Source organism: Lagopus muta, chromosome 2 (genome assembly GCF_023343835.1).
Source record: "Lagopus muta isolate bLagMut1 chromosome 2, bLagMut1 primary, whole genome shotgun sequence".
NCBI lineage: Eukaryota > Metazoa > Chordata > Aves > Galliformes > Phasianidae > Lagopus > Lagopus muta.
This window is the reverse complement of record NC_064434.1, coordinates 10,659,210-10,786,554: the sequence shown is the minus strand read 5'-3', so window position 1 is coordinate 10,786,554 and position 127,345 is coordinate 10,659,210. Positions and strand designations below refer to the sequence as shown.

At 39.0% G+C, this 127,345-nt stretch overlaps 1 protein-coding gene across 11 annotated transcripts; it reads left to right on the top strand.

The window, feature by feature from the left end:
• The first annotated feature begins 5,987 nt into the window (after positions 1-5,987).
• KCNS3 (potassium voltage-gated channel modifier subfamily S member 3) lies at positions 5,988-73,841 on the top strand. Of its 11 annotated transcripts, none has more exons than XR_007375060.1 (7): positions 5,988-6,075; positions 24,094-26,927; positions 49,700-49,838; positions 51,358-51,433; positions 55,707-55,840; positions 61,560-61,864; positions 73,123-73,841. XR_007375060.1 is itself a non-coding variant. In XM_048935957.1 (2 exons), exon 2 carries the CDS (start codon positions 24,138-24,140, stop codon positions 25,620-25,622), a length of 1,485 nt encoding a protein of 494 aa, XP_048791914.1. In that variant the 5' UTR covers positions 6,339-6,548; positions 24,094-24,137; the 3' UTR covers positions 25,623-35,877. The 11 variants fall into 11 exon arrangements, 1 of the variants encoding a protein (XP_048791914.1); XR_007375059.1 differs by lacking the exon at positions 5,988-6,075 and adding an exon at positions 6,238-6,321; XR_007375063.1 differs by lacking the exon at positions 5,988-6,075 and adding an exon at positions 6,339-6,514.
• The last annotated feature ends 53,504 nt before the right edge of the window (positions 73,842-127,345 follow it).

The following is a 127,345-nucleotide window of genomic DNA, read 5'->3' as shown; positions in this document are numbered from 1 at the left end:
GAAAAAAGTTCTGAGCTTTAAGTGCTCTGTTTTTCCCAAACACATTAAATAAACACAGGACAGTAATGAAGAAGCTCCTTCATACTCTCCAAAGATTTTATTTGGCTAACCCAGACCAACAAGAATTATATAGCTGCTTTCATTATTCATCAGAAGAGCACAGTGGAATGCTTTCAGATGTAAATACCCTTACATCTCAATAATCAGAGCTATATGCTTATATAGCTGTATTGATTCCTGGCTCGTTTTTCTCTGGTCTTGAAGGAAATCCTTGCAATTCTATCTTTCGCCCACACAGCTGGTGACTGATGGCAAGTCAGAGCAATGGACACGTCAAGGACTTCAGAGCTAAGCAGAAATGCAAAGTAAGGACAAATCCTAAAAAGGTAAGAAAACTAAGTTGAACTAGAAGTATTATAGATTTGAAAAAGAGAAATAAATTGAGACATCCTATAAGTTTCATATTGTTCCATTCATTTTAATATTCACTTTTCAAACTCTATTTTTCAATTTATTCTCTCTATAGCCTTGTCTGTATTATTCAATCTTCAGGATTTCTTCCTTTGTGCTTGATTGTGTGATAACAACCAAAACAAAATTATATGCCTGCTCTGGGACAGTCTCAGTAATACTGAATAGTAGTAGAGGTGAAAACCAAGAAGAAAGACAGCGAAGGAGAAATAAGAAGCAAAGGGAAGAGAAACAAGACTGAAGAGAAGAAACAGCACAACAAAATAACAAAAATAACAAAAAAAAAAAGAACCCCAAACAATGCTTTTATAACTTCTCCTTTATCTTCTTAAGGAAAAAACAAAAAAAAACAAAAAAACAACCAACCATGAAACACCACCACCAACCACCAAAACTAACCAAACAAACCCCCTTCCCAAAGACAGACAAACAGAAAAACTCCAACAGAAACAACCCAAAGCTCTTTATAAAAATGTAGAAGAAATGAAAAGATTATATATGGTCTTCACCATTCTTTACAGACACGCTTCTCTCACTGGTAGAGCCTATTTTCTTTCACTTGAAATAGCTACACTTTTTCTCATTAGTTTTTTAGAAAGGAATAGCATTGTAAAGCTCAGTGAATTTCTTGTAAGCAAGAATTCATCTGTGACAGACAAGCCAGATGTGTGTGTATCCAGTGTGTAATTTCTATATTAATAGTTTGTGTAATGATAGCTGCCAGAGTCAAAACTTCATGTGAGTCGTCATTTATATCTATGGCCCTACTTTTGACCTATTCTACCAGAGGTCGCGTTATAATTTCAGATTAAGTTAGGAAGAATACCAGGAATTTCATGTCTATCTCAGTGAACAGTGATTCAATGAACCTGCAGTCCATCACTTTATGTCAAACAAGCTTCTGCATTAATATGTTTTCAAAACATACAGAAAAATGCACTTTCCAGAAATGGAAGATGCTTCAAGCACACGTACGTCTGACTTCTCTTCCTAAGACGTGTGTCTTACAATAGCACAGTAACTTGTGAGAAGCTTGCCGATAAATTTCTTCCTTCTGCTAGACTGAAGGCCTGGGATGGTTCACATACTCCTAGAAACAATTATGGATACTTTTAAATTGAAATGTTAGCAGTGTTCCCCTCTGACCATTACCGAAATCAGCACTCAAAACACAGCAAAACCTCTGGAGCTCCAAGTTCTGGTTCTGCAGCAGATTTAACATTTCCTCAAGTCACAGCCTCACAAATTCTTAAAATTTTATTTTTTGGTGGTACTTTGTTATCACTGGAAATATGCAATTAATGAATTGAAGGAGCTGCATTGCACCATATGATGCTGCTTTCTCAAAGAGTTTGTCTGCACAAACTAAATAGCAGAAGTTATAAATAGACACTGATTTTCTTAAATCACAGGATTGTAGGCAGCCCCCAGACTGGGGACACAAGCACAGAAATGCTCTGTTCCCAATCTACCTCTCCACGAAGATGATGTAAAAACATCTTACAACAGTAGTTCCTCTGACTGGTATGAGCAGGAGGACCAAATCTCTGTGGGTGTAAATGCAAACCACACACAGAACTCAGTGGAAGGAAACAATCTGCATCCAACTGGGGTGGCTAATGAAATCTGAAGTCCTGCCCTCAAAAACATGACAGCCAATAGGAGAGTGATAAGCTGTGATCTGTAGGGGTTCTTGCGCAGCAAGTGGGAATCCCCTGTGCTGGCTAGTGGTGGCCATGGAGCAGCAGCCATGCTGCAGTGCCTGTCCCACGTGTCTCCTTGCAGGCTGGAGCAGAGTGGGTGGGATTGTGTGGAGCAGGGCAGATCAAATTTGACTCTCGCTGACAGAGGGATTGACATTGTAATTGCTTCCTCTTTTCTTTTCTTTTTTTTCTCCAAGAGACAACCTAGGGCAATGTGACTCCCACTTCATCCCACAGCTGGGCAGTTTGAATGATGAGCATTTGTGGAGGAAGAACACGCAGTCCATTTGCCTTTAATAGGGTCCCCTTGGTTTAAGTGCTGACAGAATTTAGTTGAATTAAGGCAATTCAGGGAAGGAAACAAATAGGGGAATAAATGGCCAGCCCCCCTGGGATGGCAGAGTTACACAAACAACAAACTCCTGCACAACAATGCTCAGGGCTTTGCTGTTTCCAGTTCAGTTTAGCCACTGGCAGCCTGATAGGATGAGCTCACTACGTGGTTCAGAGAGCCATAAAGAGGAAATAGGTCATTTTATGGGGCTCACAATCTCTTGCAATGTAGCCATATGTTCTCTAGTGCAAATTTTCACTCAATTTCCTCCACTCGTGAAAATCTTTTCATCTTAAGAGGGATTCAAAACAATGTTTTAGTCTTAATTTATTACCAGCAGCTTTGAAGGAGTTAATATTTGTAAAAACGAGTCCAGACAATTGATAATGATTTCCTTCAGAATACAAGCCCTTCTGGTTGGCCTTTGGCTAGATTACAGGATACTGTGGGCCAGCCTTATATATGTCACTCATCCCCAGCAGTCTTCATCTCATTGTTCTTTTAATCCAATAAACAACAGTAACTACTATTTACACTATTACAAACCTCTGCAGTGCTACGACGGTGATAGCACTGCAGCCTGGATTTCCCTCCATCTCTTTCCCCATTGCTGCCAGCTAAGCTCATGCCCACCACCAACAGCTGCCAATAAATTTTCCTCCATTGGGAAACTAGAAATGACCTCTCTCCTTTTCCAGAGGAGCGAGTCAAGCAAATTCCAGAGAATGTTTTCAAATGAAGATGCAGAAACCTGCCAAAGCCCTCAAGTCAGCCCTCTGCGTAACAACATGAGCACAGCTCAGGGGTGTTTGTGGTGCTGTAGTGGAAGCATGTGAAAAAACTGCTTTGTAAGGGAAGATGCTCCTTCAGAAAGATCAGTGCCTGAGTACTGCTTATGTGGAAATGAGCCATGATGCATCAAATACAAAAATAAACGCAGTTCCTAAGTCTTGTGTTATTTCCTGATGTGAATGAGAAGGAGAAGATCTCTGGATCTGCAGAATACTGGGAGGAGAGAACTGACATTTCTAAATGTGCTGCCCCCAAGGGACTAGGCTTGTTGTCCAGAAAAGAACAGTACAAGACGATGCTGATGCAAGGAGCTGTGAGTTATGATAATGCAGGTTGCATCTTGGCAGAATGGGTGAGATGCCAAGAGAGAACACAGCAGGCACAACCATGGGATGTACCAGCAAGTCACAGCAATGGCTGAGGACAAGGATCAGTGGACCTGAGCAATGAGCCCACCATATCCCCCTTTGCCACACAGACCTCAGCAGGCATTAGGGAAACGAATATCTCTACAACTCCCTGAAAGAAGGTTGTAGCAAGGTGGGGGTTGGTCTATTCTCCCAAGTAACAGTGATAGGATGAGAGGGAATGGCCTTTAGTTGCTTCAGGGGAGGTTCAGGTTGAATATTAGGTAAAAATTTCTTCTCAGAAAGTGTGGGGTGAGGCACTGACACAGGCTGCACAGGGAGATGGGGGAGTCGCCGTCCCTGGAGGTGTTGAAGAACTGTGGAGATGTGGCACTGAGGGATGTGGTTTAAGGGCAAGGTGGTTGACAGTTGGACAAGATGATCTTAGAGGTCTTTTCCAACCACAGTGATTCCATGATTCTGTGATTCTATAAAGGCCAGTACTCATGCTGTCTGGGAAGCTGCTCCCCTCCCTGAGCAGTTTCCAGCCTCTTACATCCTCACCTGTAATGATTTGGGTTGTGTATCCTTCTGACAGACTGCTATGCCACCGCATCATTTCCAAAGGCAGTGACACTATTTCTGCAGGCTCTTTCAGATTTTATTCTGAGATCCCTAAGTGACCCACTGAGATGGCCTCATTCATCTTCAAGAATTCTATTCACATTTGCCTGTGTTTGGATAGTTCCAAGAAAGTCACTCTGTATTCAGTGCCTTAATTTCTTATAAACTTTGTGTAACTAAATGTCAGTCTGTGCAGCTCATTGCTTTTGATTTAATATACTGCTGGAGAATCTGGTTTTTCAGAAAAAAAAAAAAGTAAGACAAATGCAAATTGCTGTGCACAGCATTGAAGGGTTCACGTCGTTTTTGGAAATCCATATTCTGTAGTGATTTTTAGAAGTTGTTTAGAAACTTTTCTGATTAATGGATCAAGAAGATGATAAACATTCTTTTATTAATGCAATTTTATACCATGACATGGAAGAAAAAGAACCCTTTCTGCATAGCAACTTAAGAGAACACTGGAAAACACAAGCAGAGAAAAATATGCACATTGTCTTAAGATCCCCACCCTCCTCAATCTTAGGGGTTGGACCCTAAGAGGTCCCTTTCAAACTCGACCATTCTGTGATTCTGTGATTTACAACTGAGGACACTTGTAAGGCTTCAGAATTATCACTGGGAGCACAACAGCATGAGAGCTTGGTGAGCATTTAGGTTGACTCAACAGCAAGAGGACATGCTGTTAAATAACCTTGATAAATGGAATTATCTGGCTTAAAGCATGAAAGGAAGGGAAGGGAAGGGAAGGGAAGGGAAGGGAAGGGAAGGGAAGGGAAGGGAAGGGAAGGGAAGGGAAGGGAAGGGAAGGGAAGGGAAGGGAAGGGAAGGGAAGGGAAGGGAAGGGAAGGGAAGGGAAGGGAAGGGAAGGGAAGGGAAGGGAAGGGAAGGGAAGGGAAGGGAAGGGAAGGGAAGGGAAGGGAAGGGAAGGGAAGGGAAGGGAAGGGAAGGGAAGGGAAGGGAAGGAGGGAGGGAAGGGAAGGAGGGAGGGAGGGAGGGAGGGAGGGAGGGAGAAAGGGAGGGAGAAAGAAAGAAAAAAAGATTCACTGCAACATTTTTTATGTTTTTATGTTTGTTTTCTTTTTTCCTTATTAATTAGGAAAAAAATGGAGGAAATAGTTACTTTTTTTGTCGTTTTCCAGATGAGTTATGATAACACAGACTTAGGGGGCTTCCTTAAGGAAAGGTTTGGAAAAGTTTATGAAAAGTACAGAAAATCGTCTTTTTTTCTTTTTTTTTTTTTCCCATCTCCTTTTTTTTTTCCTTTTCCATCAACATTTGTGAGGCATAAACCTCCACAGCATTTTTCAAACCAACACTGGAATTGACAGGAGATGGAACCAGAGAACCACAGAACACCCCGGGTTGGAAGGGGCCCATAAGGATCGCTGGGTCCAATTCCTTCATGCCGCAGTTTACCACTCTTCGGGGTCCGGGGCTGTGCTCCGCTGTTACACAGGGAGCTGCCTTCACTTCTCGCTGCCGCTGGGCTTCGGGTGAGGTAGAAATAAAACAACTTTGGTGGCACAGCACCGAGAGGAACCACTTCCCCCCGCAGCACGCGGGGACCCATCACACCTCACAGCCCAGCCGTCTATTCGCCACTCCAGCAAATGAGCGGCGGCGAATCGATAGCGGATCAATCCCGTTCCCGGTGTCACCCAGCGCGCGTTGCCGCCGCACAAAAGCGGGGAGGTGAGAGCCGAGCGCTCACTTCGCAGCGACCCGCGGCGGAGCGCGCAACCTGCGCCTCTCGCCCGGCAGCACCCCCGACCCGCGGAGCGTGAGAGCGCGGGGACTGCCGGTAGGTGGGCTGCGACTAGGAGAGGCGGAACGCGCTTTTTGGGGACGGGACCCACCGGGACGCGGTGCGGGACCCGCACGGACGGCGGCAGCGCGGCTCCGCCCGCCCCGCCGGGAAGGTGCCGGGGATGCCCGAGGCCGGGGTGGGGACTCGCTGGAGCCCGCCCGCCGCCTTCCCGCCTCCCCCGGCAGTTCCCGCGGAGCGCGGCGGAGGCGGGCGGAGCGCGGCGGAGCCCCGCGGCCCCAGGTAGGCAGAGTCCCGAACGGTTCGGATGGCTTCTCTGTGCGCTTTGCGGGACGAACGGCCGGCGTGGAGAAGGAGGAGGAGGAGGAGGAAGAGGAGGAAGAGGGAGGCTGCAGCTCGGTGTCGGGGAGCCCCGCTTCCAGCCGAGCGACGCCCGCAGCTCCCCGTCTCCCTCACGAAAGAGGCGGCCCCGGCGGTGAGCACCGCTTCGGCTCCTCGGAGGGGACGAGGTGATGCCGGGCGGCCGCTTCTAATGGGCTGTGCGGGAGCGGATCGATAGGGAACGTCTCCGAGTCTCTTTCGCATTGCAGAGCTCTGCCTTGCCTTTTAAAAATGCATTTAGATAGAAAAATGAAGTCGTTTTGAGGAGCCGTGGATCACTAAATAGCCGCTATGGGTGCAGAAATGGGAGAGAAGTCTCTTTGCATGGCCAATGTGAGGCAGAGTTACCGAGTTGGAGATAGTTTCCCTGATTTTAGATCTAAGTGGATCTTATCATAATAAGGACTTTTCCTAAGTGCTTCTGTAAGAGTGCAAATCCTCGCTGCTCCGTCTCTGGATTCCCAAGCAGTGTGAGCTAGCCTTGTGCCAATACTCTTTTTTACCTAACTGGTTATTCTGGGAGCTGCACTCTGAAGCACATTCAGCCAGGAGAGGTGAACCTCAGGATCAGAGTAGTGGCAAGGTATTGATTCCATTAGCAGAACTTGCACATCTACCCTCAGATCCCTTGTAACGTAGTTGCTTTTGCAGAATTAAAGTTCTCCTCGGAGCATCTGTCTCTGGTTGAGGCCAATAGATGGCATAAGTTATTCAGACTAACATCCCAAGAAGATCGAGGAGGTAGGAATACACTTTGTACAAGAGCCTGAGTATTTGGTGCAGTGGTGACTTTTTAACTTTGTAAGTTGCATTTGCTGTCTCCTGCTGAGAAGAAGCTGCCCATCGCAGTGATGTAGAGAGCAGTAATCATTTGTGATGAGAATTGACTTTGTTTTAACACAGAACTGCATCTTTCAAAACCTTCACTGTCCCTGGAGGTTTTCAAGGAAAGGGTAGACACTGTGTTTAGTGGTGTTGTTTAGTGGTATGGTGGTTCTATTAGATGATCTTAGTGGTCTTTCCAGCCTTTATGATTTTATGATCTTCTCTTTGTTAACTTATACTTGTCCAGTTTTCACTGTTCGGAAAGGTTGCACTTGGGGCAATGGAAGACAATTGGCAAACTGGGGAAAAACATCATGGATTATGTATCTGAGCTTCTGCTGAGACAGCACTGTGGATAGGCAAAGAGAATTTTATGTTCTGAAACTGGGTAAATGATTTATATGTGTGTTGGCAGCTAAATGATGATAAAAGAGCTTTCACTGGCAATATCTATACCTGGCTTTTGGGCGGTTCATGCTTTTGAAAGCATTTATGTTTATAGAGGTACAGTATCACTAGTTTTGTGATTTTTTGTTGTTGTTGCTGGTGGGTTTTTTTTTCTTCTCAATTGCAGGATTTGAAGATTGGGAAGGCTCCAGAAATAATATCATAGTATCATAGAATGTCTTGGGTTGGAAAGGTCTTCAAAGACCATCCAGTTCCAATATCCAAGTTGCCTGGTTGTTTGCCTATACCGGATGAAAAGATTTGCTGAAATTGATCTTAAAATAAGTGAAATCTATATGTATTGACAACAGAGGATGTTACAGCTCTTTTTGAAGAGCCTTTCCTCCTTGAACACTGTATCTGGTGCTGAGACAACCAACAAAAATAGTAGGAACCTTTCAACTTCCCATTTGTGTTTGTGGACAAAGAAGCAGATATCAATAAAGGTGGAATTGATGCAGACTTCACTGTGATCCCTAGGGAAATGCAGTCTGGATGTTTTCTTAAAATGTTCTTTATACAAACAGAGTATTCCTAAGTAAAGCATTTATTTGCTCACTCTCTCTAGGATCACAGGACAGGTTCAGCCTCGGAGCAAAACAAAGTTCAGCAGTGTCTGAGTTCAGCTGCAGGGAAACTCACAGGGAGACGGCTGGGCTTTCCCTGTCCTGAGGATCTGGCAAGCCCCCAGCACAGCCTGTGCTGGGCATGGTGCTGCCCTGCACTAGGACAGCTGCCAGTGCTGCTGCCACTGCATGCTGTGTGCTGGGAGCCGGGTGCAGCCCTTCCTCTGCCAGCTGAGCGCACTGAGCCCCACATGCTCCCAAGTGTAGCAAATGCCAGCTAGCAAGGAGTGCATGTGAAAGACAGATGCTCTGTGTAAGCTGACCTGAGCTGGAGTTGGAGCGAGCAGCAGAGTTGGGCAGCATCTTTCCTAGCAGCCTGTCCATCCTCCTGGTTACTTGCAAGTGGGTTGTGGCTAGGCTTGCTTATTCTCCTGGAATCCCTCTCTGGCTCTGCCTAAGCTCATTTGTTTGCAGCATGCGTCCTAAAGGCTCTTGGTTTAAAGAACTTGTTTACTTGCTACTGGGGCACATATATTAAAAAGCCCTGCCCAAGGCTAATGACTAGAAACAAGACTCAAGTCTCCAAACTCGCATCATTCTCTGCTTTGCAAATTTTCAGTTACGGGATCCCTGCCAAGGACACATAATAAAACAGACCTCATGAATAAATGAAATGTATTCCACTAACCTGTGGATATTTTCTTCTAATCTTGCCATTGCCCTCTCTATATATTCTTCTTTCTTGTTCTCCTTCCATACTTTTCTGTTTAGCTTCTTTCTTCTTTTCTGGAATTTGCATTCCCCTTTGTTATTGATATCATCTTATTCCCTTGCTATGTTGCCTCTTTATTTTCTGAGTGGAGAACACCTGGGCAGTCTGGTGTCTGATTACCCTTCTCTGGTTCTGTGCAGAGGGACAAATCCTCAGCTGAGATTTGTCACTGACCTGTTGCAGGCTCTGCACTCAATGGCTCTGCACCAAGTCATCAGCTGCACCAAGACACGACCCTCGTTTGCTTCTCCATTCTCCATCATTCATTCTTTGCTATACCTCATTCATTTCCTTCTGTGCCTGTTTCGTTTTCTATATTTTACTAATACTTCTTCTCTTTGCACTCTACTTTCCATTATATTTGACTCTGTTCTGTTTTGTTGTGTCTTCTTATCATTCATAGCATATCTGAAGTCTGAACAGTAGTGTGCCAAACTGCTGTCATCTTTTATTTGTGGATAACTAATTCATTTTTTTTCTTAAAAAGAAGATTCTGTATATGACAGTTGTGTGTAATGGTTTTGCTTTCTTTTTCATTCTGCTCTACATTAGATGACTGTTAAAATATTTATCTTGCTTGTCGAGGGAGAGGGTGTTGATTGTGGCTTTAATTTGTGCCAGAAGAGGTGCAGGTTGGATATTAAGAAAAATTTCTTTGCAGATTGAGTGGTGAAGATTGGAACAGACTGACCAAGGTAGTGATGGAGTCAGTGTTCAAGAAATGTGGAGATGTGGTATTGAGAGAAGTGGTTTGGTGGTATGGTGGTGATAAGCTGATGGTTGGACTTGATGATATTGGTGTTCTTTCCAACCTTAATAATTTTATGATTCTATGATTTTCTCTTCTCCATCTTTTTATCCACAAGCTCTCCGGCTCATTTTCTCATCCTTCATAGTGAAATGTCTCACCCATTTTGCCTTCACATTTCTGGGAGGTCTGAGCTGAGAGCTCCGAAGTTACCCTCTTACAGATGTGAGGAGTTGGGAGATGGCCCATGGGGAGGCCCTGATGGCTCAGCTCTTGCAGTGCTTCCACCAGCCCTTAGGATTTCCTGCTGTTCTGAGCAGCCAGCACTGGGAGCTCTGGATAAGACTCTTGGAATAAAGGCTAATCAACGAACTTTTCTTTTTTTTCCCCCTTATTTTTGGAAATGTTTTGGTCTTGCCAGTCTCTTAATAAAAACAACAAAAAAGGCACATGGGCAAAACAGAGTGGGCTGCTTTAAGGAGGACTGGTTGTTTATCATGGGTTGTTTATCATTTAAAATAGAGTTTTGCTTCCCCTTTCTTTTCTCCAGTGTTGTGCATTCTTGTCCTTTGTTCATCAGTTCAGACAAGAAATTTAGATGCCAGCTGATATCTTAGGAGCTGGTTAACTATGCTTAATTATTCCATATAACTTCATTATTACATAATTATATATAATTAATATGAAATTTTATGAATGAATATGAAATGAAATATGAAATATACATTCCATATAACTTAATTATTCCATATAACTGTGTTTAATTATTCCAGTGCAGTGCACACAAGACTCAGAGCTCAACCTGTGCAGTGTGTGGCTGGCCTCCCTCCTACAATTGTAACTGAAAGCAAAGCAAAGACAGAGGCTTTGTAGCTTTGGGAATGCTGAAGTAGAACACACTGACCTGCTGTGTGACACTGAACAGGTCACCCCTCAAGTCTGATGTTCTGCTTCCAAAGAGTGGAGCTGAAGGCATCTGCCTCCCAGCACTTCTAAGTTAATAAAGTTCTACAGGATTTATGGACAGAAAGTGTCTTGTATGTAAGTAGTCTTGTAAAACTTCATATTAGCAATTTTGATGTCCCATAGAGGGAGCATTTTATGTTTCTCTGTGCTTTATTTTCGTTTGAGCCTAACAAATTGATTGCTGCTGTTGATATAACCATAGGTAGGTTACCTGTGGGAGGCAGAGAACCAAGAAAAAATCTATGAACAGTTTTGGTTTGCACGGAGGAGTTAAGATACAGTCTGGGTAGTTTGATGATAACTGGGGACACTTCTGATAACTCTGTACTTATTTTCTACCTCCTTCCCTTGAATTGATGCTGTTTCCAGCAATGCTAACTGTACAGGTTGCAGCTTGGAAACTCTGATGCTGGGGGAGGAGGTACTGCAGAAGTGACTCTCACTCCTGGCTTCAGTGGGAGAAGGATTGACCTCACAGTCTGTGAGATGCAGTGATTATTGTACAATATTACTTTAGTGTACAGTTGCTATCAGTTGGTGTGTTTGTGGCCAGCAGGGAGAGGGATGTGATTGTTCCCTTCTTCTCTGCCTTTTGTGAGGCCCCATGTAGAGTACTGCATCCAGGTCTGGGGCCTCCAGCACAGGAAGGAGTTGCTGGAGTGAGTGCAGAGAAGGGTGATGAAGAACAAGGGCTGGAACACCTCTCCTGTGAAGAAAGGTTGAGGGAGTTGGGCTTGTTTAGCTTGGAGAAGAGTAGGCTCTGGGGAGATCTCATTGCAACCTTCCAGTACCTGTGAAGGGAGATAACAAGTAGGAGAGGAACCAACATTTTACATGGTCTGACAGTGATAGGACAAAGGGAAATGTCTTTAAACTGAAAGAGGAGAGATTTAGGTTAGGTATTTGGAAGAAATTTTTTACTTAGAGAGTGGTAAGGTGCTGGCACAGGCTGCCCAGAGAAGTTGTGGATGTCCTGTCACTGGAGGCATTCAAGGCCAGGTCAGATGGGATTCTGGGCAGCCTGGTCTAGAGGATAGCAACCCTGCCCATGGCATGTCTCCTCAAATTAGGTTGGCCAAAAGGCCAATTTTCTATGAATTCTATAATTTAAGTTGTGGTGCAGAGGATCAGATATGTCCCGAGGAAGATTTATTTTATAGGAGGTTTTATTATATATTTTCTCTCTGCAGATATCTGAATCACTGCAACTGCTGTTTTCACTGGATCACAGTTCCGAAGCTGCTTTGTAATTTTATGAACTCTGTTTATTTCCAGTTGAAAGAACAAATAGAGCCATAAGTTTGGCTTTGATTTTAAAGATAGCCAAGTCACTACTGCAACCCAAATTTAGATCAGTCCTTGGTGTTTAGCACTAGCTAATGACAAGCACTGAGTGATAGCTTCAGCATGACATTTTAGTAATACCTTTTCCCTGAATGAGCTGCGGAATGGTTACTGCCTATTGCACTCTTCTTAAGTTAAGAAACTCGATGTACCTCCCTGTCCAGCACAATGTTGACACTGAAAAGGACAGCCAGTGTGGATCAATACTGCTCTTTTAATTCATCTGTGAAACCGGTAAAAGTTTGAGCTGAGCAATAAGGATAGCATGGGTCCTCAGAGATATTTTATCTCTTTGTCTTCAGTCTGGAAATAGTAATAATGTTTATGGTCACGTTTTCTTGTAAAATGCTAATTTCAATGAGTTGTGCTTTTTCTCTTACCGTTTTCTGTTATACCAGGCACAAAACTATTTCCCCCTCATTCCAATTAATTGGTGAGGATGACAAAAAAGTGCAAGGACAAGCCAGTTCCTTGAGTTTCCAAGTGTATTTGACACAAGTAGTCTGTGGCATACACTGAAACCTGTGAAACTTAAAAGAGCCTAATGTTCTGGCAAGGCTGCCCCAAGAGGTGATAGATGCCTTGTCCCTGGATGTGCTTGAGACCAGGTTGGATGGGGCCCTGAGCAAACTGACAAAACGATAGGACAAAGGGAAGTGGTTTCAGACTAAAAAAGGGGAGAATTAAAGTCTGGATATAAGAAAAAAGTTTTTTACAGTAAGGATGGTGAGGCACTGGCACTGCTTGCCTAGAGATGTTTTGTATGCCCCATTCTTGGAGACAACCAAGATCAGTATGGATAGGACCCTGAGCTCCTGATGGAGCTGCAGATGTCCCTGTTTGGTGCAGGGGAGTTGGGTGGGGTGCTTTTAAGGGTACTTTCCAACTCAAACGATTCTATGATTCTATGATCTGCTCTTGATTTAGTGGTTGGCAACACTGCCATGGCAGGGTATTTGGAACTAGATGATCTTTGAGATCCCTTCCAATCCAAACCATTCTACGATTGTATGATTTTATAATTCCGTGCAATCACATGAGATTCCTCTGGCATCTCTGATGGTTGCTGGCTCTGGACTCATGACTTGGATCTCAGAGGCATTCAGGCATTTTTCTCTCAGCAATAAATCCTAGTGATTGCAGCCTGTAGCAAGTGCTTATGTATTCAGATTCAAAGTCTGAACTTTACAGGTCTTGTTTTCATCTGAGGTATTGTTAATAGAATTAAAACTGTATTGAGTACATAGTGAAGTGCTTCATTCAAATGTAAGCCACAAGAAAGGTAATGTCATTCGCCTTCTTCCTCCTAGTGAATTGTAAATTTGTTCTGCTGCTAAGGCCAAAAAAACCAAAGGGTTTTTGCTTAAAGTGGTGCTTGGTGGTGCTTTGCTTTAAGCAGCAGCCTATGAAGGGAAACTATCAACTGAAAACAAATGTGTATTGTTCTTAGTTTCTTCTGATGCATTGAATGTGCTTAATGAAATTTAGTTCTTGCTTTGAAGCTATTCTCTACTTCAAGACTTCAAGACTTCTACTTCAAGAAAAATCTCTGAAATATGAGTTCTTTCAGCTGAGACTGAAGATGGAAGACACTGATCCCACAAAAGTTTGTGTCTGCTTTACTCGTGGATGTGGGTAGTGAAGCAGGAACATAACACTGCTCAATTTAACACAAAAATTGTGTTAAGCAAAACACTGATGGAAGATTTATCTCCTTGTGGGGGGATAAGTAGCCCGGTTCTCAGATCTCTTTCTGGATCTGTTGCTAAAGAGCTGCCACCCTGGCATGGCTCCTTTGAAATCCTTGGTGCTCTTTGTGGGAGGCTATGAATTTGTCTAGCTAAAGTGTAACCCAGTCAAAAACCTGGGAAACCCCTTGTCTTTTTACAGTCCTCAGCAAAACCTCTGCTGATTAAGGATTTTGCCGAGCCATTTGTATGGGTTATCCTAGGCATTAAAAAACTGCTTGTAGAAATAGGGCAGGAGTACGCAGGCAGGGAAGGGATGCTTCAGTCTACTGAAATTCTTTCTGATTTGGTTTGTTGTCTTCATTTGTTCCAAACTTTCTGCCATTGAATGGCAATGGTAAAAATTTCCTGAGTAACTTTAAAGGGCTCAACATTGAGTCGTGGGTTGAGTAGATGGTGATGCTGCTATGAGCTGTGTAAACACATTTGTTAGTGTTGCTAGAATGCAGCCCGTTCACACAGTGCCTCTAGTATTTCACAAGTGGTGCCAATGTCAGATATAATTTTTCATATGCAAATCCAAGTGTTAGTAGCTACTCAACACTTCCTTAAAAAAAAAAAAAAAAGATGGATAGTAATGCTGACAGGTGCTGAGATGGATTGCACTCATAGGCTAATGCTTATTCAGAGAAAAACTTACTTGCTGGCTATCCCATTTTTTTGCATGCAGGAACAATGTCTCAGCTATTTCTCTGAATAGTCAATTGAACACTTGTGCAGTGATGCAGTTTTATATCTTAGGCTGTCATATACCTGCTTCACACCTTTTCTGGCAAATATTTTCTGTTGTTAAATGCTATTTGAGGACAGCCAAGTTGAAGTAATCAGGACTGAGGTGTATAATACTACACCAATATGCTGAAAGGATGCTTTTAAAAGGGATTTCAGCTGCCTGGAGAAATTCCATCCAGGCTTCAATAATCCCATGCAGCAGTACAGTCTAGGGCACAACCAACGTACCCAAATTGGAAAGAAAGAGCTTCTGGTTAGACAATAGAAAAAAAAAATATCATTATAGGAGGAATCATACATCGGCACAATGTATGCCCAGCAAGTTTGAGAATTCTCTGTCCCTGGAGATATTAAAAATGTACTTGGCCTTGTGCAACCTGCTATAACTGGACTTGCTCTGAACATTGGGTCGGACAAGATAGCCTCCAAAGTACCACTTCAAAGCAAATTAGTTTGTGATGCTACTTGGAAAGTCTAGGAGAGGGGAACAAAGTGATGTCCAGTGATGTCCAGTAGCAGAGTGGTGGACTAGAATCCACAGTCACTGTGGATTGTCTTTATCATATAAGATTAAATAAACATCTGTTAAAAATTGTTTAGGAATATCTGATCCTACCTAGAGGGATGGGAGGATTTGAATTAGGTAACTCTTCAAGGTTCATTCCTGTCCGAATTTCTGTAACTGCTGATATATTACTAACACAACCATTTATTCATAAATAAAAAAGGGACATACTGATAGAAATATTGTAAGGAGAGACTATTTAAAATACTTTATCCCAAAGCTAGAATTTAGAATAGAATAAAACTAACATGGATTCAAAGGGTACAGGTAGTCAGTTCAGTAGTTTAGTGCAATGCCATCCACAGCTGAACTGTCCTTTTTGGTATTTTGATGCTGTGGCTAAGTACTAGTGAAGGTGTGACTGCTAGCTCAGGCAGGACTTACTGCAGATGTCTCATAAGAGGTTTTCTTTTATGATGTCCTGCAACATGGTCTTGGGTTTTATGCTCATTGGTGCCTCTTCCCAGCATAAGGAGGGAAAACCTTGTTTTATGGGGTGCATGCTTTATAGTATATGCATCAGTACAGGTTAGGGGGGATGATCTGCTGGAGTGGAGCTCTGCAGAAAAAAACCTGAGGGTTCTGATGGACAGAAGGTTGGCCACAAGCCAACAGCGTACTCTTGTGGCCAGGAAGGCCAATGGTTTCCTGGGTGCATTAAAAGGAATGTGGCCAGCATGTCGAAGGACATGATCCTCCCCATTTACTCTGCTCTGATAAGGACCCTGACAGAGTGATGGAGCACTGGAACAGGATGCCCAGAGAGGTTGTGGAGTCCTTTGGAGATATTCGAGGTCCATCTGGATGCTTCCCTGAGCGACCTGCTGTAGGGAACCTGCTTGACCATGGGGTTGGACTCAGTCTCTAGTGGTCCCTTCCAGTCCTCACAGTTCTATGATTCTGTGCATAGATTTGTCATTGTTTAGAGCAACTGACTGTTGCAATTTGACTTTGTGCACTTTAGAAACATTGTCTTGCTTCTGAAAAATAGAAGATTAGGAAGAGTTAATCTCACAGAGGATAAATGAGCAACAGTTCTGTGGTGTCAGGAGTCATCCACACTAAGAAGCAGAGGACAATTCCTGAGACTTCAAAATGAAGAAGAATATAAGTTTTTCCTTACAATTACAAACTCTAGGATGGACGAATGAGTGGATGTTTTGAATATTAAGGTCAGTCTTCCTGGCAGTGAGTTGATTCTTATTTTTAACTCTCTGTTCCCCTTCTAAAAGGGGTAAAAATGATCTGAATTTCATCAAAATCCTACTTCCTTTCTTAACATGGGAGAATTGTAATAGCTGATTGCAGGTGTAACTTGCCTTGGTGCAGAGGCTTGTGAGCAACTGATACTCAGACTGGAAACTCAGGAGAGTCTTAAGTGGTGTATAGACCTCTGCATTAGAGAAAGAAAATATGTCTAGTTGCTTACCCCTTTATGTCAGGCCTAAGAGGTTGCAGTGGTTGGATAGATGTGCAGTTTCTCATCTCTGCCAACACACTGCACCGCACTATGAATGTACGAGTGATATTTAGATTTTCTACTGTAGCTAAACGTGTTTTGTTGTTATTTCTTTCTTTTTGTTAAGTTTATTTATTTATTTCCCCACTTGGCTATTTGCATCATCTTATTTACTCAGGTAGCTAACCTTTCAAATCTCAGCTATCTTTATAAGTGAAATACAATGAGAATGAAGAATTATTTGTAAGAAATATACCAATGTACCTTTATTCCATGAAATTTCTCCTTTGGGGAAAAGTATCAGGGATCTGGGATCATGTATCCGGAGTTTTTGACCTTTAATGGTGACATAAACTACCGATGTGTTTTTATTGTACTTGTTGGAAAAGTTCTTCAATGGGAATAATGTAGGACTCCGTAGAAAATGAGATGTGGAATATTGACTTTAAGGAAGGGAAACCTATAGAAATTGTGCTCCTTGCAGAGGTGCTTTTACCTAGAAGTTACAATGTGCTGTTCAAATAGTACTTCTCATTTTGAACCTCTACTTCTGATGGAAGCAGGATGCCAAGAATATGACTTATCGCAGAAGATTACTGTCCAAAAGTTAATCTGGAGAGAGTTTCTTTTACCACCAAACTATAGCAATGTTGACTTGGTTCTAATAATGCCATGTGCATCTTCTCATCTTAAATTTTTCTGTGAACTTCAGCAATTAGGATAATATAGCTCAAGAAAATTAGTATCTTCTGCTCACTGTGAAAACTGACAGGTGTCATAATACAGCATTGTGACTACTTAATTGGTGGGAATTTACAGGTAGATCTTCAAGCAAACACATTTTAATCTGTCAATTTCACTTAGTTAAGGTGGATAATCGTCTTTTAATTTTATCTAAGCAGACTATAAATTGCTAAGCTGTTGGAAACATAGAGAAGTGCCAGTCTTGTTAAATGTCAGAATGCATGTTATCCCCAGGAACTTGTTGGGTTAGGATGAGGATACCTTTTTCTTTTTCTGACTTTTTTTTTTTCTAATATCATCTTACAAGATGACATTCTGATAAATGCAATTTTTTTTAATGTAAAACAGTTCAGACCACAAACCATGTTCCCAAGGAAGTTTTTGTCTTGTTGATGTTACAGCTGGCAGCTTTCATTTGCTCCTTTCTTATGCCTGCCCCTTGGCCTATACTCAGTCCTTGCCAGCATTCATTCTCACAGTGATAAACAGCCAAATTTCACTTTTTGGGAGGACTGATTTTACCTAATGCTAGCCATATCCAAGTTAGACATCTTACAAGTCATCTGTGTTGCTTATCTAGTTAATATACAGAAAATTACTTTTCTAATAGGTGATTTACCACACCCGAAAGTATGTGTATAAGATCCGTGGGATGAACCATAGTCTGGAGTGGAATATTCCTCTATTGTTGCCTATGTTCTTTCACTTTGAGTTTCTTCCTTGCAATGCAGTCTTGTGAGGAAAGTGACTTTTTTTAATGAAAACAATGAAAACTTTGTTTTGAAGACTGTTTTTTTCCGCAGGTCCAGATGTTGAAATGATTTTACATTTTATTGCCAGCGGTGCTCTTGGAAGCTGCTGTTTTCTTTCTGTTTTCCATTTCATTCCAACGATGCACAGGCATATGGTGCAAGTTCAATTTCTGAAAATCTGTTGACATAACAAAATCGAACCAGGGATGAATTTGACCAAGCAGGTTTACATGGTGGTAACTTCAGAATAATATTTGGCCCTGGAGACTTCAGCGCAAACTTCATTTACCTGAGGTCTTCTGGGAGGCTGAACTTAATCCATTTCAAGATAAATGTAGCTGTGTGACTCAATTATTTTTCACTGCATTTTACTGTAATATTCTGGATAAAGGATGTCACCACTTATAGAATATATAAAATAAATTACAACTAAGCAAATAATTTAGCTGATGAATTTATCCTCGTTGCCTCACAGTGCATCCATAACCACAGAATGGTTTCTTTGGATGTTCGTGCTATGTGTGCTGAATGACTTATTTTCTTCTAGATTCACTTCTGCCTTCACAGACTCCGAATGATTTTGCAGTGAACTTCACAGAGTCAAATATTACAAAATGGAGTTGGGTACAGCTAATATCACAATGAGAGAGGTTGCACTAAGTAATATTATATCTTTTCAGACTTAATCATGTGTGTTCAGGCAGTTATGACTATCCAGCTGACAGGCATTAACTTAAGTCATACTAAATGGATTTCAATTCAAACTTTAACTGTGAATGATTAAATAAATGCACTTAGCTGTTCTACTATGTTCAGTGGGTCAGAAAGCATATGTGGCAATTTAAGGTGGTGCATTATGCAAGTATTTGGTCTACTTAGTGTGGTTCTAAATCCCTAAGTGTTTTATGTAGTGAAGTACTGCATAGTCTATCCCACCATGAGTCAGTTCAACTTCCTTTCCTTTGTGCCTGGATAATCACAGACAGATTAGTGCTAACAAAAGCAGAAGTTGTCCCAATTTGGAATTACCAATAGCTGAGGCACTAGCATAGTTAAATGTGCAGTATGTTGTAAAAGCTTCCATGTGGGATCTCACTGACTACAGAGACTTTTTGTAAAGAAAACTTAGAAAGAGAAACTTTCCTAATGAATAAATTTGTGATATGGGGTTCACATCCTCACTAAAAACCTTTAGGGGATTTGATCTCAAAGAGGTTGGAAACCACTTCACTCCATGTTATACATCCATGGTGTAGCAATCTCAAAGGGACCATGTACATAGAATTTGTCCCTGTGGCTCTTCTTTTGTAAGCTTTAGGGATTTCACAGCATGCTAAAACCCCAGAAATTTGCTATCCCTTTCCAAGCCAGACAATGGGTTTGTGGCCTCACCAACAATGTACTACTGCAGAAGCGCTGGCTAAAGCCCATCTCCATATTCGATTTGGAAGTGCTGAATCCTGTTGCTTTGTTTTTTATTCTAATGTTTATATCCTTTTCACACTGCTTTCCTTATGACTGGTTTTTATTTGGCCCTCGAGCTTAACATTTGGAACTTCTATTGCATGATTTTGTTGGGTTGTTTTTTCTCTTTTTTAGCTTCTCAGAGAATAATGTTGATTGTTGCAATAAGCATCTTCCTTTCGTGTTTCATTTCATTTTCTATTCTATATAAGTTCTTACCCAGTAGCTCATCAAAACGACTGAATCAATTAAAGCAACCAAGTAACTAACATCTGCTATGTGTTTGCTGCCTTTGTAAGGCTCTCCTAGAGCAAGAAATGTGTGCTTTGGAATGGTTAGCGGTTTATTATGTTATATATGAATACTGGTTTACAGAAGGCCAGATCAGAGAGGTTTTGATGATGTTCTTGAAGTGGAGAGCTGCAAAGTTTGTGCTAGCTCTGTATTCTTAGGAGGATCATGATGCAGGCTTTCCTCCAGGAAAGCACTGTTTGGAGCACAGTTTTATCCTTGGGTAAAAAGATGAGTGAGTAAAGGACTCCCTTGAGTAGAGAGCATGTTGTGCTGGGAGAGAAGTTACCACTTGTGGTCTTTGCCCCAGGGCTGGTTGGGGCAAAAACTTGCTTTCTTTTTGTAATAGTTACCACTCACTCCCGATAATTTTAAATCTTGCCTGTTTTTTGTAGCAGTAGCTTACACTCTAGTGCTCTCCTCTGAATGAATTGCTGAAAGTGGAGTTTTACTCTCTGAAATTAATCAGTGAATAGAGCCAGCATGGTGTTGAATCTACTTTGACCTCCAGTTATCCCATACCCTGAGAAATTTTAGGAGGAATTTATACTGATGTAAAATCACAACTTGGCTCTTGATCCTGATTGGAGCTAATTATCAGCTGATAATATCCTTCTGCCCTTCATCTCTGAGTGGAAATCAGTGCTTTTATTTTATGTCTTAATCATTTGTAAAAGCTGAGCCTTGGGAAGCACTTGGAGCAACTGTGTTTTACACTCATTCTGTTAGCTAGTAAATACCTGTCTTCAAACTACATTTTAAGTTGTAAAATCACTTTTATGTACCTAGTTTATCGTCCTGTAAAAACTGGCTGCTCTCTGTCTTGCTTAGTTGGAAAGCAGTGTGTCTCACACATTTTTTTTTTTCAAGAACTTTATTTTAGCATGATAGTCTATGCATACAGTAGAATTTATGATGTTTCCAACTAATCTGGATTTAAGAAAAATGTTTACAGGGGCTTGCAGTGTGGTTAAAAAAAAAAAAAAAGTGCTGTTTTTCAGTTTTCAAAATGACTTTCATTACAGAAATAAAGATTATTCTGAATACGAAAATGATTTTTCAGAATTAATTGACAGAGTAGATATTTAGCTGCAGCATCTTATGTGCCTGGTTTTTGAAGTCCTATAGGTGTCAGTAGTTGTTGTTACATACAAGAGGAATATCACGAGGTTTGCAGTAGCTTTGGTTTGACTGACACCTGTGAACAACTATTAGGAAATACAGGCTTGTAGGATTAGACTCCACGCTCCTACTTACATAAGGAAATTGTGGAAAAACAATACAATGAAAGTACTGGAAAGAGAGAACAGTTCTGAACAGATCTCTAACCATGCTTGTGGCAGTCCTAAAAACAAACCCTTGCATGTGAAGATGCTAAAGGTGAAGGGAATGAGTAGGTCGTGGCTTGGAATATCCTTTGGAACCTTCCTCTAAACAAAACCTTGAATCTGTCTTAAATCATTCTTTGAAATGCTGCCATTGTAAGATCCTGGTGATCTATTTTCTCTGCTATTCCTCTGTCTGGAAGGCACTGGAGTGGCAAGAAGACAAAAAAAGCCCTTTCCTTCATGGATGTTGCAGGGATCATACAGTCACCAAGGTTGGAAAACACCTCCAAGATCATTCAGTGCAACCCTCCACCTATCACTAGTATTTCCCAATAAGCCATCTCCCTTAGTACCACATCCAAACATTTCTTGAACACCTCCAGGGATGGTGACTCCACCACCTCCCTGGGCAGCCCATTCCAGCACCTGACCACTATCAGAGAAGAAGAATGGATTTGCTGCTCCCCGAAATAACCGGTGTTCACTGTCCACCACAGAGAAAAATAAATCATTGCATTTTACAGGTACTGCAAGATAGTCTCTGTTGGAGAGATTCAAATTCTGGTTGATAAGACTCTTCTAGTCACTTTTATTTCTTTCTCTCTCAGAATGATCTAAATCTCAATTTCCTTCTTCTGTTGGCATTTAGTAGAAAGTTTGGATCCAGTTTTGTTGAGTTTTCCCATTTCTCTCTTTTGCTATAATCAAAATATGATAAGGCCCACATTGCACATGAAACTTGACCCTACAATGAGACAAGGTGCTATTATCTTAATATAGGTCCTTCTACTGTAGGCTGGAAAAATTCTGTAGTTCTGTGGAACCTTTCCTCCAAGGCAAGCAGTCTTTTTGGATCCTCTTATGTGGTATGACAGACTTAGGATCACTGGAGAGTGGCTCCATCTCCATAATGCATCCAGTTCAAAGTCTTTTTTTTTTTTTTAATGTAAGAGAGAAGTCAGTTTTGCACTAGATGGAAATGCCTATGAAATTGCAAAGCAAATTACTTTGGGTGACTGACAGGGCTGGGCTGGCAGTGGTGTAGATGCAGACTTATCCCTGTTCAGGCTAGTCACAGTTCATTCATACCAAGAGGACAGGTCATCTCAGTCAAGCCTTCACCACAAGACTCCATTATTTCATCTTTTATGTAGAGGTACAGCAATAATCAGTAAAGATATCTGCATGATATCTTTACAGATTTATGCAGTAGGCAAAGGAACTCATCTATTAAGACAAGTACCCAAGGCAGAATGAACGTTAAATTCTTTTGGCTGACTAAATAAAGGTTGTAGATTTTTTTCTTCCCCCTTCTTGATTCCTACTTGTTCTGGTGGTATAAGGTGGGACTCGTCCTTGAGATCTGGTGTCTGAACCATCCACCTTAACACTTACTAAAGAGCAGGAGTGATTTCTATTTGAAGAAAGTGCCCAGGTTTCTTTACCATAGAGAAGCATTGATGTTCCTTTTTAATGTTTATGTACAGTGCGGTTGCAGACATGGCTCACAAACCATGAACAAGGAAATAGGTACAACCTTCCATAGATATAAATTTAATGACCTTCTTAACTGAGTCAGGAGACCTCGAGGAGCAGCAGAAAATATTCAGACTCAAATCAAAACAGATCTCAAATCTGAATAATAATTGAGACTAGTGCAGGAGACACTGAAAAATAGACAGGTATAGAAAATGCCAGTTCACTGAGTAGCTTTTCCAAGTCATTATAGAGCACCCAAACAATATTTTTGCATGATATGAATCCATCAGTTAGCACTGGAGGATTACAATGTTCTCTTGTCATAATTAAAATTAATTGTCTTCCCAATTAGATTGAAATAAATTAGATTATTACACATTAATTAATGTATAAATGTCAGAGTCAAATTTTTTTTATCTCCTGACGATCAGAAGTCATATACAATCCCATGACAAGTGTAAGACCTGCCAGTTGCCTGAAGACTATGGTTTCTTAACAGGAATGCAAGAACTAAACTCTTCAGGAGAATTTAATATGTTTTCTAGTAACTATAACTGCATTTTTAAAATGCTATCTGCAGATATTCATGTATGTGCTGAGGTAAATTTTTCGTAGAAGTTCTATCTCTGGAAGTTTGTTTCCAGAAATGACATTTGAGCACCAGCTTCCCAGCATTACCATAGTGGCTGTATCCATGCTGTGGCAGAATAGGAAGAGCTTCTGGAGCTGACCAAGGTTGTAAGATTTGGGACACTCCAGGTGAGTAAGAACACAGAGAACAAAATGCAGTGAGGGAGTGCAGACACCCAGATATGGGCAAGGCAAAACTCTGAAGTCAGGGATCAGGAAGCTTCAAATGCACGTTTGGTATGTGTTCACAAATACAGAATGCTCTTCTGTGGATGACTCCAGAAGGAAATGAATTGGTGTTACAACAGAAGTAATTGCAGTTCATGCTCATGTGGATAATGCTGAGAGTAGTGGATTATAAATTGCCAGCTCATTTAAATCAGTACAGCTCTACTGACACCATAATTGAGATGCCTGCTCTTAAGCTTTGCCCTAAGTGTTCTGATGGATTGTCAAGTTTTCTTTCTCTCAACCAAAGATTTCCAGCTGCACTGCAGTAAATCTATGAAGTATTGTCAATGTGATAGTAATGCAGAGACTGATTTACTAATAAATTAGGCATTCTTCCACCACACTAGAAAAGTTTGAAGAGTGCTAAACTTGAATCCATGGCTTTCAAATTTTGTAAAGCTGAGCTAAATCATCAAACTAAACCCACTTCTGTGAAATGCTTAATAATGGTATTCATAATTTTTGTTTTGTTCCGTTTTGTTTTGTTACAGAATTTCATAGTAGTTGGAGATGGAAAAAAAGAATGTGTCACGAGAACAAAACTGAAGTAAATGATCTAATAATATTTTATGTTCTTTTTAGGTTCAATGTAATCTTATTGGGCACCAGCAGTGGAACTGTTCAAAATGGTTTATGGTGAATTTTTCCGCAGACCTGGCAAAGATGCAGAACTTATCAATTTGAATGTGGGTGGCTTTAAGCAATCAGTGGATCAAAGCACTTTGCTCCGATTTCCTCATACCAGACTTGGGAAACTTCTCAAATGCCATTCAGAAGAGGCTATTCTAGAACTATGTGATGATTATAGTGTTGCAGATAAGGAATACTATTTTGACAGGAATCCCTCCTTGTTCCAATATGTTCTGAACTTTTACTACACTGGCAAACTTCATGTCATGGAGGAACTTTGTGTCTTTTCCTTCTGCCAGGAAATAGAGTACTGGGGGATAAATGAGCTGTTTATTGATTCCTGTTGCAGCAATCGGTACCAGGAGAGGAAAGAAGAAGGTCCTGAAAAAGACTGGGATCAGAAAAGCAATGACAGAAGCTTTGACTCCTCCAATGAAGAATCATCCATATTTGATAAGGAGCTGGAAAAGTTTGATAATCTGTGCTTTGGTGAAATAAGAAAGAAGATCTGGGTCAGAATGGAAAATCCTGCATACTGCTTGTCTGCCAAGTTAATTGCCGTGTCCTCCTTGAGTGTTGTCCTGGCATCAATCGTGGCCATGTGCATTCACAGCATGCCCGAATTTCAAAGGCTGGATGCCAATGACAGAGAGATTGAAGACCCTGTGCTGGAAGCTGTGGAGATTGCGTGCATCATCTGGTTCACTGCTGAGCTAGTGATCAGGCTCATCACCGCTCCAAGTCAAAAGAAGTTCTGGAAGAAACCATTGAATATCATTGATTTTGTCTCTATTATCCCATTTTATGCCACCTTGGCTGTGGACACAAAGGAAGAAGAAAGTGAAGACATTGAAAACATGGGGAAAGTGGTGCAGATCCTGCGATTAATGAGGATATTTCGCATCCTGAAACTGGCCAGGCACTCTGTAGGACTGCGGTCTTTAGGTGCTACTTTGAGACATAGCTACCAGGAAGTTGGACTTCTCCTTTTGTTTTTGTCTGTTGGGATTTCTATTTTTTCAGTTCTTGTCTACTCAGTGGAGAAGGATGATGACTCTTCAGAACTGCACAGCATCCCCGTTTGCTGGTGGTGGGCAACCATCAGCATGACTACTGTTGGTTATGGGGACACTTACCCAGTCACACTTGCTGGAAAGCTGCTCGGCACCTTATGCATTATCTGTGGGATACTAGTGGTGGCACTTCCAATCACCATTATTTTCAATAAGTTCTCTAAGTACTACCAAAAGCAAAAAGATATTGACCCAGACCAATGCAACAATGATCGCAAAGAGAAATGTAATGATCTACCTTATTTTAACATTAGAGATATTTATGCAAAAAAGATGCACTCATTCATTTCAAGCCTTTCCTCAGTAGGAATCGTAGTCAGTGACCAAGATTCAACAGATGCCTCCAGCATCCAAGATACGGAGGATGTTTATCACACAGCTACTTTAGATAATGGTGCAGGAAAATGAGTGGAATCACTTTCTCTTTTCCTTATTTTTCTTTTCTGAGTCCTGGTAAACATGGACTTAAAGACTTCAGTGAATTTATTAAGTGCATTTAATTCTCAGGGTACTTAACTCTTAGCCATATTTGGACATTCTTTGCTCTGAGGATGCCATACAAGCTTCGTCGGTTATAGGAGGCTTTAAAATATGCCTCATGTGGTAGTTTGGTTTTTACACAACAAATGATATGTATTTTCTTTGAGGAAAAAAGTCAGGAAAACAGTTTTAAATGTGAGGTCATTGTTTCCTGCAGCAATATGATGGCTTACACAGAATCTTGCTGCTGTTCAAGTAGATGTATATTGCAAACACATAAAACCTATGGCACATCAGTGGAGTTTGTACTGAAAATATATCAGAAGAAAGAAGGAACTATCTACGTGTAAAGCTGTGCTCACTAACACATTCATGTAATCCTGGAATTGGGAACCAACTTGGGACAGAAAATGTATTGGTACATAGTGTTCTTAATCCATGGCAGCATAATATTTATGAATTTCTTTCCAAAAGCACAATGCATTCTTATTTTGTTAAAAAAAATAATCCCATTGTGCCTATATTTTTCCCAGTGTCCCACCTCTAGCATGGACAAGCTCTGTCAAGTCCTGAAGGTTCTAAACCATGTGCACCAGGATGAAACTTGAGGCCTAAGGCCAGCCAGGAGCTTATTGTACCTTTTAGCCGCCATCTCTGCCATTGCAAACCTGAGCTGTTTTAGTGCTTGGAGAGGATCCTACTGTGATTATGACTTCCTCGGAGGCTTTGTTTTGTGGGCACTGAAGTGAACTGCCATGGTGGACTTCAGAAGTTACTGCTGCGTGCTGTCAGCTCTGCTCCTTTGCTGGAGGAAGCTTCCTCAGTGGGTAACAGCAAACATGAGCAGCATCTTGCTGCACTGGTTCCCAGTCCAGGGCTTTAATGCCAAGCACTGGAGATGTGTGGAAATGCTCTCCTGTACTATGTATTTCCCATCAGCGGTAGGGTATGAACTGCATGTGGGCATGCATATGTTAACCTATTGCAGGTCATTTTCTGAAGCTCATCTGTTGGGAATGGCAGCCGTCCTGGCTTGTGCTATGGGCTGGAGCAGTGCTCATGGCCTGGCAGAGCTCTGCAGCACTGTGTGTTCCTCTTCTCTCCAGGGATTTCTTATGCAGCCAGCTAATCCTGCTGTGGTTCAGACTGCACTTTCCAGGGGTACGTGAAGGGAAAGCTGGCACTGAAAGCCCCCCAACCAAGGAATGCTTAAGAAACTTCGGAATCTCAGAAGTCAGTAATACTTCTGAACACTTTTTTTTTTTTTTTTTTTTTTTTTTTGTAGTAGATGCTGGGCAGTGAAGAATCCAAGCTACTGTGATGTTGATGTTTTGCTTAAAGAAAGACTTCACTGGTTTTTTGTTGTTATTATTATTTTTTTATATCATTTAATCTCTAATGGGCTGAATCCTGGTAGCCCTTAGTCAGTCTCTATGCAGGCAGATCAAACACAGTAGGAGCTGACTTCAAGACTGAATAAACCCAGGCGGGAGCCCATTTCTAGCCTCTGCAGAGCAGCTCAGAGGGCTGTTTTTTCAGGTGTGTATCAGGATTTCTGTTGTAAAGTACATTGAGTTGCACTGATACTTTCTGAGGCACAGAGCTCCAACCTCTCTGCAGGTCAGTGAAACAAAAGAGAACGGGATGGACTACCTATATCTTGAAAAGAGGTGTTCTTCAGGACGGTTGTGCACCAGTATAGTTGAGACTATATGTGAGACTTGGGACACTTTGAATTTTGGAGAAACTTCAGAATTTGGATTATTATTGGCTGAGTGTCTTAAGGGTATGTGATGCTTCACAGGTAATCAAAATTAATTCTTCCCATTGTAAATGCAGGAAAACCAAAAGGGAAAGTTAGCCTACATGTGTTTTGTTCTTAGCGAACAGTTAGCATTACAAAGATGCAATGATATAAAATAATAAATATGTATGTGCATATGAATGTAATAGGAACCAGCAGAATAACAATATAAAAATTGCTCTGTCCAAAGAAACTCTCTTGGTGTAATCCATATGTAGATCATGTCGTTGAAATTTAAAAGCAATGAAAAAATATTGTAATGCAACAAAAACAGCAAGAAATTTGTATTAAACAGCTGAAAAAACCTAGTATTGAAAAATCTCTTTTTGTATATTAAGCATTACACAGAAATGGTACTAAACAGTTATTTGTCATAAACTGAACTACCCTTGATCAGTCACATAAGGATGTGGCACAAAGTTTCTCTGCCTTTTTCCGGATAAATTGACCTTGCACTGCGGTGAGGCATGTCTTTTAGACTGTGTAATAGGAGGGAACCCTTGTGCCATGCAAAGTGCTATTTTGATATCTGTGTTTTTCAGAAAAGGCTTTGTTGTAATCTTTCTCCTTTCCCATAAATGAGAGCAGGGTGTGAGCTGAAAGGTGCTGCTCTCAAAGCAGAACGTCAAGTCCTATAATGTGCAATGGTACGAGAAAGTGACACAAATCTTGAGTACCATAAAAAGCAGATGAGAGTAAGTACAGAGATGCTGGGTGGTCTTTCTGCTGGTGGAAGTTTTACTAGAAGAATTTTCTATCAAAAACTGAACATAAGTGGGGACTTGTTTCCTATTAATGTCCATTTTTTGTCTAGAGTTGTGTATTATCAAGAAATAGTATCAATGGAAAGCAGATTAATGCTTTTGTTATTCCTGTACCTTTTTCCTGTATGCTTTTCTCTTTAAAAATGCTGCTTAAATTCTCTCCACCCATCTGCTGTTTCAGATAAAAAAGCACAGAAGAGGTTATGTTCAGATATGTGTCCCATTTTGCATGGGAGGGAATTGCTGGTCTTTATACAAAACAGCTTCCTGGCACATCATTAGTTTCTTTGTCTTGATGGCAAACACCGCCCTTTTGCTATTCAGTTTTTCCACAGCAGCATCCATCCTTGTGTAGTTCTGTCCCAAAGCAGTGTAGGAAGGTTTATGGCCCAGCATGCTCCAGCTCATGCTGGGAGCAGCTCTGCACTGCCACTGCTCTCTGGTGTGTATTATAGGAGCTGAAAAGCAGATGTGGAGGTGTAAGAAAAGAAAGCTATCTGAGTCCAGAAGGACATCTCTCATTCATCTGGCTGGCAGCAGGTAAAGCTTAGCTGAGGTGAAATGAGCAAACAGTCTTGCTGTTTATATTGGCACCCTTTTGGGTTGTGCTTTTTTTTTTTTTTTTTTTGGAGAAAAAGTCACATAAATCAGTGTGGCATAAAACAGTGGCAGAGCCTAAACACCAGCTAAATAAATGATAGCACATCTGTGCTAAGCAAAGTAACAAAATATCTGCTACTTGTTAAGTATAATTAGTTTCAGGCACCATAATGCAAAATATTAACTATTTAAAAAATCAAAGAACGCTGAAAGTGTCAGGCAGGTCTGTCTGGTAAGAGCAACATGCGGTCTCGTCTGGGCTGGGATTTTGTGTATTAATGCATTTATTAATTTCCACACATCCTTAATGAGCAGAGCAAGTGACAGAAACACTAAGCTGCAGAGAGCTTCTCTAATGTTTTTTGATTAGCTGACAGTGCTTTTGAAGCTGCTAATACCCCTTCATCCACAAAAGGACAATTCTCAAACAAAATCAAAACAACCCTGTGCTAGAAGTGCAATTTGTGTTTGATAGCAGTAGCTCAGCTGCAGTCAGTAAATACTGCTGTCTGGTGCTCTATAGCTGCAGTGCTGCTGCTTGTATTGCTGAGATGTTTATGCTCTGTCAATCAGGAGACAGCAGATGCCATTAAGCCATCTCAGCACTTTCCCACTGCACCATAATTGCAGTATCTCTTCTAAGCATTCACGACTTGCTGAGACTTTTTTTTTTTTTTTTAATTTCTGTAAAGCTGTTGTTAATTTTTCATGATGGGCCTATGGTCCAAATATGATCTAGCAGAAGTCACTGTGTGCCTCTAGATAGAATCACAGAATATCCCAATTTGGAAAGGATCCCTAAGGATCACTGAGTCCAACTCCCGGCTCCACAAACGACCATCCAAAAATCAGACCCTATGCCTGATAGTATTATCCAAATGCTCCTTAAACTTTGACAGCTCAGCCCAGGGGAGCCTGTTCCACTGCCTGTGCCAAGGTCTGGCAATCAGTGGATATTGCACCTGCACATTCATTCTTACTTTTTTGGTTTTGGGGTGCTAGTTTATTTCAGGCTTCTGAATGTCACACACACAGACAGTCACAAAACAGGTACAAATGTGCTTTTCAGAGTTCTCCTTTGTATGCACACTAGAAGCACGTGTAGGAATGTCTGTCTCATTGAGTGACTGGAAGTGCTTGGTATAGGTTAAAAGATTTTGCTATTTACTTCCAATCTGGATGTTACCCTCCCACCCAGCTGAAAAAGGACAAACAGCAGTAATTCTTAGTTAAGGAGTAAAAAGCAAAGCTCCTTTGGCTGTTCAGTATAATTAGATTCAATATCAAACATGATTCCTTGAGGAACAACCTACATGTCATTTCTTTTTAATTAATATATTGGAGAGGGAAATTTTTGCTTGAGATATTGGAAGCAATGCAGATTGAGGGCTCCTTCATCTGTGTACACATCGATTTTCCAAAACCTCATACACCAGTGGGACAGGGAGACTTTACAGGACCCCTGACAGGTCCAAACCTGCAGACCAAAGACCTGGTTGTGGAGGAGGTTGTGGAGCAGGGCTGGTTGTGGAGGAGAACTCATCTCTGGCCCTGGCTTAAACGCTGTGCTAGGAATGAGCTCATTAACTAATTCCGTGTTCTGCTGATTAAAAGCAGTAACACGTGGTGACTTACTGACGTAATCTGCTTTCACTGTTTCTTTAAGACTTTTCACAGAAGGACCAAAGAATGTGAATTGTAATGTAATAGCATTACAATGGTTTCATGTCTAGTTATTCTCTACTATTTAATAGCATATGTACTGAGTTTCCTAGTTATTTTATGACATGCATTGCTGTTTCCACTGCACGGCTTGTTATAACTAGCACACAACTGTGCTGGAAATTGTTATGGCCTGATTTAGTGTCATTGTTCTAGGAGCTCTTTTGAGTCAGCACAGGCAAGGGCACCCTGGGCCGCATTCGCTTCCCCCAACTTCAGCTATTGTGTGGCTGGTCCTTTGGGCTTCCTTTGCCAACAGACAAAAACAGACCTCTTCAGGACACAGCACATCTGGTGTGTTCAAAGGTCCTGACTGAAAATGGGAGAAATGTCTCTGTTGGATATGCAGTAAGAAAGCAAAGCAATGGCCTGAAGTTGTGTCTGGGGAGGCTTGGATTGTATATTAGGAAAAATTTCTTCTTAGAAGGAGTAGTGAGGCACTGGCACAGACTGCCCAGGGAGGTCACCATCCCTGGAGGCATTCAAGGACTGTGGAGACTTGGCACTGAGGGACATGGTTAGTGGGCATGGTGAAGATGGGTTGGGATTGGAGTAGATAATCTTACTGGTCTTTTCCAACCTTGATGATTTTATAACTCTATGATTCTATAAGGATATATGAATTTGTTAGGCTAGATGTCTGTCCTTTAGGTACTGAAAGGTAGATGCGGTGCATTCTAAACCACCGGACTATCTACCAGTGCTAGACCATCACTGATGCTGCTGTCCTCCTCTGAGCATTGTGTGTGTAGGATGGACTGTGCTTCTGATATAGATCTCTGAACCTGGGTGACACAGAGACAGACACAGGAATTTATGCTGAATTCTGAAAGCTGCTCAGTGTTAGCAGCTGGGTAAGCATTAATCCTGTGTAGCATTTCTGAAGCCAGCTTCCTCTGCAAGAATCTTTTCCCCAGAATCTTTGTTAGCTATCTGTTAGTCTGGAATAACCTGCAAGTTGAAGTTCAGCCTCCTGTAGTAATTAAAAAAATACACATAATAAAATACCAGAGGGAGCAAACTTGTGTTGGCAGAGGCAGGCACAATATGCTGACAGTACTTTTGCAACTCAAATTTGCATTATTTCTTGGCTTCCTGTAAGCTACATAAAATATTCTGACTGCACCATGTGTTATAAAGTCTATCCCTGTGCACTAATATAAATATAATAATGGAGCCAAATCCCAGTATTACAGCTGTGAAGCCAGAAAAAAAATTCTGACCTTGAAGAAACTGCTGAAATATTGCTTGGCTACAACTGCTAAGGTTGTAGCTGTCTCAGTGGTAGGGAAAACAAGGGGCTGTGCACAGATGTCGATAGGTGGGCCTCCCTTTCCTCCTTTGCGGATTCAGTTCTGAGCTCCTGGTGGTGCTGAGGGAGCTGTGTGGCACTGGGGACCACTCCTGAGGCTGTTAAGTTTGTGGCTATCTGTCCCTAGGAAGGGGTGGGTATCAGTCAGAGAATTAGGTCTGCATGAAATAAATAGCACTTTGGAAGGTGTAATATTATCACTGAATTCAATGTCCGTCCTCCACACCCTCCTCCCCATATCCCTAAGAAGCAATCTGGGAGAGAAAGCAGAAATGAGGGAGAAGCTCAGGGCACTAGTATTTAGTTGCAGCCATTTGGAGGCTGCTATTTGTTGTCTAATCCAAGTGCTTTAGGGGAGTCACAGGTAAAGGTTTGTACACAGAGTTAAAGACATTCCATTAGCTGCAAGAATATATTTTGTGTTGCAGGGACAATAATTCTCAAGGGTAGTTTCTGGGTGTGATGCTGTATCTGCTTTTCATGCTGACTGGAGTTTGTATTGTTCTGAAGTGTTAACATGTGGGTTGATGGTTGGATCAGATGATCTTACTGGTCTTTCCAACCTTAATGCTTCTGTGATTCTATGATTCTACGTGCTATAAATCATCACTGCAGATTCTACCTCATTTCATAGAAACCTAGAAACTGTGAGCATGAGGGGGTTCCGTCAGTTTCTCTCGTCCAGCATTACTTTTGACAGCACAAATAATGTGTATTTCAGTGAATGGTGATAGAACAAGAGGAAATGGATTCAAGCTAAAAAAGGGGAGATTTAGACAGGATATAAGGAAGAAGTTTTTAAAGTAAGGGTAGTGAGACACTGGCACAGGTTGCCCAGAGGTGTGGTGGATGCCCTATCCCTGGAGACATTCAAGGTCAGGCTGGATGGGGATCTGAGCGCCGATGGAGCTGTAGGTGTCCCTGTTCAGTGCATGGAGGTTGGACTAGATAGTCTTTAAGGGTCCTTTCCAACTCAAATGATTCTATGATTCTGTGACTTCAGGCTGCTTTTTATCAAATATTTGAAGACCAACTTAGGTTGTTCAGCAGGCATATAGATACGTCTGGCAATTCTGGGTGGCATAACCCCAACCATAAAAATAACTGTCCATCTCTTTGTTCTTTGTTTGTTTGTTTATTTGTTGTCGTTGCTTTGAAAATGACTTTGCAATCTTGCATATTTGGATTGTGGGAAAAAGTGTGGTGAGTAAATAGCTCACTGTGCAAAGAGCCAACTTAGTGCTTGGAAGTGTGTGCAGGAATTCTGTGTGAAGCAGGAGGGTGCTGGTGTTTGGGGGCAGGGCTCCATGAGCCTCCTGGGTGGAAGGAAAAACTTTTTTTTTTTGTTTTGCTTTATTCTCTTCCTCTAAATAGATTAGGAGGATATGGAGAAACAGTCTCGCTGTGCTGTGGTAATAGTGTTGAATGAGATGATGGGCACACTGAAGTTAAGGCTGTTAAAAACTAACACCAATTTTTTTTAAGTGAGCACCCCCATCCCCTGGGACAATCAGTTTTTATTCACCATCACAACTTTTGTGATAACTGTTCCAAATTTTATTTCAAACACAAAAACAACATGCCAAAAACACAGCAATCTTTTTCTTTGCCAGATACTTTAAAGATTAAATTAGCTGTAGTGATAGGTGTGGAAAGGGAAATGGCTGGTGGGCAGGATGTGGGGGGAGGCTGAATTTTTAGAAGTCATTTTGAAATTCTGCACTTTTGCCTTTGGCATCACACACTTTTTCATTCTTACTTCTCTTCCATAGTGACTGAAGAATCAAAATAAATAATTGAAAGTTAATATGTTTTTTTTTTTCTGGAGACTCTTTTTAGACAATTGAGCCCAAAGGAGAAAATACAGTGAATGTTATGTATAGTCAGCAGGAAACAGTGTTGCCAGTAGGAGCAGGCATGTGATCCCTGCCCTGTACTCAGCTCTGCTGAAGCTGTGCTGCATGTAATGTGTTCAGTTTGGGCCCTTCACTGCAAGAAAGACATAGAGGCCCTGGAGTGTGTTCATAGAAGGGCAGTGAAGCTGTGAGGGGCCTGGAGCACAGGTGTAATGAGGAGAGGTTGAGAGAGCTGGGATTGTTCAGTCCGGAGAAGAGGAGGATGAGGGGAGACCTTATTGCTCTCTATAAGGACCTGAAGGGAGGTTGTGGAGAGGTGGGGGTCGGCCTCTTCTCATGTGTAACAATGATAGGAGTTGAGGGAATGGCCTTAAGCTGTGCTAGGAGAGGTTTAGGTTGGATATTAGGAGAAGCTTCTTCTCAAAAAGAGTGGCGATGCAGTGTAACGGGCTGCCCAGGGATGTGGTGTGGTCACCATTGCTGGAGGTCTTACTGTGGAGATGCGGCACTAAGGAGCATGGCTGTGATGGGATGACAGCTGGACTAGATGATCTTGGTGGTCTTTTCCAACCTTGACAATTATATGATTCTGTGGTATATTATTATATGTTTTGAGGATGAGTTACAGTCTCATGAGAAGCATTTCTAGCCAACATATAGATTCATGTAGGTATATATACTTGATATACCTTAAGTCACAACACTTACGTTCTGGCAGTATTCGATGAACAAAAGGTTAATAGAGGGGATGAATCTAGTTCTGTTCTAGCAGCTTTTGGTGAAGTCACGTGCTTTTTGCTTTTAGACTGCCTTTGCAAATGGGAGGCTAGTGATTTGAGTCTTTTGTATATCCAGATGTATACACACTGATTGGACAGCTGTCAAAGCATTATTATGTGAGCTTTTATAAATCTGGCACTGAAGGTAAACTCTGTTCCCCTACCATGCTGGCACTTGCTGAGGAGCTGCTGCATTACAGTGGTGTGTGGTGCATGCAAAGTGATCCCATTACACAACACAGTGTAAAGGCAGAATGCGGACTCTTGCCAAGGATGCTCTGAGCTGGAGGTCAGTTTCTGTGAGTTTGTTTTCACAGTATTGTCACCTGCTGAAAACTTCTGTGTGCACCTCTTAATAAGTTTTAAGTCATCCCAATACATTTTGGGATATCCAGAAAGGGCATTGAAAATGCCAATTTTCATTGAAAACAAACACTCCTACAAGAGGGAAGAGTTTCCTCAAAGACTTTTTTTCCTAGCTTTTTTGCCCCTGGCACAGAAGTAGGAGAACATAATGTTGGTGAAATGTCAGTGTTAGGAGAGTCTGTTTAGGACCACTGTGACTCTGTATGAAAATAAGTGATGGAGGAATCTGGAAGCTAGGATAGGGAATCTGTTTGCAGTACAAATGAGCCATGCAGCATTTATACACACTGTGCTTGGGGTACTGGATGGAAAGATGATTTCTCTGCATCAGAGGTGGTTTTCTGTTGTATAACTGCACCACATCAGCTGCAGCATTTTCTGCCATATCGACAACATCTTTCTCAATCTGATGCCAATTTTTCCAAGGTCTTTGTGTTTGTAGTCTTGAAATCAGGAGGGAGACAATGAGAGTAGCTGGAGTGAAGTAAAGGAGAAAGAGAAAAAAAGGGATTGGTGGCAAGAGCCGTGCTGCAATGATGCTTTGCTGGGAAATATAGTCCCCATGTCTTGAAACTTTTCCTCTCCTCTTCTCCTATAGAAAAACATGTTCCATGGAAGAGGACTGTGCCATAGCATGACTTTTGCTAACTTCAGTCTCCATTCTGCTGTTCATTTAAAAGTGGGAGAAACACTGTGAATGTAACCTGGAAGAATGGACAGTCCAGCTCACTCCTTGGTCTTTTTCACTCTGTACTTAGTATCATAAAATAATAGAATCATAGAATGGCCTGGGTTGAAAAGGACCGCAATGATCATCTGTTTCAACCCCCTGCTATGTGCAGGTCACCAACCAGCAGACCAGGCTGCCCAGAGCCACATCCAACTTGGCCTTGAATGCCTCCATGGATGGGGCATCCACAACCTCCTCAGGCAACCTGTTCCACTGTGTCACCACCCTCTGGGTGAAAAACTTCCTAATATCTAACATATTCCTTGTCTTAGCTTAAAACCATTCTCCCTTAGTAGGTTCTAGCTCAAGAGTTTTGGTAATACATTTCCCCCCCCCCCCCCCCCCCCCCACCTTTGGCACACCATGCATTAAGATATACAGTCCATGCAATGTTTGCAGCTACTCAGCAAACTAAAATAAAGAGTAAAGCCAATGAGGTCTGGAACTAATGCTTTACGTTCTGTTATCCCATATGTATTTTCAGCATGTGGTTCCTTTAAAATGCGGGTGGCTTCACCATCACAAATATAGTTCAGCAAACAAGGTCACTGCAATAAACCTTGCATGGGATGATGACTTTTTTTTTTAACTTTTGGAGGGAGGAGAAAAAGAGAAGTGCACAGTGTGGTGAGAAAAAAAAAGAAATATTTGAATAATAACTCTCGTGGCAAAATATTTCCAGTTATTGGAGTGTGATCTTTGTTGGACTAAGTAATCAAAAATAAACTATATATATTGAGCATGAAAAAGAAGAAAGGAAAGAAAAATTGCTGACTTTTCCTCTCTCTCACTCCTTTCACAGAGATTGAGATACTTCTTTGGCTAGTCAGATGATGAATCACTTGTTAATTAAGTGGTCAGAAAAAGTAGCTGAAAAAGGAATTTGGGATGTGAGAGAGCCTAGCACAGAGGAAGCCAATCCTGTAAGGTTTTGACACTTTAATTAAGAGAGATCTTTGTCAGTGTGATGGAAACTCAGGTGCTGGCAGAGTGTGCATGCAGAGAAGATGTTTGTTACCATAATTACTACCGTGTTGGAGGGATTAGAAGCCAATTCTGCTTCCATTGGGAAGCCTAGATTGCAGATATTTCCATAGAAGCAGGCATAGACTGGGAGGCACAGACTGAGGCTGGCTAGGCACATTGCTTTCATGGTGAAGAGCAGCAGATTTGGGCTGCAAAGGATTGAGATCTTCCCTTGTGGCTCCAGTTCATGTTTCATGTGATCCTATGCCAGCTATTCTGTCATCCAGCACTTCTGGTTTCCATCGTTTCTTTTGCCTCTCTTTTCTGATATTTAAACTATGTAGGACAGCAGTTTCCTCATCCTATACAATTCTTTCCAAAGAGGAGTGTTATGATAAAAAATGGGGTGGTGGTGTTGCATAAGACCTCATGTTACTGTGAAAATGATGACTTCATGACTTCAGCTGTGGAAAAGTGGAAAAAAGTTGAGGTCTTGTTGGAAAAAACTGATTTTTGTTTTGGCCAAACTCTTTAAAACAATCTGTCCTTAATGAAATGTCTTTAATGAAAAAGAATCATCCCCTGTGCTGTCCTGTCATAGTTATATAAAAAGTAGTCTATTTTTGTAAAGAGGACAATAGATTTTTGTTTGGTTGCTGAACCAAATTGTTTGAAAGATCCATAATTTAAGACTCCTTGAACTTTTTTTTTCATGTTTCATTTGATCGTGAGGGGTTAATTCTTTTTGCATCTAATTAAATTTAGTCTGGTTTAAAATTTTACAACAAGTTTCACAATGGAGGTTTTTTGTTTTTAAGAATATGTTGAAATGCAACATTTCAGCATCTCTGGAAACAAGATGCTCTTAGAAAATTTCACAATGAAATGTGCACTGTTCCAAAATCCCTCCTGCCTTTTTTATTTTGTTTTTGTTTGGGTGTTTGCTTTGTGGAAAATTCCCACCAGCCATAGGCTGGATTCAGAAATAAAGTTAGTCTCCCCGTCACAGCCTTTTTCAATGAATTCTCTATTCACACACACACACACAAAGTGTTCATCCTGTTTTAGTTGTATTCTTTTGAAAATGCTTATGTTCCTCACAGAATTCAGATAGAGCAAAAAATCCATGTTGCTTCAGTGGTTGCTGTAGATCATCCGTTGCCTTCTGCTGTTGTTCATGATGTTCAGCTGGGGGTTAGTAAAGAAAAATGAATGGTCTAGTTTGGTTGAGATGGGAGGTAAAAAGCTGATTCAAAAAAATCATATGTTAAGAAAGGAGCCAATTTTTTTTTAAGAAATTTATGAGTGAGAGCTTCATTATTAAGCACACACACAAAAAAAAACAACACAACAAAACAACAAACCAAAACATGGAAAGCCTGGTGGACCCCATCTATTCACCCGATCCTTTAATGGGAATCTAACTGTGAAGTCTGATTGGAAAGAAAATTGTTTTAAGTAGTAGTTGGGTATGTATGTTCCTCTGGAATAATTGGTGAATGCATTTCAAAAAGGGCTCTTTCCAGTAAATAAACTAACATCAACCAGTAACTGGCTTAGTGACTGGTAAGCAGAAGTAGAGCACTGAAGTGGATAGATGGGCTCAAGAAAGAAATTGTTCTAATATTATTATTTGATGTTCATGCATTTTAGTCTACAGAAGAGGAGACTTTGACAGATAAAACTTTCTTTATACATGTGAAATTGTGAAAGGTTTTTTTTTTTTTTTTTTTTTTTTTTCCCTGCATTATTTAGGGAGTTAGGGAGCTGAGCTCAAGCCAGCAGCAGCGAAGATGAAGGGCTGGTGATAAAAGTGGCTTAAGGATTCCTCCTGCTCTCTTGTGGCACCTTGCCCAGCCCCAGATCCAGCTGGTCATTATCTCGGTCACACTGACATAAATCTGTGTCAAGATAAAGGAGATTCCAAAAATGAGGCAGGTTTAAAAAAAATAAAATAATTCTCTGCTGAGTCACGAAAATCTGAGTAGTTGGAAGGGTGATCTGAGCCTGAGAAGTTGGAAAGCCCTGGATCATCATCTTCTTGGTGCAGACCTAACTCTTTTCAGCGACTCCATAGTTGTGGCAATAAGCCAACACAGTATAATTTGTCAGTTTTCTGGGAATGGGCAAATTTCCTCTACTGAGGGCCTTAATCAGTGGCTTTAATATGAATTTACTGGGCTAGATGCCTGCATCACAAAGGCCTGAGTACTGAGATATGAAGAGAAGACTTATAGGAGATGTGACCCAACTTTGTACGTTTGAATTTCAGTTGTAACTGTGGAGAAGTTGATATCCTCTGTGGTGCCAACTAATACTCCCCATGGAGGGCCTTCAGGGATGAACTTAGGAATACATGTCAAAAGATACTGAAATGTCTTCCTAGGCAGTACATTGATTCTTGAGGACATGAGTGGGGTACTGTGACAGTCTGCCAGGAGCAAAATTACAGGGCTACTCTTGATTTTTTCTTGGTAGGGCTCATTTGACAATGTGAACACTATACAGACCTGATTTATCTTCCCTGAACAACACTTTAAATGAAGTGCTAATATTTCCATTTCATGTCTGAAATTTCATTTCATGTCATTTTAAAAGTTAAAGCATGAAGCAGAAATATTTAATCTTCTCTGTGATCAGTTTGATTTGTTGGAAACAGCTTTGCATGTAGCAGTGAAAATGTTTTTCTTGTGTGTTAAGTATAAATGTTATGGCATAGTTATTAATATTTTGATGATATAAATAGAAGTGAACTGAACTACTGAAAAGAAATCCTGATCGTTACCTACATAAAAACATGTCATCTGCAGGAAGTAACATGTTTTAGTGGCTGTAAATTAATAGTCTTCCCTAAAAACTTTCTTCCAAAGGAAATTTCAAAATCTCAGCCTTTCATTGTGATTGGGAGTGGTTTTTGGTTTTGTTTCAATTTCCGTGGCAACCGGAAATTTTGTTTGCTTACAGGCTTTGCTCACATAAATCTGATTTCTCTGGTCTCTTTTGAATACATCAGCTTGCATTTTTATCTCTGCTAGTACTTCAAACCTCTATCCTTAACCCTTTAACTCTGTTCAGTTCGTTGAAACTCTATCTCCTTAAGCAAAACAGGTTTTCCATATTTTATTAATGCTTTCACATATCATTTTTTTCAGTCTATCAATATCAGAAATATAACCACATTTGTATAGAAATTGTATTCTTTCCTTATAGGAGAATTGCTATATTTCAAATGAGTTGTAGGAAATAAATTTACTCCAGATCTGGCTTCAAGGTTGTGGAATAAAATCTTTGTACTGTATCACTGTAAATTCAGGACCTAGTTTTCTTTACTGTGTTTTGTTTCCATTAATGTATGTTATTGTGTTTGATGTACTGATTAGCCATTCCACACGTGTTCCTGAAGAATGCCTTGTGCATAATACGATTGCTTCACAATCACTGAACTTCGTACCAAAAGTTTCCTGCAGTTTTGAACAAAATATTTCAATTGGTTTCTGAAAAGATGTCAGAATTCTATGTTTCTGAAACTTTGTTGTTCATGGAACGAATGATGAAATCTCATTGTATTTGTAGTGCCAATCTGAGCCTAGCCAGATTCCTTGCTTGGTTCCTCTCTGGCTTGGATGTATGCATTCCCTTCACTAGAGGGGAGAATATTTTCCCCAAAGCACCCCCAATTGTTTGGCCCTTTGTCATATATCAAAATAAGGCATCACTCACAGCAACTGGACATGCAGATGTGCAGTCCTTCTTGTTAGCTAAGGAGAGAAGAGCCAGCACTCCTGATATGTGAGTTATTGGCAGCATGATAAAGCTCTGAATAAGTTAGTGTAGGAGGTCAAACCTTTGAGCTCTGCTTTACCACCACAGTTGTTTGAGAACTTTACAGAGGAATAGAAAAAGATTATGTTCTGGGGATTGCAGCTTCTGCAAATGGTATCTTCAGAGGGTTGCTGATAGACTCCACAGGTGGTTCCAGCTGCTTCCTGACTTTATAGGGAATGGTCTGATGATAGGAGTTAACTTCATGTCCTTAAACATTAATAAGCAGTAGCATCCAGCACATTCAGGCAGTTATCTGCAGTCTTTTTCATTTATAGGTTTATTCTATATTTATCCATGTCTTTGGTGCAGTTGCTTCCCATTATGAACATAGATACATTATATATAGGCTTTGTTGATGCTGATATAATTGAGTTTTAAATTGATGTTGAGCTCTGAGTTTAATTATGACTTTGCAAACCTGTTTGCAAGTTCCAGTAAAACTGATCTGCATTTATTTTTGCAGTCAATGAAATATATCTAGCTTGTATTCATTGTTAGCATTGATATTTATGTATCTATATCTGACTTGTTTTTTTTAGCTGTTGGATCTCATTGCTTTACTTGCATGAATTATCTGAGAAAAAAACAGTATAGGCTCTGCACTGTGGGAAGATTCTGTCTTCATATACTTGTGCATGCCGAGCAAACCTGTGATGTTGCTCTGCTGGTCTGACAGTTGTTGTTATTTTAGATAAATATTTTTGAGACTGTATCTATTTACGATTTTAACCTCTTGTGAATGGTCACTGCAGGTCATCTCTTGTCTGGTACCAAAGTAATAGTTAATCATACAGGAAAGAGAGAATGAGGGAAACTTAATGATTTCTTCCTGTGGGAAAGCAAGCAATAATTTTTGTTCATTTTGAGCTCATAAATTAGTTCACTAGAAGCTACGTTACAGCCTATGTCTTTGTAAATAGCCTTGTAAATATTTGAAATTGCATTTCTGAATTCGAAGGCTGTAAAACAAGATTTCAGCACTTATTCCCAACTTAGCTCAAAAAAATGTTCTATTTAATGAACATAAGAAAATCACTTTCAATATAAAATATCAGCAGTGTCCCATATTTAAAGTTTATCCTTAATGAATACTGTGGGCCTTGGAATAATTGAGAATAACTTGTATCACAACATCTTTATTTCTTCTGGACCCTCCCATAAAAGCGCTGTTAGGAACAGGGCAAATCCAAGGAGAGCATGCAGTGTAGCCACAGCCATCTCTGCTCTGTGAGTTTTAGCAATCCCTGAAGATCACCTTCCTCTACGCCTCCTGTTTCTTGTTCACATAAATAGGTGGGAGATGTTTATATAAACTCGATTTTGGATAGGTCCCATGTTCAAGGTTATTATTTCTGCAACTTATCTGTGCAGAGAAGTACATTAAAGGTAGCCTATGGGGCAGCCTGGCCTTTCCAGGGATGGGAGCAATAGCTTACCTTCATTCTGTCTGGAAAACAGATCTACTCAGTCTCTGTCTCCCTTTTTTACTGAAATTTTTCTCCAAAGTCCTCCCTCACCATTTATTTTTCCTAAGACAACATGGGATAGCAGGACTCTGTTCAGTGCTAGCAAAAAGCTATTGTCTTTTACTCTGTTACTGTGTGACTGTTGGTTTTGACAAAATCTGGGATTTGTTTTACGTGCTCAACTAATAATTTCCATACATCTGTAGCACCAGTAAACTACCTGGATTTTGGAAATGCTTCTTGTCCCAGTTTCAAATTGAACTGGCTCATTTTATTGGACATGAATGCACGTGGACACTTGGATCATAATTCCACTGCTGTGCATCACAACCCAACAAGAGACCCCTGCCTCTCAATCCTCTCCCAACTCCAAATCAAATGCTTATACTTCTCTAATGTAGCTGTCTGTCATCAGTTTTCCAGAGGCTATGTACAGTGTGGAAGAACCATGCAAAGATGATTGTTTGCATACATGAGCTTTCTTTGGGAGTACTGAAAATCAATTGCATTACTGATATCAATGAACCTCTCTTTATGCCCATTATCTGAGGGACGTTGTTAATGGGCATGGTGGTGATGATTGACGGTTGAACTAAATGATCCTAGTGGTATTTGCCAACCTTAATGATTCTTTGATTCTATTCTGTGATTCCTTGTGAGGTCCTTTTGGCAGGGAAGATATTACTAGAAGGAAAATTTTAGACAAGAGTTGGATCAAGCAGCCATTTTCATTAGATAACTGTCATACTTGCAAGCTTAGCAGATGTTCCTACAAATGGTCAAACTAAGCTGTGGAGTAAACACAGATTAGAAAGTACCCATGTTGGACACCTTTCTGAACATGAAGGTAACACAAAGCCCAGAAGTTTTTGTATGTTAGACAACATAATTGTAGCCTAATTATTCACTTTTGCCTTCAAAACAGTGTGGAGAGCTCTAGCTGAGATCCACTGCAGGTGAGAGATGAGATGCAGAAAGGCAGCCAGTTGCAGACAGCTGCTAAACAAATAAACCTTGTTCTGTGCTAGTCCCAGTCTGAGTTTGCACAAGGCAGTGGCAGCTAAGGAATTGCTGAACTTCCAAGTCTCTGCATCATGTCCTGGGCTTACCAGCATTGATCAGCCCTTCCAGCCATTTTGTTTCATTACAGCACAAAGAATTTACTTTCACTTTGACAAGTGTTATTGCTGGTATAATGACTGAGAGTCTGATTTTATCATTAACTGGTAAACTGGCTTGGGAATGATTTATTTGCATAAATATGAAATACAAGATTCAGCATGGACTAACAGGTAATCCTTTCAACTCCTCTTGATCTGACATATTTCCAGCCTATGGAAAAGGGGGTAGAATAGAAAAAGGATAAGTTAAGAGATCTGGTGTCTTTGGTGATTATAAATGAATTGGACATTATGGTTTCTGTCTTTTTTTGGGGATAGATGATAGCAATTAGCTTGTCCATAGGCCGTAAGTAAAGCAGTAAAAAATACTTTTGCTTGTGACTTTGAAGCTTAATTAAACAGATGGTTTGATTTGACCACGTTGTTTTCCTTGATAACACGTTTGCTCACAAAATAGGTTGGTATAAACAGTTTCTCTTCTCTGGTTCTTTACTTCTGCACTGTAGATTGAAACTCTGTAAACCACCTCACTGGAAGTGGAGATTTGGTATATATTAGCCTTAAACTCAATGAATTAATGTGATTTCTGAAGACATTTTGGGTAGTGTTTTCCTATGAAAGATAACATTATTTTGTGAAAAGATGTTTAAAATAACTGGAGTGTTTGCTTTTCTTCTGAGGCATGCAGGCTTTCTCCTTCTGATCTGTTTAAGTATGGAAGATGTCATAAATTGGGTTATTAATAGCCTCATCCAGAGGGTCAGTGTTCATCAGTAGGCAAAAAATAGATAAAAAGTAATTTGAAGTATTTGAAGATGAGTTAATATATCTCAAACTTGTAATGAAGATTTGAGTATTGAACCTGGACACTTTTTTTAATGTTTTCCTTTGGATTACTGAATAGGAGTAGGACTGTCAGAGATGATAGCTAAAAATACTGAACACTTTCTACGAAAGTGGTGTTTTACAAATGATTTCTTGCTGCGCATGGCCATCAAAAGGATTTTCCTCAGCAGTCCATGTGTTAGTACTCATAACTACAATTATTCAATAACATTTTTTTCTTGGTGCTGAATGAAGCAAGACATCATAAAGTGAAAATTCAAAACTTCTAACTGTAGTATCAGCTGTTTGGAATACAACTTGTGCTTCACTATGCTGGGAAGTATAGTTGACTGGCTTCAAAACTGAATAGATTCTCCCAGAAGATGGCAGTGCACCCACCTATGAGTAGTGTTGTGCCAGCTTTGCAGGCTGTAACATTTCTAGCTATTTTTTCAGTATTTTGTGCCGTAACAAAACCAAGTATTGAAAGTTGGGTGTGGACACAAATGGCAGTTTTGATCCTGAAATTGGAAGTGGACAAGGTTGTTCCACTAAGCCCCTATGTGCTGCATGGATGAGTAGTGGGCTGGACACTATGGAGCAGGCTGGCAAATTGCTTAGCATTCTGCTACACCCAGCAGCATGCTGAAGATCCCCTTTCCCCTGGAATGCTTCAAATAATCCCTCTCCAAAACCCACATTCATAACTTTAAAATGTATGTCAGATCTTAAAATGTCACTGCTCGCAGAAGTGGTACAACAGTAATAGTAAGAAATGCAGCAAATAACAACATTTAAAACTTCGTCTGTGTTACTCTTCTGCTTCCCTGATTCTCAATGAAAAATTTATTTATTCAGATGGGGATCAATAGCATATGTTCAGAAATACCAAGACCGACTACTTCTCTATCAGCTCTAGTCTAAGAGCAATCAGTAAGTGCTGTAAGTGTAGGGATATTTCCAGTTTGAGTAGCATGGCAGTAGCTGAAGTGTGGATTTTCAAAGCAGAACTATTTAATCTTTCGGAAATGTATCTACTCCTTATCATTTTATTCATTTCGGAATGTTCAGTAGGGAATGCTAATAACTTTTTTAAAATAATCCACATTAATCTGTAGCTATAATTTGCAGAAAACAAACAAACAAACAAACAAAATAACCAACAAAACATCCCCAAACATTAGCTCTTCTTTTGTGAACTGTTTATGCAAGTCTTTACATGTATGCACAAGCTCTTTTTGTGGTGTACCTGAATGAGATGTTTGTGAAGAGCAGGAGAACTGAAGGGGCTTTAGAAAAGCAGCAATGCTTACAGGTAAATTTTGGATCTCAACTTCGCCACTCATGGACTGTCACATACAGCTAGAGAACACTGAAGTATTTATTCTTGGCAGCTTAGTCTGAAAAAAGTTCTGATGTGTCCTGTTTGCAACCATTTATTTAGTTTTCCAAGCAGCAGAAATGCATTGACAGTGTAGGAAAAAAAAAACAAAAAAACAGTAAAATAAAAATTTCAGCTGTTTCTGTAATGTAAAGAAGAGATGAAAACCAATTGTGTGTTCTTGTCCTGCAGTCAAATATAATTGCATACTCTTGTATTATTGTTTAGAAACTGTGGGTGCTGATTTTACTAAGCTAACATGAGCCGCACCATTTCCTTTGCCAAAATTAAGCAAGAAGTTTTTGTTGTTGTTTTCGCTTTCTTCCTGCAGTAATTCATGTGAGCTGTGAGACACATTAAGTTTTGAATGTCTAGATGTCAGCTCCCTGTTTAAAAGTGTGTTTGTTTTCCTCATTAAATGACCATCCTTAGCCTCCTGCAGGACTCATCTGTGATTGGATCCCTCCTGATTGAGCATAAACTCAATCGGACAAAACCAGCCTTAGCACCTAACGAGGCACAGCAGCATCTTCCTATTGAAGTAGCCAACAGACCTGTCTATCTCATCCTTAATGGACAAAATCACACTCCTTAAATTCAATAAAGGGGAAGGTGAAAGATTTGATCCTGTCACTCATTCACCAGTAGAGACTGTTTTTCCAGTTCGCACCACCAGTTTCACTGTTGCCAGTTTCACCACCCCTGTATCTATTGGCAGCCATCCCTCCCTTTTGTCAGAAGAGGGCTTACATTAAATCTAACGCTGTCTCCTTTTTAATACTCACCTTTTTAACACGATTCCTCTGATGCCTGCACGACTCGCACTACTTGTGTGACTGACTAAGCTTTGGGGTTCTATGCAACTGCTCCGTACTGTGTGTTGGCATTTGCTGCTGCCACTGTGTAACCTGGATATTCTGTGATGTGTAGATGATACTGCTTGCTATTTCCTTGCTCCTTCTGTGTAAAATCTCAATAAAAGTGAGAATTATCACTAGTCAAACTGTGCAAATATCTTGGCTGACTATTCCGCAATAAGACAAGCTACCTCAGCACCAATAAAATGTTGACATTACTTTTTTTTTTTCTTCACAGTAGTATTTCTTAGTTAATTCTCCATCTGTAACCACACTGCTTAAGGTAAAAATGGCCGTATGATTTGGTCCAGCACAATGCAATTCTGGACCAAATTCTGTGACCCTAAAGCTAGAAGATATTTATATTATAGGCAAAAAAAACCTGCTAAAAATGAAGGACAGATCAGGATATGTGGTTTATTGTAGGGTCAGTGGCTGTCAGTATTTTTATTTTCCTTTCCAATGTGCATGTGAATTATAAATAAAGCTGCTGTGTTTTCTATAATTAAGGCATTAAATTTAACCTCTGTCAAAGGGTACTGTGATTAAAATTGTGTGATTCAGGTTCTTAAGGTACTGAATTTGACCTACTTCTTTCTTCTACTGGAGTTTCATATATCTTTTGGGAGCTGAAAGGAACTTCATACACAGCCACTGTTGAAGAAGTTCAACAGAGCAGCAAGGCAGAGTTAGAGGCCAAGCAACAGCCACAATTTTTTCTGTTTTGTACTTAATATGGATCATTGTCTTTGCTAAAAGCTTGAAGAATTCATTTCATGGGATACACTTAAAATACATGAAATACATTGTCTTCATTCTGAAAGCTCAGTCACATCTTTGTTGTTAAGACAGAAAAATGGTGAAAGCTGGTTGCCGACATCATGTGATAATTAACTGCAATTAATAGCTTAAAGCTTACAGAGCTCCCCTAGGAAACAGGAGAGCCAAGTCTGAATTACCCTTCAGCCAAAGTGGGTTCAAATACGCCTCTCCCAGGCCAGCTCACACCTGAAACTCATCCCTTTGACTAGTTTGCGTTGACTTGTCCACAGTCTTCCTACAATCCCTGATAGTGCTGTAGTCTCACAGTCTGCTGCTTTTCAGTATCTAAAGGGAGGCTGTAGGAAGGAAGGGGACAGACTTGTTAGCAGGATCTGTTGTGATAGAACAAGGGGAAATGATTTCAAACTAAATGAGGGGAGATTTAGACTGGATATGAGGAAAAAGCTTCTTATGATAAGAGTAGTGAAGCTTTGGCACAGAGAAGTGGGGATGCTCCATCCCTGCAGACACTCAAGGTAAGTCTGGACAGGGCTCTGAGAACCTGAGGGAGCTGTAGGTTCATCACAGGGCAGTTGGACAAAATGGATTCAAGGGTCCCTTTCAACTCAAATGATTCTATGATTTCTATCCCAATGCTGAACACCCTTAAGCATCTCATTACTTGGAATGTCTTGCAAATCAATCTTTTTATTACTGGTGAAATTCTAATATCAGTCTGGGTAGCCTGAAGGTCATGGGAAGGAAACCAGATCCTAACAGAACTGGACTGCCCTTTTTCCCTTTTTAGCCACATACTACAAAAAAAAATAAAATAAAATAAAAAAAAATTCCAAAACAAGACTCCTAGGTGCTCCTGAAGGATGTTGTGGGGCTGCATGTATTTCATTTGGAATCTGAAAACAGTTCATTGAAAACAGCTAGTCCATGAACGTGGGTATAGATTTTGCTGATGTCTGAAGCAGAATTATGAAGGCAGACCAGTCATACCACGTTTCTTGACTATAGTCTCAGACTGCAAGTACAACACTATCATTAACAATCAGAGCTTATATTGTCTAGTGTTTACAAAGGACCTGGTTATGTTTGGGAATTGTCACAACTCTTCTCTCATTACCCATTTCATAAGCTCCTCCACCTCTCTTTTTAATTTAAGGTGCAGATATACATCTATTGTGTCATTTAGCCTTGGAATATAGGCAGTTTCACTAGTAGTACCTACCCAATAGACAGCACACTTCTAGTAAAGACCTGAATTTGTTCCTTTTCCTGACAAGTCCTTGTCCCAGGCAGGCAGGATAAGCTATTTCCACAAGGTGCTGACATTTCTTGAATGCAGTGTATGCATCACAAAGGTAAGATGTCAATAATTGTTATAGTGAATGAAGTTTAAAGAATACTCAGTTAGGTCTGTTGGAGGCTTTCAATATACTTCAATTTCTCTCATACACAGAAGGAATGCAAATGTTTCCAACAGAAGTAATCACACTGCAGTATTTTTAGATCTGTGTAGCTCAGTCCTTTGGCTGTTTTAGGTTCTTAAGATCACTTTGAGTTTGGGCCTAAATCTTTAGGTTATAAATAATTCTCAGGTCAAGACGATTTATTTTTTTTTCATAGTGAATCACCTTCAGATTTGAATTAAGTACAGTTACACAGCAGGAGAAGGGAACATTGCATTGTTGGTAGAACATTTTTTTGTCTGAATTTCTGTGTCAGGACATGCATTAAATTACTAATAGTGCCAATGCCCATCTCTGGAACCAAAAGTGCTGAGTAACATTTGCAATTGAAAAGGAATGCAATTCTAGTTTTTCTCTTCGAGCTAAAAACACAAAGTTTCATCAGGTTATTCTGACTGGAATAGCCACCATAAAGACAACGATAATGTTTACTTACTGTAGTTTACTTTTAATTTGATTATATGTGTGCACGTATACATTGTATAAGCATAAAATTTGTGTGTTTATGAGTATCTAACTGTTTCAGTACATGCACATAATATAATCAACTCTCACACACTCTTTTGGTTTCCACTTTTCTGCAAATGGTTTGATAAACAGAGAGTTTTCAGAAAATCCTTATCTCAGTATGAAATGTAAAACTCAGAATGTCATATCCATGACAGCCTTCTTTCACAATACCCATTTTTTCATATGTTGTGGCTATAACGATAGAAACCGGACCCAAACACTTTACATTGTATTGACAATTTTCATAGGCTAATAATATGATATTGATAATATTGAAAGGAGTCATTTGGGAAAAGAGGAGTTAAGGGAGAGACAGAAATTTTTTTCATAATCTAAGAGGAGCTCTGCCGCAGAGCCAGTAGCAAATGTGTGTGGGTTGGGTTCCAAAAGAGTTTACAGATCTTTTTTTTTTTTTTTTTTTTCCAAATCCTTTTTTTAATATATATTTTTTTCTCTCATGGCTTTGTATACTTTAAGAAATGGGAGTAAGACTCTCTTGCATTTACAATAGATCTTAATAGTTGCAAAAGATGTGTACCAGATGTCCAGAGCTGGTTTGATTATCAAGGACTGGAGAAAGATACATGACAACCCAAGACAACTCTCTACATATCACTAGGCCATTGATACAGTGTTTGTGAAATAGACATTTTGGTCATGAGGCAAATATTTTATTTTCAAAAGGGATTTGTTTAATATCACTATCTGAAGAAACATTTTATCTCTTCTTCCCAGAATTCGGAGTTCTAGAGTTCAGAGTTCTTCCCAGAGCTGGCTGATGTGGTTGCCAAGTCACTCTCCATCATATATGAAAAGCTGTGGCTGTCAGGCAAAGTCTCCAGGGAGTAGAAAAAGGGAAATGTCACTTTCATTTCCAGGAAAAGGAGAAAGGAGGAGCCAAGGAACTACAGGCCGGTGAGCCTCACCTATTTGCCTGGGAATGTCATGGAACAGATCCTCTTGGAAGAGTCTTGGGTCATATCAACCATTGGCTACTAGCAATGTTCAAAGGGTTTTGTAAGTATCCAAAGGCATTTTTTCTATCCCATTCTTGGAAGGCAGGAAAATGAGACAGAAAAGGTGCCACAGAAACTCTTGCTGTCAGGATGGAATCCTTAGCCCTGGGAGAATCATTTGTTAACTCATAAAGTAATTCCCAACTGTGACCTCAGATAGCAGCTGGAACATAAGAACCTGCTATTTAATAAGGTGAATCATATAAGATTTTTTGGCTTTTCCCTAAGAAGTTGCGTGGGAGGAGCTAACACCAGAAGATAAACACATGACTAAGCAGTATTTTCAGGTGCATCAAGAATTGAGAGGCTGTTTTTCCAGTCTCCTTTCCCTGTTTTCCTGCATCACTCAAGGCAGGAGGTAAAAGAGGTTAGGTGGGGGGTGGAAGGTGCTTTTAGTTTGTTTTTAGTTTTCACTGCTCTCATCTATTCACAAAAGCAATAAATTGTATTAACCTCTCCACACTGGCTCCATTTTGCCCATGACGTTAATTGGTGAGTGATCTCCCTGTCTTTATCTCAACTTATCAGCTTTTTCTTCATTAATTTTTCTCCTACTTTCCTTCTGAAGAGGAGAGTGAGAGAGCAGCGTGGTGGAGCTGAGCTGCCCAGCTGTATTAAAATCCTGTACGTTTATAGGCTCATGTGGGAGCAGTGCTTGAAGAGCTACAGCCTATGGGAAGCCCACATGGGATCAGTTCAGAAAAGACAGCATCTGATGGAGGAAGGACCCCATGGTGGAACAGGGACAAAGTGATGATGAAGGAGCAGAAGAGACAAAGCATTAGGGACTGGCTGCAGCCCCCTTTCCCTGTTCCCCTGCACTGCTTTTAGTTCTCACTGCTCTTGTTATTGGTAGGCAATAAATTACAGTTTTCTCACTTGTTCTCAGTATGTTTGACCTGTGACAGAGATTACCTAATGATACCCTTGTATTTATCTCAACCCATGAGAATTTATTTCATGACATTTTTCCTCTTGCTTACTTCAGGAGGGAAAGTGAGGGAGCAGCTGTGCGGTTCTTAACTGGCCACCAGTGTGAAACCACCACAGCATCATCCTGCACTGGTTGTATGCTAGGCGCTCCTTTCACCAGAATTTTGAAAACCTTGCATTAGTTTTGAGGAAAATGGTATCTGATACATATAGCCATGTCAGCAAACTTAGTGAGTGCACCATATTTGGCTAGCAACAGGAAGACTGTAACCAAATCTGTATTGAGATACAGCCATAGCCTTCTTGGGATAATGCCTTTTCAGTTGCACAAGATATAGTTCCCTTTGTAACACATCTTGCCTCTGATAGCACCACCCTTCTGTTGGCCTTTGGTGTTGATTGCATACTCAGATTACACAGCAACTGAAAGTGTCTGAAATTGATTTCAATTAAGATGCTACAAAACAAGGTGGAGAAGTCTTAAATTGTTAGAAACAGCATTTAATGAAACTTTGTTTTTAGTAGTTTGCTCAAGGATTCAGAGTATTTTATCCTACATCTGTTTTCTTAATGGTCATTGTTTTAAGAACAACTCAAGCACCTAGAAAGTGTTCATCCCTGCTATCCATTCTGCCAGGCTGCTGCATGAATTCTGTATAAGAGGTAAGTGCTGGAACCAGTAGGTAATTTGTAGCATAACTAAAGTGAGGCACTTCTAACTTCCTTCAAAACCTCAGAGGACAATAGCATTTTCCTGTCTGTATATTACTAGAGTTCCAGGAGATGAAATTAATTGCAATAAAAGATGCTGAGTTCCGCTGATTAAGAGTTCAGTATAGATGAGAGATAATTAATCAGCTTTTATAAAGTGCTTTGAAATCCTAGTGTGATTCAGTGGTGATATTTAGAAGAATGTGTTTGCTTCTTTCTCTAAGTAGTGTTTCCTTCAGTGTATTTTGTCGTATCTACAAATTTTTACACACACGCTTACTGTTAAGCACATAAGGTGTTTCTTTCAATTTAATTGGCCTGTGTGCATTTGTGGGAAATAGAATTCCCTTTAGATACTCAGTAATTATCACTGCTTTTTGTATAGTTATGTAATAACATGTATTTATTAAGTCAAATTAATAAAATTAACCATTTACTTTATTATTAGAAAGAAGTTAAATTTTAAGAATGTTTGCAATTATCTTGAATATCATTTCCCACTTTCCTCATACATGTATCAATTCTCCACTGAAAGCTTTAGCACAAAAAACCTAGGCTATTCCAAGACATGAGCATTATTTATATTTGTTTATATTACAAAAGATCCTGAAGGTCTGACTCACAGACAAAAAGCTCTTTAAACTAAGCAACTATAATGCCAGAACAAATTGCATTCCCTGCTCGAGTGCTTCATAGGCAAGTTAAAAAATGAACTAAAACTGTTCATTCTTGGACAGAAGGGTGAAAGCAAGGATGGGTAACCTGGGAGGAATTAAGAGACATTGCCTTGATATAATTAATACCGGACAGGGACACCAAGGGCGAAAAGAAAAGCTTCTATGAATGGGAATATAGGAATGTCAGTAATAAAAGGAAAACTATGGAAAATGAGTCCTCTCTGGTAGGAAATGAGGGATCAGGTTACCTGAGATATAGAGAAGGATGAGATACTCAATGACCTTTTGCCTCAGTCTTCACCGACAAGTGCTTTAGTCACACTGCCCAAATCACAGAAGGCTAAAGCAGGGGCTAGGATGATGAAGAACCACTCACTGTGGGGTAAGATCAGTTTTGAAACCATCTAAGGGACCTCAAGGTGCACAAATCAATGGGAAGTAATAAGGGGTGTCCAAAGCTCCTGATGGAACTGGTGAAAGAATTTGTTTAGCCACTACCCATCATATTTGAAAGTCATGGCAGTCTGGTAAAGTTCCCCCTGACTGGAAAAGGGAAAATATTCTCTCAATTTCTAAAAAGGGAAAAAGGAAGACTTGGGGAACTACAGGGTGGTCAGTCTTATCTCTATGCCCAGAAATATCGTGAGCAGATCCTCCTAGAAACTAACAAGTTTCTAAGCAGTTGTTAAGACATATGTGATGGGTGATGGGCAATATGGCATCACTAAGGGCAAAGTGTGTGTGAGACAAATTTGATGGCCTTCTATGTTGGGGTTACACCACTAGTGGATAAGGTAGAGGCAACTGCTATCATCTCCCTGGACTTGTGTGAAGCATTTGATATCGTCTCTCATGACATCCTTGTCTCTAAACTGAGGAGACATGAATTTGAGGTATGGACCTCTTGACGGATAAGGATTTGGCTGGATAGCACAACTCAGCCGATGTCTTGATGTCTAAGTAGAAACCAATCACAGAATAACCAAGGTTGGAAAAGACCTTGAAGATCATCCAGTCCAACCATCCACCTATCCCCAATAGTACTCGCTAAACCACATCCCTCAACACAAAATCCAAACGTTCTTGAACACCAGGGTCAGTGACTCCACTACCTCCCTGGGCAGCCCATTGCAGTGCCTGACCACTCTTTCAGACAAGTAGTATTTCCTAACGTCCAGCCTAAATCTCCCCTGGCACAGCTTGAAGCCGTTCCCTCTAGTCCTATCACCAGTTACATGAGAGAAGAGGCTGACCCCCAGCTCACTACAACCTCCCTTCAGGTAGTTGTAGAGAGCAATGAGGTCTCCCCTGAGCCTCCTTTTCTCCAGACTGAACAATCCCAGCTCCTTCAGCCACTCCTCATAAGGCCTGTGCTCCAGACCCCTCACCAGATTTGTCCTTCTTTGAACCTGCTCCAGGGTCTCAATGTCTTTCTTGCAGTGAGGGGCCCAAAACTGGACACTGCACTCAAGGTGCGGCTTCACCAGAGCTGAGTACAGGGGGACAATCACTTCGCTGTTCCTGCTGGCAACACTGCTTCTGATGCAAGCCAGGATGCCATTGGCTTTCTTGGCCACCCGGGCACACTGCTGGCTCATTTCAGCTATTTCATTCTATGATTCTGTGATCCCAAACTCATAGTCAACATGTGAAACGAAGGTAAAAGGCAGAAATTCTGCAGGCGAACAGTAAAGAAGATTGAAAGAACAAAGCAATCAGTTTCGATGATGCCTTCACTGATAAGGGAAATTTGCCATTGACACCAGTTCTGTGGGGACTTTATCGTTGAATCTGAAGAGTGTGCTTGGCATATTCACTTATATTTACATACTACTTTCATTTTCATAGCCTGAGATAATTTAGAGACCTCAATATTTTGATTATAGAAGTAGCTGTGGAATTGCATTAGAAAGATAACACTACATTTATCTGATGTTAGATTCCAACAGCTATAACTCATCTCATCGAAGTATTCTGAAATTCTACATCAAGTGTCAAAAGACTTTTGCTATTTTTTTCTTTCTACAATGGGATGCACATTTTATTACCAGCCCCCACCTAGCCCCCGCCTTTAAAACAGCATTTAGTTTTAAAATAAGAACCATTCAGCTCATGAACCATTGGCAAATAACATTTCTTCTTGATTGATTCTGCAACATAACTTCAGTTAAGTGTGGCATGACCGGTTAATTGAAAACTGCTTTCCATTTAGAATTCACTCTCTGCTAGTCAATGATAAATAATTATTTCATCTGGCTCATTTCACATAATAAACTTTAAACACTCAAGCCTGTCACTGACTTTAAAAAAGCAAAGGTATTATTCTGTATTCCACAGCTTTCTAATACTCTATTTTATGTTTCATTCTCCTCTTTTATGACACTTCTTTACTTTTAAATTGCACTTATTCAGACAAATGGGTAAGACTGCATATTTTATCTGTGCTTCCTTATTTCCCTGAAGATTGTTCCTTATTTGAAATATATTAAAAAAACTGAGTGAACTCTTTGGCTCAGCTATTGTGGTGCAGGTGCTATAAACCTGCGAGGGTACATTTTGTTTTCAGAACTGAAATGATCACGTTAGTATCTGGGAATGAATAGAAATGAACTATGCAAAACAATCAAGTTGAGAAACAGATGTTGAAAAAATGTGTATTTTGCATTATCACCGTCAATGCTTCATGCTGGCCTAGAGCAATTTTCAAGTCATCTGAGACGAAATTATAGCCATATAAAATACCCTGTTAACATATGAAATGAGAAGATGCAGTTCTTTAGATTGTATTTCACTTTGAGACTTCAGATTTTCTTCAGTACTCAGTGACAAGGTACAGGGTGACATCCACTTTCTGAACTTATCAGTTATCAAGTCTTCATTCTGGAAATGCTCCTCCTGTTTGTATTTTATGATTAATGACTATGCTATAGGTGACATTTAAATATTTAAATGCATGACTGCAAAATTTTTATGTCTTATTTCTTTGCTTTTTGCTCTTTTTTCTTAAGTTTGCAGTGCAAGCATTTTAGAGACTTACCTTCAATTGACTTTCACTCTCCAAGTAGCTTTATGGCATTACTGAAATTATTTACAATAAGATGCAATCACATACTGAGGTGCTGGTTTTGTTTTACATTCACCTTGTTGCTGACAATTGGCAGACTAGCATGCAGAACAGGAATCTCAGCTCAACTACTTGATTTAAGCTGAGTTGAATTTATGCGTCAAGAAAGAAAATAAAATATAAATTCTGATTCCTTAAGCCGTCTCAGACGATTTATTGTAACATATAAAAAAAGAGAGACTTTAAACTGTAATATGGTTAGTGATTTGCATTTGATGGGAAGAGATAATAGCTGAAGAGCTCAATGGAATGATATTCACATCATCCATTACATCCCTTTCTCATCCAATGTAATCAAAGCCCTATGTTCATTACTGGGAATGTTATGACATTAAAGGTTGAAGAGACAGAATGCTAAGCCCCTTTTCTCAGACATGGCACACTTCTGTTTTGACCAAAATGTTTAACTTTCTTTTTTATTTAGGTACATCATCAAGTTTGCCTTCCATACAGAAAGAGGACCTTCTGACATTCAGGTGGAATAGATTAAAAAAAAAATAATGTCACAGTAACAACAAATTTAAACTACCAAGCTACCAGATACGATAAAATATGTTGGTAAGTAGATCTCATATAGTTCTACATGGAACATTTAAAGTCTACACTAGGTGTAAAATTCTCCATACCATTGTACCTGTCATAAACTAAAGGAAATTTCCATAAGTGGTCTTGAGCTATAACAGTCAGGAGCCACTCACACTGCTAGAAATATTTCTCTTCCTCATAACAGTAATCATTTTATTAGAGGAAAAGAAGTATGATAATTTTCTTTTTATAATCTTGAAACACTTTCCATTGCAACTTTTAATGAAATCCCTGGCTACAAAGCAAGAATTTTGGGACAGATGCCGTTATGATAAAAATCATGATCCTGAAAATTTTTTAACTGGAACCCTGCAGATAGAGTAAAAGTGTGCATCAGTATATAAAAGGCATAAAAATACCTAAAATAATTTTAAAATATTCAGGAGAGATACATTTCTTGTTAATTCTACCGAGTGCTAGAACCAGTGAAGAGTAACATCTAGCAGTGACTCTTATTTTCTGTTAATCTTACTATTCCTACAGTGAGAAAAGAGTGCTCTCCTAGCAGATCAGAGAAGGGTTCAGATTGCTTCCTTCTGCAAACTTTTTAATACTGAAGAAAACTAGCTATTCTGTTTTCCTTTCTGTATGATGTAATCTGCCCAAGGATTTTGAAAGCCAGTATTTGTGACAGAAATCTCATATCTAACTGACTGCATATGAGGACTGTGTTCTGGGTTAAACAGATTTAAATAGAAAGAAACATAAAAAAATGTGTATTCATATTTCAATAATGCATAGATGCCCTTATGCTTGACCAGGCTTGCTCTGTATTAAGTGCTTACAAACCTACAGACCACAGCTACAAAAAAAAGATAAACGATTATACAGTTATTAATGAACAATTGCTGTTGGAATGGATATCCAGTGCCATAAAATTTTTTTGGATAATGAAGAAAAAAAGCAGCCCTCTGCACTATAACATGGATATCCCAGATGGGGTGAAAAAAACTGATGTGGGGTGTGTGCTGAGTTTGATTTGGTCACCGACTTTCTTTGGGGAAGTCACCTCGCATCTGCTTCTCTGTTCACAGAATCACAGAATCACAGAATCACCCGGGTTGGAAGGGACCCCAAGGATCATGTAGTTCCAACCCCCCTGCCTAGCAGGGCCACCAAACATACACATTCAGATCAGGTTGCCCAGGACCCCGTCCAACCTGGCCTTAAACACGTCCAAGGACGTGTTCTTTTCCTTATTTATCTACTTCTCTAGATAGGAAGCAGTTTGTCACAAGGCTGTCATCAGCTTATCTCAAGCAGTGCTATCTTATACCTCTGTTTTACTCTTTACTCTGCCACATACTGTGTGGCACGCTGGATCTCATTATTTGTCATCAGGATTCCTCCTCTACAGGTGACCTAAGACTGGTAAATAGCATATTTAACTATTAGTGTAGAAGAAGTATACTTGTTTTATACTTGTTTAGATAAGCTGTATTCTTGATGTGTTCTAGCCAACCATTCATCTTTTGCATCTATTAGCTCACCTCCTATAAAAATTACTCCAGAAATCATAGTCTAATGGATAAGTCCAATGTCACAAGTGCTTGGAGGGAGCTCAAAAGGAAACCTAACACCAATTTCTCATCCAGTATAGTAAATGTTTTAGACATCCCATACTTTCCACTCAGCTCATCCCAGGAGACTGTGGTTAAATAGCAGCAGAATAAGTGTTCCTAGATTAACTGTCTCCATTTTCAGACTGCATTCACATTTACAGGATTCACAAATTCAACCATTAGTCAAGAAAACATTGAAAGATCAGGGTTTTAAAAAGAATCACTTCAATGTCGACATGAGAGCCTGGAATTCCCATAGAAATAGATAAGTTAAAACACATAAATAATGCCAAACAGGAGCAGAAATTCAGAGTATCTTAACAAAGACATTTGGGCAGTAGGTCTATAAAACAGACTTCAACCCTCTTTGTATATTATTGACAGAATATGAACACAAGATATTCAAATGTTGCTATAACATTATTAAAATTGCAATAAGTGAAGTAAAGCAGTTCTATTTTCTTCTTCATCTCAAGTCACTAATGTGAATGTGATTCTTCACAGTACTTTCAGCAGAGATTTACGTCCTGGCAATGAAGAATCATAAATCATCTTGTGCATTAGAGCTCAGGTAGATGTCACAGATGTTTTTGATATTCTAGATATTTCTAATATTCTAAATATTTTGGTCACGTATAGAAAAAGTCATATAAAAAATCCTTTACCCATTAAAATATCTATCTATCTATCTATCTATCTATCTATCTATCTATCTATCTATCTATCTAGATTATCTAGATAATATTATGATATCTAGAGAGATAGATATCATAATATCTAAATAAATAGATATCATAATATCTCTCTAGATATCATAATATCTAGATAATCTAGATAGATAGATAGATATTATAATGGGTAAAGGATTTTCTCTGGATAGATGGGCAAATCTGGATGATGTAACTTCAAATCAAAGCCCAGTTAGGATAGGTATTTATTCAGCAATCAGTACATCCATTTTAATTTATTTGTATCTGTAGAGATCATTAAAAGATTGGCATTCTAACGGCTTCAAGTTGTTTTCACTGTGCAAGCTTGTCTATTTCTTTATAGTTATAGTCATGAAGTTTCAGATAAGTAGTATTCATAATCAAATATCCTCTGCAGACAATCTTATGCCTATCATTATTTTATAATAAATATTACTTGCACACAAATACTAGATAAAGCACATCTTCCCACTTCAGAACACTGAATAAGAATGGTTAAGAATGGAAAAGAATATTTTATTTTAGCTCTGGAATTTCAATCATAAACATATGATTGCCCTTATGTTAATCGTTGGTGACTTTAATACAGTTTTTTAAATTTTTTTTAGAATGTTGGGGAGTCAGTGGGAAATGAAGAAACCCCAAATCTAGTTCTTGTCCAGAATTTTTGTTACATGATATTGCACTTGGCATGTGTGCAAGCTAGAAATACTGTAGAAACAAGCACTGGTCTTTGACTTTTCAACTTTGCTTGCGTACTTGACTGTTTATTCTGCTATTTATATCTCAAAGTATGGCAGAAATACACAGTAAAATAACTTAAATCAGATACACTGTCTTTCAGCCTTTCTTACTTAAAAAGGGGAAAGAATCCCAGAAGTAATATAAATTGGAGAAGCACACGTCTTTATTTTGCCCAACCCGGAATGCTTCAGTCCAGCTTTAGCCTCTCCGATGCCCTCAACAGGCCATGAAATTTTGGGAATCTATTTTACATTGCTCCCAGAATACAATTAAAATTTTGCAATAGAATTGCTTATGAAACTAAAAACTTTTTTTTTTACCAAGCAAAATTTCTAAAGGTGTGGAAGAAACAAAATATTAGTCTAATGAACTCACTAGGACTATCCAAAAGATGGCTTAGAAGAGACTTTTCCTTCAGATCGTTATTAATGCATTATGTCTTCCACAAGATGGCTCAAAATGACTATGCTCAAATGTTTTGTTGTTGTTACTTGTTTATTTAGTTGTTTATTTGTTTGTTTGTTTATCCAAATGCAGAACCTAAGCATCATTCTTAATTTCAGGTTATCAAAATCTGTTTTCTTTGATCACCCAGGCAGAATGAGTTGGAAGAAACTGCTTTCAGATCCTGCCAGCATACTCTCAACACTAAGGACTAAGATATTGTGAAGCTGGTCTCTTATGGACGGTTACTACCTTTGTTTTCTTAGTTTAACCTAAACATACTCAACATACACACTGTGCATTCTGAATCTTGCATTTCTTTCAGTTTGTTATTTCAGTGCAGTAACTAAGATGTCATTACCCATCCAATCAAAATTTAGTACCCCACTTTAAATGACACCATACAAACGTAAGCTTTGCACAAAACTACTTTTTACCATTTATTCAAATTGATCATCATAATAATGAGTTATTACCTACCTGTGTGCTTCTGGAGATCTGAAGGACAAAGTTGCCCCTTCCCATTATTTCTCTCTTCCACATTCTTCCTTGTCTTTGGCTGTATTTCACAATCTTTTTCCTTCTTGACTGAAGGATATCTTCATTCTTCCATTCAATCTCTGTGCTGACGCTGAATTAACTTAATGACAGCAGCATTCAACCTTCAGCAATCATGAGGAAAACTACATCCAAGGATGTCTTTAATAGCAGAAGAAAAACTTCCTAATTTTCAGCAGCTGTTCTTAAAACCCCATCCATAAGTAGGCAACTAGTGCTAGCTATACGCAACATGAAAAAGTGATGCAGAGGGCCATGAAGTGTGTAATCACCTCAAGTGAATTCTGAAAATGAATACTGTTAGAATTTAAGATGTCAGCTGAGGAAGAAAAATGAGAATCTGAAAACCTCGGTTCCTCAGATGCTTTGTTATCACTGATGAAACTGCAAAGGTGCCTAAGGCTCTGCTCTGCGCACAATTCTTTCTGTGACTGTCTTATCTGGATCTAAACTGGGACTCTTTCCTTAACCTTCCTACTTAGAACCCTGTAAGACTTGATACAAATGTATCCAAAACGTACCTATGATGTATCTATGGGAATGAGAACAACAGCTTTTATGAGATAAACTAATTGATTCACGGGAAAGAGAAGCAATAATCAATTTAATCTAGGTAGTCGACCTAGATTGGATATTGTGAGTAATTCACACCGGGAATAGAGAACACCCCCCACGAGCTTTTATGTTGAAAAGGTTCAAAACCATCTATTGGAGACCACCTGAATTAGAGACAATCTTAGGATCTTTCAGATGTTTCCCATCTTTCTCGAGGCTTTCTTGCTGTGCAGCAAAGAACTGGAAAGTCATTGGACTAAACAGAGCATGCAAGAATAAGCATGAGATTTTAATCCAAGATTTTAATCAGGAAACTTGCCCAAAAAGGATGAACTGTGGATTCCTTTTCTTGTTCCAAGCAGAGTTTACGTACTAAATGTTAAACAGTTAGTGAATAAAATAAACAAACATGGTTCAGAGCTGGGACTGGAACCTGGTACTTAATCTCCAAGAGAGCTTTGCCATCACTTGCTGCGTTAGGTTGTTGCAGGCATTTTTCTGCAGAAATTTAGGGCAGCCACAAACAGAAATGACTTCTAGCTTGTTGTCCAAGACTTTGCTGGGAAATGTGTGATAACTATCAACTCAGGTTGATAGCTCTTCCCAGGCATGCTACAAGGGCTTTGTGTGCCCATCTCAAGGCTGAACCTAGCTCATGGAGAGCTAACGATGCCTGCCGTCCTGAAACCAGTACTAACATCTGCACTAGGTATTAAGTGCATGCAGGGCTGGTCTCTGTCATGGAGGCCAGCAGTCAGAATACTGCCTCTTCAGTTCTTTTTTTTTCCAGAATATAGTGCCTTCAGCACCAGAATATAGTGCTTATAGCAAAACTGCCTGTTGGGAATTCCTACAGGCCTACACTGTCTTTCAAAGCAGAAACCATCTGGGTGACTTTCAGTGCCAATTTGGGTCATTTTAACAGTTTCACCATGTAAGTCAAACTCCTGTGCTTGGGAACATTCCTTCATGCTATTTAATTCATTCTTTTAAGCATAGCCAAAGTGATCTATCAAAGTCAAGCAGGAAGCATCTTGTCCTTTCACTAATCTGTTTTTTTGTTTTTTTTTTATTCTACTAATCTTTTTGTGTTTGTATTTTTTTCCCCTCTGGCTGCAGGCAGTGGCCCTTGGTGGTTTCTACAGGGATAGCTGCTGTTCATGCAGCATTTTTTGGATGCAGAAGCTGAATGACCTGCACAGCTCAGTGTGTGGACTTTCAGGAGCTTCTCTGCAATACGGAAGCAGGAAAGCCTTCAAGAGAAGGAAATTGTGTGAATCCATCTGTGAAGCAAATTTCTTGTATTGTGTACAACACTGAGGTGCAAGTCTTCTCTTAAATTACAAGCTGTTTCTCCATGCATTGGCTGCTTCATAAACATGCTTAATGCTACACTGTTCCCAAGGGGTACCTGACTGACCACTGTAAGTGATAAATTTTTTCATAAAATCATCACTGATCATTGAAACTTGCTTTTGTTTTCAGCACTGAATGGAAAGGATCTGCCTGGGCATTCCCGATCCCTCTACCAGTTCCAGCTGCATGAAATCCTTTTTAATATAATCTTAGTTAACAATTGAAGTACCCTGAAATAGTCTATTTCTAGTTTTGGATACCAAAATGCACTAACAAATCTTCCAGTGTTCTTCAGCTTGTTTCCAACTGCTTGAGGTACAACGGCCCCAGGATATTAGGCTATTTACTTACAATTCAGATAGACATTTAAGCACTGACATTTTAGATCTTTGGACCCTGTGTGCCAATGAAGGAATTTGTGCAATACATCGTAAGCCACAGCTGTGTCATAGTGCAGAGGCACCAAGTCTGAAGTGGAAATTCACCCTTCATTATGCTCTGTGCAGGATTAACAGCAGGACCTAGTAAGTCATGGGCTGGTGCTCATGTATGCTTGAATTAAGAGTGAAATAGGGCATTCTGGCCCAGCAGTGACTATTGTTACCAGCTTCCTGTAGGTACTGTAAATCAGGGCAGTATCACCTCATTGTTTTTAATGAATATTAATTCTCACTGAGTCAGCTATGTGCTGGGCTTATCCGACATGCTTTAGAACTGCCATGTGTTCTGAACAGCAAATGGAACAGATCTTTCTTAAGGAAAAATTAATACTCTTATACTGCTATTCATTTGGATGTTATGTACAAGAAGAAAACATGTCAAAGAGTAAAAGTTATTAACAACTTACTGCATTTCTCTGTCAACCACCTTCTTACTGTTGAGAAGATATATACAGCTTATGGGTAAATCTTATGGATCAGCTGTTTGACAGGTGTGACAATGGAAGTTTATAAGTTCGTCAGTCATACTAGAGCTCAATTATTTACATAAATAAAAGAGTATTTTTGAAGTTCACCCTTTTTTGGCTATATTCTATAGATTACAGATCCCAGCTATACTGAGTTATGTCTTAACAGCAATAACATGAACCTAGCACTTGAAAAAATGAAAAATAATCTAATAGCATTTTGGAAGTATACTTAAAATGAAATTAGAATTATAGTTACAACTTCTGTACCTACTACACAGGAACAACTTGGTTTCAAGCTTTAATGTGCCTTGCTATTCTAACTAGTATGCTGGTTACTGATGTGCCTTGTTGTAGGCAAAACATAGAGCCTTTGTCTGTGTTCAGTAGAAAGGTAGCTGCTACCTCAGAACAGACAGTGAGCTTAGATATGAATGCCTTTCTCAGAACTGCCTCTCCTTCAGAACCTACAATTCTGTGTTTCATCCATGTGCTTCACTGCCAGTTTTCATGAGACTTACATAAAAAGTCATCATCTTGATGTCTCAGTGCTGGGAGTGAAGGGCTGGCAGGCATGCAGCTTTGCATAAAGCTTTTCTCCATATTAAACTGAAAACTCCTGTTTTCTCCCTTCCCCTAGAACTCTTCCACTTAAAAAATAGTTTTTTGATGTGCATGTGCAGAGCAAACAAGAAGCGTTTGCTTAAAAAAAAGTGCAGTTGTGTGAAAAAAAAAAAAAAGATAGAAAGTGCTTTTTAAATACCAGAACTTTACAAATTTATGAGAAATAGGTGAAGACATTTCTATTATTACATTATATAATATTGTGCATTTGCTACAACACATCTTAAAATGGCTTAACATGGACAGAAAACAACACATTATTGATATGGTGGAAAAAGCTATTTGAATATTTACAGCTTCTTCCAAGTCTTTCGAGTGCTCGCATTGGCCATATTAGTTCCTCAGGGACGTTTGTCATGGATATCCTATGTTACTTTCCTTTTGGATATGACAACTGCATTGTGATGTTTTTGTGGACTATTTGTAACACACAAATAGTTGTGGTTTTTTTTTTTTGGGGGGGGGGTGGTTGGATAGTTTTTCTAAGGATGCAGCAGTTCTTAGAAGTAGCACAAAATCCTCTTTTACGTTTAACTTCAGAGTTGCTTAACTTCATCACCCCAGATCAGGACCTGAATTTTAAACTCATATAGAGAATTATAAAGTTAACTTCCTATGACAAAACACATTTAAATGCAGAGAAAGAGCTTGAATTTACTAGCTAGGGAAATTACAGCAAAGCTATAAGCTAATTCTCCTGCACAGTATTTTATAGCTTTGGAAAATCATAGGAGATATCAAGGAAATTTGTCACTTCTGACATTCAGAATACATCTCTCTTTGAAAGCTTTGCCATTCTGTATATGTTGTCATAGGCACATAAGGTGTTTGAGCAGTAGCTTACAGGCAACAGGAAAATCTCTCCTGAGATAACCTGAGAGACAGAGTTATCTCGTTGGTGGATGAAGCCATTTCATATTTACTAGTGCCATCTTCAATTACGTCTACTCAAATCCCATGTCAGTTTGTGTCATAAAGAAAACTGAGCCTTCAGTAAAAGGATTTTTTCACTTAAATTTGTAATTATAATTTTACATTAAAAGTAGCTTGTTGATAAATGGCTCAAACATTTTAATAACTTGAAATTTATGAAAAAAAGGTTCTGTAAACAAACTATTTTGCAAGTTTTGTCTGCCCTCTCAATTTCACTACATTATTTTAAATTCACACAGTGTCAATTAACAGCAACATTGCTAATTGAAGATAAATCCACTTTAAATTGAAATTGACAAATCAAATATAGAGGATGCATAAAAGTATTATAAAAACTTTAAAAGATAAACCATGAGGATATTAATTTATTTTCTTTAGCAAAAAGAATGTTCTTCACAGTTTCCATGTTTGGAGAATGTGGTTACAAAGGAAACAGTGATGGATGTGTCTCGTGTTGCTAGAAGAAAACAGGAATTGGATATGTTTGCAGGCTGGGTATTAAACTTACATTTATCCTTAAGATTTTCTATGAAGCTGTGGTAGAACAGCTACCTGTAAAAGTCATGATACCAATTTTCCTTGATATATTTAAGTAGCTAACAAAAATGTATGGGATCAGCAACCCATAGCACTATGGTAAGGCTATATGTTGGAAATTTTTTGATGGTAAAGATGCAGGGTGAATGCAGGGCTATGAGCAGAAGCCCCTTAGCTTTTGCCATGTTCAGAAGAAAACACGGCAGCAGAACTCATTATCTGAACTCTGTACCACCATGGAGCATTTGTGCTGGATGGACTTCAGGAGTGAATCTGGAATTAGAGTCAGGTAGGAAAAGGATTATTCACTGAAGTCAAAGCAAACTGAAGAGAGAACGATTTGAGAATTAGCATCCAAAAGTTCCTTTTTACAAGCTGGTTAGGCAATGAACCAGCCAACAGGACCCTGGTGGAAATTTCAAAAGCATGTAGACACACAATGTCTAAATTTTCAAAGGAAATTAGAATCTGAGGTGCTTTAAAGATCTCACCTGGGGCTATGTGTGTCTACAGTAGTCACAGCGTTACCTTAAAAATATGGCCTTTCTCCAGCCTACTTTCCAACTCTAAAATTGAAATAACAGCCATAATGATAGTATGGTTTTCTTGCAGTGTGGTGCTGAGAGTAACTTTGCTAAAAAAGACTCAAATTCTCAGGTAGAGCGGAAGAACTAGAACCGCCACTCTCCATGCTGATGTTCACATTCAAGGGTGAGCCCCAAACTTCATCCTGCAAGCCATGGAGGTAACTGCAGGATAGTCAGGGAGGGTGACCCACGCAAACAGTTGCCTGTGTGTTTATTTTCTTTCTCACCTCAGTGAAGGATTATCTCCTCCTGCTATCATTATCAGTAGGATTGAGTCAATCAAATTAAAAGGGTATTTCAGCTGAAAGACGCAATAGCCATGGCTGCAGTTGATCCCAACATATTTGAAACAGTCTGAGGTGAAGTTCTTGCTGCAGTCTCGGGTTTTGCAGTTCTATATAATTGGGATAGGATTTAGCTTTAGAACAACACACCTGATTTCAGATGTTTTCTTGTAGGTGCTTGCATGCACACTAGTATTGAGTAGTCAGTGGAGACAGGCTCTGCTACCTCTAGAGGGATCCACTGGAACCTGTCCATCTCACCCTGAATAAGAAAGCTATCTGAAATTAGGCACCTACTGCCACTTGAGTTGTCTTTGGGCTTCCAAAACATCTGTTAGTGGTTGGCAGAAATGCTCATGGAAGTTGCATTCCCTAGCTACACTGGCATTGCCTAAAATGACACTATTCAAATATGTCTAATCAACAGAACCCCAGTCTTATCTTTGGTCACATTAATTTATCCACGGTGGCTGTGCTGAGAACCTAAGTGTCTCTTGACATGACAAAATCCACAGTGCAGACCATCATTTCAAAGTCTTATTTTTACATGGGAGTCTAGCTGTGGTGCAGTAGAAGATATATAGTAGAAGATATATCTCATTGCAAAATGGGACTTTCTTGCCTAATTATATTTTGGTTACATAATTGCATCATGGTTTCAGCTACAATAGTTACTACCGATCCACAGATTGGAGCATAATTTAATAAAAGCATACACTTCTCAGAAGACAGCTCCCACCCCATGCAGGAACATTTAATTTCAGTTTGTTTTGGCTTCTTTCCCTGACTGACAGAAGATAAAATCCTTTTCTACACTACGGCTCTCTGGTCAGTACAAGGGGCTTCTTCTCCATTCCCTGTGTATTATCAGCCCTCTTCTAGCTCAAGAGCACAGCTGAAGTTAAGTTGGAAAACTGAATGCAATTATTGGTTATTAAGACTTTGCAAACCTGTGACCTTTACTGTGACTTCTGCTCCTAACAGAAGCACTTAAAAGGTCAGATACTATATATTGAAACACACAATAAGCAATTTATAGCAACTGTTTATTCCTTTTTCCTCTGCATTATTTTCTCTGCTGATATAATCTGATTTCCAGGGACAGGAAAGAGCAGAGACTTTAACTGACGTAACTGTCATGCAGTACTGGTTAGTGAGTAGTAATGTGCCCACTCCTAATTTTCTCCTTTTTAACAGAAGTATTTCAAATCTCCATCAGATGTACTCTATCTTACTGCCTGCTCTTGCTCATATATCAAAGAAAAACCATGCCATTTTGATCCATTCCCACACATCTGCAGGGAAACATTTTGGTGCTTAACAGACTCTCTCACTCTAAACATCCCTTATTCCCCATAGTTTGGCCTCTTTTAGTTTCCATAAACATTCCTCTCAGGCTGCAGAAGCAGCAGTCAGCTTGCCTTGGATATATGCACAAGCATTAGGGGCCCTTCCAAGAAAGATGCTCAGGAAGATCCCCTTGTTTGACCCTTTTGGTCTGCATTTATTCCCTAGTGAGTGCTATGATTTGGGATACTTCACTGCACAGCACAGGTTTTTCTTTACTCCTTTTTCTCTGTAGTTGTTTTTCTTAGCTTTTTTTCCAGGTCTGATGCAAAGTAATTCTCTAACAGACATACTTGTTCCTAGTACTAATGCAAGATAGACATACCAAACTGACATATTTGGTGGCACTTGGTGGTTGATTAATTTGTTTGCTGTAAAACAAGATTATTTTGTTTACACTGAAGTTTTAGTATCTCAGCTTTCCCCAGGGAAAGAAAGTAAGGAACAAGGGAGAAAAACTGGCAGTAAATCACACAAGGTCACTTACAGTTTCAAATCTTTGTGTCAGTGAGCCACAAACACTGATTCCTGGGGCAGGGAAGGCAGGGTGCCCCAGGGAACACTTGATAAAACATGCCTTTCTGGAGCAGGTCTGGCATACTGTAGTTTGTCTCCATTCACTTGTCCTAGCTCCACAGAAAGGTTCAACCTTAAGAAATTTTAGGTGGAAACCTTAAGTGAAAACTTAAGGCTGAAGATGCAGAGAAGGGCATGTTTGAGGACTAGAAAGCAGAGGCTGTTTTAGAGTCTAATGCTAATAATTTTTACCTTTATCCTTAGTAGAATCTTTCATAAGGCCTTAATTAAACATGTTTTACTTTTAGGAGAGCTGCTGGTTTTTGGTAGAATCTCAGACATGTAGTTGTGTCAGAGGTAGGGCACAGTCATCATCACACAATAGACATGTTGTCTGTTGAGATGATGGTGGAGAGGGACAACATGGTTGGTGTTTCTCAGAGCAAACATCAGCTTAGAATGCAAGTTTTCTTTGATATTTAGTGTCCCTGTGGAACAGATAACACCACATTCTCCTTCCAAGTTCTCTACAGAGGTCTGATCTGTAAAATTATATTGTGCCCATCTTGTATGAATTCAATTACATTCATCTGTTCTTTTCTGGAATTTAAATGTGCCAAACAGTTTACTGAACACCACTGTTACTGAGCCCTTTTCCTCAACTGTCTACAGGCCTTGCAAAATGAGATCTTCTTCCATCTGCTTGATATGAAAGAGCAAAGTTCATAATATCAACTGCTATTGCTGATGCTACAGCATGAAAGGCTTGAGTTTTTGTGGACTTGTTAGATTTCATGGCCAGGCCAACATCCTAACCATCCTGTCTTAGGCATTCTTCTTTGTGCAACCTTCATCTTTGGGCTGATGAGGTCAATTTTCAGTTATTTAAAAAAACAACAACAACAAAAAACAGAAGTGTCTGTCAAGCTAGTATATCCTATTTAAGGGAAAAGCAATGGAAAAGGAGGTATTGATGAACAACATGCAAGTAACACCAGCTATATTCCAGGCTGCATCAAAAGAAGCGTGGCCAGCAGGGCAAGGGAGGAGGTTGTTCCTCTCCAGTCTGCTTTCGTTGTACTCCACCTGCAGTACTGCATTTAGTTCAGGGGAAATAATGTTATTCAAACACTCAACATCTTGCAACAGTGGAGATGAACTAGTGTTTTAATGATAGAAATCTTTAGAATTAGTCGTAAGCTAAAGATGGGGTCAAAAGGTCAATCATTATCCTGTAGCTCTTAGCTTTAATTCCAAAGGAAGGGCATATTTCCAGACTGCAGATAACATTGTGTAACAATCAATGATAAATTATGACAATTTAATAGTAACTGCCTTAAATAGACCACCAAAACCAAAATATTCATAAATGTATCAAATGAATAGCGTCTGTCAGAAATATGTCAGCCATCTATTAAACTTCTGTTACAGTTCCAGCGCTGCCAGAAAGCCTGTGAGAATTCTCAAAAAAAGGCAGTGCAGTCCCTTATGTCCTTCCTGAAATGACTGACCCATCTTACTGAAAACATTTTAAAAATAACTTCATGATACATAAAAATAATTGCTATCATTGACCTAGCAGCAACATTTAGAATAGCCTTGAGGAATTCAGCATGATAAACCCTTAAGACTGCTTGGAAAATTTTCATCGTGAAGAGTTTTCAGTGGAATAAAGGAATAGTTTTCTTTCAAAAATGGAAAACAAACAAGTTTGCCAGCCTGATCTGTAATACATAGTTGTTGCCAGTGGAGTAACATCTATGATCAGGTCACCCATTATGATAAATTCTACCTGGATGGAGCAAGATGATCTTTAAGGATACATTCCACCTAAGCCATTCTGTGATTCTATGATAATATGATGATATTCAGTCTTCACACCGATATGACAATGATTTCAAGTCTACGGTGAAGTTGTGGTCTAATATCTTATGCTTTCTCTATCAATATTTAAAAATCTGATTTAATTCCATCAATTCTGTTTTAATCAATTCTGATTAAAAAAACCCAGGCTATTCATCTCATACTCAAGTCAAAACCCCTAAATGCTGAAAATCATGCCTTCAATTTTGATATCCTTTCTAAGTTAGAAGATTAAGCTGGGGATAAACATACTGTCTGTGGTACATAAAACATTATTTGCACTAATGCAAAAATACTTGAACATGTTTGTCACTTGATTAGTACATCAAAATGAGAAGAGCCATGTGGACAGAAAAGAATTGCAGTTTCAGTCATAATTTTAATCTGCTTTGGTATTCTAGGAAGTATTAAAACTAGTATTGGCTTTATATTCAAATGTTAAACCAATTTGGTATCACGATCTATGCTACCTCTCAGAACTCTGACTAATAATATTTATGTATTGTGAGTCACAGGAAATATGACCACCTTTTCTAGATTAACCATTACTTTTAATCTGAAGGTGAACAAGTCCTTAGTATTGATGAGATTAACCCACAGGTACTGAGGGAACAGGTGGATGAAGTTGCAAGGTCACTATCCATCATATTTGAAAGGTCAGGCAGTCTGTTGAAATTCCCACTGACTGGTAAAGTGAAACATAACCCCCATGTTCAAGAAGGGGGAAAAAAAAGAATACAGGCCAGTCATTCTCACCTCTGTGCCTGGCAAGACCATGGAGCAGATCCTCCCAAAGGCCCTACTCGAGTACATGAAAAATAAAAATGAGGTGATTTGTGGTTCACCAAGGGCAAGTCATGCCTGACAAATTTGGTGGCCTTTTACAGTGGATGATGGATAGCATCAGTGGATAAAGGAAGAGCAACTAATGTCATCTGCCTGGACTTGTGCAAACCATTTGACACTGTCCCACATGACATCCTGGTTGCCAAATTGGAGAAAAATAGATATAATGGATGGACAACTCACTGGATAAGGAACTGGATGGTTGCACGAAAGCTTGAGAGCAGCCCTGAAAAGAAAGGTTTGGGGATGTCAGCTGATGAAAGACTCAACATGAGCTGGCAATGTGTGCTTGCAGCACAGAAGGCTAACCATATCCTAAATTGCATCAAGAGGGCTAACCATATCCTGAATTGCATCAAGAGAAGTGTGATCAGCAGGTCAAGGGAGTTGATTCTGCCCCTCTACTTTGCTCTTGTGACAACACTATCTGGTATACTATGTCCAGTTCAGGAGCCCCCAACACAAGAACAACACGGAGCTGCTGGAGTGGGGCCAGAGGAGTACAATGAAGATGATCAGAGGGCTGGAGCACCTCCTCTACAAGGACAGGCTGAGAGAGCTGGGACACTTCAGCCTGGAAAGGAGATGACTCCAGGGGGATCTTATCCAATACCTGAAGGGGGCCTACAAGGAAAAATGGTTAGGAACTTTTTAGAAGGGTATGTAGTGACAGGACAAGGGAAATAGCTTTAAACTGGAAGAGGGTAGATTTTAGACTAGATATTTGGAAAAAATTATTTACTGTGAGGGTGGTGTAACACTGAAACAGGTTGCCAGCAAGGTTGTAGAAGACACCACCCTAGAGGCATTCAAGGCCAGGCTGGATAGTCAGCAACCTGGTCTAGTGGGGGGTGACCCTGCCTATAGCAGAGGTTTGGAACTAGGTGATCTTAAGGGTCCCTTCCAACCCAACCGTTCTATGATTCTATGATTAAAACTTGCCTAACTTGGAATCCTGAACTGCATTATGCAGCATATTTCATCCAGGATGAAATTAGAAAATACGAATTTCAGAAGGCATGGAAATTGTTTGGAAAAAGTACAGAATGCTGACTTGTCATTAATATCAATGAGCTTCAGTTCTTCTATTAAAAAGAAGACAAGACCTAGAACACAGAGTTATAAGATGACACATATATAACATTTAGACAGTGTTAAATTTATTGGTGAAATATTTTATAATCTTTGGTAAACAGTTATAGTGAAAGAGAATCTGCACATCTAATGGCTATCTTAAAGAAGGCAGTGAAAATAAACCTCAGACATTTTTGTACATCAAATGTACTTTAGAAAGTTATATAGTAGCCTACAGGGAAAGGGATGCAGACTATGAAATGATAGCAATGAAAAACTAGGAGACAGGGGATGCTCTATAATGCTAAATAAAAAACATGTATTTAGAGTAATGAGTACTCTATGATGAGAGATTTCACCACTGTCTATTTAATGGCTTTAAAATATTAAAATGCAATAAAACTAAGAAGGGCAAAAGTATTTTAAACATAGGCCTATTGATTATAAACCCAAATGCTAAGGTATTGTGCAGTCAGTCCAGAAGCAGAAAAGGATACGAAAGAAGAACATAGAGGTCTTTAAAAATGATCGCTTTTGATTGAAGAACTTAACAAGAAATATGGGAACTTATGGGTGGTTTCAGATTTTTAGGATAATTCTTTGATGCTGACTGGGAAAAAAAACCCTGCTCTTCTGAATGCAATGTGAATGAAACAATAGACAGCATCTTGATTCTCTCCTATAGGATTTTTTAGTTAATGCTTGTCGGCATATCACCCCTTCTTTTTATTTAGTAAGAGGCAGTTCCTTGGTCTTGTTCACATTGTGATTTTAATTTTGATTATTATTATTTTAATTTGCTATTTGTTTTTTTACCGTATCAGACTGGGAAACATTTTGACTTGCATAGATTCTGCTCCTCTTTGGTCTGCAGGCTTATATAGAGAAACCTTTGCTGTTTCCAATAAAACAAAACCAGTAAATTGCAACCTCCTCTATGTTAAACAAAGCAGAGAAGTACTGCTTTCAGTGATTTGCAATAGGTTCTTCCAAACTCATCGTGCTATTACAAGCTTTGAATATTGGTTTATTTATTGAACTCGCTCCCCCATACTGCCTAGGGTTTGGTGTGTTTTTAATTTTTTCCCACTAGAAGTGCATCATTCACAGTCAGTGCAAAAAATGAAAATGTGATTTTCTTTTTTTAACTGTTGGATGAATGATAGACTTCTCAAGGGTAGAGAGATACTTTCTATTTTATTGTCAAACACAATGAATTTCTAGACCTACAATGTAATAAATCTAGGACGTGGCAAGTAGAATTTAACTATGTATTTAGAGGCAAGCACATGGTTGAATGCTCTGTTAACCCAGAGCTCAAGATGTTTCTAGAGTAAAACATACTGTGCTTAAAAAAAGGGAATTTGTATTTCAATGTATTTGTATTTCAAATGTTTGTACAGTGTTTGAAAAGTGTTATTGCATTAGCCCTGTCAGAATGACTTATTTACTGGCTAGTCTTCTCTGTATTATTTTTGCTTCTGTTTACAATTTGTTCATGAACTAAAATAACTTACTTACAGAGTCAATATAATACTAATTTTATGCCAATTATTTCTAATTTCAAGCATTTTCTTATCTGATTAATGTCTGGTTGGCCCGTGCAGCATCCTATATTCTCTTAATGCTGAACTGATACAAAATACCAGTGGTTGATTGTGATACATGAAAACTGTAATAATAAGTGAAACTCAAGTCTGTCTGCAAATCTTTGTACAAAAATTACATTTCCTACCATAAGCAATGATGTGATCCCATTGGCTGTGTCAGTAAATTTGGTCTAATATGTCTCATTGTGCTTCCAACAGCTCTGGTCCTTAGCTGTGCAATATGTGCTCAATTCCAGCAATCTATGAAGATGAGACCTGAGTGGCATGATCCACTGGAGTGTCTTGATTTGTTTTGCGAGAAATTCAGATGTATGAACTGGGAGAAGATGATGGACTTTTCTAATAACTCTGTTGTTCTGATCAGGGCTCTGGAGATGTTACATCTCTGATGTCTGTGTTGTTTGGAGAACTTCATAACTGAAGGGACTCAATCAGGTACAGATATCAGCACAGTTGTGGATGTACTGAAATCACATCAGGGCTTATATTCCACCTTGTGTACTCTGAGCTCCTGCAATTTAAATGATACCTAGCTGGTTGAAGCTGGCTCAGACGGACCTGACCCTGCTGGCTGCAGTCATGGCATCACACACCTAATCAGAGTGCCTAGGCTTGAAGACCTAGAATAATGGCTTGACACTATCAAAGTCAATGAGGTATTGCCGTTAGTTCTGCATGTCTTCATAGCCAGAAATCTTTCTAATTTCACCCCTATTAATGCTAATGTCAATGCAAAAAACTTGGAGAAACTGCCTGTTTGCATCACTACATTAAATCTTTTGCAGTATTTGTTTCTTCAGTACTAACTTTACTGGTGTTCTTTAAGTTATACCCACTGTTCAAAGTGTCCTACTGGAATACAGTTAGAGATTCTAACAAAGAAACTCAGAAGTATTTACTCATTTTCTTAATTTTTTTTTTTTCAATAAAAGAAACAGCTAATCAAAAATCACTACTTGGTGCTTCAATAACTAATGCAATATTAGACACAATTAGGAGAATTTCTTGAGCAGACTTTACAGCTTATAAGCACATAAACTGTGTAGTTATTTTTGGGAAAAAAGGATCCAGTAGACTTTAATCAGCTGAAATGCTGTTCACTTCTATGAAAAAAAAAACAAACCCACAAATGTCTCAGGCACTAGCTTTATCTTGTAGACTGATATGCATATAAAGAGGGGGTGAAAGAAAAAAATAGGAATTGTACACACTGCTTCCTGCTTAGACAAAATGTCCTTGCAAATTGCTCATTTAGAAAGCTGACTATCTTCCCAAAATAAAACTCGGAAGATAATATACCTTTCAGACTTTTTTAGACAGTGCCAAATTACACTGATAATGTAAATTCTGTACATGCAGAGACAACATCTTGTTTGACCAAAGAAAGGCTGGAAATTAATGAAGACTCTGTGTATGTTTTCCCTGGTGGTCTGAGTCGGTTACCTTGCTAACAGTGTTTAATCTTTTAAAAGTAGAACAAAGAAGCAAAAATTCCTATTCCAAACAGGAAGCACCAGCGCCTTCATCATTCACATCACTGTAATAACAGCAACGTAAGTCAGCAGCAGTGTGTGAATGCTAACCTGGGAGCCATGAATCACAGCTCTCAACTTCTTCAGCTTGTGCTTTCAAAACTTGGTCTTTTTTAAAGTACCTTTTGCATGTGTTTGTTCTGTGAGTTCAACCATTTCTCTTTATCCTTTGAGAAACCATTTCTTTCGCCATGGAAAATTTTCCCTTTGAAAGAGTACATAGCAGCATTCAGCCAAATCACACTTTTTTTTTTTTTCCCTTCATTTTTTTGATCAAACACTAGTTGGAGACAGTTACAATGCAAATACTTGAAGTCTCATTTCCATCTTTGCAGTCAGAGCATTCTTAAAAACAGCTCCAGCTCCAGGGAAACAAGCTCATTTCTCTTTATTCCTTGTTTTGAATCTCAAATGAAAGATAAACAAAGTAATAGCTTGCTTAGGAAGAAATTGAAACACATGTAATAAGCAGAAATGTTCATATTCCACAAGATAATTCACACTCTCATATCTAAGATAAATATTTACTTATGTCATCGTTGAGAAGAATAGCAGATAAAATGCCAACAAGCTCAAAATTCTTTTATAATCAATACTCAAATCAAGTAATTTAATAATTAAATTACAAATGAGCCCATGTTTGAGGGAGCACTCAAGGCTGTGCAGCCATAGTGGTTCTTGCACAACATTATAACATAAAAGAAGGGCTGCTGGGAACCAAGTTTGTTCTTTTTATTGGCGGCACCAGAATTCAGTCTCTCCATTCTGAATGCTGGTACTTGTAGCCTCGTAGAGACGTTATCAGTTCTGGGAACTCTGCTGAAAGAAGGATGTTAGCACTGCAGTGGTTAAGCCTAAGCCTGTCAAATAGCAATGGAGCTGCCTATTTGGCCATTTAATTACAGCCTGACCATGAAGATGGAAAGTCCAGGGGAAACCAGGTGTACTCAATGTGCAGCCCAGATCCAGCTCCCTGCAGGAAACAATCTTTACAGCTCGTCATTCATTTTATATATCAAGTTTGAGTGTCATTTTTTTTTGGTTTGTTTGTTTGCAAAATATTGCATGTTCTGTCAGTAGGTAAATTCCATTTTCTTCAAGACTTTTTTTTTTTCCATTGATCACATTAGAAGTGGCCACACCATCCTTTAGCTGTTTCACTTTTGCTCAACGCTTTCATTTAGATTGATATTCCCTTCTTCCCTTTGGTCCCAACACAGTGATTGCTACTATATCATACTTGGGCAGATCTTAAGCAGTCTGTCAGGACTCCCAGATCTGTATTCAGATCAGCTTTATTTTGTGCTTTAGCTAGACTCCAGTTTATTCCAACATCTCAATGGCTGCTTTGAAATACAGCATATTTTCTAAAAAATTTCCTGTGTATCCAGCCATTTCATGAGAAAATTCTGAAGCAAAGCCAGGCGAGGGATGTCTGAGATCTCACACTGCTGCACTACACTTATTTTTTGATTTTCAAGGTACTGATCCATAGCACTTCACAGAGAGACTTCAGAGTATCACAGCTCTGAAGTACCACTCCATACAATTGCCTCCAGGATGAGATTTACCAGTACTGATCTATTCTCCTGCACCATGAACACATTTCAGAAATACATGTCTTAGTTTTCAGACAAAGTGACCCCTGGATGATGAGATTTCATATTGCTGGAAGAGAGTGCCTAATATGCATGTCTCTTTTTGGACAATTGTCTTCGTGCCATTCCTCTTTATTCTAGAAGACTGATACATGCTGAAAATCCATAGCAGCATGTTAGTATTCCCCCTGTGATAGTATACTTAAAAATAAAGATATTGTAGAGTACCAGACAAAATAAAACAGAACTTTTCTCTGTTTTTTTCTTTACTTCAAGAAGAAGGTCCAGAACTCTCAGTGAATCATCGCTTCTGTTCTAATAGTTACATGTAACATCCGTCTTTTCATCACATCTTAAATGTACATTTGGTAGTAAATTTTTTTGTGTGCACTTCTTTTGAATAGAAACACTAAAATATGTACTTTTAGATTTCCTTTATCTAAAATTCCAGGCCCTATATATCACCAGCTTAAAAAAAAACAACATGAATTCTATTCAATTAAGTAGAAAACGTATCTTGAAATTACCCATGTATTTCTAGAAGAAGAAGAAGAAGACTTGCTGAGCTGAGCATTGTACAGGAATATTTACTGGATGTTAATTTAAAACCCGAAGTTCAGATCACAAAGCAAGAATTTCTAAATATTCATTATGGCCCTCTAAATTGCACTCCTTCCATCAAGGTTACACAGTTTATTAAATATTCATAAAACAGAGTACCAAAAAAATTCTAATTGCAAATAAGTGCAATTGATGTAGATTGCATTATTTATGATTCCATTTGTTAAACTAAGACAATAGAAATTGATGAAAGACATTAAGTGGACCAAAATGTAAGGCAAATTTGGTACAGAATCAGGTTTTTTTCCTCTCTCTGTTTTTTTTTTTTTTTTTGATTGATAGAACTTCTTGTCTATAACAATAACTGTCAAAAAGACTGATTATTTCTGTCTGACTTAATGAAATCATAATTCCCATATGACACAATGCCACTACAAATGCACAATAATTTGTGATTAATTATTATTAAGCTTTACGTGTCACTAGAAAAAAGTTAATAAATGGCTTTCCTGTATTTAGGGAGAAGCTCTTAACATCAGACAACAAAGACTTTACTACACTGCGAAGCAGAGTTTGAGCAGTTGTGTCTCCTCTGCATGCTGGGGAGAGAGGAAACATCCTCCTTAGTGGGTTACAGGTGACCTCCAACTAACCACAATTTAGTGTCATCTGGTAAGAATGATGTTGGGACAAGATACTCAGATCATCTGGGTAAACCAAATAATGATCAACACTTCTGGATGCTCTGCTCAGACCTGTGGCATGCACCTACTCTCCTATTCCAACAGCTGTGTTGTACAAGACATTTTGCTGTGGTAGGATTGGGTGACATTCCTCCAAAAAAATACAGAGGGGAATATGATCAGATGCCCACATGATACCTGAAATCCAGATGGAGTTAGATGAGATGGACTCTGACTTTCAGCTAGCTGGAATAAGCCTCACTTTAAGTAAGGACAAAAAATTGTAGGACAAACATAAAAGTACATGCAACAACAAGAAAATGTAGCAGCATAAACCATTGTAGCTGAACAGTCTATTCGTCTTTAGGTATGATATACATCTGTAGCCAAAAATACAAATGTTTGATATCTCCAACAGCTTTTTTGTTTCTTTGCTAAAAGTATTTATATTTCTGCCTCTCACTTTTCTCTATAAGCTTTCATAGATAAAGATCCAAATCCATCATTTCTGTTAGGGAATTACTGATGCGTAGAGCTGTGGAAGGCAAAGGTCTTTCCTGCAGCAGGAGCCAAACTTCTTCTGCTACATGGAGTATGTCATGGTCATGACTCAGGTCTCCGTATGAGTTATCTTGTCAACTAAAAGGGGTCCAATTTTTCACCAGAACCCTCTGTATTTGGAGATTTCCTCCTCCTGACAGCCCTGTGACCTCACAGTTTGGAATTCAGTTCCTAATTGAAAGATTCCTAATTGTTTCAGCAAACTTGTCTTTCTTAGCTCCAGTGAGTGATTAAATACCCTTTCTCTTGCACTCTGATTTTTCCTTGCTTGCTTATCCACAGCTAATTCTGAGTTTCCTGTATGATATACAGTACACTACTATCTACTTAATGTTAGACCAAGAATATAACTTTCAGTTTCCTATGCCAGCCAGGAGCATGTAAATTAATAGCACAATATTTCTTCTCTTTTTGTTACCTTTTAATTCCCATGACTAAAGTGTTTAAGAATTTCTAATTAAGAAAGATAATATACTCACTGAAACTAATAAGGGAGTTCTGCCACAGGCTGCTACAGAGATAGCAGCAGAACTGAAGCTCTAAAAGAATATTAATTTGTCCTACAAAATGAAGATTGAACATTTCTATCATGCAGTATTTTATTGACCCGTGCAATTATCAAAGAAATTGTTGAGATTATGAGTTCTGAGTGCTACTCACACTCCAGTAGGCTCTGTGCAGACCACTCCACCTCATAGCGTGTGTCATAAGATTTGGCCTTTGCTTTTCATATGTACTAATGAATGCAGCTGTGACATGACCAGAAATTATCATGATGATACTACAACCTCATACAAGTGGGAAAAGTTTGAACTGCAAGAGTGGGAAAGGAAATGAACAGGAATTGCTTTTTATGTTGTGTGTTTAGAACAATATGAGGCACAGGGACAGAACAGAAAAGACTTCAGGATACGCGAAGGCTAAGGAGCCTCTTGGAAGCAAAGTGCCTTCAAATTAGATGCCGTCTTATTATGTCCCATGTATATATTTAGAGAAATGCCAGCTGAGAATACTTCACTTAGATCTGCAGTTTAATCATCTTTCTGGCTTCTGCAATGTTGTTATAAAAAACTGCTAGTGGGAGTCAGTTATGCACAGAGGCACATCCCTTCTCTCCTGACAGCAAGCAGTCTGGGGACTCAGAGCATGATACCTGCATTAATAAAATTTTGGATGATGGGACAGAGCAGTTTTGGCTTAGAAGATAAAACCAGTATGTTAGCAATGTAGTGTCAAAACATACATCCAGACCCTTTATTCAGGATGGATTCTAGGTGAAAATTCTGTATTTCATTATCTCAACTGCTTAAGTTTATAATGCATTACAGAGGGAGTTATAACCTTTTACATTGATTTAGGACTTGAAACTTGTAGAATTCACAATTCCTTTTTAAATTGTTGCAAAACATTTTTAAACCATACAAATGCAAAACAGCATTTTTAGGACAGGTCTGGGTTAACTAAGTCACAGAAATGTGCAATGATAGCCAGCCTTGTCTTAGGTAAAAAAGAACCAACCATAAACCAGATGGAATATCAAGCACACATGAGGATTTCTTTAAGGTAGAGCTGAATCCTGCAGAAGGAAAATGGATAAGTGAATGCCTGTGTTCATTTTTAATCGCAGCTGTACTTGTCAGAGAATTATTGACTCTCAAACTAGCAGCACAGAACTTATTTAATCAAGCACAGCTATGTTTAGAGTGCTATTGTCAATTACTCAGATGGAAATTCAGTGTACTTAAACAGAGTGATGCTTAATCTCTGATACAACTGAAATTTCAGAGAAACATGAGATCTTTCTCATTACATTTCTGTCTCAGAAGAGGAGCTCTCTTACTCCTACCAGAGTGGCCTATTTCCCTACCAGAGGAAATAGGTGCCATGTAATTTACTAAGGGGAAACCTGTACTATTCTGAAATATATCTCACAACCTTGGCCAAAAGTATCAAAGCTTCATCCAACTCTGTTTAATAACCAGTGCTTTTTTCCCCAACAGTACTGTAAGGCTTCTAAAATTAAAAAATAGTACGTAAGTAATATAGTTGAAAACCATTATTTTTTTTTCTCCTTAAATCATCAGTTTTCCTGCCAAAAGTTTATCTGAATGTACTGCTGAAAAATAAAAAAAAACAGGGAGTCCTGAGGTTGCCAACAAGGACCGAGTTTCTAAGTGTATTTGTTAAGAACAATAGAATTTTTGACCTTCTGAAAATACTAAAAAGATATAACAAAAAACAAACAAACAAACAAACCAACAAAAAAAAAACCAACAACAAATAGTTCATGAAGACAAAAATTACTCAGATTTGTACTAAGCTTTAGATGCTTTAAACTTTAGTATTTGTGACTTTTTTTTTTTCATAACACATATAGAAAAGCATAAAGACTGGTATTTTTACACTTTCTGGCTGTCAGTCATTTTTTTAGATTCAAACAAGAGTTGTGTTTGCTCCCGAGTCCTCAGAAAACTTTGATTTTCTTGGTAAAATCAGCAGCCTGCTGCTCACTGGTAACCGCACTTACCCCAGGAATTCAGAAAAAGATTTAAACTCTGAGAAAACACCAACATATGGGGATTTAAAATCCCCATACGTTTCCAAATACATTTCCAGTCCTTATTTTTAAAACGGTAATGAAAGGTGAAGGAGATAAGGAACTGAAAGAGAGCAGGTAAGAAGGTGGCTAAGCCCATGTTGAGTCATTGGAACGCTCAGTGGAAAAAGGAAGGAGAAAGGAGTACATGTTCATTTAATGAATGAATGCTTTTTTTTTCTATTTACTGTAAAATACAAAGACTGCAGACTCATGTGAGACACTCCAAGAACTTTCTGTTCTGTGACTGCTATTATGTTGGTAGTGCAGCAGCAAATCTTCAACAAGATGGATCAAAAACAAGTACTATGCATCATATACAAATATACATGGCTAAGATAGAAACAGGTGAAATAAACTTTTTGAAGGAGTTATCTAAATATAAAGTGGAGGAGGATCTAAGAGGAAAGTGTAGTTGATGACCCGGAATCCCTGGGCATGCACTACTGTTCTCTTGCTGACCTAGTGCCAAATACTTTGTGATTTGTATGGAAAGCATGTCCATCTAGAAGCTGCTTGGAGGGCTCAGGAAATCTTTCCGATGAAGAGGAGCTGATGATTTGCACACTCTACAGTGGAAATGCAGATTCCTGGAGGATTCAGAATGATGAAGAGTACTGACTGTGTAACTGCCTCCACAATGGAACTCCAAATGGATTTTGGTGTCTGAAATGGCAGTGAGATGATTAAGAGGAAGCCTATTTGTCTCTTCTCTTCTGTAATGTGGAGAATAAATCTGAAAGCTTTTCATTAGTGGTGGAAAGCACTGCAGTTATGATGATGAATGGAATATTCCCAAGATCCACAAGGCTTGCATAACCAAATGGGAGCCCAAATCAAAGGTTTGATACGTACAAATATTTTTCTATACCTGCAACTTTTATAAGAAGTGTAATTTGACGCAAAGTATTGCATTGCTTTCCAGATAGGAGAATTTTGATTTACATTCCTTCCTCTCATCTTTAGTTTCTTCAACTGTTGATCAGTAAAGAACGCTAGCACTCCAAGAATGGACTGGTGAGAGCTGGTAATTGTTTTCCTGTTAAGAAAAACTACATATAACATTAAAGGTAATCTCTGAAGTTTGGGAAGTTTTGACTTCACTGGGATGAATCCATGGTTTAAGGTAATAAAGTCAATTTGGGTCTTATTGAGACAGGGAGGCCTAACGCACATATGTTGCTCACTGCCTGTCGTCTCTAGTCAGTTGGGTGTTCAGACTGTGAAAAAAGTTCAGTTTTCATGTTAATGTGGAGTAAAGGGTAAAAATCACATTGGAAGATGTAATTGTTTAAATATAAATGAGAAGAAGAATTAGTTTTATACTAATTATTGCTGTGGTGAATAATGCTTCTGGAAGTCAACCCAAGAACTTCTCTGCTGTCTGCTTCCTTCTTCTTTTTTATGGCAATATAAATGTCACAGTTTTCTTAGCGCTCCTGCACTGAATAATGCTGAAGAAGACATCTGGCAGTAAACAACTGACCCTTCAACCATTTCCCCCATCCTGGGTGGAACACATACATTACTTTTCCTTTTTTTAAAGGGATTAAAATTTTATGAATAGTTGAGTGATAGCAATTTAAACCAAGTAGTTTAAGACTAATTTTATTAGTGCTTCTCTTTCTCTGCATCTACTTTAATATTCATCTATTCATCTAGTAAAATACCTCTTGGGAATATTTCCTAACAAATGCAACCTTCCAGACTGCTTCCCAGAACTACGTGGAGTAGAGTTTCTCAATGTGGGCCAATTATGTGAATTGCAGAATATGGATGACTAACTTCCAGCACCTGGAATTAGAATCATGGAATTGTAGAATCACCAAGGTTGGAAAAGTCCTCCAAGATCATCCAGTCTAACTCTCCATCTATCACGACTGTTTCCCATTAAACCATGTCCCTCAGTACAACATCTAAATGTTTTCTGAACATTTCCTTGGATCATGACTCCACCATCCCCCTGGGCAGCACCTGACCAATCTTTTGGAGAAGTTTTTCCTAATGTCCAACCTGAACGTCCCCTGGTGCAACGTGAGACCATTCCTTCTAGTCCTATTACTAGTTGCATGGAGTAAGAGGCCAATCCCCACCTCGCCACAACTGCCTTCAGGTATTTGTAGAGAGCAATAAGGTCTCCCCTGAGCTTCCTTATCTCCAGACTAAATAATCCCAGTTCTCTCAGCTGCTCGCTGTAAGGCCTGTGCTTCAGACCCTTCACCAGTTTAGTTGCCCTTCTCTGTACACAATCCAGGGCCTCAGTCACAGTCTTTCTTGCAGTGAGAGGCACAAAACTGAACACAGTACTCTAGATGCAGCCACACAAGAGCTGAGTACAGAAGGATGATCACCTCCTTGCTCCTGCTAGTAACACTATTTCTGATACAAGCCAGGATGCCATTGGCCTTTTTTGGCCACCTTGGCACACTGCTGGCTCATGTTCAACTGACCGTCAGCCAACAACCCCAGGTTCATTTCTCTACACAGTCTTCCAGCCACTCTGCCCCAAGCCTGTAGCATTACCTGGGGTTGTTGTGGCCAAAGTGCAGGACCTGGCATTTGGCCTTGTTGAACCTCATCCCATTGGCTTCAGCCCAGCAATCCAGCCTACCCAGATCCCACTGTAGGGCCTTCCTACCCCCAGAAAGATTGGCACGTCTTGCCAACTTGGTGTCATCTGCAAACTTACTGAGGGTGCCCGCATTGCCCTCATCTGGATCATCAATAAGATATTAAACAGGACAGGCCTCAATACCAACCCCTGGGGAACAACACTCTTGACCATCTCGATTTAACTCCATCCACCACTCACCAGGCCCAGCCTTCCAGCCAGTTATTTACCCAGCAAAGAGTGCACCTGTCCAAACCATGGATGGCTTCTCCAGGAGAATACTGTGGGAGACAGTGTTAAAAGGCTTTGCTGTAGACTATGTCAACAGGCTTTCCATCATTTGCCAGTGGGTCACTTGATCATAGTCTTGCTGCTTATCATGGTTTATTTAGTTTTGCATATACCATACAGTACATAACTTAAGTCCAGATCTTCAAGATTGGAAGACAATTCCATCCATATTCCAAAAGAAATTTTTCAAATACATACGGACAATAACATCAAGTCGTCTTGTCTGAAAACATTAATGGAAGTAAGGATTTACAAGAGCAACTGTAATGCAACCAATAGTAATGTTACCCTGAAGGGCTGTCCTTGCTAAGAAAAACTTACAAATATGTGTTCTTGATGAGATCTAGTACCATATTACAGACCCATTGGTAACAGGAACAAGTCTGATGGGTTGCTGTGGTGTGACATGAACTCTGGGGGTCACAAAACCAACCTCTTTATGTCATTTACTTTTCCATGGAAGGGCTATGTTGCTCTTTTTATAGTGCCTTTATTTTATTTTATTTTATTTTATTTTATTTTATTTTATTTTATTTTATTTTATTTTATTTTGCTGCTGCAGTTCTTTTTCAAGAGTCAGTTTGTGAGGCTGCTACAGAAATTCTGGGAAACAGCATTGTGACTTGATGACACAGTCCTTAAAGGATGATAGTAGAAATTTTCTTCCATACATGAAACCATGAAATATGAGGAATAAGGAAATAGGAAGACGCAGGTAAAAGGGAAGACACATATAATTGTCTGTGCATATGTGAGAACAAACCTCTAGAATTTCTCCTTTTGTCTGTCACTCATCAATAAATTGTATCCTAATGTAGCTACCAAAGCAGATATTGCATGGGATTCTTCTATCTCACCCAGATCCAGTGGGCTTTTCTACAGGAACAGACGTCTGACCTGAACCCGTTATTGTGATTTTTGCTGTTATTATCATTATTGCTGGTTGTTATTATCATTATTGATGGAAATATACTAGACTGAAAAATAATGTTATTGTACTTGAAATATAACTGAAACCAACATTTCCAAAATAAGCAGCCTAAAATAGCATGAGCTGCTATCTGCATCTTTCAGAGAGAAGCCAGGAAGCCAAAATCTGTCTAGGTTGCCAAAGAAGATAATTGCCCAGTTCTTTTAAAATGTGGGCTAGATGGAGAAATGCATAAATAATTTTTATGGCCCTTTCTTCTTTCTGCCTTGCTAAGCAGAAATATTCCACAGTCATTGAATACTCTTTTCTTTTCTTTTCTTTCCTTTTTTTTTTTTAATGAACCTATTCATGTTTGTCTTCTGAATAGGCTTCAAGGAAAGTTATGTAAACTTTCAATGACACTGAAAGTCTCTGGCTGTCATTTTGATTCATCCCTTAGCTAAAAATATAACAATGAATATGGAAAAACACATTAAAACGGACCATTTTGACCAGAAAAAGTAACTTGTCAAACTCTAAACTTATCATGAGAGAGTGTTCATTTCATTCAAATGCGGAAAGGAAAAAAAAGTGTTTAAAATATATGAAGGAAATTATTTAAACTTTTAAACAATTTCCATTCAAATCTGAAACCACTGAAACGAGAACTGATTTGTTTGTTGGATCTGAACAATTTTTTTTTCTATGATGAGTATTTTATATATATGTTAAAATTCATCATTAAATTTAAAGTATATTAAACTTACATTTCTTCTCTGACATACAGTGCAAAAGTAACTTTGGCATTTTCTGAGGAGTAAGTTTTCTGAAGCCTCAGCTGCTGCAGAGCTCAGAGTACTGGTGCTGCAGAGCACTGCGCCTGACCAGCTGAGGCCATGCTGCATCTCTTCCCCTTGGAGAGTGCACAGCTGGGATTACTGATGTGGGTAAATGCTTATGGAGTGAATAAAGATTGCCCAGCCTTAGCCCTTGTTGTATTCTCCACTCTAAGTCAATCAAATTAAAATAAAACCTACAGATCTTTTCTACATGACAGAACTGCACGAGAATTGTTTGCATAAACAGTTTTCCATGGGGATGATTGAAGAGTTATGATTAGAAGATTTCAGAATCAGTGCATAAAAAACAAGCGGCAGGAGCCTTCTCCTCTTCAAATCACTGGAAATGACAATTTTTCTTTCTTTCTTTCTGGTGACTGTACCAACAAGTAATTCTGTTCAACTGCTGTTAATAGGCTGGTGAAAGGAACCATATACAACTCCTGCAGACAAACAGATTTACCTGGTAAGCCCGTGCAAACAAGTCAAGTGTTTTATTGCAATTCCTGAGCCTTCATGAAAGATTCAGAGGCTTTGTGCAAAACAAAGCCCTGGAAATAGTATGTATGTGAGCATGTACATCTTTGGAAAATTTATATATTCTGTTGTAATCAGAATTTAGAGGCTTTATATATTGATTCCTCCTTAGGACAGCCTTTCCTGATGTTACAGAGAAGGTTTTTGATTCAGCACCGGCCTGATTCAGCACACAGGTCACACACTTGCCTTTATATTGGCAAAGCCACACACCAGCTGGTCTGGCTGATGCTCACACAATTGCTAAATCTGTTACAATGAAAGAAAAAAGAGCAGGTGGCAGGGACTGGAGAAGACACTGACCTTATCATCAGCAACCTGCGGGAAGCATGTTTTCAGCACTGGATCGTGTTTAGCTTGGAGAAGAATCTGGGGAGACCTCATCATGACCTTCCAATACTTGAAGGGAGCATATAAACAGGAGGGAGTACGACTGTTTACATGTGTAGATAGTGATAGGACAAGGGGGAATGGTTTTGAACTGAGACAGGGGAGGTTTAGGTTAGATCTTAGGAGGAAGTTCTTCACACAGAGGGTGGTGACACACTGAAACAGGTTGCCCAAGGAGGTTTTGAATGCCCCATCCCTGCAGGCATTCAAGGCCAAGCTGGATGTGGCTCTGGGCAGCCTGGTCTGGTGGTTGGTGACCCTGCACATAGCAGGGGGGTTGAAACCAGATGATCATTGTGGTCCTTTTCAATCCAGGCCATTCTATGATTTTGTGATTCCATGATTCTATGATTCCATAAGTCCTATGTTTAGGAAGTTTGAAGAAAACTTTGCATTCAAAAATCCTACCTAGTTTGTTAATACCTTTGTCGTTTCCCACAGTGTACGTGCCATGTCTTTCCACTGCCTGCCACGAAACACTGCTGCCACCTGATGAAGGGTTTGAGAGAGTCAAAAAAGGGTGACCATTGAACTGATGTTTTACGAGCTAAAAAGACAAACTGCACTTGCAATTCCATGTTGCAGGTCAAACCAGGACCTGCACTGTAAATGGACTCTCTTTTTAGCATTCCAAAGAGCCTTCTACATCTCATAAGGCAGAAAATGTAAGAGGCCTTACAAATCTGGCTTAAATGAAATATTTTAATAACCAGAATGGAAATGAAGCACAACTATGCTTAATAGTGCATGGAGTTTTCTGCAGAGCAGAGATATCATTTTTCTGTTTGAAAAAATATCTGTAGAACTGAAGTTTCACAATCATGAAGTCACAGAGATGATGAACGTTAAAATGATGTAGAATTATATGTTAGTTCCTCTAAATAAAAAAACAGCATCAGTTGTTGATCTTAATAAAAGCAGTGGAAGCACAGAGGAAGATATAAGCGTGGAAGAGCAAGAGCTGGGTGTGAAGGGAGCTGGTAGGGCTGACAAACTGCTTCTGCATTTCAAGGGCCATTAACTTATTATTGAATATAACGTGGCACCTGCCTTGACATCTGGCTTTTCAAATTTATCTCTAATGACCAGGGAAATTGAATTTAAATTCTGCAGCTACTGACAGGTGCTCTTGCTAAAGGATAAACCTTAAGGTTATTTATCATACAGGTGAAAAAACAAGGCTGTGTTTTCTTGACCTACTCCTCCATCCCCTTAGAATTATACTGTTAAAGAGCTGATATTACAAAAACCCTTGTAATTCAACATGCCAGTAAGCTTTTTTTCCTTTTTTTTTCTTATAAGTCTGAAATCAAAGGACTGTTTTGTGGATAAGAGTAAATTCTAATAGAGACTGAAACTGTAATCCTGCTGCTCAATATGGTACTGGAAACTTTACAGCATCTCTTCCTGGTTTTCCTCACAGTTTGAAAATCATTTATTTTAAAAAGTGTAATAATTCAATTAATAAATACTCTTTCATGAAAGGGAGAGGGAGAGGGAAAGGGGAAGAGGAACAGAAAAGGAGGGATGGACAGTCCTGATGGCCATCAAAAAAGTCAGTTTATTAGAAGACACATGTGAAATAATGCTCTTCATCTTTCAAGATGCAGACAACTTCACATCAGCTAGCCTTAATTTCAGTAAGTTATGGAACTAAAATTTCTAAACAGTAATATGTCTGAATGTCTGATTTAGATAATTAACATGGGCATAAATTCAAAATAGAGGAAAGGGATAAAATTACATGTCTTTGAAAGCTGGAAAGAAGATCTTATCTTCCTACCTTAAATTTAATCAAGCAATCTGATTCAATCTTTAAACTTTCTGGGAGACCTCACTGTGGCTTTTCAGCTCTTGAACCGAGCTTAGAAGCAGGAGTAAGGCTGACTTTTTACACGGTCTGATAGCAATAGAACAAGGGGGAACGGATTTAATCTAAAAGAGGGGAGGTTTAAGTCAGATATCAGGAAAACATCTTTGACTGGTGAGGCACTGGCAAAGGCTGCCCAGAGGGGCTGTGGGAGGCCCATCCCTGAAGGTGTTCAAGGCCAGATTAGATGGGGTTCTGGGCACCCTCATCTGGTGGGTGGCAACCCTACCCCTGGTAGGGAGTTGGGAGTAGATGATCTTTAAGTTCCCTTCTGACATAAGCCTTTCTATGATTCTTCTGTCAGTGCAGTCTATGCCTCTGAGGCCAATACCCAGTGAAAATTATGCACACAAAATCCAGGTGTGTGAGCTGTGTCATCACAGCAACAGTTTCACACTTGATCACTAGATGCTGGCACAGTCTAGAGCAGCCTCAACCTCATTTGTTGGATTCATGAAAGTTTCCTCAAGGCAGTAGTAAATATGAATGCAGGAGGGCATATCTGAACCTGAAAGAGGTAAACGTGGTCAGAGCATGATTTATTTTCCTCAGCTGACAATTTGTGAAAAATAGTACTTGGTAAACATAGGATATGCATAGAATTTCTCTGTGGCTGTGTCACATGTGAATATTAAATGTGTGTGGTTTGATTATTCCAAAAGGGTATGATATTTTTACTTTCTCATCCACAGATACTGCTAGATAATGATACAATACTACTCGCATAGCACTTTTTTGTGTTCTTTCTCTTCCTTGTTCTATTTTTGTCTTGTTTCATAGAAGAATGTTTCCAGTAGTGACGAATTTTGAAGTGGAACATAATTAGTGCGCAATGTTTACATATAAAATTTCACATCTAAATTGCACAAGTTACAACTGCACTGGCATTCTAACTGTGTGGTGCACTAGGCTCCAATATCCTGCAGCACAAAGCATTAGTCAGCATGGAAAAATGTGAGTATCTTCAACTGCAGAATGTAAAACTAAGACTACAGTCAATAAAGTCAATTAAATGATGCGCTGTCTGCAAATGGATGAATGTGAGGTTTTACTGCGGACCATAAAGTTTCTCTATGCTTTGTATCACAGAACATGTCTTTTTAATATGGAAGGTCCTTTCTGAGGTTTAATGTGTTGAGAATAATGCCATTTTATTATGTGACTGCAGCCTCTTTTATTTTTTTGATGGACCAATGCCCTTCAAATGAATGTCTCACTAAAGACAAACATAGACTGCTGCATCCTTCATGCTTTGCTTATGGCAAAGCAATTATACTCAGCAGAATACAGATTACACTACAGCTGATAGTTTCCAAGTTTCAATTGCACATCAGTAGCAATAATTATATATTTATTTTTTTTGCCATAGATTCAGTTTCTGGTTTAAAGCTTCTTCCACAGCATTTAATGATATTATTCAAGATGATTTTGATGAAAGGAGAGATCAAAAACTCACCTTAAAATATGAGTGCATCCAGCAAACTTTAGATGATACCTGCCTATGCCAGAGCACATTAGCCACATTTCCTTATATACTGTAGACTTTATCCTCTAAAACATGTTAGACACTAAAAGACACTCAAAACAAATTTTAACTCAATTTCAAGATAGAAAAGAACAACAATTTGGTCAAAATTAACATTCTCAAACTGAAATTCAAACTGTAAACTATAAAACCATTAAATGCACTAATTGATACAAATGGATACAAACATTTCACCAACATCCCCTAATTTACTAAAATCATGGACAGAAGCAGTTATTTGTCAGAAGTGCTTTGTGCTCTTCTTTATAGGCAAGGTGGTATAAAGTTATCCTGTCTGTGTCAAAACCTATTTGAAACTGCAAATTGAGCTCATGTTTACACGTAGCAGTTCAGAAACAGCTCTGCCTATTGTTCTGCTGTTTCTTGACTTGATTGATCAGTTCTTACTGTCCGTACTGTTCTGTCTGGATCTATTTTGATTTATTTGGATTTGATTCTTTTCATATAAGCTTTATGCATCATCAGAACCAAGTCATCTTTAATAGCTTTCCTGATTGACTGGACAAGAGTCTTAAAAGACAGATTTAAGGTTTTGAGATAGCACTGGCATTCAAAGTTCACTCTATTCACAACATTTGCCAATCCTTTCACATGCTTGGCATTTCTCTACATAACTGGCTACGTGATATTTAGCCCCATTTTCAATTATATTACTTTTACCCATATTCAGAAGTGGCAAATTCAAGACTATGCAGATAAACTCAATGAAAAATATATAAGAAAGAAACTATTCAAGTATGAAATGGCTCGTGGCTTGGCAAGGACCTGCTGGGCATGCTGAGGGCGAAGAAAGGTGTGTACAAGCTCTGGAAACAAAGGTATGTCACCTGGGAACAATACAGGAATGCTGTCCAGACTTGCAGACATGAGATCAGGAAAGCCAAGCCACAGGCAGAACTGAACTTGGTGGGGGATGTGAAAAACAATAGGAAGACTTTCTACAGGTACATTGGCCGGAAGAGACAGGTCGAAGCAAGTGTACCTCCTTTGGTAAATGTAAAAGGAGAACTGTAAAATGCAAAAGGGCGAAGAGAAGGCTGAGGTACTGAATGAGTTCTTTCCCTTGGTCTTCACTGGCAGCCAGGATTCCAGTATTTCTCACATCACTGAGCCCTGCATCCCTAAACCTCTAGGTGGAGATCGGGGCAGTAAATCCCCCCCCCACTGTGAGGGCAGAGCAGGTCCGAGACTGCCTCATGAGACTGAATGTGTACAAGTCTATGGGGCCAGATGGCGTGCATTCCAGGGTTCTGAAGCAGTTGCCGAGCCGCTCTCCATCATATTTGAAAAGTTGTGGCTGTTAGGTGAGGTCCCGGATGACTGGAGGAAGGATCACATCACTCCCATTTCCAAGAAAGGGAGCAAGGAGGACCTGGGGAGCTACAGACCAGTGAGTCTCCCCTCTGTGCCTGGGAAGATCATGGAGCAGATCATCCTGGACAACATGCTTGATCACAGGAGGAATTAGCGTGTGATCTGAGACAGCCAGCATGGCTTCACCAGGGGAAGGTCATGCTTGAGCAATCTGGTGGCCTTCTATGATGGAGTGATGGCATTGGTGGACCGATGTCATTTACCTGGACTTGAGCAAGGCCTTTGACATGGTCCCCCACCACATCCTTATCTCCAAATTGGAGGGATGTGGATTTGATGGGTGGACCACTTGATGGATAAGAAACTGGTTGAAAGGCCGCAGTCAGAGGGTGGTCACCAATGGCTCTATGTCCAGGTGGAGGCCGGTAACGAGCAGCGTCCCCCAGGGGTCTGTCTTGGGACCAGTGCTCTTTAATGTCTTTATTAATGACATCGATGACAGAATCGAGTGCGCCCTCAGCAAGTTTGCTGATGACACCAAGCTGAGTGGTGTGGCTGACACGGTAGAAGGAAGGGATGCCATTCAGAGGGACCTTGAGAGGCTAGAAAGGTGGGCCCGGGTGAACCTGATGAGGTTCAACATGGCAAAGTGCAGAGTTTTGCACTTGGGCGGGAGAAATCGCAGGCATCCATACAGACTGGAAGGAGCGGTCCTTGAGAGCAGCCCTGCAGAGAAGGACCTGGGGGTCCTGATGGATGTAAAACTTAACATGAGCCAGCAGTTGTGACCTTGCAGCTGGGAGAACAAATGGTATCCTGGGCTTCACCGGAAGAAGGGTGGCCAGCAGGGACAGGGAGGTGATTGTCCCCCTCTACTCTGCTCTTGTGAGGCCCCATCTGGAGTACTGTGTCCAGGTCTGGAGCCCCCAGTACAAGAAAGACAGGGAGCTGTTGGAGAGGGTCCAGAGTAGAGCCACAATGATGATCAGGGGGCTGGAGCACCTCCCCTATGAAGACAGGCTGAGGGAGCTGGGCTTGTTCAGCCTGGAGAAAAGAAGGCTGCGGGGTGACCTCATTGCAGCCTTTCAGTACCTAAAGGGAGCCTACAAACAGGAGGGGAATCAACTCTTTGAAAGGGTTGATAATGGCAGGACAAGGGGAAATGGTTTTAAGTTGAAGGAGCGGAGATTTAGGTTGGATGTTAGGGTGAAGTTCTTTACAGAGAGAGTGGTGAGGTGCTGGAACAGGCTGCCCAGAGACGTTGTGGATGCCCTGTCCCTAGAGGTGTTCAAGGCCAGATTGGATGGGGCCCTGGGCAGCCTGGTCTGGTATTAAATGTGGAGGTTGGTGGTCCTGCATGTGGCAGGGGGTTGGAGCTTCCTTGAGGTCCATCCTTGAAGTCCCTTCCAACCCTGGCTATTCTGTGATTCTGTAATATCATCTAGAAGAAGGGCTAAAATCCTCAGTTATCATGAGCTACAAGCACACAGAAAATACAGCATCTTTTCTTTTATGCTAATGTTTATACATGATTGGGCCTATGGCAGATTACAAAATGAAATAATCTCATTTGCATTCACTCTTCATTTCAGTACGTGAGATGGTGTCTATATTCAATGTATGTCCACTTAGTGAGGTTCCAGAGAGAGCAGTGCCACGAGACCATGAGAATACTTGTGCTGACAGAAGGGATAAGCTAGGCAGCCTCTGCTTGTGCTGTTAGTCCATGCTTGCTTGAAGGAATCACAAAATTATGGCCTTAGATTTAGGAGACTACATAAAAGAGCTCTCTCTATAGATACTGGATACAGAAGAGCTTTCCACTTTAGAGTAGTGGTTGCTTACATTTTACAATGTTTTTAGATCTTCCTAAAATCACAACTGACTTTAATGGTATGTGCATTTCTAGATCTGTATGGCCTTCTTGAAAATGTCTCTTTTGATAGAACCTTCAGTAAAATAAATGTATGTTTAAACAGTCTCCTGGAAAAAAAAAAAATAAAGAAAATTAAAAAATCAGCAACTTGATGTCAGTTTGGATTCCTGGGACTGCAAAAAGTATTTTTCTGATTTCTGTTGTCATCTGTTCTCATAGTGATCTGTAAGAAATGAGAGATGCAATTAGCCAAGCATGGGGAAAATCAAATTGCCATAATCAGAAACCAATCCTGAATGTTGCAACTGTTCCAGACAGCAATCAAATGAACATAAAGGGTATAGACAAAAGAAGTTCTGGTGTTAAAAAGGAGCAGAGTAAACTAATGTAGGTAAATTTGTCAGTTGTTCGCTGCAATCACGCCAAATAGAAATACATTCTTTTTAACTCTGATCTCTCCAATATTGTGCTTGTTACTGCTTATGAGGAGTAACTGCATGGTGAACAATTCATATGTAGAAATACAAATGTCTGATTAGTTTCAATGAGCTCTGTGTGGGCCCAAAGGCTGTGTTCCTTAGAAGAATGTACAGCGCAAACTGATCAAAGCAGGAGGAACATAAGCTTTGTTCTACTCAGTTGTATTTGAGTTTGGTGTCAAAGGGTCCTGCAGAGGTTCTGCAAGCAGGTTACTCATTTCATTAGGGAAAGTGAAAGATGATAAGATTTTACTTAGGCAAATTATCAAGGCTGAATTACGTCTTGATGGAAGAGGGAACTTACTGTTTCATTTAGAGCATTTCTCTCCCCATTCCAGAAGTAGGATAGTAAGGCAGTGATAGTAGGATGTTAGATACAGAGAGGGTTATTGATTCTCACCTCTTACATTTGTGCACAACTACTAGAATCTTTTTTTTAAATCAAGTATCTGTGATTGAAGTGTAATTTATGTAGAAAAGTGTATCAATCTTTAACGTAAGTTTTATTAAAATAAGTCTTCCATGTCCTATGTTCCAAGTTGGTCAAATATCCTCACTCCTAAAGTATGACTGAACTTATCCTGTGTCAGACAAGCAAATTCAGCAGTATTTGCTAGGTGCTTTCTGAATGGGAGGCTCTTATGTAACCACATTTATTTTTCCTCTCTTGGAACTTTACATGTCAAAGATGCTACATTTGTTGTTAATCATGAATCCAAATGACTCTTTCTTAAACATTCTTGAATTTCTCAACTTTCTGCTTAAAGCTGAAGATATAGGATGTAAAGCAAGTATTTCAGTGAGTATTCAGTCATTGCTGTGACTGTCCCTAAAATAAAGGGATGCTCTGCTTTGCTACTTCCTCTTCATATTTTCCTAGTTTTACCAGCAAGACTGTATTAAGTCTGCTCTCATCCTTGGCAAATGGTTGAGGCTCACTCATTCAACAAGAGATAAATCCATAAACTGTTGGCAAAGTTTAAATTATAAATGCCTTCACAGATGACCTTTATGTGCCTCCCTGAAAAGTGATTGCTAAGCAGTCACCATGCCTTCTACATTATTTACTTCTATCTCACAGACCTTATCAGTAATTATTTTTTATTTCCTCCTGGCTAATGATAAAAATATATAATCAGCTGAGGTCAAGATCCAGTCCTTGTGGGAAAGCCCTAGAAATGCATCTAGCCGTGGATAATTTCATTTACAGTTATACAATGAAAGTCACCTGATAACTAAATTACTTCATGCATAATATAGATTTAATATGGCTTTATTTTTAAATACTAAATATTATGTGATTAATAGTGCCTTGTTTGCTGGTAAACAAGAATTAAATATTTTTTGTAATTTTTTTTAATAAATATGCTACTCTAAGCAAGTCATTGCCATCAGGCATGTTGCCAAATGTCCTAAAGAGTCCCATCAGTATTGGTGAAAGACTATTTTAGTCACATTAATAACTTTATCTGTGTGAACTACTGATTATATATATATATAAAAAGAAGTTTGTTTTTATAAGCACTAAATACCTAAACCAGAAAGGAACAAAAGCAGATCTTTCCAAAGAACCAGATGTTTGCTAACATGGTTGGCATGCAGTTCTCCAACCTGAGCTTTGTGCATAGTGACAAGGGAGCCTGGGACAGCTCTGACTGTGCAAATATTCAAATAACCAGACTCTGGTATTTTTTTATGATTCATGACACGTAAGTATGCTCTTCTTCCCCTTGATTTGTTAGTGTACAATATGCATTATTAAATTCTGGTCTGAAAAAGCTGTAAGGCACTGTCTTTTCATTGTTTCCTATCTGTTTGCTATTCTTCTTCTCCATCATGTGCCTATGGGAATCCCTTCACTTGAATCATCTGAGGGAAAGGAAGAGTCAGTAGCTCACAGTACAAGTAATGAGAGTCACTGATTTATCATAGAATCATAGAATCTTAGAATGGCCTGGGTTGAAAAGGACCACAATGCTCATCCACTTCCAACCCTCTGCTGCATGCAGGGTCACCAACCAGTAGACCAGGCTGCCCAGAGCCACATCCAGCCTGGCCTTGAATGCCTCCAGGGATGGGGCATCCACAACCTCCTTGGGCAACCTGTTCCAGTGTGTCACCACCCTCTGGGTGAAAACTTCCTCCTATTATTTAGTCATATAATGTGTAAGTCGAATCAGCAACTAAATAGAAACATCCCTGGCATGTTGGAATAAGTGAGAGTAGAACTCCCTGAGGCAGAGATTATGTTGACTGTCCTGAGGTTCCCCTGGAGTTTACACAGCTCAGGATGGATATTGTTTTCCTCCTGATTTGCTTTTCTTTCTGTCAGTCTATTCCTCAAAAACTGGCAAGAGATGCTAAATTAATGTGAATCCAGGGATCAAATCCCCAGTTAGAGAAAAAAACAAAGTTTCATTAAGTAATTGCACCTCTTAAACACGATAGCTTGTTGTGGGTTTTCTAGGTTTAGCACAAAAAGTATATTAATGACCTTACACAATATTTAAGACTATATAATGCGAATATAGTATTATGCTAATAATATTACATAGTGACTTCTCTGAATCAGTCCAAAGAATGGGATTCATCAACTTGCTTTGATTAACATTTATTTAACCGATCTGAATAAATCCCTTGATCTCCTGTCCACTATCATCAGTAAGGGACATATATTTCCAGAAGGCAATTCCTCTGACCCATCAGATGGGTTTCAGGATGTTACAAATCATTATCAGAATGTACACATTTATTCCTGTTTAATACAGAGGGACTTCAGGCAACTTAATTAAATACTAAACTTTGGATGCTAAAATAAGTGAGAGCAAAGGCCAACAGTAATATTAAGCAATTTCTTAGCATCAGGAATAGTAATATTCTTTACTATAAGACTTTTAAAAAGTTAAAATTTCTATGATCTGATTTTCTTCTAATTAAATTTTGCTGACTTTAAAAATACAAATAAATTAGTAGCTCCTAGGATGTGCTGCTACCAAAGCCCTGGCATGCTGAGTGTTCTACTACGGCCCCATATGTTAAAGTTGCATTGATAGTTTTGGTGAAAGTAATACTTTTAGGCAGAATGGAATCACAACTTGTTTTCATGCACAACTTCTGTATGCATGCATTTCAAAGCAAATTGTAATTCATAGGCCAAATCTGCAGCCTACTAAAATTGTAAAGGTAATTACTCCTGGAGTGAAATTTGGTTCAACTCTGACCTTAAGTTTTCTTGAATGAGATCAAGGACAAGTCTCTGTACCTTCAGTCTGTGTACCTTCAATCTCACAAAATGAGTTATAACTCATGGCTTCCCCATTTGTCAGGGGAATGGTTACAGTATTGAAGAACAAGAAATTGTGCTATTACCAGGGATGCTCAGAAATTTCAGAGCAATATATTTGATCAGAAAGCATTAAATGACAGAAATAAAAATTACACCCAAGAAAGGATCAGTTTTAACGACACATTTTTCAACATTCTGTTTCCCTGTTGTGTATGAAGCGTATGGACAGATCTATACAGTCTATTCCATTGAATTAAACTGTTAATTAGGGCACTGACAGGCCTGCGGTCCATATAAGCAAGCAGTCTTGCAGATAAACATAGGTTTATCAAATTACAAGTTTATGGTTACAATAGGCCTCTGGATGCCATCTTTTCCAATATGCTACTCAAAGTAGATTGCTCAGTTCCTTAACTATGGCTTATCTCCTAGAACACTCTGGGGATAAGGATCATCTAAGAGTAAGATAGTTCAGCTAACTTCTTGAGAAGGTGAAAGAATTTAGTGATACAGATACAAATCATCTATGCCAGGTTGCCTCAAAGTCAAAAGGCAGTCCCTGAAGTATTTAATTTACGAAGTATATTTCTTCTTTCAGCTAATTTTTTTAAAACTTCTGTAAAGAAAGATGCGTGCATTCAAAAGGTATCTCATGTCACATGCTGTAGACAAATACCTTAGAGCAGTTTCTACCTTGCATTCCTTGTTTTCCCCCTAGGATACCAAATGGATTTGATTTGAGTGTTGGAAGAGTAAGGGGTAAGTTGCTTCTTCAGGACAGATCACTTTCCTGATATCTATGTTCATGCCTTCACTGAGCATTGGCACTTCATTACAGCTATGAATACTGGCCCAGGAAGTAACTGTGCTCCTCCTGAAAAGTGTACCTTCTGGTGAGATCTGTCTAAGCCCCTGTCTAACTAAAACACTTAAAAGACACAAGGATAACCATAAACCGAAATACTCCACAAAACATTTTAGGAATTGCATATTACAACCCTTAGGACATAGTTATGATATAAAGACTGTTCTGAGTAGATTTTCCCCAAGTAACCTTTTCCCCTGCAGCTTATCAACAGAAAATAATATTGCTTTCTGTTCCAACAACACTTTTAAAATTTTCTCCTTTTACAGTCTGTTTGTCTTTCAGCAAGATGCCATTACATCAGAAATATGAGAAAGGAAAAAAGGCTTATAAATCAAAATATTACCCAAACATAAACGCGTATCTTAGCATAACTGATCAACAAACATGCAATGAATACACTGTTCTGTTCTTACTGAGCTATAAAAAAGAAATCACATTTCTTTCACTATTGGAAAACATACTATAAAGAAATAAATCAGGTACATGCAGCACATTCCCCAAAGGGAAGTTCTTCAGGAGAAAGAATCATCAGAAGTTTGCATTAACCAAAGAAACAACACAGTAACATTAAAATTGTCAGTATAGATGATATATTTCCCTGACTTGTAGATAATACTGATATTATTATATGTACATAGTAAAAGAGAAAAAAAAGAGAATCAAAAAGGAAAATACTGTTATTTCCTTAAGCTTTGGTATATAGAACAGTAAGGGGGCTGAACCAGGCTCTGAGCACCTGATGGAACTGTAGGTGTCCCTGTATGTTGTAGGGGGCTTGGACTAGATGGCCCTTAAGAGTCTTTTCCAATCCAAATGTTCTGTGATTCTGTGATCTTGTGCCTGAAAGCACAAACTTTCTATGAATGCTGGAAGGTGACTATGCATTGTAGCAACCTCTACACCAATAAAGAAAAACAGGACTAGATTTTTTGGCGTGATGTGGCAGTATTTGGGCTACAAAACAAAGATACAGAGATGCTGACTGTAAACTGTCTATGGAAATTATTCCTGGTCCACACTAACCCTGATTTGTTCCCATGTATCGCCTGGGGGAAATGGGTACCCTGGCCAGAGGGTCATTGAGGCCGATCCAACAACATGGTAGGGCCAGGAGCAAGCTACACTGTTTGTATCTGCACCATCTTGCCATTTAATGTAATTCTACAAACATATAATCATGGAGTATTCAGGTCTGCTATGTTTGGTAAGGCTTGGAAGTAACGATAAGGTGCTTCCACTGAAGTCTATGGATTCATTCTAAGACAGTGCATTAAGAACTGATTTGAAACAACAGTTGATATGAAAAATATTGATTACCTGTTAACCTTTTTATACGCCCTCTGAGCAGAAATGATCACATGCCAATCTTTTCATTTTCCTCTTTTTTTTTTTTTTTTTTTGAGCTGCAGTTAAGCAGTTCTTGACTATCAATTATAATGAAGACAGAAGAAGATGAGGTAGATAATTGAATACGCATTATTACAGAGATTGAACTATACTGTGGTTGCTACAGTGGGCTGATTCTGTAGGTTAAATTGCTTGATAGCTTTTTGTAGCTAATGATTAATGATAGGAACCTCTTACAGGATTTCATTTGTGGAAGCATTAGGGACTGTTATGTTTTAGCAATACTAAAAGTTGTTCCTGCGATGCAGTGGCTGAGAATTCTTACAGGAAACATCAAACAATTTCCTTTGTTCAATACTACTAGTGCACAGTAATTGTTCTGTGAGTAGTTCCAAGTATTCTGTAATTCTTAATTTACTGCTTTGCTCTTAGAGAAATTGATTCTAAGCTATAATTTATTTAACTACATGTGCTTTTATGCATTTAATGATCTCTTTTCCTCTTTTTCCTCTCTCTCTTTTTTTTTTTTTTGGTATTTTAACAAGCAATTTATAGTTTCTCATTTGTTTCCTACCTGCAAAATAGAAGGCCAACAAAAGGGCAGGGGAACAATGAGGGCTCATCCTTGTGTGCTGGCATTGCAGCTATGGGTAAGCAGATTTACTGCTAAGCAGCCCCACTGAGGGAAAGACAGAATACTCCAAACTCAAGTGAAAGATGTTCCTAAAGGTCAAGGGAAGCAGAGGACGATTGACATTAAAACATTCTCATGGCTGTGGCTGGCTTAGACTCAAGGATAAATCATTTGTGTCAGTCTTAGACACATTTTTCAGATATAGTGACTTAAGAAAGTTATTTTATGAAACTATAAATAAATATGTTTTGGCATAATTCTTGGAATATTAAAGACATGAAAGACAAATGCCACATATAATTGAACAAATTTGTTGCTATTAAAAATGTAGAACTGTGTAAAAGATTTAAGAAAATACCTCCAAAATGACAGTATGACAAATGAAAAGTAATTCCGCTAAAATAAATTAAAAGGCAGGTCCAAAAAATGTATTGCTGGGGGAAAAAAATAAAAAAAAAAGAATTCTGTGCTAGCTAGGGTTACTTCTAGATCAACTACATCATTCACTAATTTCAAGAAACAGACTGTGAAGAGTACAGAATTTGGGGGGAAAAAACATCAACAACGAGTGTGCTGTGAGTTGGCTTTTAGTTAATTTGAAGAGTTGCATCTGCCCCTCCAGATTGATCCATCTTGTTGGATAGGATTACAATTATTTAACAGCCTGGCTGGAAAAGAACAACGAATAGGATGTGGCTGTTTTTTATTTACTAGGAGGCATGGTTATCTTGGCATCGGTAAGAGTTCCCAACTTACTCATTATGTGTGATTAAATATGTTTGCAGATATTAACACTGTAGTTCTGAGGCATTCTCCATTGCAATGAGCAGAGCCAGGTACAAAGTAGAGGAAGATGTTATCATGTAGTGGTCTGCAAATACTGGCACTGCACTCAGTGCTGTGGCTGAACCTGGTGTAGACATACCTGGGAGAGTTCTACTCAGGTGAGCACTGGTAATAATTTTGATAAAAATGAAATGATTTTGAATTTTAATGAACATTTGGAAACACTTGGAGTCCCCTGTAAAATGGTACATTGCTGAATGTTTTTTGTTATTCTCACCAAAGCTGGTTAGGGTCTACCTAAGATAGCAATCCATTTTTTCTGTAGATAGTTATCTAAGACATGAGTATCTCTTGCATAGGTTAACATTTCTGTGCATGTGGGGAAAGGGAAATATAACTGTCTTCCATTTCTTTATGAATTCACCTATGGTGTTCAAGGAACATTTAGGTGTAGTACTGAGTGACATGATTTAGTGGGGTTATATTGGTGGTAAGTGGATGGTTGGAGTGGACAGTCTTGTAAGTGTTCTCCAATCTCGGTGATTCTGTGATTCCCATTTCTTTATGACAAGTTGCAAGAAACGTTATGTTGAAACTTTGGATCTGAGTACAGCAAAAATACTGCATTAAAAAAACTGGCAATTTTCAAAAGGTCATCATAGCACATTTGTTACTAACAGCTGCTAAACACTTGCTAAGATGAACTTTCTAAGTCTGTAAGTATTCCTCAGTTTGTTTCCTAAGAGCTGACTTAACATTTTTTCTATTATCTAGTTGTATAACCCTACAGAATGTTTGCTGAGAAGTAGAAAAAATCAGACTCAGTACATTCATGCTCTGCATAATAAGTTCACCATTCACTGCAGAATAATAATATTCTGGTTGTGTATCTCACTTTTTTCCAGAAAAGAACGCAATGAACCAAAAGTCTGGTAATGAAGGAGGAACTGAAGAGGCATACATCTGCTGTCAGTGACACAATGATTATGATGAGAGTAGGATATCTCTACTGCAGTAGCAACTGCAGCCTGTAATCAAGATTGGGACATTTTATACCTAAATATTAGAGAAATGTAGACATACACACATTTTTTTCATAAAAGGAGTATAATATTCTCTTCTCTAAATCATAGATTTATCAATCAGAGCTCTATCTGAGGTGTTTTTCTTCTTCCTTGTTGATGTTCAGTAACTTGCTTGGTTTGTCAGGTAAAGTAGTTCTTGGAAACTGTGTAAAACTTTCACTTTATTCCATTGGTTTCAGTGGGTATTGGGTTTTGATAGTGAGTACTGAATAAATAGCCGGGGAAGGGAAGTTCAGAAAAATAAACAGTGTTAATATTTTGAGTTTGAATATGAAAGATATGAAATTATATATGAAATGAAAGGTGTTGAGAAGCCAAATAGGATGTCATGAGAAGTACAATCAGCCACAACAAAAAAAAAAAAAAAAGAGAGAAAAAAAAGAAAAAAAAATTGCATTGCATGAATTGAGATGCAAAAAAAAAAATAAATAAATAAATAGAGAATATGGTTATTAGTACAAAAGATTGTACATAATTGATATTAAGGGAAAAAATGAAAAACTGCTACTTTTCCTCATTACTTCAAATGAACACAAAACTAAAAACTACAGAATTCCAAAGCTTCTATTCTATTTTTCATAACTCATTTGAAAAATACCTATGTTGTGGCTTCTTATGACTCACAGATATTGATTTTTACATTTTAAAAACAAGAAAACATGCCTGAATAATAATTATTCCATCTGGTCAATTCTTAGTGACCTATGTTTGCACTGGACAATTTTTAGAGTAGCTTGCACAACATGTACTAACCATTTGAAATCTGTGCACCTAATCATCAAGTCTATTTGAAATGAAATTGATGTGGTTTCATTTTCATCTCTGATCCCATCTCCATGTATTTTTAAAGCTAGATTTTTAATGAAAATTTATCTGTTTAATTGAGCTTTGATGCTGAATGATTTTTTCCAGCTACTTTATTACTATTATCTAGTGCACATTTGTTTAATGTGCTAAGAATTGTACAGTTACAAGACATTATGAATTATAAAGAAGTACACAATTATTACTACAAAGGCTTCTTTCCTTTAGATACTTAAAGGAAAAGTACTGCTATACTTCTGTTGGGGGATAAAGGAAAGGGGAGGGAAGAAGGACAATCACTACTTAACATTTAACCCTGACCTACTGCAAAACTGGGACCAATCTCATCTATATCAATAAAGTGCTAGGGGTTTTTTTTTAATACTGAAATTTATGTAAAAATGGAAATGGCATTCCCTTTTAATATAGAAATACATATATATGTATTATGTCTATAATATATGCATCTATTCAGTGCAGCGTTGCTGTTTCTGCAGCAAGCCTCCCTGTGCTCTGCAGCTTTGAATAAACAGATCTTCCCCCATATATTGTATTGCTGTTTGTATGTTTACATAATAAATACAACTGAAAGAACCTCACAACTAAATTGAAGTCATAGGCCTTTTTGCACCTGTGTAAATAGAGTTTGAAGCAGAGTGCAGCCATCAATATTTATGCAATATGAATTCAGGCAGGGATAATTCTGCCGATATATCAAGTAGATGTGCAAAAAGGAGGGAATGAAGTAGTGTGCCCACTACTCAGTTCTTAAGTGCAGAACCAATAGCGCAATTTTAAACCTTGGCACAGGATTTGGATGTACAGCTGATGTGAAAGGAGCGTAGGACAAAAAAATTGAACTTTTGCAATGGAATTTTTTTGCTTTGTAAGAGCAGGCTTGCTCTGCATTTCAAGTACAACTAGACCAACATGAAATGCTTTAGCTTCGTCAGTGATTTTGCTGAACCAGAATAAGAATCAGGGCTTTGCTGTGCAATGTACACACTCATAATAAACACATTGCCATCATCATGGAGTTGCAATCTGAGCCTGGGGAGCTGCAGGAAAACTTTGCTATGAAAAAGGCAGCCGCCAAGAGCATAATCTGTAGGATGAGAAATTGAAGGTACCACACATCTGACTAACAATTTTTCTTAAAATCATGATAGGGACCCAGAAGGCTCACTGAATTCAATTCCTGGCTCAGAATGGGACCACCCAAAATCCAAATCCTATGAATGTGACTGTTACCCAAACACTCCCTGAACTCTGGTGCAGACCCATTCCCTGACCCCCAGCTGCCCTCCCCTGGCACAGCTCCATGCCGTTCCCCCGGGCCCTGTCGCTGTCACACAGAGCAGGGCTCAGCCCTGCCCCTCCATTCCCTGTGAGGAGCTGCAGCTGCCATCAGGCCTCCCGTCAGCTCCTCTGTTCTGCGCTGAACAAACCAACGGACCTCAGCCCCTTCTCATACAGTTTGTCCTCTAGAACCTTCACCATCTTTTTCATGGAGCAGCTTCCAGGAAGGATCTGAAGAAGTGACAACAGGCTAAGGAACATGGAGCACTTCTTTGACCTTTGACCTGCCTTCACTTCAATTTGAATTACAGATCTGAATTCCCATTCCGGGAGCAAGCACTTATTGTTCACAGCAGCAACGGGCTGTGATTACTGACCATTTCAGCAAACCTAAATGTGCTACTTATTCTGCATACCTACTGGATCCCCAGTGTGTGTAAAGGAATAGCCAGCCCCTGGGGTGAGATGGTGACTGCACAGCACAGACTAGAGACAGACATAAAACAGTTAATGTGAAAGGATGTTATTGCTTATAGAGGCCTTGAAATACAGCCTTGGTCTCAACAGCCAAGAGTTTTGTAACATCCTTGATGCAGGAAAGGTCCTGTTGTGTGTTTTTATAGAGTTAAGCACAATAGGTTCAGAATATTGACAGGGTTTTTGAACATCAAGTTAAAAGCAGGAATTTGTGCTTGGACTCTAACCACAAAAACACAACAAAGCTTTTCCTTGACTGATGTACAAAGCAGCTCTTGACTACTGAAACTGCAGAGGCAATGAATTACAAGCTGAAAATGGACTGATAGATTTATACAGTTCCTACTGTTTCGTAAGCTTTAATCATAGTGTTAGGTATTACTCAGTGACTAAAACACACTCCTTCATCTCTCTTCCCTTAAAATTCTGGTAGAATCCTCTTCTTTCTTTTTCCCAGTAGCCCAAAGGTCAAAACACTTGTTCATATAAACCTTCTGCTGCCTGATGGAGTCTAAAGCTATATAATATTTTAGGACAGAAGCAATAAGTTTTATGTGGATTTACAGAAATGGATGCTCTCATTCTCCCAGGGGCAGTGTTTTACGTGCCATAAATCAGCAAGTGCTCCCTGGAGCCAGGCTGCAGTATTGAATTCTTTGCTTCAGGTGGAATGTTTGCTATCAAACTCTTGTTCACTACAACTTAAATGTTTTGCTAAATGTGGAAATACTCAAGAGGAATTCTGAGTGCAGAAAGCAGTCTTGCAATATCACTTCCATGAAACTTCTGTATCATGCTTTGTCCAAGAATTGTGTTAGAAGATGGAGGAAATTCCTTAGAGTGATAAAGTCACTTAACCACACAACTTGCTGGAAAGTAGGAGAGCATACTGGTGAAACCTAATCATCAAGCTGCCCTGTTTTTCATCTGACTTCTTAAATATCCTTGTCCATGCTCAGAGACATGATTTTCAACTTGATGAATAAAATTGTTATACTTATTGTAACATAGAATTGTTTATTTAAAAAAAAATATATTATTCAAAGCTGCATATGAAAAAATGGCTCATATTAAAGTATCAGCATTAATAAATATACTCTTAATTGGCTTATGACATTTTGGACAAAAAACACAGCTAATGAATCTGTATATGTATATGTATATGCATATATATACGTACATGCATATGTGCTCATGCTTTCCTTTCTGCTGAGTGATATTACTGTTAGAGATAAAAAAATATATACCTGCTATATCGTTTTAGTACTTGATTCTCCTAGTTCAGTTTCTGATTTGGTGCTGAACACATGGTAATCTCATATGGCTAGTATAGTGCATGTGCAAAGCATTTCTAAACTACTGTATTTGTTAAATCCAGCATCACCTGGACTTGTTAGATTCATTATATATAATTTTATATTTATTTACATATATAGAATAACATGTAGCCAGGAATAAAATGTGCAGATCATCTGGATGGGCAAAACTACAGAACTGTAGAATCACCAAGTTTGGAAAAAATTCCAAAATCATCCAGTTCAACTGTCTACCTATCACTATTATCTTCCCACTAAACTATGCCCCTCAATACAACATTTAAACTTTTCTCGAACACGTCCAGGGATGATGACTCCATCACCTCCCAGGGCAGCCCGTTCCAGCACTTGACCCATCTTTTGGAGAAGATTTTCCTAATGTCCCACCTGAACCTCCCCATGTGCAACTTCAGGTGATTATCTCTCACCCTATCACTAGTTATGCATGAGAAGAGGCCGACCCCCACCACATCACAATCTCCCTTCAGGTAGTTGTAGAGAGCAATGAGGTCTCCCGTGAGCCTGCTCTTCTCCACACTAAACAATCCCAGTTTCCTCAGTCAGTCCCATGAGACATATGCTTCAGACCCTTACTAGCTTTGTTGCACTTCCCCGGACGTGCTCCAGGGGGGCCTCAATATCCTTATTGTAGTGAGAAGCACAAAACTGAACACAGTACTTGAGGTGCAGCCTCACCAGACCACTATTTCTGATACAAGCCAGGATGCCATTGGCCTTTTTGGCCACCTGGGCACACTGCTGGCTCATGTTTAGCTGAGCGTTGACCAGCACCCCCAGGTCCATTTTCTCTACACAGGCTTCCAGACACTCTGCCACAAGGCTGTAGCATTGCCTGGGGTTGTTGCAGCCAACGTGCTGGAACCCGGTGCTTGGTCATGTTGAATTTCATCCCATTGGTCTCAGCCCAGCGATCCAGCCTGTCCAGATCCCTCTGTAGGGCCTTCCTACCCCCAGGCAGATCGACAATTCTTGCCAACTTGGTGTCATCTGCAAAATTCCTGAGGGTGCACTCAATGCCCTCATCAATAAGAATACTAGGCAACAGGCCCAATCTCTGAGGAACGCCACTGAAAAATATGTCTATGATGGGGACTCTGATGATACACACACTGGACATCTCCATGTTTTGTCCACCACAAGCTTAAACAGAAAGATATGGTTGTTTGCTTGTATGAGTGATGAGTCACCTTTACATCTCTTTCTATTGACTACTAGTCTGTGTCATGGAACTAATGTGGAAGACATGTTTGCTCTTCCAGTTCATTCCAGGTAGTGATCTGAAGAGTGAACACAAACCAAGCTAATTCAATAATTGGGGATAACTCCACCAAATTTGTTCTCTTTCAGTTGAACACCAAATCTAAGCTCTCTGGTTAGCTAAGAATTTGAATAGTAGTAGAGGAAAATATATTCTTTCGTAGGGGAAGAGTACAATGAAAAACATTTAATGATTTAAATTTGTGTGCGCTCAAGTAGATAAAAAAGCTAGATGACTCCTTAGATTAGATACACTGAATTCCAGACATCAATGCTGAGTGAAATGAATTTATTATCAGCAGAAAATAGTTTTGGTTAGCAATTTCAGAGGAAGCCAATACTTTCCACATTATATGTTCTGCAAAGTGTGTATCTAAAATATAAATTCTAATAAAATCCAATTCAAAATCGAACTTGCTGCCCACAATTCTTTGACATAAATCAACTCTGTAAATGTATGCAAAGCAATATTTTCTGGTTTGAAAATTAACTCTGCACACTGCAACAGAACTATAACAGTTTGCATTTTGTTGTACATATTATAGGTTTTTTGTGAGTTGTGAGAGCATTTTAGCCAGAGCATTTTAGCCAATTAGGATATTTCCCAGTAGCATAAAGTAAAAGTGAAGTTTTGTTGGTTTTACTGGTATTTATTTTGACTTCTGTGTGTTATAAAAAAGATAAAGCTTTTCTTTTTTCCAACAAATTGCTAAAAAAATGAAGCCATTATTTACATTAAATTTTCTTCTAAAAGATTATTTACTGGTAAACTTAATGAAAACTGTGAGTAAACACGAATAGAAATTTTTACAGGGCTTTTGAAATGAAATGATATGAATGCTAAATTACATTTGGTGTTGGTAGTCTACTTTTGCTGTGGGAGTTTCAAAGGTTTGGAAAAATGTAGTTGATCATTGCATACTGCTCAGTATCATGAATAGCTCACACACATTGCCATTTCTCTGCTTCTGCTGTGGGTTTCAGGACATATCACAGAATGAGGCTAGTTGAGAGTATGTTAATATATTCTATGCCCAGGTGTGCAGATAGACTATGAAGAAGGTAGCCAGCTACCTGAAGTCCTAAGGCTCTAGTATAGCAGTACATTACTGCAATGAGGTGTCAGTGAGTAGAAATATAGTCTATATTCGCTCTTCATGTTGTTCTTATTTTTCATTTATCCAGGAGTTGCTTTTTCTTCATCTTTATTTTTTCTTGGAAGCAATAATAAATGCAAAATAAGCACCTCCTGTTTAACGTTTTCATGGTGCTACCTAGTTTATCATTGTCTAATGTCATTCGTATAGCAACAAATGCAGTATACAGACACATTCAATTGCTGAGGACAAGTCTGTGACAGAATGCAATAACTCTCTGTCAGTTTTCTCCTTGTCTATACCTGTTTGTCTTTTGCTGTCACAATGTGCTGTGGATTGGTGGGGAGCAGGACTCCACCTCTGCTGTTTACGTGGATAGAAGACTTTCTGATTGCTTGGAAAACTGGACAGTCACTTCTTCCTTTTTTTTTTTCTTCTCCTCCCCATAATTGCTTCATAGAAACAGAAGCCTGTATGTTGGTATTCAAGTTTTGTTTGTCAGCACAGAGAACCCACAACATCAATCACTCTGGTGCTGTGCTATCTACCCTTTCCCTACCTTGTGCTTGAAAACACTGTTGGATAGAAATGTTAACTTATTCAAGGGAATGTGACTTATAGAGAGTCAGTAAGTGTCCTGTAAGAAAAATGACTGATAACAATGACCACACTGCTAGCTTCAGGTATCTCCCCAGTTACAGCAGGAGTAAACATAAACACTGCAATACAAAGTACATCTTTAGTGCAGTAGGACAGCTTAGGCATTGATGATACTATTTCCGTTTGAATTAATAATTAAAGAAAGAGTTTGCTGCAGATGAAAATCTGATATAAACATCTTCACTTCTGTTCACTACGTGAAATTAAATTTCCAGTGGCATAAACTAGCACAACTCCAGCATTGAGGTGGAATTAAACCAAGTGGCCTAATGTGAGAACTGAGCCCTTTTATTTTCCTTGTTTTGTGCACTGCACAGTCTTTTTAGCACAGCCTTTACCAGTGGGTCATCAACTGAGACTAACATACTCTGCAGTCTAAAACAGGATAAAAAGTATCTGCACTGGCTGATTTATAGCTATGTTTTTTATCTGGATATTTTGGCTGTTTAATTCTATTCTAAAAAAATCTCGAAAGCTTAAAGACCACTTATCTGCAACTTTTCAGTTTCACAGACAAAGTCAAGTTTTAGTTCAAATACGAAAAAAACCTCATATATTATTCTCCTCTAGAAAACAAAACAAAACAAAACAAACAAAAAAAACCCTTTTGCTTTCATCATAGGGGTAAAAAGTGAATTAAGAGTCTATGACAACTTGTATATCAAGTTTGAGATGATGCAGGCTTAAATGGCTGAGTTATTGACCTCTGAAAAACGGAGTTTGTAATGGAAATACTGACAGACTATAAACTATAACTCTGCTACTGGGGAGGGAAGAGAAGGAAGATTCTGTAATTACTAGTACATAAAAATTGTTCTACTATTGCTTTGATGGATTAAAACCAGACAAATCAAATGCAAACATGTCATTTCAAAAGCCAAAGCTGCAGTCAAGTTTGTGGATACCATGAGGTGTATTTTTAGCCTTGCTTTGTACCCTTTCTTGTCACACCCTTGTGACTTCCCTGAAATGCTTAAGCAGAGCACAGTAGCCAGCAGATTTCTAAAGCCATTGAGGTTTGTGTAAATTTGTATTTGGCTCCCCTAAAATTGTATGGCACTGACTACAGCAGTGAAAAGAAAAAGACAGAAGTGCTTCATATGGGAAAGAAAAGCATAATAAAAAAAATAATAAAAGCAAGCAAAATAAGTGATTGGAAGAGGAAGAAAAAGGATTGGGAATGAGGTTGTGAAGGAAACAGTGGAAGTGATTAAGAAGCTCAGAACAGTGAAATGATGGAGATGAATTACTGGGAGTTAAACTAATTAGTAGAGGACAAATGGTGCAGCAGATTCAAAAATAACAATCTGAACTGCTATTTCCCACAGTGTTCTCTATGTAAATAGGGACACTAAGAGAAGGGAAGGACCTTTTCAACCCAGAACTGCCACTGTGAGGAAAATTTTCCTTCCAACAACTGATGGGAATATTGATTTCTTCTTGAAATCCACATTAACTCATTTGAGTAGAGGAGAAAAAGACTAGCACCCATAACACAGCATATTCTGGTGATTTTGGACTGGATACATCTTAAAAGTAGCCATTGCAAACATGATGAAAAGTGCTGAAAAGGGACTGGATTGACAAATCACTGTTCAGTATGAGAAGATCTTTTGTAAGTAGTTGATAATTATTAATCTTAGACTCCTGATCCTAGACTTTAGAAAACCTGCAAAAATATAAACTTTGAGTTAGAAAAAGCATGCCATTTGACTTGTGCCATTTAATGGACCTTTGCATTCCTATGCATAAGGAATCTACCCCAAAAGAAAAAAACAGTCCTTTCAAGTTGAAAAATTCTTTTAAATCCTCATATGGATTTTTTTTTTTCTTTTAAGGATTTTTTTTTTCCCCACATCCTTCTAGGTTTTTAGGCAAGCAATAAAAACAGAAATAAAGAAAAATCTAGAAATAAAGAATTACTTCAACAGTATCCATTCTTTTGCAGTAAAGTTCTGGTCAGCTGATTTCACACAACACTGAAAACTCCCAATGCTTACGAGTACAAAGTCTTCACTTCTGCTTGAAGGACTCTTCAAGACACAAACCACTGGAGAATCAAACTTATTCTCCGAGAAATCATCAGATACTTGCCCTGTTCTTAAATTTGCCTTTGCGCTTCCACCTCCTGAGTACGTAATTACAGTCTAACCAAAAATAGCTGATGCATGTTATGATGTTGACAAGGTTTCAGAGAAGCAGAGTTGTTTTTTTTTTTTTATTCTTGTCTATAAGTAGCATGTTGTCTTCTCTATTGCACTAGTACAGATATTTTAGGAAAAAATATATGAAAAACAAAACAAAAAGCCAAAATCATAATATCAATAATAAGAGTAGCAAAAAAGGAGGCAGCTTACATGAATAGATTCACGTGTAATTTCTAAGGATGAACACTGGCTTTAGGTAAGCCATATTCCTCCAGTGTACAGCAGCTACGTGTGGGTCAGAGATCAAAAGGGACTGACCACTCCCTGAGAAAAAAAGTTTTTCCTTATGTCTAATCTAAATCTTCCCTGGTGCAACTTGTGGCCATTTCCTTGGGTGCTGTTTGTTGCCTGGGAGAAGAGGCCAAACTCCTCGTCATCACAACCTCCCTTCAGGAAGTTGTGATGATGAGGCAGTGACTGTGGGGCAATAGGAGAAAGCAATGGGGAAAATCAAGGGAACTACTTAAAAGGAATTTAAAAGTTATCTTTCAAGTGACAAAATCAGCTGTCACGCTGAACTGCCTCTACACCAATGCATGAAGCTTGGGAAACAAACAGGAGGAGATGGAAGCACATGTGCTACTAGAAAACCAAAATACAGTTGTCATCACTGAAACCTGATGGGATGATTCCTATGACTGGAGTGTGGCCATTGACGGTTACACGCTGTTCAGAAGGGATAGACAGGAAAGGAGGAGAGGGGGCATTGCTATCTGTATCAGGAATGGAATAGAATGTGAACAGCTGTCCCTAAAGAACAGTCATGAGCAAATTGAAAGCCTATGGGTGACAGCGACTGAGGCAGCAAAGGGAGCCTTGTGATTGGTGTCTCCTACAGGCCACCAGACCAGGCAGAGCCTGTTGATGAGACTTTCTACCTCTGGCTACAGGAGGCATCCTGATCGCAATGGCTTGTCCTGCTGGGGGACTTCAACCACCCAGACATCAGCTGGAAAAGTAGCACGGAGAGCTGTAGGCAATCCAGGAGGCTCCTGGAATGCACTGAGGATAACCTCCTGAGCCAGGTAATTGACGGTCCCACCAGGGGGGATGCAGTACTGGACCTGCTGCTTGCCAATGCACATGGACTGATTGGTGACATCAGGATTGTAAGCTGCCTGGGCTGTAATGACCATGCTACCGTTGAGTTCATGATCTGGAGGGATATGAAACTGGCAAAGAGTAAATTCTGTGAAAGTTAATTTCAGCTCTTCAGGGAGTTAGTCAGCAAAACAACTTGAGAAACTGTCCTCATGGGTAAAGGGGCAGAGCAGAGCTGGCAGATCTTTGAGGAGTCTTTCCACAGGGTGCAAGAGCTCTCCATCCCTAGGTGTACCAACTCAGAAAAGGAAGGTAAGAGGCTGGCGTGGCTGAACCGGGGCAAGCTGGTCAAGTAGAAGATACACTGGCAGTGGAAACAGGGACAAGTATTACAGGAAGAGTATAAGGAAGCTGCTAGACTGTGTAGGGATGAGGTCAGGAAAGCCCCGCTTGAACTAAGCTTGGCTAAGGATGTCAAAATAACAAGAAAGGTCATATTTTCACCCACCAGCACTCCAAAGTCCTTCTCAGTGCTGTTCCCAGTTCATTCTCCACCCAATCTGCAATTGTGCTTGGGATGTCCCAGTCAGCTGCAGAACCTTGCACTTGGATACAGGATGTTCTAGCCCCAGGCAACCTTCTATTTAGACATATGGAGACTCATCCATGGAGGACCTTCGTATTCTCGTTCAACAAAGAAAGGATTTCTGCCTCTGAACAAACTCATTTCATTTTGTGCATTCTGTGTTGATTGGCATTTTCTCACTGAGAAATGTATGATGTCTTGAGATGAGTTTTTCCCCTAGTCTGTTATTAATCCCCTTATTTTGGCAGAAAATGCAGAAAGGAAATTTCTAATTTAATTATCAATTTAGAGTTTCCACATAGTAGTAATCGTTAGTTATGGGGCAGGGTATCTGTCACAAGGACAGCTGTTCAGTGACAAAAGAGTCTTGGGATGTTTCACTGTTTGTCAATACTGGTTTAAATTTTCTGAATTCTAGGGTCCCATTAAAGACTGGAGTAAGTCAGAGCAGCCCCGAGACAAGAATATGTGAGGCTATTTTGGCTGGTAATTTGTTTTGTCTTTTCTCTGATTCTTTTAGGGCCACAGCTGAGGTTTTAAAATCTTAAAGTTTGGCCAAAGCAATTGTTCCTGCAACTGTGTGTTTGCAAGGTTTCAATAAACGTCAGTGGTGCAGGTGGAAATTTGAGAGTGAAATTCATTTAAAGCCCGGACTTTGACTTTTCAAGTGAAAATCCTTACAGGTTTTGCTGTTTTGTTTGCAATTTATGATACTCTGAGCAAAAAATCCCAACCAACCAACCCACCAACCAACCAAACAAAAAACTAGCTCATCCCTGCTTCTGTTTTCTGTTTGCTTTAATTTTCTAAAGGCCTCCATAAGGACCCATGCATCCACAAGAAAATCCAATTATACTCAAAATGAAGGAATTTCAGGCAATCTATCAAAAATTTCATTCCCTTTTCCCACATATATATAATTATTACAGTTCTCCTAGTACTTTCCAAGCCATTCTCACTGTAAAAAAAATGAGTTTTGTAGCATGTCCTGGTGAATACTGCATCTGCAATGCTTGATTTCATAGACAGAAGAAAATTCCAAGGCTATGGCATTCCTGCAAGGAAGCTTTTGCTATATGTAACAGTTTTTCATCTGAATTTTTCAAATATCCAGGAGAAGTTATCATGAGAAAGCACATTTTTATTCTGCGTTGCAGATATTGATGTGCTCTGTTACTGATTTTTTCTTTTATTCCTAATCATCAGCCTACATAGAACTTGGTTATAAGCTTTGGTGTGCACTGTAAAAAAGAGCATTTTCAACCTTAACACTGCAGAAAATGCATGAAAATTTAAAAGATGTTGAATGATGAGAAGGTGTTTCATAATGGTAATACCTATATCTATACCTAGGAAATATCATTTATTCTACTTTTGAAATGAATCTGATAAAAAATTTACATTTGCACTCAATATTATTTTCAACTTGCAGTATATTTCACCTAGTTACTGGAAAAGTACTTCTTCATTGACATCCCTTATGAGTTGAAGCAGAACTAATCAATCGAGTATAATAACAAAAAAGATTTATCAATTCATTTTACTCAGCTGGAGAGATTTGCGGTTAGGACAGAAAAGTTTTAAATGGAAAAAAGTTTATTACGGCTATGTTCTGAACTAGACTAGAGGTGTAAAGGCTTCTGACAATTTGTTGACCTGTGAACTGTGGCATCCAATTCACTGCAGATGCGTTTAGACCTTGATTTATTAAAAATATACAAGTAAGGGTTGCTTTTCATGTTGGAGTCGCCAACAAAAGTATTTCCTCCGGAGACATCCTCAGGCCTTACACCTTGCTGTGCAATCTGGGAGATGATTCCATTCTTAAGAGATCCATGAGAATCTTTCTACTGATGTAAGAGGTGTAACTCCCATCAGCTCCTTAAATCAGTGCTGAGTGTGAGAACCTACTTCTTAAGTTCAAAGTGAAGTCAGCACAACTAAAACCAGTGGATGATGGCAGTCATTACTTTTGGACCATGCTGCAACTTTGACAGGATAGAGAAATCTTCTGAACATGCTTGATTCAAGACTTGTAATTCATGAGCAGAGTGGTATCAAGAGTTACATTTCTTCTTGTAGACACAAACAGTGTTAGTATATGCTTTCTGGTTCTGTGGGCAGAGGTGATATAGTCATATATTTATTGACTGTCCTGGTACTCAGGACAGGGTGGCTGCAAGCACATTGCCTCTAGGAGTGGTCTTTGATCTCTGCCAGTTTCCAAGTTGTATATCTGGGGGTAATATGGGACACTATCCATATCAAAATATTGCATGAACTGCTCTATCAGTGCAAAAATAAAATAACCAAATTGCAGCTCTCAGACCTCTGCCCCTTCTCTGTTTAGTTTATTAGTGGAGATTAACTAAGAGATCCTGAGGAGCTGCCTTATAGGAGCAGCTGTATGCAAAATCTTTGTCCTTATTTTACATCTTCATGGAAAGAAATGTGCCATGTTAGGGTGGCAGCATGGACACATCACTGAACTGTGATGTGGAACAATGCTGCTTCCAGAGCTGGCTAACCTGTAGCATGGGCAAAGCAAATACAGGGTCACTCAGCCTGGCTTTCTGTAGGCATGTTCCTAGAGAAGAAGTACCAAGTGAAAGATGTTTGTGCCTATGAAGTTGTTAGGGGTGGAGACGTTTGTACCTAAAGAAATAGCACACACAGTTGAGATGACATGTCTCCCAGCTGAGATCAGTGGAATTATTTCTGTTAGCCAGTGGTGTGACTGAGTTCAAACATTGGCTTAATGTAGAGTTGAGATCTAGGAGAAAGTTGCAAAATGCCCCTAGAGACAATGGGCAGCCTAAATTCTAACAGTGTCCCCAAATCCTTAAGAGCAGAGTTATCATAGAAACCAGAATTCACTGCAAACAACAGCATTATATTTACTGTATTAAAGGCAAAGAAACACTAAGTTTAAACATCGTTCTTCTTATTCACTTAAATTGTAGTCATCAACTTTCTTCAGGTGTCTTGTTTTAAGATACTGGATTGTGGATTGTGGATACTACTTCATTTCCTTGGATCAAAATAAAACAAAAAATATTTTAAAAACTGCCAATATTTCATCTTAAAGTAGATATGCACGCAGAGCAGCAAGATTTGTAACGTACTTATTCCACAAAACTTTTGATAGATTTAAGAAAGAAAATCATGAATATGAATATATATGTGCATATGTAGTCCTAGATTGTAATTAAACTCTGTGATGCATTGGTCTACCATGGGCAGTGTTCTTCATGGAAATCTGTACTTAAATTTGAGAGCACAATATGCATTAATTGCAAAATGTGCCTTTCACTGAAGATAGTTTTTCATCCGTTTTCAAACTGGGTATCTGAATTTCCTTGAGAGATTTTACTCTTACAGAAAGTGCAAGCATGAAAGAAGAAACGAAAGCATACTTACAGATTTCTGGTTTTTACTCAGTAATTTTTATTTAGGATTCAAGACAAAAGAGTCCGTGATCCTCTGATCACATTCACAGAAGTTGATTCTGCTTTCACTGAGCCCAAGTGATGTGAATTAATAGGAAAAGACAATATGTCCATGTGCTTAAGACTCACACTAAATATTCAGTACAGCTGTCAAAAACAGCAGTACTAGATATGAAGCCCTCTTTAAGAAGGGGAAAATTACAATGGACTGAAGTACAAATCACTTAAGAGTTAATTGGTAATATTAAGTGGAAATCAGTAATACTTGTCTAATTAAAAATATATGATTCACCTTTTAATGAGGAAAAGGGAAAGAACTGCATTAGATGTATAAAAGAATTTATATGATGCAGGACTACTTTTTTGTCAAACACCAGGACCCAGGTAGTATCCAAATAAGGGATCTGTGGGTCACAGATATGGACATTTGCTCAGCATCTTACTACCTGCTGAGGGCATAACATAACTTTAAGTACCTAAATAGCATTTAGTGAATTCAGAGTACTGATTCGAAAATACGGTTTTAAGACCCTCATTCCATTTGCCATCCACTCAGTACCCAATGCAAAAGCCCTGCCAATGCACTGTGGGATAATTTAGTATCTGATCAGTGAATTAAATGTTCTTATTGCTATTTGAAAGACTGCTTATGCATAGTATAGATGGAAGAAAACTATAATAGCTCCCTTAGCAAAACCTAGAATCTCGGTCTTGCTCTTTGTTACCTCCCGATGCTCATCTCTCAGCCTGGTATAGCTCAGCTTATTTTGCAAAGCAGAATTGCTGGAGTAGATGATATTTTACTGTGAAGTAGTCAGATACAGTGTCCTGGTAGGTAGAAAATACAAATTTACATCCTCTTTAGTCCGAAGAGTCATGAAGCCCAGGTATAAAAATTCATTTGGAGGAAATGTTTTAGCCAGTGAATAACTGAAATACAAACATCCTCACAGTTGCCAAATAAGAGTAGCTCTGAACTCTCTTTAGAAAGGTAAAACTTAGAAACCTAAATACAAGAAAATATGAATCCTGATCTCCTGACATCTGCTTTTCTTTAAATCAATTTTAGCATCTGCATTCATCCTATGGGTTCATCATGATCCCCCGTAGCTTAATACAAAGCCAATAAACACTACAGACTCAGCAGCTTTTCTCGCCCATATGTTAAGGTATCACCTTATGAGTTCAATTCAGCATCTGTTTCATTTGTAGAGCATGCCTGTATCTTTGTCCCCTCGCAAAGGTAAGAATATCTTGGCTGTGATTCAGGCACCTCACTGGACATGTCTGTATACACTAGAATGTGGTGCTGGGCCTCAAGCTGAATTTGTAGAGGGATGAGTCTCCTCTGGGATCTGTGATACTTCTGCCAAGGATCTAGGATATTCTAAATAGCACTACACCATTTTTATGTATGCAAGTAGCCCTCTGCTGTGGATATTTTTGAAGGGTTAATAATACCTAGTAAATTCATGTAGCAGATGTGATAAATTTGCTAGGACTGAGTATTATTTTTGTCTATAATTTGCATAGGAACATATTTTTTTCTCACTTCCCTGAGTAAGAGATGAGAAAGAGAACCTCAGAAAAAGGATTCAAGATTTTCCTGTCCTGTACAGTGAAAAGAACACAGCCAGATTTTGCTGGTTGGTGGAAACCAACCAAACAACAACACAAACACATTCAACTCATTAGTCAAAAACAAAACTGAAGATGTCATGTAAAACACTTGAGCATCACTTCTCTCCCAGAATGCTTTTATCAGGCTGTCTACGCTCTGTACACTTACAACTCTGGGCTGCCTGCATCTCCTATTAATCCAGCTTTAAGGGAGTACTCACTCTTGGGGCGTTAAGAATTATTATGCAGATTTTTTAATAGGAAACAATACATCATAAAATTCATGCAGGGGAAAGTCTTTGTTGCTGCAGTAAAACTCACACAAGAGAGAACACTCCACCACCGTTCCCTTCAGATATTTTTTCACAAAATGAAGCATTTGTTTCTCCACACAGGCTTGCTGGATGAGCTGGCCATGCAGATTGCAATTGTTTGCTTGCTCTGTTTGGGCATGAGGGACACAGCCCTGTAGTTGTGCTCTGGCTGAACTCTAAGTGCCTCTCTGGCATTACTCCCAGCAGTGTTGCTCCAGCTAAGCTCTCAGGACCTGACCTTGTGGAACAGCCTTGTTAAACTTTTGGGGAATCAATGGAGGAAGCATCTTTGCTTTTTAACTTCCTGTGAATGAAAAGCAGGCATAATGCATTTTCCCTAGATTGTTTACTTGTTCTACAGTCCACATTAAATCCATTAGGCTTGCCACTCCCTATTTGTCACCTGATTTTGGGATGAGACAAATGATTTCAATGGAGGAGTCAGTACAAATGGCAAAACCATGGAAGCTGACACCAAGCTTGAAGAGGGAGGTACCTTCCTTTGCTTCCTGACAAAACAGCAAAAACCTTTTGGATAACCCACAGTGACTTCATCTGTGCCTCTATCTATGCACACATGTGTAAAATACTTACGGGCAAATATTTTCTGGCTACTTCACAGAATTCACAGAATCACAGAATCACAGAATTGTAGGGGTTGGAAGGGACCTCCAGAGATCATCAAGTCCAACCCCCCTGCCAAAGCAGGTTCCCTACAGCAGGTAGCACAGGTAGGCATCCAGGCAGGTCTTGAACATCTCCAGAGAAGGAGACTCCACCACCTCCCTGGGCAGCCTGTTCCAGTGGACTTGAGTCTGTATGCTAATGAGGAGTCATTTAGGCTGCTACAGAGACAACTTTTATCCTTATATTCTGAAGAATAAACAACCTGCAGTTCCTTACGAATATATCTACCAATTGCCTGTCTTGTGAGGAAAATAACTTCTAAAAAATTTGTATGCGATGCCACTAAATAAGATTAAGCTACAAATGGAGGCAGCACAAGGTGCGACTGCAGAGTATAATGCTTCCCAGCCCTCTGTAAGCTGTTGTACCTCCTCCAGAGTAAGGCACTGAAAAGTAATCTCTCCCTCACTCACATCTGCTGGCAAGCAGCATGATGAGTGGAATTACTCTGAAAGATGTAATTAATCTTGTAATGTGATGTTCTATATTCCCATTCTGCCAGAGCTTAAACTCTTGTTACCTTATGTACATATAGTTCTGGTACATGCAGCCCAAAACTGTGATTTTTAAACCTTTTATTGATGGAAGGAGAGCACCAAGTTAAGTGAAAAATCTGCTTTTTCCTCATTTCCAGTGTTGAAAAAATGTGTTTCCTATTCACATACTCAGGATGAAGCACACCCTTTAAATCACTTTCTTTCCTGTATCTTCAATAAAACTTCCTGAAGATACGCTATGAGATTCAGGTCCCCATTCTGTGCCTCTCAGGCTTGACACCATAGGCAACCTCAGCTCACTGGAACTTATTTTTACCTTTATATTCTGAAGTTTGAGAATTTATTTCTGTCACTGCTTCACTTTTAACATGTAAGAGTTTACTTGTGGTGAAAATGGGTGAAGTTTAAATTGCTAAAAGTGATCTAAGTAGCTAATATCTGATCCCATATCAAATTCATTTAACATAAGATCACAGAACAATACTAGATTATTGATAATGAAAAGGAAGATATTTGATTCAAGGGTGGTTGTGGTAATCCATGTGCTTTAGATGGAACGCTGAATTCAGGCAACTATGCTGTTAATGAGTCTGCAGTGCTTCTCTCTAAAGCCCTCTTGAATTTCAGTGAGTCTATTCATGCACTCTTTTTATTTTAATCATGGAGGGAGTGAAGAATCTAGCTCTTAAATTAATTATCAGTTTTATTAAGCTTTTCATATGCAAAGCCTGGGGAGAATGTCAACACCTTAGCAAAACAGTAATCACAATAAGGAAATTGCTCAGAAAAACATTTATGTTCAGGTTTTGGTTCAATTTCAGAAATAAAATCAACTAATTCAATCCCTCATCACCCCTAGTTGGTGACTCCTTTGCATTTGAACGAGGAATATATGGATTCACCTTCATTTAAAATCTCACACAGCAAAATACTTGATACTGTGTGGCAGGAATTGTCATGGAAGACTTAGCTGACTGGTGCCTGCTATATTGCCATTGGCAATGATTTCCAATTTAATTTTAAATTATCTCTCTTCATATAAGAACAACTAGATGTCTGGAATGGAGCAAAAAGGTTAGTCCGTTAGGACTCACATAAATAAAGCAACACTAATAATAAAATAATGAAATTACATTATGAATACATGCTAATAACAATCACATCTGTTTATTAACATGATGAGTCCCAAGAAATGCTCTGTATATGGGTTTGGGAACTTTCCTAGGTACTGTTTGAATTCATAGAATCATATGATCACCAAGGCTGGAAAAGACCTCCGAGATCATCCACTCCAGCCATCCATCCATCACCAATATATCCCTATTGGGGATATAAACCATATATCTCAGTACAATATCTAAATGATTCTTGAACATCTTGAGGGTTGGTGGGTTGCCTCCCTGGGCAATCCTTATGTTCTTTATTAAATGAACTGTGTTAAAAACATATGATTTCCTTTGAGATAATGCTCAGAACAGCAATGGGAGCATCATTTGAATCTGCTGAAGTCAATAAGCTGAACTTCAACCTTTTCTTTTGGTGAGAGTGGGAATTATCAGCATTTGGGCCATTCATCTCAGCAAAATTACTGCAGTTCTGTAACAGTGAGTAAGTACCTGCACTTACTGTGCGTGCCATGAAATTGATTTTTACCTTTGATAGTGTCTCAAGTCTCAAGTAAATTATTCACCAGGAACTTGATTATTTAGCAATTGATCACAATTAATTGTTTATCTCTCCAAAAACAGTATTGATGCTAAAAAAAAACCCAACAAACCAAAAACATGTAAAAGCTCCATTTCAAAATGAACATAAGCCATGTTTGGCATATTTCAGCCTGCAATGCTTTTTCAGGGTGACTGATGAGAATATCTGACTGTATTTTAAATTTTGATAAGGAAATACTTTATTACAATACCCTACGACTAATTTAATACACATGTTTACCTTTATAGGCCAATATAGGTTTTATAACAGTAGGATAGCATTTAGACATGATGATCAATCAGTAGTATTTAACATAAACACAGAGAATTGGATAGCTAAGAGTTTATGGTACCATATTCCAAAACAAGAATAAAACCCTGAAACTTTTATTTTGCCTAAACTCTGCATTATTCTGTGTGACATAACTTCAAGAATGTAGCTATTGCTCTGTAGATATTTTGTCTCTTGTGAAACAAATGTCATTAAAGACAGAGAGCTTCAATTTAGAAATTCTCAAAGCAAGCAGTTGATATATATGACAGATTCTAGCCTGCTCGTAAAACTCAGTGCAGTTCATTATCAGAAAATCCCATGGATTCCTGCAACATTTAAGCTGAACGTAACCTTTCCTCCACATCAGTACTTAAAATGGAGAAAGGTCTCTACTTAGAGCTAAATATTCCCCTTATTTTTGTTGGCAAATTGTGCATGTGTCAACAAGGCAGACTGGCAAAAATATCTGGGAATCTAGGAAGAGTTTGATTATGCTATGTCCTCAGTTTATTTTGCTTTTAGTATTCACTCTAGTCTGTTAGCAATAGGCCACAAATTATATTAACCTTCCTACCCAAGACAGTAATTAGTGAGTGATCTCTCTGTCCTTGTCTCAACCCATGAGCATTTCTTCTTTAGATTTTCTCCTCCTTCCCTTCTAAGAAGGGAAGTGAGGGAGCAGAATGGTGGAGCTGAGCTGACCATCAATACTAAATCACTGTACAGGTATAGATTCAACTCTGACATTCCTGGAGCAGAGCATTTCAATTTTTTTTTGGTTTTTGTTTTTGGTATTCAAGAGTTGGTAAAGTTCCTTATCTACTTTGTGTCCAGAATGTTCTCTAACACTCCTTCAGACAGTACATTGTGTGGTCTGCAGAAATCTGATGGCAGTAAATGCAGTATTCATGGTTTCTGTATTTTGTAACATTCCAAGTCAATGTCAGCACTCTGTCCATCAAATTCTTCCTGAAATACTCAGAAAAGCAGAAAACTAATGGCGGTAACCTTCAGTCCCTTTATACAGAAAGGTCAGCTGAGTGAACATTACATCTTGTAGTCATTATTTCATATGTCCTTAAAGAAATGAAAAAAAAAAAAGGCTAGATAAAGGCTAGATAAAGCTAAGTATTTCAATGTCACTGCCTGTATTTACGTTTGGTGGTTTTGTCATACTGTTAGCTTTTATAGCACACTTGTCCTCCACACAGTACTTTATGTAAGAGCTGAATCGTATTATCCCAGTTTTGCAGTAAGATGAGGGAAAGGACAGAGAAGAGACCTGTTCAAGGCTATTTCTTACATCACAGGATGTAAGAAGTGCCCCTATACTTTCCAAATGCAAACCTTTACCAGTACTTCCCCACTGTAACACAATTCACTGCATTGTTCTCTTCGTTTTTTCAGCTGTTCCTACTGAAGTTAAACGTGAAAGTTCTCTTGCAAGAAGGGAAGGGAAGGGGAAAATCCCTAAATTCCAAACAAACAGCTAAAGAATCTGGTTCATAATCTTTCAGACATTTGTGAAGAGATCCTACCTTTCTTCCTTAGGTTAATATTTGGCTTAAAACATTTAATTTAGGAATTTATGAGACTTCTCAAAAGTTTTTTTTTTTTTTTCTTTTAGGTTAATTCTGCAAGGAAGAACAATTCTTACAACATTCAAGTGATTTATTCATGATCTAACAAGGCTTAGTATGACAGAGAACTAGAGTCCAGCAGTCCAAATGATTGCAAAATCTTTTAAAATAAATTTGCCTTCAATTTGCAGTACTCTTATATAGACACATTTTTTTTTAATTGAAGCTTCAGTCTTGCAAGATGGATCTAAGACTTCTGGATTGTTAAAATTAGAAGATGCCTAGGAATTGTCAGACATCTTGGGACCATAGGTGGAAAGCACTGACACCCCCCTCCATTCTTGAACTATAACTTTCTGAAAAACAAATGGATTGTTTCCCTGAGGGCTCTTGAGTTGTCCAGTCTGGAGAAGGCCAGGAAGTGACCTCACTGCTCTTTGCAGTTCTGTGAGGAGGAAAAGCAAAGGGAGGTGCTCCTGTGAACCGATGGGAGGATGGGAACAGCAAGGAACTGCACCAGGGGATGGTCAAACTGGGCACCGGGAAACACTTCTTCTCAAATGTGGTCAAACACTGGTAGATGCTTCCTAGTGAGCTTATTGGTTCCCCGTGCCTGTCAGTGTTCAAGAGGCACGTGGTTAATGTCCTCAATAACATTATTTAACTTTTGGATGGCCCTGAAGTGAGTCTGACAGTTGGACTTGATGATCTTTGTTGGTCCCAGCTGAACTAGTCTATAAAACTTGGAAATTAGGGAAAGCTTTTCCACTGGGAGAGTAGTGCAGCCCTGTAACCAATATCCAAAATGGTCTATGAAGTCTTTAACCATGAAAGCTTTTCAAGACTTTGCTAGACAGAGCCATAACTGACCTGACCTAGTGTTGTCACTAGTCCTGCCTCAAGTGGAAGGCTGATCTATACAACTTCCATCTCTTTGATTCCACAAATAAGACAAATGGTAGTTTCTTTTTCACTGTTGTTTTTTTCTATAGCATACTTGTATTTGATTTTCTTTAAAATGTCTGAATATATTTTTGACAGAGAAAAAATGGTTGGAATTCTTGAAAGAGCAATGATGTGTATGAATAAAAATATGAACCATAAATATGCAATATTAACAGACTTCAACTTGGGAAGCAATCCGGCTCTCACTGAGGTCTGTGTTATAGCTCTTACTGACTTCTCTGCTGCATCTGAGCAAAAGTAGAAGGACTTAACACATTAAAAGTCACCCTAAACGGACATGTAGGTAATAGAATTTGCCCTCTGAGAACACTGTGAAAATATATTTAATTATTTGCTGTGCCGTCTAGTGAGCTCCTGACTAGCTATGGAACATAACTAATGAAAGCCTTCCAGGGAGCAGAGTCTATACTGATGTGAGACTGACCTATGTGTGAGTGGCCTTCAGTAAGCCAGCCACTACACACTTCAGCCTTACTTGTGCCAGGGTCATAAAAATATTTAATAACCATTTGTTTTAATTGGACATATCTGTATTTTATGATCCTTGCATATATTGAAACTGTAATTGTGTTCCTCAGGGAATGGCAGGTAATTATATTAATTTTTACATGAAGCACACAGTAGACTTTTTGTAGTTCATGAAATCCCATGATTTCATGGCCCCACTTAGGGCCCAAACCTAAATGTCCAGACTCTATTAGCTTTGTCTCTAAATTAACTCTGTTTTCATCCCACTGCCATAAAGCTTTCTCAGCTCAGATTTGTTTATGGAAATATTTATAAACTGTAATATTGACTGGTCAATGGAACTGCAATTACTTTTCAAAATGTATTTGAAGTTGTTTTGATTGATATTGTCAAGTTATTCTTACTCTTCAGACACATAAACAGTTTTAACTTGAGGGTTTTAATTTACAAAACAAAACAAAACAAACCATAATAAAATAGAACATTTTGGTCCAGGCCAAACAATGATTTTGAGCATTGAGGCATCTAATTTTTAGGCCCCTGACTTGTAGAGAACTTGAATTGCAGAGTCGGCTGCCTGAAGAATGAGTACTGAATTGCAGTTCAGCTCCTCACACAGTAAGAACTAGCAGTCTGGAAGTCCTATGCAAAAAGCCAGGAATCATCTTCTAGCTGGAGAGGAAGAGTGAGCACAAGGAACAAGGCTGTAGTCCTGTTCATCCTTCTGTCTAGGAGTTAAGCCCCACAGGAGTTAAGCCCTAGAGGAATAACACCAGCAACAGACTGTTAGCAACATCACTGCAAAATAAAGTCTGTTAGCTATTTCCTACATGGATAAATTTTATGACTTCAGTTGCATAGATTATTTTGGCATGAAGTTCTCAATTAATTATGTTATGTTGTATTGGCAGCAGAACTGGCAACAAAGACTTCATATCTGTGTTCTGAAAATAAGTCACTTGAGTCTGAAATGTAGTAGAAATGGAGACTGGAGACTAGACTGTCATGCAGGGACCCTTGATTCATGTTCTTTGACAGATGCCTAAGGTACTGAGCTGTAGAGCTGAATGACATCTGCTGAACTTTATATTGTGATATGTTCAACTTCTCTGCTTATATTACATGCTTAATATAAAACACTCCACATCTTCTTTAACTGCATATCAGAGAGAAAAGGATCTATGCTGACATTGAATATGGGGTTTGAAGGACACAAATCTCCATGGGGCTGTGGTTACATAGATCCATAAGTCTTGTTCCTCGAGTTAAGTTAAAATATTAAAGGGTCTTTTCCAAGACTTCTGCATCATTTGGGGTCTATGGTGCATCCTCTGGTTTCTATGCTGTATCCTATGGCTTTGGTATATATTTTTTTGTCTACTCAGTACCTTAATGGAAGGGGGAATAGATTTAATGACCTTTAAGCACAGCTTAATTGACACTCAGGCCTCATTTTCCATGTCATATTTATATAGCTGATCATGCCTGTGTAGTTATTCAGTACTCTATCACTAGACAGGAATAGGAAATCATATTTCCCAAGTTCTTAACTGGGAAACCCAGCAACTCATTTTAGACCTTAGTTTACTTTTACTGTCTCTGAAATTTTGGGCAGTGTTAGCCACTCATCAGCTGCAGGCATCTGGGTTTCTTCCCACCCACACCTCTCTCCTCCTCCAGGCAAATTTAGACTATGTAAGACAGCTTTTTAAAAATACTATCTCATTTAGTTCTGACAAAGTCTGTGGTATACTTGGAAAACTCCTTTGCAACCTTAAAGGACAATGGTGTACTGCATAAAGGTTCTTTAACCTGTTTCTGACAGTGGCCAGTGGATTAGAAGACATGCTTTAGGCTCTAATTTTAGATTTAATCTTCCTAAGCATTATTTCAAATACTGATATTGCTATTATCTTCTGAAGGGGTTGTATTCCAGGTGATGCAGGGAAGCCCTGAGGAACAGTGCGGGGTGCTGGAAAGACAAGCAGGGCAAGGCAACAGATTTGCATCCAGCAGCTTCCAATACCATTCATCATTCAACCCTGCATCTTTCTGGTCTTCTTAAAAAAACAAACCATGGCTTTTATCCTCTGTAGAGGCAGTGCTGACTGCTCAGTCATCTGGGCTGAGACTCTTTCTCTATGTATTTAGATTAATCAATGTTTTCTATGACACAAATTATTACATATTTCTTCTGATAATGGAGAGCTGGAAGAGAGCAGGAAAATGAACAATGAAATAATCACCCAGCTGTATTTGGAAATAAACAAAATTTTTGCTAGCAAAGGGTTACTGCTAGGAGATCCAATTCAGTTTTTTTATTTGTGTTTGACAAGTTTGTCCCATTCTGGTACTGGAATTCATCCAAGTATTTCCATGACAAATTCAGGTGTAAGAGTACATACATCAAAAAGTATATGAGAACAGGCTGTTAATGTTGAGGATGCAAGATTTTACTTTAACAAACTCATGAAGTAAATACCTAAGTGCTTATTCATAATAAAGAACTATTTTTAAAGTGCCTAATAGACGCTAAAAGTGGCTTAATAAACTGCTTGACATTTATAGGTCTCTTCTGAGGAGTCGTATATAAATGTCTTAACTAAGGTTATCAGTCAAATACACTTGCATCTACATGTGAAAGAACATATAAAAATAGATAATCTTTTCAATTTATAAAGCATAAAAAATTACATGCTCGTTGTTTGCCCAGACCAAATTCTTAAAGCCACATCAGAAGAAAACTAGAATATTCACGTTTAATATTTCCTTTTAAATGTTCTCAGAATTCATTATAATTACAGTGTAAAATGTGAGAACTCCAAAATTTGTGATCTTGATCTGATATTCTGACAACCCAGAATGCTTTTCAAAATGTGAAGCTGATGCAGCCTCCACCTGGATGCATGTTCAAGGAGGTAGCATTAACTCATCACTCAAAATGGGCAGTTAGGATGAACATTTGGGAAGAGAAAAAGGCCAAGGAAATCCAAGTAGCATTCCCAGTACTAAAAGATCTCAAATGTCCTAGGAAAGCATAGCAGGCCTTGATATGGTGATGTCTTTTTGGGTAGTACCACTCACTGAAAGCACATTTGTCCCCATGTTGGCACATCCATCTACCAGATCGTTAATTTATTCCTCTCTATGCAAAACACTTCCATTTCCCCTTCATATGAAACAGAGTCTGCACCAGAGCGTATTGTTCATTAAAGTATCTAAGTATGTGCTTAAGCCTTGATCCTACAAGAACTGCCCATAAAACATCCGTGTAATGTGCTGAATGGAAATTAACCATCCTAATATCTTAAAGAGTTCATCTGTAACCTTCTGTTCATAGTACAAATTATCAGAGAAGATATTTTATACAGTTGCTAGCTAGGTCAGCTATTTCTGTGTGCTCTTTTCTTCAGGCTTTGTGACTGAATCTATATATTTTTCAAGCTCTGTTCAAGTTAGTCACAAATCTTAATAGTGAAACTGCATTTTTCATTTAAGTCTGCATGAAATACCTATAGTGACATGTTTTAAGAGTCCCATGACCCAGAAGAGGGTGTGCTTTATTTAAAGAATATGCAACTGTCGTAGTTAACATATGTAAATCCAATATTAATTCTCTTACATACTTCATAACCACTAAAGTATTATCAAATATACTTTTCATATCTCCTCATTTTCCATAATCTAGCTACACAGTGAATTAACTGAAGCCATGAATAATTCCTGTATAATCTCAACAAAGAAAAATAAGAATTGTGTAACGTGTATTTCTTCAGAAATTAGCATTTTTCTGCCATTTCCTAAACAGTATAAAGTGGGGGGGAAAAAAAAAAGGCATACTTTTTCATATAAACCATATTTATTTTTCATATCAACTATTCATCAACTATATTCA

What these genes read in the sequence shown, in the direction of transcription:
- KCNS3 (XM_048935957.1), top strand. Translation starts at nt 24,138, where the DNA reads ATGGTTTATGGTGAATTTTTCCGCAGACCTGGCAAAGATGCAGAACTT.